The sequence below is a fragment of the Dipodomys ordii genome, unplaced genomic scaffold (assembly GCF_000151885.1).
Source record: "Dipodomys ordii isolate 6190 unplaced genomic scaffold, Dord_2.0 Scaffold8, whole genome shotgun sequence".
Taxonomy (NCBI): domain Eukaryota; kingdom Metazoa; phylum Chordata; class Mammalia; order Rodentia; family Heteromyidae; genus Dipodomys; species Dipodomys ordii.
Window position 1 is genome coordinate 22,676,508 of NW_012267224.1, and position 144,179 is coordinate 22,820,686.

At 34.1% G+C, this 144,179-nt stretch overlaps 1 protein-coding gene across 1 annotated transcript; it reads right to left on the bottom strand.

Moving 5' to 3' along the window:
- Positions 1-30,764: 30,764 nt before the first annotated feature.
- On the bottom strand, positions 30,765-93,485 carry Gabrg1 (gamma-aminobutyric acid (GABA) A receptor, gamma 1). Its single transcript, XM_013008977.1, has 9 exons — positions 93,380-93,485; positions 71,005-71,153; positions 63,868-63,935; positions 50,895-51,115; positions 48,212-48,294; positions 46,284-46,421; positions 46,023-46,175; positions 39,064-39,275; positions 30,765-31,038 (listed from the first exon to the last, which is right to left on the bottom strand). Exons 1-9 carry the CDS (start codon positions 93,481-93,483, stop codon positions 30,769-30,771), a joined length of 1,398 nt encoding a protein of 465 aa, XP_012864431.1. The 5' UTR covers positions 93,484-93,485; the 3' UTR covers positions 30,765-30,768.
- Between the last annotated feature and the right edge of the window lie 50,694 nt (positions 93,486-144,179).

Genomic DNA, 144,179 nt, shown 5'->3' on the forward strand with positions numbered 1-144,179 from the left:
AGCAGGTACATTGTGTGGTGAGTCTGCTGAGAAAGAATACCATGTGCACAAGTTGTAAAAAGCATTTTTCTTTTTTACTAACAAATAAGTGGAAAAGGACAGAAGTCGTCTGGGATTCATAGTTTCATTGTAAGCCAGTGATCTTAGACTCAGAAAAGCTGCTCAAATGGCTGGAATCTCATCCCTGTGTGTCTCTCTTTCTGGGCACACTGAAAATAGCTCACCCTGGTTTTATTCCCCTAGGCAATTTAAATTGTGGTTATACTGTATAGACAGACATTATGTTTCTGAGTCAGGCAATAACAGCACCCAGGCTGTTATTCTTGAGAACTTTAAGTGGAAAACAATGAGAAAATTGGATAAAATAAAGACTGGGAGACCTTTGCTCTATTAAGTGCACAGACTGTGCTACATATGATCATTAATATATATTAAGATGCCATTTATGTGTAATGGAAGATATTGAACAGGGCTGTTTATTAAAATATAATAACACTAAGGATTACATTATGGATAAAAAATGGAGGCGAATGCTTGCAGCTTTCCTGAGCTTTCCTTGAAGTTGGCAATCAACAACTGACTTGGACTGTGGAAACTCTTATCAGGTGTGGGCTGACATTTCAGTAGAAGATATTCTGACATCTCCTGGGGCAAACATTAACACTGTTCAAAACATAATGACCATCACCTCAGCCTACAGAAAGATGTAAAGGAAATGACAAATAAGATTTCCCGGTAGTTTGTTTAGTGCTGCCTGCCCTCTGATTTGAAACCAGGGTCAACATTTGCGTAACTTTAATGGATTTTGTTTCTGTTTCATTTTTAATTGGTGAGCTCTAAATAATAGCTTTCATAATGACATCAGCTTGAGACCTTTGTCTGGTATATCAAACTTAGGCTTTGCAGCTTATTTTTATGTATTTGCTGGTTTACTTATTGTGCTATTTTAAATTAGTCTGCCACTATGTTATCTAAATGTGCTATCAAAAGTTTACATATTATTTTTAGGCAATTCATGGATAATCAGAAACTATGAAATAATATTTAAGAATAATGACATTTCAAAAATACATAGTTGATATATTTATATTCTCTTGACTATAAAAGTCAAATTCAATTTCAACAAGTCAATAACTTATTTCATATTATTGAAGGCAAATTGGTATATCAAATTGTAATAGAGAGGAAATTTAGAAGAAACTGTGTGTATCCTCAGTATTGCATGGCAGATATTTGAATTCCTATCCATTGTGGCTGGTATCTTGGATAAATAGGAACAGATAAGAGATGGAATGTAAATAATTTTTTTCTTGATAATATAACATAAAACAATCTAAATTTATGGGACTACCATTTTTATTTTTTACTTGTTAATTTTGTTGTTAAGATGTTGCACAGAGGGGTGACAGTTACATGAGTGAGGCAATGAGTACATTACTTGTCGATCGTTGTTACCCCTTCCCTTCCTTGTTGTTGTCCCACTATCCCTTCCCTCTCCACCTCCCACACTCCTACCCCACATCTTCTCCCTAACCGCCTGAAGTTGTAAAGTTCGTTTCCAATATATTGTCCTCTGGGTATCTTTGTTGCAATGGGTCATCCTGTGTCCTGTTTCAGAGTTTTGTTTCCCTTCCCCTCCCCAGATTAGCCCCCAGATTATATGTATATAAAAGATTCAGGATATCAAAATCGAGTACAGTGACAACAGGGGATATGCCATAGGGGAAAGAACATATAAAGGAAACAACAACAAAAAATAAAAATCCATGGTTCATTTAAAACAAAAACAGTAAAGACAGACCCCTTGTGTTCATATTGTGGGGTTCATTTCACTTAGCATCATCTTATATGGTCATTTGGATATAGCTTTTGAGCTTTTCAGCTCATCTGGTAAGATTATCCTGTATGTATACTAATTATTGCAAATAAGGGAAAACATGGGACCTAAATTTCTTTGGGATTGGGTAACTTCACTTAGCATGATTTTTTCCAAGTCTTTCCATTTCCTAACAAATGGGACTACCATTTTAAAAATACTTTATGATAACTTTGGGAATGATTCCATGTAATCACATTTTATATTTAAATGTTAAGAGACAGTATGATATACTGCAAAAGAAAATAGGATTGGACACCAGATAGGGTAGGGGTAGGGTAGTGGCACTGTTAATTATTCAGTGTCCCATGCGTTGATATGGGAAGGATAATGACAGGACACAGTTGGAGATGTAATTGTGAGAATTACATATATGAGTAGCAATAAAGTTCTTGGAAGAATAATATGCAAGAAGCACTAATAAAACTATAAACCCAAAAGTAACTATAAAGAATAAAGTAGAATAAATGTTTCTAATAAATATAATCTTATTTAGTTATATTAATTTTCATAAATCTAATAGAAATACTGAGACCAGTGAAGAAAATACATGAATAGTTAAATTCAAGAAGGAGTAAATGCATTGTTTATGGAGAAATAATAAGTATATTTTCTTGGTATAAAAAGAAATGTATGCTAAGCAAAACAAAAGCAAGATTTTATTTTGAAGCTCCTAGTTTTTCATAGGAAAATAGAAGAACAAACTATGTAGGAATTTTCAACTCAAGTGGTATTTTATTCTTTGATCTAAAAATATAATTTTATAATTTTGTTTTTAGACTAAAATAAAAAAAGATACATAGGATAATCTGTAATATTGAGATTTTAGAATCCATAAAATTTCAGATGTTAGCTGTGTGATGGTAGCTCATACATAACATCCTAGCGACTCAGGAAACTGAGACTTGCCAGACCTGACAGGAATGTCCATTAACCACCAAAAACCTCCAAGTAGAACTGTGGCTCAAGTGATAGAGTATTAGCCTTAAGCAGAAAAGCTCAGTCCCTGAGTTCAAGCTGCAGAACAGGTATAAAAAAGGAAGAAATAAACATTCAAATGTAACTGCCACGTATATTAGTTTAATTTCAATTGTAAAAATGAATTTTATGGAGGCTGGGAAGGTGGCTCAGTGGTAGAGCGCTTGACTTGCATACATGAGGCCCTGGGTTCGATTCCTCAGCATCACATAAGCAAAAAGAAAAAAGCTGGAAGTGGCACTGTGGCTCAAGTGGTAGAGCGCTAGCCTTGAGCTGAAGAGCTGAGGGATAGCGCCCAGGCCCAGAGTTCAGGCCCCACGACTGGACCCAAAAAAAAATGAATTTTATGAAATACAATGTCTATGCTCACATAGACTTGTTAATTTTAAAAGAATACAGTAAAAGTCTGGCATATGATGATAGTAATCTAATATGAGTGAAAAACATAAAAGTCTGAGAAAAATCCACCAAAATTTAAAGATTTTTGCAGATGAAGAAATAAAAATATTTTGATATTTATACATTAATGATATAAAAAGAAAAATACTCTAGAGAAAATAAAATAGCCCATAATATTTTGAGAAGCATCTGAAATAAAGTCAATTTAATGCTTTAGGGAAAAATCATTTTTACTCTCAATATTTTTCTATCAGTACACCATTGTTTTAAAATGTTTCTATTTGAGCCGGGCACCGGTGGCTCATGCTTGTAATCTTAGCCACTCAGGAGCCTGAGATCTGAGGATCACAGTTCAAAGCCAGCCCGGATAAGACACTCCATGAGACTCTTATCTCCAATAAACCACTCAGGAAAAAAAAGCACAAAAAAATGGAAATCGTGCTGTGGCTCAAGTGGTTGAGTGCTCTCCTTGAGCTGAAGAGCTGAGGGACAGCACCCAGGCCCAGAATTCAAGCCCCACAACTGACCCCCCCAAAAAAGGTTTCTATTTGTTTTCTTAATAATTACTACAGCTCCCATGGATTTTTATTTGAATAAATTCAAGTTTTCAATTTTAAGTTTTACTTATTGATCAGGACCAGGCCATTGAGCCTCACAGTGATAACTTCCTTCAAATAACTCTGCTTATAAATATATATATATATATTATATATATAAATTTATATGTATATGGTAGCATTCTCCTTTGTTAAGGAACTGAAGGAATGCATTATGGGTAAAACCATCTCCGTTATTTTATTTATCCCATAAAATTTGACTGAAAGTTCAATTTGCAGTAGATTACAAGACAAATACATTAAAAGGCAGATGCCACAGCATGCTATGCGTAGACATGTTTGGAAGTGCTCCCAAAGCCTCCTGTGTGAAATGGCAGGTCCCAAGCTGATGGTTCTATCAGATGGTGGTAAAAACCTTAGGAGGTGGCCATGGTTGAAGGCTGTTAAGGTCACAGAGGTGTGCCCTTAAAGAGTACATTAGTACACAGTGCTTCTCCCAACAGCAATGAGATGGACAACTTTGCTCACTGCACTCTCCCACCAAGATGCGCTGCCTGGCCACAGGCAGAGGCAGCCAGCTAAGCACTGAAATCTCTGGGATGGTGAACCAAAGCAAGCTTTTCTTGCTTTGAGTCTCCTACTGTAAGACAAACAAAGATCTATGAAGTTTAAAATAATCACGGGATAGATACACAAACACATATGTAGATAATGTCATCAAGAAAATGTGTGTCAAAACCATGTAGGAAATGTCATAGAGGTAGGTGTGTGCCAGGTGAAATTACAGTACAGTGCAAGTACTGGAAACTACCTAGGGAATCAAGGAAGACTTTATGGGGGTGGTAATGAATAACTGGCATTTAAGAGCAGGTACAGGAAGCAGGTTAGAAGGAACATGGCACCTTGAGGACCAGTAGATACTCCCACAAACTACCCCATAAACAGCACAGAGTGCTGAATAGGCTGTCTGGGTGAATGAAACAAGATTCCAGTATGTGCAATAGGGGAAAGAGCATTAAACTGAAAAGAGGAAAATCACTTTCTTGTTTTGGTTATTTCATAAGTACTTATCTCTTTTTGTACTGGACATTATATCATTTGCAGAGTTTGCAGCCTCAATTTAAATGATACAATATACAATTATAAATGCTAAGTCGCTTTAGAGGATGGAAATTCAGGGAATTAGAACATTCTATAAGAGGTATAAGTGAAATTTTAATTCAGTCCTGTAGGATGTAGGAGATATATTTAAGTGGAAATTTGTAAAGTCTAGAGGCATGCAAGAACATGGAGAGGTCCATGTAGCTAGAAGATAGAACTGTAGGAGATGGAAGAAAAATTCAGGCTGGCTAGTCACAAATCAGTATTTTGCATTGGAAGTGAAGCTGCTTTTAAGACCTAAGGAACCACATAAATATTTTGTAGCATTTTTGAGAGAATACTTGTTGCTAGGCAGATTAAATTGAAGGAGGCAAATCCAAAGGCAATAATACTGATTTGGTAGGTAAAGTAGTAGGGAAGAAAGAGAGATCAATGGAAGTTTCAACTAGCCCAGGTCAGTTAGAGTGAAGTCAATTTCACTTAACCTTTCTGAGCCTCCTTTGGTCTCCAAGCAAATAAAGGTGTTGACTAGATGAACTCAGCTACCTATTTAATAAAAAAAGAAAAAAAAATCGACTCCAGAGAGCTTAGCTGATCTACTACAAAAGAGCATTCTGTCCTTACTATGGGAATTCAGAGTAATGCATTACGAATTTGAGTTAACACATAGCAATGAGAGACCAGGCTGTGTGGATTTGAAAGAGAAAGATAAAAAGGAACAGCAAGAGAAAGACGGGCAAGCTAATAAACTGAAATGTCTGCGGGGAACTGCTTCACACAGGCTCATTTGCCATGATTCCTAGGGGAAAGGAACAAGCTAAACTCATGTGATGTTTTCTTCAGAAAGCTTCAAACTACATGAAAATTCCTCCTACGTTTATGCACAAATTCTGTACCAAAGGGATCTTGCATATGTGTGTGAAATGTTCCTTCTTGGCCTACGACCATTTTATTAAAGGAAAAGAGACAGACTTGTTACAAGTTACTTTCTTCAAGGTCACAGTTGTGGCACTTTTGCTCTCGGGGCCCAGTTTAACAAGGGGTGAAGATGTGTTTGGTTCTCCTGTGTTACATAGAAAATCATTTCTATGAGTTTAATTGTGTAATGCAGCAGTGAGCATGGCCATGGGCAATAATTATGCTATACATACTAACTTCAGTTTCCCACCTCTTCAAATAATTCTTTTTGTTTGGTTGGTTGTTTTTGTTTTTGAGACAGGGTCTCAGTATCTGGCCAAGCCTGGCCTGGGAATTTGCTGTCGTTTTGACCAAGCCTCTCTATTGTTGAGATTATTTCAACCACTGCTTATTCACTCAAACCTAAAGCTTATTTTTCAGCACTGAGATAAATGTACAATGAATGCGGCCATCGACATATAGCAAGGTTTGTCACAGTATAATTCCAAGTACGTTGAAAGCATTGCTGTTGCATAAAGAAAAATGATTCAAAACCATCTTCCAGATTGGCTTTAAAATGGGTGACTTTATATAAATGATTATTAAGTCAGTGAGTAGGACTGCCTAACATAACACATATAAGACCATATTCTATGAACAATCTATGTTCCATTTATTTAGCTTGGCACTGGGAAGAACGTGCCTTCATAAAAGCAGTCTAGAAATTCATTTCTCAGAATGCATTCTGTGTAATACCAATTTGATTGGATTTTCCCTTTGCAAAAGGAAAAGAGAAAGATTTTGAGATCAAATAATTTAGGGAATCTAGTTCAACAAGCTCTTTTATTGCTAAACATTTTCATAGCTTTAAGAGGATACTGTGCATGGAATATATTTGAAATGAGGAGAATTCAGCCTTTTCAAATGTTAATAACTTCCATTTTTTCAATAGCAGAGTATCTTATGGAAATAGTGTTGTGTTAGAAACATTTAGGACAATCTCATTCATGTCAATAGAAATGGGAACAAAAACAATAAAACTATATTAGAACATAAAACAGGCATGAATTCAAAGGTTAGAATCCTTTATGGAACAAAGGAAATAAATTTAGAGTTCTTAGTCAAAAGTAGCTGAATTAAAAAGATAATATTATCATTGCACACAGATACATGTAGTGCCATTTCAGTGCTCAAAGATTTGTAATTTTCCTTTTTTGTGTTTAGTTATATCTTCTCCCATTATGAAGAAAACCACTGAGACACAATAATATCACAATATTTATCCATCAAGCCATCAAGCCTAAAATACATACTGATAACACTAAGCATAATTCCTACTTCTATACCCTAAAGATATAAAACTAAATATTCCAATCAAATGAACAAAACTCAAAATTGTATCATGATTTTTTAAACTGTTCCCCACTAAAAACAAGAGCAAAAAGAAGGTGACATCATCCAAAAATGGTAATCTTTTTGTATGACATCTTAAAAATAATAAAATTAATTAGATATATGATATATGTTAAATATATGATATTAGATATATAATATATTATATATGTATGAAACATATAATGAACATGAACATATATGAACAAACCGTATCAATAGTATGCACTCACTCAAAAATAAGAAGTCATATCTAAATTTCAAAAGTAATAAACTGATTTGGCACGTTCCCCACTGAGCTACCTCAAGAAATGCAATCTTCCAAATAAATAATAAAACCTCGGACCTATAACAGATATGAAGAATTCATGGGTCACATATTGTGACAGTGTAATTATATTGGGACATTGAACACCAACCTCATTTGGGCAAATACAATTCTGCATTTTTTGTATTTTAGGATTTTTTCTGGATGAGATAAGCATTTATGTCTGTAGACTAAGTAAAAGAGGCTGTACTTTTTAAAGTAATTGGGCCTTATACAATCAATTGAAGATTTGAATAGATGAAAATGCTGGGTCCTTCCAAAATAGGAGGTAACCCTTCTCCTACTCCTTCCTATAATATTTTCACGGTATCTGGCCTTACATTGGGATCTTGATCCATTTAGAATTCATGCTTGTTCAGGGTGATATATGCATAGGAGTAGCTGACAAAGGCTCAATAGCTAGGTGCATGTGATCCTGTAAAATAATATTTTATGAAATCAACTCTAAGAAAAAGAAACAGGTGATTTTTTTAGTTGCCATTGTTTTTTGCTTTCTATTCCTTTTGTCTTGTTAGTTTGCATTTGGGAGGGTGAGGAGGGGCACAGAATATGTGGAGCAAAGGGTGAACAAATTCAACCGTGGCACTTACTAGATACTATGTGGAAATTGAACTGTACAGCTTGTGGGTGAGAACAAGAGGGAAAAACTGGAAGAGAGGGAGGGAAGGGGAGACATGGTTCAAAAAGAATTTTACTCACAGCCTGACTTGTGTAAACCCCTTTGTATATCAACTCTAAAACAGCAATACATTTTTTAAAGATAAAAGGAAAACAGCAACCAAACAGACCTCTTGTTTCCTTTTCTTGGAGTTAATTTCATAAAATATTATTTGATTTTGCTTTATTCTATAGGCTTTAATTCTGGTCATTGTTTCTTTTGCTGTTCAAAAGCTTTTAAAATTAGTACATTCATCTGTTAATTCTTAATCCTATTCATGAAGTGTTTCTCCTATATTTTCCTCTAGTAGTTTCAAAGAACCACAGAAAAAAGTCTTTTCAAATTACTATTTGTAATACCAATTGTTAAGGAGTTTGCTTTTTGCCCAGTATAGTTTTAGCACTATTGTCAAGAATCAGATGACAGTACTTGATCAGGTTTATTTCTGAATATCTGTTTAGTGCCAGCACTATGCTATTTTTGTTACTATGGATCTGTGTTATGGATCTGAGACCAGGTACTGGTACACTGCCAGCATTTTTCTCTTTACTTTTCACTATGAAAGTCAATGTGGATTCCAGTATGGATTTCTAAGTAAAATCTTTAAAAAAATACAGCTACCATACTATTCAGGGACATAGCACAATATATCAAATTCAGCTTAGTATGAAAACACCTGTATGCCCATGTTTATAGATGTACTATTCATATTAGCAAATTACTCAATTGGTCTAGATACCCGTCAATGAATGGTTACAGGAAAGGTAATATGTATGCCCCAGAGAGTTCCACTCAACCATTAAAAAGAATAAAATTATAAGCTGGACACAGTGGGTCAACCCTGCAATAGTAGCTTCTTGGGATGGAGATATCAGAGAATCACAGTTTGAAATTAACACAGGCAACATTTCATAAGCCTCCCTCACAATCAATGGCTGGGGCACAGTCATCTCCCCTACAGAAGAAGCACAATGGCTGGACACAGTATCGGACTCCTGCAGTCCTAGTCACATGGGGAAGGATGAGTAGGAGGATCTCAAACCAGATGAGTCTGGCTGTAAAAGGAGATCTTGAAAATAACCAATGCCAAAGAGCTGGAGTTCAAGATACAGAGTACCTTTCTAGCATGCATGTGAACCTGAGTTTGATTCTACTACCATGTCCCAGGCAACTCCCCAAATTATGTTGTTTACCAAAGAATGGATACAACTGGATTTTTAATAGAATAGTCCAGCCCCACATGGACAAGTACACATTTTTCTTTCATTTGTGGAAGTCAGAAAGATAAAAAAGTAATTCAGTGTTAGCAGAAAGGAGACTACATGAGAAGCAGAAAGGAAAGAGAGAAGTGGAAGAAGATAAAAAAAATAGTTGAGGAGCAATTATGATCCAAGTATATTATAGATAGGGATATGAACCACTTCCTATGTCTCTATGTACAGTTTGTGTATACCAACAGAAAATCATGTAAACGCTTCTGCTCTTTATTTATTTAAGTTATGCATATTGAATTCCAGTAAGCAGTATCTGATTCTTTTGCTTTGCTTTCTTTCTTAAAACTATTGACACTGTCTCACTTGACTCACTTCTCTGGTCAGCATTTTCCTGGTTAATTAGAGATGAGGTCCTACAACTACCCCATTCCAAGGAACAAGGATTATAGGTATGAGCCACTGGTGGTTGGCTTGTTCCTTATGATTTAAAAATTAGTTCAAATGCCGGGCACTGGTGGCTCACACCTGTAATCCTAGGTACTCAGGAGGCTGAGATCTGAGGATGGCGGTTCAAAGCCAGCCCGGGCAGGAGAGACCGTGAGACTCCTATCTCCAATAAACCACCAGAAAACCGGAAGTGGCGCTGTAGCTCAAGTGGTAGAGCGCTCGCCTTGAGCTGAAGAGCTGAGGGACAGCGCCCAGGCCCAGAGTTCAAGCCCCACGACCGACAAAAAAAATAAAATAAAAATAAATAAAATAAATAAAAAATAAAAATTAGTTCAAATATGGGTAAGTTTATATTCTCAAAGTTATAAGGTATCCATTTTACAAAACACACATAAATTAAAGAAAAGCATGCCAGTTAGCTTAGAAGACAAATCAGTCTTGTTCTAAAAAATGGCCCGAAAGCAATTTTTGCAAGGGGGAAATGTAAGTGACATTATCAAATGTCACTTATACAGAATTAGAAAATGCTTTCAGAATTGCTGAGAAAATAGTCATTTAAAGGCAAATAGCTTCTATAAAATCATAAATATGGAGATTTTTAAAACAACAAATGCCACACAGCTGGGTGCTGGTGGCTCATGCCTATAATCCTAGCTACTCAGGAGACTGAGATCTGAAGATCATGGTTTTAAAACCAGCCCTGGCAGGAAAGTTGTTGAAACTCTTATTTTCAATAAACCACCAGAAAACCCAAAGTGGTGCTGTGGCTCAAGTGGTAGAGCTCTTGCCTTGAGCTGAGGAGCTGAAGGAGAGCAATCAAGCTCATGACCACCACCACCACCAACAACAACAACAAAAGTAATGCCATGTAAGGATATTCTATTAATTAAATCATAATTATGATTAGATTATGTAAGTCAAGTCCTAAAATGTGCAAATCAAGGAAGTTTCCTTAGTTTATCTTTTTATGTAAAGTGGCTACCACATTTTCTTTACATATAAGTGGTTGACTGGTGAATGACTACTGATACTTGAGTATTTGTTTCTCTTGAACAAATTTTTCACATCATATCTTTGAACTAATACCCCCTATATTAACATTCTAAGAGATTCAGGAAAAGCTTCACCTTCAGAGATCTGAAGAAAGTGGACGGGTAACAAGTTTGACAAGAAATGTACTTATTGCCTTCCTTATATAACTATAACTCCTCTGTACATCACTTTGATGATAACGAAATAAGAAAGTGAAGAGACAAGCCATAAAGAGAGCATACGTTCTATACTAGTATAGTAAGAATAAGAGTTCTAATAGGAAGACTAGATCTGAAAGGGAGTAAGAAGTCAGTTCATGTAACTTTACAGGTCATTTTTAAAGTTATAGATCTTTTCCTGAACAGACAGGAAGCCATTAAAATGTTCTCACAGAAGTCTGGACTTACCTGATTCAAGTACATTTCCAAAAATTAAAAAAAATCTCCCTGTACTTTAGAAGAGAATAGAAGAAAATTAAATGTTCAGCTAAAGCAAGATACTATGAAAATTTTATGGTTTGACTATCAAACATCTCCCACAGGCTTATATACTGACATGAAGGAGCTATCTGAAGGATGTCTGGAAACTTTAGGTGGTAAAGTCTAACTGGAAGAAACAGGTCACTGTGGGCCCCCATGGAGCTATGTCTTTCAGTGTAGTCTCTCCCCAAACACTCGCTGGCCACAAGATGGCCAGATGACAGAAGAGACTGGCACAAAATCCTGACATCATGATATACTGCCTCACTCCAGTCCCAGCAACAGAAAAGTGACCCTGGACTGAAATGAGATAAATTTTTCTTCTCCTTAATCCATTCATGTACGGTATTTTGTCTTAGCGAATGGATATAAGGTGCTTTCTAATGTTGGGAGGGGTTGACATGTGCTAATAAGTAGATAAAATCCAGATAAATTTTTAGATAGAGGCAGCAGGAATTTTTCATCCGAGATGCATTCAAAAACAACTTCAAGTTGTTTCACCCAATTATCTTGAAGAGGAAGCTGTTGTTTCGAAGATTAAGGCGGAGAAGACCAAAGGAGGAATACACTTGAGAAGAGAAAAATCAAGTTCAGTAAAGGTTTATAATTCTCTTTGAATTGGGCAAAGATGCTGAGTGGCAGCTGGATGTGGAGTTTAGGCAAGAGATATACATCTTTAGCATTTAGCGTTCTGTAGATGACATGACCTAGATAGGGAATAGATTAGTAGAGAAAAAAAAATCTGAGAACCAATAACAAAAACAAATTCTTATTCCCCAAAAAGATAAGTTTTAGTTTTCTTCACTAAATCTATCAAGCCCTATACATGAATGAAAGCAATATAAAGGAATAGTTGACTGAATTTATTATGACTTGAGATCATCTTATTTTATTTTTCAAAAGAAATATAACTTCACAGAAAGTAACATGTATTAAGGAGTCTAAATCTTGGTAAAAGCTATGGATGATTTTTCTTTTTAGGCTCACTCTTATGAAGATCAAATGAGATCTGGTTCCCTAAAGAATCTTCTAAGCAGTAAAACACATTAAATGATAAGGGATATTGTTTTTCAGGTAACTGCATTCTCCTTAGCAGAAGAAAGGCTCCCTGGAAACCTGCCATCATTATGAAGAGTTGTACGAATGCTCCACAGAGCCCTTCCACAGACAAGACATCTCTGTTCCTTAGTCTGAAGCATGGCAAAGAAATTAGGGAAAGGCTACTGTTGTCAATTATGGTAAAGCTGTCTTCATCTAAAACTATGCCATCCGACTAGACTATTTCAAATTTTAATTTCAGAAATATGCAGGATAGATGTGATAATAGTAGTTCGTAGTTTCCTTCCATATTTTGAGGTTTCTAGAGCTGTCTGCCACCATTAGTATAGAGACAGTTCAGCATTTGCTTGTTGGCTACTGTGTTTACATGAGTTCCTGAGTAGTGACAATGAACATAACTTCTGAATTGCAGTTATGCTCAGAATTTGTTAGCATTGTATAGACTGAGCTACCTAACTGGTACAATGTTTATGCCCAACAGACAATAGAGTGTCAGAAAAGGTTTGTTACCTGTGTGTGTTGTATGTAGCTTTTATGTAACAGATGTTTGCATCAACTGTTGCTACTCATAATTCTATAGATGATAGGTTACTTTGCTGATTCTTATGAATTCTGTAGATGAGGTCATATTCAGAGAGAATGCCTGATAAGGAGAAAGACATTGCTTAGAAAAGCCTAGGGTAAACTGACAAGCTAGGATTAGAGGAAGGCTAAAAAGATATAAAGTTAAAGAAATTTAAGTAGCTGCTAAAAGAAACTAATGACGATGAGCTAGATTCAAATTCATTAGTTTGTGTATTGTTGAAAACTACCTAGTTTCAGAAACTCTTCTGTGCAAAATAACAACTATCTTTTTTTTTTTTTTTTTGGTCCGGTCATGGGGCCTGAACTCTGGGCCTGAGCACTGTCCCTCAGCTCTTTAGCTCAAGGCTAGCACTCTACCACTTGAGCCACAGCACCACTTCCGGCTTTTTTCTTTTTGCTTATGTGGTACTGAGGAATCGAATCCAGGGCCTCAGGCTTGCAAGGCAAGCGCTCTACCACTGAGCCACCTTCCCAGCCCCAATAATAACTATCTTATATATGATGTCTGCTCTTCAGTTAACTGAGTTTGTAGACAAGATTCAGAAATGACACAATGCATGTGGAAATTCTAAATAAATTCTAATATAGTATCTTTGAATGGTATACACAATCATCTAAATATAAAAGAACCATTTATTTTTAATAAAAGAATATATAATACCACATGAAAACAAGAATATTGGGAATAAGTAACTAGAAGGAAAAGATAAAGATAACATTAATTAAATGTTTACTTTGAAAACAGTAAGGGTCCTTAGCCCCTGAAATGACTATTATTTGCTAGTCTTTTGGCTGAAAAATGGATATTTTTACAAGAAAATGTATAGCAGCACAGTTGTTGCAAGACATCAAAAATTATAGGAGAGTTCTCCTCAATGTGTTAAAATCTATTTTTATTCAGTTTTACCTATTTTTTTAAAAAAGCATAAAGTGTTTCATTGCAGTATTTTCCTACCTGCCTATAATGTACTCTGATCAAATTCAAATTTCTATTGGTGCTGGGTGCTGGTGGCTCATGCCTGTAATTCTAGCTACTCAAGAAGCTAAGATTTGAAGATTGTGGTTCAAAGCCAGCCAGGCAGCAAAGTCCATGTGAGACTCTTATCTCCAATTAACCATCAGAAAATCAGAAGTGGTGCTGTGGCTCAAGTGATAGAGGACTAGTCTTAAACTGAAGAGCTCAGGGACAGCGCCCAGGCTTAGAGTTCAAGCCCCATGACTGACCAAAAACCAAAAAACAAAAATGAAAACAATTCTATTGGGGTTTCTTTTTCCCTAATTGTATAGAAATTTACTGCATATTATCATTCTACATTTATTCAAGTTAATAAGGTCCTTTGACTTCTCCATTTTTTTATACAATTTGGTTTACAAGGTATAGTATAGATTACAAGTATGAGGAATTTTGGTTAGCTAGTATGCATGTGACTATGACCATTTGAGAATCAAGTCCACAGCATGTAGTTTCCCCAGGAACCGGTTCAGTTTTCCTAACAGTCAAGGTAATGTGATAGTCATGTTCTCACCATAAGAAAAAAAGACGGCAGACTCAGGTTCCCTCACAAAAAAAAAAAAAACTAAATGGATGTGTACCTGTGTTTGGAAGTCGTTATGTAAAAATCAATGAAAGCAAAAGACTAAGCTGAAGGAAGTGTGTGTATCTAGGTAGATCTAATTGTTATGTAGAGATACTTTTAATAGCAGATGATTTTGGTTCCTTAGTGTTCCTTTTGAAAAAGGATTAGCTATTCTTCTGTCATATTTCTCCTGTTTTTCCTTTCATATTTTATGCATCTCATGCATAAAAAGCTCCTGCTGATGCTTTCATTCTAACAGGTTTATTCTTGCATGTAGATTATTCTTTCACTGTGCATTTATTAAGCCCTATTGCATGTGAAAACATTTCTAAGTGCTGAGGATAAAACCAGCAAGTGATATGGTCTGTATTCTCCTGGTTATCATACTTTAACAAGTAACTCAAAAATAATGTGTTATCAAAATTTAAGATTTGTGCTACAAGTGTAATAGGTAAAAGATTAAGCTTTAAGGAACAGGTTAGTGAAGATTTTAACCCTAACTACTGCCTCTAGGCTGAGGACACTTTTTGCAAAAGTAGGCCTGGTCTCAAAAGAAAAAAGAGTGATGCAAATGTCCTTACCATGATCAATCTTTGGCTGAGAACAATAGGACACCTCACTGCTATTTCCAAATTTTTCTAGAGACTCCTTGTAGAACCAGAATCTTCCTACCCAATTATTTTTTCCATTTTTTCACAGATTTTAGATATTATTGATAATTAGTGGTGCTTCAGCATCTCTTTTGTGGTTCTTTTCACCTTTCTCTGATGTTATAATCAAATCTCATATATGCATATATAATTTATATGACATCTATTAATATAAATACTATATGATATAATATACATGAAGGAATTCCTTTGGAAGATTAGTCAAGGTCACAATAAAATAATGGATAAAATATTCCTATAGTTTGAAAAACATAAGTCTATCTGGTTGCTTTTAATAGCACCAACTATGTTGCATTTGCAATTTTCTTCATCTTAATTTTGAAAGAGAAGTTTTATACCACTGAGCACCAGGAGAGGTGCTAGAACTCAATACCTCACAAACTGGCTTCGGCCACATACATTCAATTCAGGCATTTTATTGATTAACTGGAGATAAAAATCTCATGGATTTTCTATTCATGTTGACTTTGAACATCAACCTTTAGTCTCATCTCAGCCTCCTAGTAGCTAGGATTATTGGAATGAGAGACTGAAGCCTGGTTGGAGAGGTGTGTTTCATGTTACTTTATTTCTTGGTGAATAGTGGTCTTTTGGGCTCTCTCTGAACTTTTCCCTTGGTTTTTATGAAAATCGTGGATGTAATACTTGTTAAATTAATACTATTAGTGGAAATATGATTAGTCTTAGCAGTAACAGTTTCACAAGGCACACATAATAGGAAAAGAAATTAAATTGTATGCACTTGGAAAAATCTCCTTAAATTTACCAACACTTCTTTATTTGGGAGGATGGGATAGGAAAGTTTCAGGGGGGAAAGTTTTGAAAGTAAAAAGAACTGAGTTGCAAGTTTGGGTGTTATTGTTGTTTTTTTTCTTTGTTTATTGTGGCATATGACTAGTACAAGTCATTGTCAAAGAAACCATCTTTAGAGTGTAATCAATTTGAATAGAAATGGAAACAATTAAAACAACAGTGAGATTTTTCAAGTACTTTATGATAACAAAAGATGTTGTTTTTTGCAGTTTATTAGAGAATTAGGAGTTGGTTAAATGCACTGATTATTTTCATGACTTTTTAAAGCATTATTTCATTAACATAGTTGTTATTATCAATCCTGAAGGCAATTTAGTTTCAATTTGTTCCTTTGGCAATGTTTTAAAATGCAGGGTTTAATGCCTGTAGTATTTCAGTAATATAAGGATAAAATCTTGTTCTTAAGCTATACCACTTAGAAAAGTCATCCATTATATTTGTTACAATTTCACATGTAGAGTTATATATTGAATATTTCTGTACATAATTGCTAGTTTTTTGTTTTTTTTCTTCAGAATTATCCATATTCCCTTAATAATCCTAATATCAAATCACAGAAGAAGTAAGCATACACAAATTTGCACAGAAGACAGAAGGGAGAGTGAGAAGAAGAAAGAGATGAGGCACAGGGCAAGGAACCTGGATATAGTTTTTTTTTTAACCAAGTTAATGCAAGCTCACATTTGCCAACACCACCACCTGAAAAGATATCTCTAGTGTCAAAATGTTTAGTAGAAAATTTCAGGATAGCAACTTCACAGTAGGGGGTCTAGACTAAACAATAGTACTTATTGCCACTGGTCTGTATACATTGTAAAAAGCTGTACTGAAAATCTGTTGCCACCTAGGATCGTGTATGTTATGACTGTCAACTTGCAATTTTTTATAAATTATAAAAATAATAATTAAATTAAATAAATAATTAAATTCTTTAGGCATGTTCTTTTACTACTAATTTGAGATGTCCTCAACCCTGGTAAAAACTTCCTTAAAGAAATTAATTTTAGTTAAATTAATTAAGTAAATAAATTAATTTTAATGGATTGTCTTCTAATATTCCTTTGAAAGATTAAGGATTTATTTATACAGGAGCACATTTATTATGGTAATATTTTGTTGATTCCCTAGTCTAACTATAGTATCTTAAATGTTAAATTTTCAGTCATATAAATTGTTTATGAAATAGTACCTCTGAGGCAATGAAATTTACCATCATGAGAAAAAAAATCTCAGCGGTTACAGCTTTATTAATCTGTGAGGGCATTTCTGATTAAAAAATCATTGGATTTTATTTCAGAATATCAGAGTAATATATAGCTCACAATACTCTTAGTCAATCTGAAGGCATATTTGCTAGACTTATTTAGGAATATATTCCTTAGGCGGAATATATAGGGAATATATTCTTTATGCATATTAATGCAACAGGACTATTTATTTCCATTGTTTTCATATTTTAAAAGAAATTGATAGATTAATTTTAGTACTTCGACAGGTTCATTTCTATTCTGCTTATTGAAATGTTGAAATCATTCTCTATTAAGTTTCTCTCCCTCAGTGCCTTTGTCACGTGATTGGCATTGCTGGCCTCACTGTCCTGGCTAATGCTGTTAGGTAACCCTTTTCTGCTCTGCATTCCCTTGTTCCTGGTATTGAGAAGCTGAAAAAGTTTTCTTAGATATCTCAATGTTGTCTCTTCTGTACAACTCCAACTGTGTTTTATGGGTTTTTTATTTACTTTTCATTATTTTTCATAGTTTTCCTATTTGAACATTTATTTGCCTCCCTGTCAATAGGTAGAGATGAAAACTTTCAAGTATTTCCTACCTTTTTACATCACTCACCTAACCCTTCAGTTTTGACGCTAGAGGTATGGAAGCTTTTCTCCATATACCAACATTCCCCAGTCACCACTTTAATTCTATTATGAGTTGAATAAAATGTTTCAGGTATTTGACAGAGCTTAATTGTTCTTTATTTCCCTTCTGTTGGGTCTTGCCCGTCTTTGGAAGGACAGGTCCTAGGAGGGGTAAGTGCAGCCCGTTCCCCAGCCTCCCTTGCCCAGGAGACAATCAGACACAGCAGGGAGTCAAGTCAAGCAGGAACTCGTTTATTCACAGGGAGCATCCCCTTTTTAAAGCAGAAGACTGTGTGGGAGGAGAGGAAATGGAACCAGCCAATCACTGAAAGGCCACACCTTATCATGCACCTAAACTTCCATGAGTTGTTTACACACTGAACCTAAACAAAAGCAGCTCTGCCCACTCAACTTCCTCTCAGGGCCATCTTTGCTATCTGTGTTCCTCACAGATTTCCCCATACTCTTCACTTTAATTCTACTGCATATTATCTCCCTGGAGACAGCATCCTACTTTACAGATTAGGAACTTCAGTTACAGAAGATTTTCTCCCACTCCAATTCATCCACCAGTTGAAAGCAGTAAGTTCTCATCTTCACTTATTTATATATGTATAGATGTAACTGGATATATATATATACATATATACATATATATAAGTATTATTTATATATTTGTTTTTTTCTGGGAGCATTTTGCTCACATTTGGAATAGTTGATTTAAGGTAGCAACTAGGACCTAATAGATAGACTATCTACATATTACCTCTACATATGGTCAATTTGCATGGAATATTTTTATCTTTTTCCCACTATGGTGGCTAGGTTACAGGAACAAGTAGAACAAAAAAAACAAGGCAAAAGTTGTTTTACTTTTTATAATCTAACTTTGAAATGCTCAGAACACTATATCCATCAGTGTCATGATTCTCTCCAAATTTTGAAGCAACCTGCTAATAGGAGACAGTCACATTGTAAGAACATTTATTGGTAAATACTATTGCAGTCATTTCTAGAAATCAAAATCTACAATGTCTATAGATAGAGTTAATGCATCTTTTAAATACATTTTTGGCTTCACCTCTCTGAAAGTAATTAATAATTTATCATACATGCTTTTTAAATTTTTATCTTGATAGTATAAGAAATTCAGGTCATGCTTGAAAATTTGCCATTTAAAAACCATTAGGAATCATACATATTCCAGAAGAGCAGAAAAAAGCAGTTTAGCTTCTTATTAGCTTTTTCAATGATAAAACACAAGAGGAATCAGCTTTGCCCTATAAAGTGAGTACAGATCAATAAATTAATCAATGAATCAGGGACTGAACATATGGCAAACAATCTACTTTCCCTAAGATATTTTAAGCCTAATCAAAGTAGTCCACTTTTTTTCAATGCTGTAGTGAATTTTTTCACAGATGTGATTTTTCATCACACACTCTGTGTTTTACAGGCATTCTGGAATGCCTGCTTTTCTAATAATTCAGTGCTTCACTGAGAGTATATTAGAATTGTGGAAGTACACACCTGTAATCCCAATGATTTTGGAAGGTGATAAAGAGGAATGGCAAGTTTTAGCCAAGCTGCTCAATGGAGTGAGATTCTATTCCAAACATGAAATCTTTTAAGAAATGTTGTGGATAGAATTTAGCAGTCTGGAGGTTTTATACAACCACCATTAAAAAAATGTGTTTGAAATAGCTCTGGAGAGACTGAGGAAATATCCAGTATGGTTGGCTCTTCTTGATCAGGTAATTTTTGTTAAATTTTAAGAGAAAAATGAAATATTGACATGTGATTTGATGCCAATTCAGGCATGTGTCATATCCTGTTCACAGCAGAGAAGGCTCACAAAATCACTTGGTTCATAACAAGACAGACATTGATACCTTTTAAAATTCTTCTGATCAATTTCCTGTGACCTTTGTCTCTATAGATAATCTTATATGGTTCCCAAAGGATGTTGTAAACATCCAAGTGGCCCTTGGAAGGAGAAAGGTTCTCTACCCCTAAAATGTTCTTTTATAATGTTTATTATGAAAATTCCAAGTTAACTGTGATGATTAATCATCATTGACTATAAGTAGCCACTGTGTTAAATGCTTTCTTCCAATGCTTCCTTCAATCTTGCACTATAAAGGAAAGGATTAGTTTTCAATGCAAAGGATAAAAAATTCTGGATTCAGCAGTCTGAGACTTATATGGCAATTCACCAGTGGTAAAAGCAATCCACATTCAGTTCATCTCATCCACTTCTGTACCTCCAGAATTTGTGTCTAAATTCCAGGAAGGAAGTAAAGAAATATCAAAAGCTGACATTTTAGAAGAATGATCTCTGCATCAGCTTAGTACAATCCATATAAAAAGACCTTAATTTAAGGACCACATGGACAGCTAAGGGCTAGTAGGTCATGACTACAATTCTGGGTATTTGGGAGGCTAAAGTTCTAAAGATCTCAGGTGAAAACTATCTTATGCTCCGAAAAATTGACAAAGTAGTCACTTTCTTACATGTTGTGATAATGAGAACTAGGTCACTTAGTAATTTGCCATTAAATGACAATGAAGTTAATATTTTTGTTTTGTTTCTATAATAGAGAAAAGCTCAGTGACTATAAATGTCCTTGTTAGCATTTTGTCTGCAAGAGTCTTTGACACATCTATTTCTTTCAGTCCAGATCAGTGTGGGATAGAGGATTAAGGATATATCCTCATTCAGTGTGGCCAGTATTTAAGTAATGGTATTAAGTGGTAATCAGAATGCGAAGTCAGAGCCATCTTTTGAAGTATTGCACAATGCTTCTTCCACTGTTGTCCTGGATCAAAAAGTAAATACTTCAAGGAATTTCCATAAACCTTTCACCTGACATGATCATTAAGAAAAAGTAATTAAAAATTTTGGAGTATTTGCAAGATGATAGTCAGAACACTGTACTTTTAATTTTTTTTAATTTTAAATTTTATTGCAAATGTGATGCACAGAGGGATTACAGTTACATGAGTCAGGCAATACATTTCCTTTTGAACATTGTCACACCTTCCCTCATTCTCTTCCAGGTTTTCCCCTCCTGACTTCCCTCCCCGCAAAGTTGGTTTTATTATTATTATTATTAATTTTTATTGTGAAAATACCATACAGAGGGGTTACAATTACATGAGCAAGAAAATGAGTACATTTCTTATCAAGCATTGTTGCCTCCTCCTTTGTTTCCCCTTCCCATCCCTGCTCTCCCATCCCCCCACCAAAGTTGTAAAGTTCCTTTTTGGACATAGCATCTTGTACATTTCATTGTTGCAACAGGTCCACCTGTATCCCTATTTCAACAATTTGCTTTTTCCCTTCCCCTCCCAAAATTATACCAACATCAAATACAGTGAAAACAGGGGTTATACCATGGGGGAGGGACATACAAAACAACAAAGAAATCATCTTATAAATATGTTAGAAACAATAGCAAGAAAGAAAAACCATTTGAGTCCTTATCTTGGACTTCACTTCACCTAACATCAATTTATCTAACCTTTTCTGCATGTACTAGTTATTGCAAATAAAGGAAACCATGGGACCTATGTTTCTTTGGGCCTGGCTTATACTTTTTAAATTGTATTTTATTATAAAGATGTACAGAGGGGTTGCAGTTACATGAGTAAGGCCATGAGTAACATTGTCCATCTTTGTCACCCCTTCCCTTGCTGTTGTTCCACTATCCCTTCCCTTCCCCACCTCCCAAACTCCTTTCCCCCCACCCCGAAGTTGTTCTTTGAAGTACAGGCCAACCTTGCCAGCCATGAATTTTATCCCTAAAACTCAATTCAAAGTTTAGAGTTTAGAATGCAAATGATTCTGCTAGTTCTTTTTATTCTGGTCCTGGGAATTGAACTCAGGGCCTGAGTGCAGTCCCTGAGGGTTTTTTTTTTCTTCTCAAAGCTAGTATTGGCTAGTGCTCTACCACTTGAGCTACTGCTCCACTTCTGGATATTTTGGGTGATTAACTGGAAATAAGAGTATCCAGACTTTCCTGCTGTGGTTGGCTTTGAACTACAACCCTCACTCAGAGCTTACCCTCCTAAGTTGCTAGGACTACAGTCATAAGCCTCCAGTACCTGGCATTTCTTCTAATTCTTTCTCAAGGATCAATATGAGACCATAAAGAACACTGGCTTTGATCAGTTTTGATCTCCAATTATGTTATCAAACATCGCTCAGAATATTTTCATTTGCCCTTCCAACTGTCTTCCCTCTTCTGATGTCTTTATCACAGAAAATTTACACGTATGAAGCAGGCAAATGGTATTCTGACCTTCTGGCCCATGGCTCAGTTATGACAAAGTTCATCTGTGTCTAAAGGAGGAAGGAAAATGATCTTCTTGGGGTTTTCACTTCACAGACTTCTTCAAGCAGGGTGACCACATGTGGATATTTCTTGTCAAACAGTCCTTTAGCTGACAGCTGTTGATTTACAACTTCCTACAACCTCCTCCCTCCCTTCAGCTGGTGTCAGGATTTTAAAAAGCTCTTGGGAGAGTTTCTAGCTCTTTCATATACTTTTTAAAGTGTATAGTTGTTATATCAAAAGCATTTGAGGTGAGAAAAACTTTCTAATGTTCCCCATCTCTTTTTAGAGACAAAGTTGGGGAGAGGGGAAAGACAGTATGTGGCAATAAGGGTTGAATTCTTTTACAGTGTCTTCAACTGAGGGTTTATTTTATTAAACACAGAATTTATAAGCAAAGGCTTGAGCCTGATGAATAAAATATTGTACAGATAACCAAGCTCTGATTGCTTACTGTTAGTGACATCTATTGTGTTGTCTTCACTAATGATGACAGGAATATAAAATGTCAATATATCTAAACAATATGCTAATCTTATTTATTAACCTTAATGCAAATAATAGTGTAAGTTGTGTAAGTTGGAAAACTTACACATTATTTATTATGATAGCAATTTCTTCTAAAGACAAAGCAGAACAAATACTTGAAACTTTAGAACAGTGAATGAAAGAAGTTAAAAGAATTAAATGTCCAAATTGTAAGATTTTAGTACTAACTTGAATTAATATGCAGATATGTGATTTATGGTTCATGCAATGTACATCATAACTGAACTCATCCATACTATAATATTAGTTTAAGCAAACTCTCCTACTTTAATCAGTGAGATTTTAAAGCAACTATTCTTGGTGATTCTTTGGAATGTAAATTTTAATAATTGAAATGCATACACTGAAACGCAGAGGAAAAGCCCATGAGTAATGAGCAAGGTGAATTAAATATTTATTCCAATGAAATTATTCACAGAGGCTGCTTGGTTTTTAATGCTGGGCAAAGTGTTGTCAAATACTGGATTCTTATTGACATAAACAAATTTAATGAAGGAACACGTTTTACTAACTCCAGAAGGAAAATCACTAAAATTACTTTAGGATTTACATTTATCACTTATCCTTTACTTGAAGAATCTTGTGTCAACTTTAGTGGTAAAGAATCTTGAGTCAGTCTATGGAGCAGATGACATTTTGATGAAGCATGAGTTTTTATTAATGAAACAGATCTATAAATCTTTTCTAATAGATTTTTTAAAAGAGGACATAGCTTTGATTAATGTGTCCTTGGAAGAAGAGTTTGAAGTCCAGCATAAAACAACTAATTGCATTACTTCACATGAAACTCTCTTTAGCCTGTGTCTTGTCTTCCAAAGATAAAATTCTTTTCAAGTAAGAAAACATATTTTTTAATGAAGAAGTTTCAAATTGGCATACTGAAGTTATTTCTAAAACAAGCATTGGTAAATTCATATGTAAATTATCAGAGGGTCAAGACTTTGGCTTTATCCATTGGATTTTGTTATACCTGCTTAACTCTGCCATAGTTGCATAAGAGCAGCCATAGATAATATATAAATCAATAAGGTGTAATAACTACTGTGACCAGGTTTACCAACTCTTCTTCTAAAAAGTTAACATTATGCGTTCCATTGACTTTCTTTTAAAAGTACTGTTATTTGAAATCAGAGTCTCTAGGCAGGCACTCTACTTCTTGAGATGCATTCCAGGCCCTAAAGTTAATGTTTAAAAGTACTTTAAAGCATTTTAACTGAAGTAAAATTAATTTTGAAATCAAAGATAACAAAGAGGATAACAATGACAATGTTTTTCGCTATTACTGCTTATGCTATTACTAATATGGTATGGCATTTGGTGCTTCAAACAGAATGAAGTGGTTGGTAATTCAGGTCCCTATTGAGCTTTTATGAAATAAACATATTCGGGTGAAATAGAAGACATCACATTGTCATCAGAGTAGCTCAGAATAAGTGAAAGATAAAAGGTCGACTACACAGCTAGAGGTACCCCCAGATCAATTCTAGCTTATTAGTTTATAAATTGGGAGAATTAAGCTACAAGACTGAACATCCATTTTTCTAACTCTTAAGTAAATCTCTTCACTCAAAGACTATATTATTAACATTTAATTCCTCTCAGGTTCCCAGATATGCTACAGACAATAAATTGTTCCCTGCTTGCCTCAGCTTGTCATAGAAAGATTATATCTGGTATGTGGGACCACAAAGAAGAACCAGCAACCTATTTTTCTTTAATGCTGTACTTCAGTGATGTGAGTGGGAGAATTTCATCTTTTCTGATCATGCTTCAGTCACTCTTTCCTCACTGACATAACACTTTCTCATAGAGCTTGAGGTATTTCAAATGTTTGGGAATGATAGTTTTAACTGAGATGTGTCACACTCCTTAATTTACCTAAGAAAGACTGACACCATAAATTGCTAGCAAAATCTAGAGATTGATGGCCTGAGCAGCAAAATTCACACATAAACAGCAATTATCCTTACCTGCTCTATTATTTTTTAAATTCATGTTCAAACTCAAGTTGAAACACATAGTTCCTTTCTAAGTGGTAACATGTGAAATAATATTGATCAGAAATTAATGCTAAAGTCATAATCCCATACTCTAGAGCAATAAAGGAAAACTGCATGAAACCTCTCATAAAAGAACACATTTTAAGAGAATGTAACATATAACTTTATTTATTCATGGCTACTGGGTTTTGTTTGTACTTAGATTCATGAACTTATAGAATACTTAAAAGAAAAACCAGAAAACCTTTGCCACACACTTACAAATGTTCATCAAATAGTGAGGCAGAAGCAGAGCAAACAACACTCCAATCACGTCATAAAACTGTATTACACACAGTGACTATGTACACTGAATGGATGCGAAAAAATGTTATTAAAGCAATTTATGACACCAAAACATTCTCCCTTAGATACAACCAGGCTTAAAGTCTGTTTATTATCCCTTTCTGCATAACTATATAGCAGTTACCACATCGTTATTGTTCACAGACTGAAATGGTCAAAGGCTATTCAATTATCCAAGAACAATAAAAATACACTTAATAATCGAGACATATTTTAGAAATTGAAGACCAGGAATCAGCTTCCTAGACTTCTCTAATTTCACCCTTTGCTAAGCTGAACTCTATTCCTATTTCCAAATTGTGTGTGTGTGTGTGTGTGTGTGTGTGTGTGTGTTGAATAAGAAGAGGAAGAAAAAGGTTTTTGAAAAGAAAATCCTTTAAATGAGCAAAATATTTTATGAAAATAATAAATCTCGTAATAGTAGTAATAATCTTATAAGACCATCTATGATTTATATTCTCTCAAAGCTAGCACTCTACCATTTGAGTGACAACTACACTTTTGGCTTTTTCTGAGTACTTGATTAGTGATAAAAATCTCACAGACTTTCCTGCCTGGGCTGGCTTTGAACCATGAGCCTCAGATCTCAGTGTCGTGAGTAGCCAGGATTAGAGGTGTGAACGATCAAGGCCCAGTGAGACTACTTGTGATTTACATTTACTTTTCTCTTGATTCCATAATATAGGTGAAATACAGATCACACAAAAACGCGTTTGATTGAAATAAAGGAACAAATAATATTTTAGTAAATTCAGAATTTTCCTTGTGGTATTTTAAGTGTCTATTCAAACAAAACAAATGTTATTAAAAATTCCTACTTATTGAAAATTATGGACGATCCTTATGCTACCTGAACGCACCAGGATTGGAAATCACAACTTACACCCATTACTTTTTCTACTTAGGATAGTTATAGTCCCTCTCCATTGAAAACTGATATCATCCGGGTACTGACATTCCTCCCCTTTTACTTCCTTTCCTGTAGCAGCTGCCTGCCTTTTCTTGTTTTGAGCAGCATATAACAATATGTGACTTCTGCAAGTTTAATAATTTGCAGTCTGTTCACTCGATTAGTTTATAGTATCATCTAGAATTTTCTATTATTGACTCTGAAGCATAGGGTTAGGACTAATTTTCCAGCCTCACGTTTGTTTCTATATGAATCTTCACCTCCAATTAAAGTGTCCAGGCTCAGTTTACTCAAATTATTTTCAGAACTGGAAATTATGATACCACTTTTCCTCTCTTACTGCCATTTTTACTACTGCAGCCCCCATTTCTAAGTTTATATCCTGCGAGAGACCTTCCTGGACATCTCAAATTTTGAATGTTGTATAAATAATTCTGTTTCTGAATTGCTGTTCCCTTGAAAGTTAATGCTTATCATCTCCGTTGTATATAGAACATTATTTTAAGCATTGGAATTAGTACTTGAATATTTAAATTTGGCTAGCTCAACTTCCAAAAAGAAACCCAAAATGGAAGAATGGATCTTTCCTCTACTAGAGCAATCTGGTCACTAGTGTTTCAAACCATCATCTGGGTGTCATTGAGACTTCATAGTCATTTCTGTAAGCTCATAATGGCCTGCCAAGGACTCCCAAGTGTGATAAACAAAGGATAACAACCAGAGATATAATATTGGATATTGTGTCTTTCATATGGTGTGACATTAAGGAGCTGTATAAACTTGATGTCAAGAGGAACAGCTTTGCCAGAAATTATTTTCAACTTTTTCCTACCTTCAGAATTTGTAGTGGGACCAATTCTAAATCATTAAGTGATGTTTGGGCCATTTTTACACCAATGATTAGACCAGAGGAATGTGTGTGAGTGTGGTTTTGTGCTATTGTAAATTTTGTGAAAGTACTGTCATGGGAATTTGTTAATTGTATATGCATATTTACTTATTTGTTATGCATTTATTCTATTGCTGGTTGTTGGTTTAAGTGTAACTTAAATTAAATTATGCAAGACTCATTTACTATATAATCAAAATATATACTACATGTAAACACAGTATACTGCTTTGATCTGAAAGACAATTTCACACGATTGTGGCCCTGTTGAAGTTAAAACTAATAGCTGTTCTTTTGATATAGGAGTCTAACCCTCAATTTTGTTCTTGTTCTTTTAGGAAAACCATAGTCTATTTTATTATTGTGTAGAGATAATCAGAATATGGGAACATACTAAAAAGCAAAACCCTGATGACCGGTTCTAAATTAACCATTTTGATTATATTTTAGCCTGCACTTGATCACTTTTAAAATTTCTTAATGAAACTCTCCTTCATTAAAAAATATATTCAAGGGGCTGGGAAGGTGGCTCAGTGGTAGAGCATGCATGAGGCCCTGGGTTCGATTCCTCAGCACCACATAAGCAAAAAGAAAAAAAGCCAGAAGTGGCGCTGTGGCTCAAGTGGTAAAGTGCTAGCCTTGAGCTGAAAAGTTGAGGGACAGTGCCCAGGCCCAGAGTTCAGGCCCCACGACCGGATCCCCCCGCCCGCCAAAAAATATATATATATTCAATTAATTCTCTAATTTTCCACTTATATTAAAATTTCATACTTAGATTTGTAAGGGAATGAATGTGAGGGAATGAAATTCTGGGATAAATACATATTGCCATATCATTGTATCTAAATTAATAAAAACATTTCACCTTCTAAAATCTTTTAGAGTCTGGTCTTACATTTAGAATACTGATACATGAGTGAATGCCTTTTTCAAATTATCTGAAATCTTTTTTGATTCACTAATTCTTCTCACACTTTACATGTGTCTATGTCAGTGTTACTTCTTTTTTTTTTTTTTTTTTGCATCCAGGGAATGAAAGTCTCAGTGAATACAGTTAATTAAAGTATTACACACTGCCTGGTGTCAGTGACTTTTGCCTGAAATCTTAGATACTTAGGAGGCTGAGATCTGAGAGTTGTGGTTTGAAGCCAGCCCAGGTAGGAAAGTTTGTGAGACTCTTATCTCCAATTAACCACCAAAGAGCTTTAAGTGGAGCTGTGGCTTAAGTGATAGAGCACTAGCCTTGAGCTCAGGGATAGTGTTTAGGCTCTGAGTTCAAGCCCCAGGACTAACACCCACATATACATATGACACCAAATATTAATAATAATAATTCACAAAATGAAAAATATGTTGCCAAAATATTAAAAATGATATTTGAAATAAGAAAGAAACAAAAAGTAGACTGCATTCTTTTGGAAAATAAGTTCTATTTGGGATCTTGCAAAAAATTTTAAGGTATCTATAACTTTCCATTCTTGGTTTTAGAAGTGAGATTTAGACACCTCTCTGATTTGTATGTTTAAGTGAAGCTCCTCATAATACCACTACTTTTGAAACAAAATGCTTATTTGTGATAGCAAAGAATGTATATAGTGAATGTCTTTACATTTTATCAACTTTATTTTCACTTGTAAATATTGTTAACACTTAAAGATGAGTTCATAAAACAGCAATGAACAAATCATGGCTATTTATATCACGCATTTTTAATTACTTTAAAATGCAGTCATGCACTGTTACAATAGAAAGGGCCCCAAATCACAACTGACCCAGGATAATGAGCAAGCTATAGCTTTAACATGAAAAGTGGGCCAGAAGACAATTTAGGGAAATATGTATTTCTTCATGAATACTTCATGTTTCACTTATTCCTAAATGAATGTTCACTTGAATAACACCCATCAATATTCAATGTTGGAAACATGAATATATGAATATCCTGTAATGAATATATACATAGCCAAAATTTAATTTGGCTCTTTGTTATAAAAAACACAAACAAAACAACAACAGGAAAAATTACTGTTAGAATTAGACCAGTACCATTAGACTAGTACTATTCCCTATACACACAGAAAAACATTCTTTGTGGATAGTTGTCATTGCCATTCAAATCCTGCTTGAATTTTTCAGAGTTTTATAAATGAGGTAAACTAAATTTTTTCAAAGAGCTCAGAATGAAATATATGTATATTGAGACGATCGTATCAAAAAATAAGAATAACCATGCTAGAGTCTCACCCAGCTCAGTATGAAAGGGAGCTACCATGTATGTCTTTTTGTGAAAGAGTCTTCACAATGACAATGGTGTCAAATTCACATAAGAGAGCTTCCCTTTAAACCTTAATACCAGTGTTAACCATAAAATCCTTTACTGGAATAATCATTTCTGGCACTGAAATAATTAAGAAATTATCAAGCCAATCTTGATTTCTCACAAAGTTTTGTGATAGCAAGGAATTCTAGATTTCTTGCAAAGAATTAGTATGTCAAACCACTTACAGGTTTGTAATTATTGAAGCCTCCGTTTAACTCTACACAGCCATAGAGATATTTTGGCAACTGTGTGCCTAGTAAGATTGTCTAGACTTTCCAGTCCTGTGGAAATTTAAAGAGCTTCCACATTGTGATCAGTAAAAAATGTCTTGAAGTGTTCTCATTTTCTACAAAAGAGAGCAAAATAACAATTTATAATGTATATTTATAATTTACAAGATCTTAAATGGTTGATAATTTGTTTTTAAGATCTTATATTTAATATGACTTGCAATTTATCTTGTCAGGTGATCCTTTAACCACACAGTTAACACAAGCACCTTTCCCTGGTGGTTTTTGTTAACATATGCAATTGTAACTCCCCAAGAACCAATGATAATCTCCCTTCATTTAATTTTAGTGTTGGCATATTTTGACATTTTCATGACCAATTATATACTATGAGGCAGAAAATAAAATAGTTAAATGAAACATTATTTTTACTTTGTATTTTGATAAAATAACAAATGGTTGCCATTGACAATTGCAGGTCCTCAAACTAATTGTAGCTAGAGTGCCATTTCATATTCCACCACAATAGATTGGATTAAAAGATAAAACATGGCCATTTCATAAAGTATATGTCATTGCCAACTAGTTGGACTTAATGATTTCACATTGTATTAATAAGTCATTATATCATTTTACCCTGTTACTTTGTACAACAATGTATGTTGTAATAGTCTCTTCACAATAAAAATTAAATTTAAAAAGAATTGAAATATAAAGTAGTTTCTTCTTGTGAGTAACATAAACATCTTGGAAATTGATCCAAGAAAATCATGGCTTTTTGCTTTTAACAAGATGCATCCCAAACAGAGACCAAAACAAAACAAAATAACAAAAAAAGAGCAAAGAAAAGTCAAATGACCCACCTTTTCCAGGTCAAAAGTAATTACATAAATATTAGGCATTAGTTACTCATTATAAACAATGTTATCTATATCTAAGTAAAATGCATATTGAGATTATTTTATCGTTAGAACAGAGAATTTATTAAATCCCAAATATTAATATTATGCAATTAAAATAAAACTAAAGTAAAAATATAGAATAATATTTTCATAAATTGAATTTGACAATAGTCAATCTCATGACAGCTTAAATTAATCTGAAAGCTACTATTTATCTGTGAAAGTCTTAAAATAGCAATAGCAATTTTAAATTTTATCCTGTGGATTGTTTACATTTTAAATGTAAAATTCATGTGACCAAAGTACAATTAATGTTATTGGATTCAATAAAATTTCTTATGATTTTTTTTGCCTATCAGAGGAATTTATAAGTAAAGATAGCCAACCCAGTAAACCAGATTAAATAGGGCAAAAGCTGTTGGGAAAAATATTCGTGAATAGGAGTCAATTTTGGCAATGCGAATGTGAATCCTTCCTTCCCTCCAAGATCCTGTTTTGCAGTCTTCAAAGCAGCAGAAGAAGCTGGCACAATCCTTGCCCTCCAGACATTGGTACCCATAATCATCTTCCCCTTGAGGCAGAGAAATGCTGTTCATTGGAATCAGAGTGGATCCAGCATGGAGACCAGGGGATACCTGAGACAATAACAAAAACAACTTGAGCAATCTAAGGAAAGAACCGTTTCACCCCTTTGAGGCAAACTCTAGGAAACCAAGGTGCAGTGAAAATAAACTTGAGTTCCAAATACCAAGCAGTCTCAATTAATGTTGATTTAGTTGAAGACTAGAACTTGTTTTGTAACAGCTCTCCTTACCTTGCAAGATTTAGTAGAAAATAAATAGCCCTGAAAATAGATCATATTTTATACCTTTAGAAACTGGTCCATCATCACCAATTTTTGTACTTTGCTAAGCTGCTGGAATACTATTGAACCAAGCCTCAAGCTCACTTTTCCACTAGGAAGCTCCAGGATAGCTTAAGATGTCCATCAACAATTCTGGGATGGCAGGCATGTGCAACTCTGCACACTTTTTTTGTTGTTGGTGGTGGTCATGGAGCTTGAATTCTGGGCTTGGGCGCTGTCCTTCAGCTCTTCAGCTCAAGGCTAGTGCTCTACTGCTTGAGCAACAGCGCCACTTCCGGTTTTCTGGTGGTTTATTGGAGATATCTCATGGACTTTCCTGCCTGGGCTGGCTTTGAACCATTATCCTCAGATCTCAGCTTCCTGACTAGCTAGGATTACATGCATGAGCCATCCATGCCAAGCATGACAGATCTTTTGAAGAGGACATTTCAAAAATACTAGACTCCTAAATGTTAGGAAAGAATTAAGTGAAAACATGGGACAAATTGACCCATGGCTTTCCCATAACTTTATCATTTAATATTTAAATAGCATACTTTGATATGACAATGCAAGTGAAAAAAATCCAAATTTGTTATCTAATAATTTGAATTTTAGTTGCCAGAGATACATTTTGTATGTCACTCACTCTGTGCTGCCTTTACTAGCAATGTGGTATGTTTATCAGAAGGTGTCAGTGCTGCATGGGAGAGGAGAGTAATGGTATTAGAATGCCCACAAGTGGAGAAACCCTGCTAGTAGAAAAGTAAAATAATGATCTACTTTCTGGGGAACAAATTCTATTTCTATCACAGTGCCTCCTTCACAGATTTTTAATGACTTTCCATCTACCTATCTACCACTCCTCAATCCAAATTCATAAAACGAAAATCCTACATTTGAATAAATGAGGAATGTGAACCAAAATATACTGTACCTGAAAAATAGCTAAAGACTTGATCATATCAATAAAATAAAATACAGTTGAGGCCCAGACATGGAAACAATAATGATACACTTCATTGAATATGCTATTCTTTATTACTTCAAAAACTCATTAAAAATACAGCTAAACATTTTTAAAACTTGATCCCAACCTTCCCATTAATGATGTATATATCCAGTTAGTATTATATACCATATTACTTGCATATTAATAATCGAAATATATAGAGTATATTTTAAACATCAATGCATATGAATATCAATTATTGTTAAGCATTGACAATGAAATATAAATTATACATTTATAGGTAATATTTATATAACTTATTTATACTATGTGCTGATGACAGTAGAGACACTGGTAAAGTAAGTAGAAAATATTAGGCTCTTTAATATTCTGAAATAATGATTACTATTACTAATTTCCCATTAAAAACATTAACATGTGAATGCCAACCTAACAACTGGTTTTCTTCACCATTTGTACAACACCTTTTAAAAATATCAGCTCCAGTGTTCAAAATGTATAAAATCTAGACAGGTACTGGTAGCTTATAGCTGTAATCAAAACTACGAAGGCAGCTGAGACTTTCAGATGACTGTTCAAAACCAGCACCCATAGAAAAGTCTAGGAGGCTTAGCTCTAATTAACCACCAAAAAGCTGGAATTGGAGTGATGGATCAAGTGTTATAATGACACCCTTGAGCAAAGTAGCTAAGAGAAAGCATGCTAAGTTCAAGTCCTAGTAACTGCATAAAAAATTGCCAAAATCTATATTAGTATTAAAAAAAAAAACAAAAACAAGGCAGATCTTAGTATTGAGGAGCTTATCTATTTGGTGTTAGAATTTGTGCTGTTTCTCAATATCAAAGAGAATATGGAAACAGACGGGTAGATAAAGCATATATATGAAAAACTGGTGAAAACACAATCCTCACAGGAAAACAAAAAACAGAAAAGGTTAGACGGTTATGAGCTCTGAAAGATAGCTATTGGGCAGAGAATTTTCTTCTCCACGTGTTCATTTTTATTCTAATTATTTGAATACGTAATAGTGTTGCTTGAAATTTAATTCATTTTAATAAAAGTTATTCCACGATTAATCTGTTTTCATTTATCTGTGGTAACAAGTAGAAAGAGAAAGATGAAAGAATGACATTAAGAAGTCAAAATAGAGCAGGGAAGCTTTGGGTGGTACCCAGACGCCTGCAGAGGGGCATTTTAGGACCATTGTTACACTGGCATTAAGTGTTTATTCTGTCACTTCAAAGCAGCCCACCACTTGCTGACATTTTGCAATTACTTAAGGAGCTGCTGCTTTCTCCTCTTCACCCCCCCCTTCCTCTTTCTCCTCCTCTTTCTCCTTCTCCTCTTTCTATTCCTCTTTCTCTTTTGGATTATTTTACATTTTACAACTGTCATATAATGTCTCCTAGTATCTTTGCCAAAAAATACACTTAAGGTAAAAATAATAGAATATATGAAATTATGCTGTTTTGTTATGTTAATACCTTATCTGAAATATAGATTATGTTGCTTCACATAGATGTGTACTTAATGGAAAGTACATCATTTTGCAGGGAAGATACTGAGGTGGGCATGGCACAGAAGACATCTTCACCTAGCATTGTCACCCAAATACCTAGCTTATGGCTGTCAATGGCATGCTATTACTTGCAAAATTTCAGTAGTCCATCTTTATCTCTCTTTTTGCCATTCAAGTATATTTGCCATAGTACTTCAAATTATCTTTCCAGCACATAGATGCAATTATGTCATTATGTGTGGCAAAGGTGATAGGACAAAATTAGAAGTCATAACATAGTGCCTATTTTCTGAGCCACCATAGCTTAATAGAACTTTCTCCTGACATAGATGTCTTATAGTTGCATTCCAATATGGAAGGCAATTACAAAAGGTGACTATTGAAGACTTGAAATCTTACTTAATGCTATCAAGGTACTGACTTTTAAATTCTATTTTTTAATAAATATATTTTTATTGTAAAAGATACTGTACAGTGAGGTTACAGTTACATAAGTAAGGTAATGAGTACATTTCCTATCAAGCATTTTTATCCTCTCCTTTGTTTTTCCCCTACCATCCCTTCCCTCTCACTTCCCCAACTCCTTCCTTTCCTGCCCCCAAAGTTGTAAAGTTAATATTCAACATGTCTTGTACATCTCATTGTTACAATGGGTCAACCTGTATCCTTGTTTCAGCATTTTGTTATTTCCCTTCCCCTTAACCTGTATTCATTTTCACCAACCTAGCCTTATGTAACTACTGGATACTGTACTGAATATTATAACCTGAAACATATACTAGTATCCACTTTAAACTCACATCTAAGTCTCAACTCAGATCGCTGGCTGCTTCTGCCTTGAATAGTCTTCCTATTGGTTCTAAACACTGGAACTTATTTTTCAAAGAACTTCAACTATGTTATATTGTCTCTGAATATTTCTCTGCCAAACTACCTTTGGGAGGATTAATTATATGCTTTATAAATGAATTTACACTTGAATTGAAAGGAAATGTTCCCATTCTTCTGTCACCCATATTTATTCAGATCTCCTTTCAACATTGTGTGTAGGAATGGTCCCAGGCATATTTCAGGGTGTCTCAAACCTGCCATGGTCTCAAGCCATAAGCCAACCTTTGTGGTATCTTCTCTCCATTTCAACAAGATGTGTGGCAACAACAAACATATTTTATGTTCTCTTAAACCAGATAATTTATCTTTTTATTTTTAAAATATTGCAATTCTCAAAATATATGGGAAATCATCCATTGAATTGTTCTCTCCATGGTCTCTTTCAGTAACTTTAGGTCCTTACATTGGGCAATTATATTGACCTTTTTAATCTCATTTATACATTTCCAATCTACCTTTTCACCACTAGACTTAAAGATCTATGAATACAGAGAATACATGCTCTATTTGTTTCCAAATTGCCTTGTCAATAATAAATTCTAATCAGTTTTAATTTAATTTAATCAAATTAAGAGCTTAAGAATAGGGAAGTTCTATTTTGAGATGAGCCTATCATGCTCCTGTTCAATCTATTATGTGATTTTCTGAGACTTCTACAGGTCTGTAGGCTGAATATTCAAGTATTTCTGTGAAGCTCTCATAGTTGGTAACCTCTACTTACTACTATTATATGTCTGTAGCCTTTACTTCTTCCACAAAAGATCTTGATTTTATACTGTGGCATAGTTGATGCAATTAACCTTATTTTTTAGATCTTCTTAAAGGACATAATCACAGAGATATATCTAAATCAATTTGTAATATGTAGTAAGGAATCTAACACATATTGAATGAAAACATGGAGCAAGTCAAATGTTATTGACACAATAAAGTATAAAGAAATGTCAAGAAAAGGAGAAGAGCTAGCCACTGGGAGTTCATGCACATAATCCTAACTACTCAACAAGCTAAGATTGAGAAAACATGGTTTGAATCTAGCCCAGACAGAAAAGTTCCGGAGACTCTAGGTCCAAAATGACTAGCAAGAAGCTAGGCTAGAGGCCTGGCTTAAATGGAGAGAAGAGCAGTCATGAGCAAGCAAGTAGAATGAGCTCAAGTTCCTGAATTTAAGCCCTACTATTGCCAAAAAGAAAGGGGGGGGGGAGGGAAAGAAGGGAGGAAGGAGAAATGGAGGAAAATTTTTAAGATGATTTTCTTAATGAGTTTATTCAATATAAAAATATCTATTGTGTTCAAATATCGACCAAATATAAAGAAAACAAACCAGGATATGTTTTTGAATCCTAAGCAAATGAAAAGATGATAAAAGGAGATTTTAGTTTTGTTTAATGATGCTTTCAGTGACTTTTCCAGACAAAGTCATTGGTCATAGCCTGAAATAACTGAGACTAAAAATATGAGGAAGTTATGTATTTTAAATTGTTTAGAATGTTGAGCCTCTCATTAAGATTGAGGAGATTAATGAGAAAAAGAAAGAGATAGAGGAAAGGAGGGGAATAAACCAGAGAGGTATGGACAAGATGTCACAGAATCTGAGTGTGGATTGCACATGATTTTCTTGGATGATGAGAAGAAATAGAGGAATGCCACAAAGTCTTCAATGGGAGATGTTAAGTAACAATAAACAGAGCTAGCTGTACTTTGTAACAACGTGCTCTAATTTATCATACTAGCAAGACCATATGTCTGGACTGAGATCCAGATTGGAAGTCAAATTTGGTAACTGATCCAAGTATTTCAAAATGTCATTACTTGAACTCATAAAGCACATGGTTGAACCAAAGGAGAGTCAAATATGATATTTTGATATTATTAAAATGCTTTAGATGCTCATATAGTCAGTTACATTGATTGAACTTTTGCGACTTGCCATTTAGTACTTCATAGTGATTATTTAATTATTATTTCATGCTTTTCTTTTCCTTAGTATTTTGTGTCCTGAGTTTGATGCTATACTTTTGAGGAACAGCCTACTGGGGATGGAACTGACAGCCTCATATCTGTTAGGCAAGCACTATACCACTTGAGCCAAAACCTAGTCCTTTTGCTTTTAGTTTGTTTTTCTGATAGGTCTTATACGTTGACCAAGCCCAGCCTTGTACCCAAGTCTTCCTGCCTTTACTTCACGTAGCAGGATTGTAGCTAGGCACCACCATTCTATGGTTACTTTTGAGATAGGGTTGTTTTGATTGCCTCAAAGCAAAATCCTACTCTTTCTGTCGTTCAAGGAGCCTTAATGTTTAAATGTTAACATTAAGTCTAAAGTATAGTATTTATTTAAAACGTATCCTAAAATAATACCTAGTTTAAAGAAGTCCTTTTGTGATTGTGTGCTTTTCTGAACATTTCCTTTCCCAGAATTTTTTCTCCTGAGTAAGTGTGTCATCCAGGACTGTGGTTAAAATGGCCAGATCTGAAGTCAAACTGAACGGCTGTTACCTCACAGTGCCCTTAGGAAACCAATAGCACCTATTTTTAACAGAAGTGGGATTAAATTAGAAAAATCCATGGGAGAATACACATTGTCTGACTTGAATGTTATTTTTATTCTAAACTTTATTCTAAACTTTCAATTAATTTTGTTAAAAGCTAATTAATTGTTATTTTTATTCTAAACTTTCTTTTAGTGTATGTTTTTTGTAGATACTGTACAGAGGGTTTACAGTTACATGAGTAAAGTAATGAGTACATTTCCTATCGAGCAGTTACCTCCTCTTTTGTTTTGCCTCTACCATCCTTTCCCTCCTCCTCACCTCCCCAACTCTTCCCTCCTCCCCAAGTTGTAAAATTTATTTTCAACATACTGTCTTGTACATCTCAATGTTACAATGGCTCAACCTGTATCCTTATTTCAATTAACCCCCTTAAAAGAGCAAATAATTGGAGGCAGTAAGTAAAGAACTGTAAATGAAAATAGGAATTGGAAAATCTAAATATGATCCATAGCTTTTATTATAGACAATTAGTATTAAAATATTTTATTTTAATCTAAATATTTAGCAATAGATAATAAACTTTGTCCATTTGTGGATCATACTATGATCCAAATATGATCTATAAAATGAACATAAAATAATGCCACATGAGTGATTCACAGGCTGTTTGTATGCTGCCATTTATCCAAATTGTACTGCCAGAAATATGTTCTGCTTTCTTGAAATATTGTTGGGAACCAATCAAAACAAAACCTGTCAAGTTTTGCTCCTTAGAATATAACATGAAGAGTAAAATATGTTTTAAAACTATCATAAAGTTTTATAAACTGATGAGAAATAGGAGGTACAGACCAAAAAAAAAAAGAAGTGTCAAACCCTAAACCTTAGTAAGTTACTAGCATGGAAACCTTGATGATTTATTGTAAGATAAGCTATATGATCTTCTTTGAAAACATTTACTGAAACTGATTATAAAGTGTCTTTATTTTAATTTTGGAGAACTACAGTACTACATCTCTGAATTGCATGAGAATTGTGAAATAAAACAGGATACAAGTCTTGTCTGGTGGTGTGGCTCAAGTTGTACAGTGTCATCTTGGTAAGTATAAGATCTTGAATCCAAACCCTAGTATCACCCAAAATGAGTAGGAACAGATAAATAGCTTGAGATCTGGCACTGAGAATGATCTATGTCTGAATCATGGATCTTCCAATTGCTAAGATGTTCTTTCACAAGTCACTGAGCTCATGCTTGTAGCATTGCTGGGAGTATAAAGGAAATTGTGCATGTTAAATGCTCAAAGGGGTGCCTGGAACACTAAAATATTATATGAGTCTATCAGGTTGCTATGATTGCTATTAGGAAAAGAAATTATGGTCATCATCCACTATTTCAGCATATTACAGTTCATAAAATTGGTTTGAATACAAAAATTTTCTTACTATATAAGTTAAAGCAGATACTAGAAGATTGGAAAAAAGGAGTAAAGATGTACAATCTCCAAAAACAAAAAAAAAAGCCTCATTACCATGATATTATGTTCCAAAGCAGGTCAATTTTAACATTACTGACTGATGCTAATCTCTAAATACAAGCCAAAATTTTCAAAAGCAAACCCTACTACAAAACTGGAAATAGGAGAGAAATGTTACATGAATGTTTTAGGTGCAGAAGCTGTACTACTTAATGGAAATTTGTTATAGTATATAAAATTCTTTGCTGCAAGGAGACCCAATAGAAGATATTGAGGTAACATAAATAAATCGAGTTCTCTCAATGGAGCAATGCTTAGTACTTTAGTTTCACCTTGATTTTACTTATCTTCTGTCATAGACCTCCAATGTCTATTTACCTAAGAAATATAACACAGATATTAAAAACAGAGTCATCAAGGAAGTTAGATTTCATGAATCAGATTTTTTTTTCCCTTAACATACCGAAGCCTTGTTTTTTAGCTTTCTGTCTCTAGTAGTTTTCCCTTTTTGGTTGCTGGTAAAATAATGCAAGGTTCCATATTCCATCAAGGCTGCAAAGACGAAAATGAAGCACACAGACACAAAGAGATCCATGGCGGTCACATAGGAAACCTTAGGTAGTGACTTTCTAGCAATCGTACTCAGGGTTGTCATGGTCAACACTGTAGTGATACCTGTGAAGAGAGGATAAAAAATATAGAAGATTGAAATTATTTTAACAGATATTTTTATTCTTCCATTCGCTTTGGCAGTAAAAATGAAATAAATGAAGAAAATAAATCCTAGAAATCCTGGAAATGATTGCCAGTGATTTACAAAGACAGTTGCTGGTGACCATACTGCTGACATTATGTTCAAAGCACTATTGCCTGTATGTGTAAATCATAATCATTTCAATTACTGTAGATTGCAAGTTTATTCCCTATACCCATCCTTCCTCCACAATAGTAACAGCTGGTCAGTAGTTGCCTGGAAGCACTTTATTTGCCACCTCTGTGCAGCAGACTCTGACCACCCAATAAGAAGAAGAGCTAGCCATGAGGATCTAAATCGGGAATTAAAGTGATGTCTAACCAGTGCCATTACACATAGGAGAAATATCCTGCTTTCTCTCCTTAGTGTTCTACAGAATACAATCACTGAAACACGAGCAACTATCTTAGACTATCTTCCCATTGCTGGAAATCTACTACACAATATAAAATTAAAAGGTGCCTGAATTCCTCTTATAGCTTTATGTCATATCTCTAGTATGTTATATCATCCACCTGCCTTTGCTTGCATGTGAGAAAAAAATGGCCTTCTAGGGAGTGATAGTGAGTTAAGGTGCTCTGACATACACATTTAAAATTAATTGGTTTTCTTATATGAAAACTTCTATCAATAGATAATATTTTTATAATATTTATATATTTTAAAAATAGTTAATATTTAGTCCGGCACTGGTGGCTCATGCCTATAATCTTAGCTACTCAGGAAGCTGAGATCTGAGGACTGCCGTTCAAAGCCAGCCGGGGCAGGAGAGTCCCTGAGACTCTTATCTCCAATAAACCACTAGAAAACCAGAAGTGGTGCTGTGGCTCAAGTGGTAGAGCACTCGCCTTGAGCTGAAGAGCCCAGGAACAGCGCCCGGGCCCAGAGTTCAAACCCCATGACAGACAAAAAATAAAATAAATATAATATTTTTAAATCCCCTAATTTAAGTAAAGAATTCAAACATAATTATCACAGAGAAACAACTAATTAGCACTGAGTAAATATTTGTATTTGTTAAGAGTTCATCATGTTTAACCAGGTATAGTGGCTCAGACCTCTAACATAGTTACATAGGAGGCAGAGATCAGGAAGATAGCAATTGTGGACATCCCTGGAAAAAAGTTGGTGAGACTACCTCAACCAATAAAAAATGTAGTCCTGGGCAGGAGGTTGGGAGGGGGGGCTGCCATTCAAACCTTACAAGATATGTAAATGGAAGGACCAAAGTCCAGCAGGCCTAGAGATAAAGCAAGACCCTATTTGCAAAATAACAAGCTTAAAAAGATCTTGGGCCTTGGCTTATGCCCTTACAAAGTGCATGCTTTGTAAGCATGAAGCCTGGAGTCATACTGAAAAATAATAACAAAAAGTCAGTGAGAAAGCAAAAGAAAAAGAGAAAGGAAAAGATAGAAGAAGTAAAAGAAATATAATAATTTTGTTTAATTGGAATACTCCAGAGCCACATCAGTCACTGTCCATCTTTGGAAACATTTGTCTCTCTTTAGCTGCTAGCCTTGTAATTCTTGTAACTATTAGTGTCAGATCATCAAAATTATAGATCCATTTCTATACCTCTTTTAATATATACCATCATAATTCTCATTTTTTATCTTAAAAAATACGGCTTGGGGGCTGGGAAGGTGGCTCAGTGGTAGTGCGCTTACCTTGCATGCATGAGGGCCTAAGTTCAATTCCTCAGTGCCACATAAGCAGAAAAAAAAAGCTGGAAGTGGTGCTGTGGCTCAAGTGGTAGAGCGCTAGCCTTGAGCTGAAGAGCTGAGGGACAGCACCCAGGCCCAGAGTTCAGGCCCATGACCGGATTCCCCCCCCCCCCAAAAAAAAACCATATGGCTCTATGAATGAAATTCATAGCACTCTCTTGGGAGCAGGGAGGAGGGAGGAATGGGGAGGTGGGGAGCGAAGGGATGGTAGGGGAAAAACAAAGGAAGGGTTAACAATGCTCAATAGGAAATGTACTCATTACCTTACTCATGTTACTGTAACCCCTCTGTACAGTATCTTTAAATAAAAAAATGTATATTAAAAAAAGCACCACATGAAATGTCAGTGTTTTTTGATCAATTTTGCAAGATCTTTGATGAAATAAAGAAATAGAAAGCTCTTAGCTTTCCATTCAGTCAGAGCCAAGGACATGTGTCCTACCACCTCTCACATGCATGTCTCTGCTTCAATGTTTCATAGGACTGAAACAAACAAATGACAAAACACAGGTATGAGGAACATGGAATAATCAAGGCAAATGTAGGTTCAGTCTGTCTCTATTATCAATTAAATTTGTGACTTGAAGGAATTTCCTCAAATCCTCTGTGTCTACAGAAGGGTTTTGCTAGGTTCCTACAATAAGTAGATCTAAAAAATGTATTTATTGTCAAAGCATAGAGACTATTGATTTTAAGATTTCATTTTTTCATTTTTATGTATTAAAAACTAAAATTTGCCCCCTAAGTTTTGCATTCACAGTGCCCCACCAATGTTTTTAATGTTTATTTATTTAATATTCTAAATGTTTATATATTTATGTTTATTTTTATTATTATTCTACAGGTGGTGTACAATGGGGTTATAGTTACACAAGTAAGATAAAGAGTACAGTTCTTTTTGAACAATATCACCTCTTCCCTTCCTCTCTCCCAGTTTTTCCCTCCTGTATTTGCACGCACGTTGTATAGTTCATTTTCAACATAATTCCTAGTGAGTATCACTGTTGCATTTGTTTGGTCTTTATCCCTCCATTTCTCTGTGCCCTTGCTTGCCCTCCCAATGACAGATAAATGAACAAAAGAGACAAAAGGAAAAGAAAACAAAAACAGCAACAAAGAAAGCTCTTGTTTCCATTTCTTAGAATTCACTTCATTAAATACGATTTTATATGATCTGAGGCACATAGATTTTGTGCCTTTGTGATTTTCTCCCAAGAATATCCTCCTTTGATCTTTCTGTGTGTGAATGCCTAGACTCCTGTATAATTTACCATGCATGTGTCAGCCCAGTTAGAATGGTCATTACCAAGGAAACTAACAATAACAAATGATAGTCTAAATGTGGCCAAAAGGATGACTGTTGTTAAGAATGTAACCTTGTTCAACCTCTCCAGAAAGCAGTATGGAGGTTTCTTAAAAGACTAAACATAGAACTTCCTTATGACTCAGCAATTCCAATCCTGAATATCCAATAGACCACAATTATGGCCACACTAAAGCTACCAGTACAACCATGTTCATTGCATCTTTGTTTACCATAGTCAGGATATGGAATCAACCAACACATATATTTATATTTTAAGTTCTTATCAAAATTTAGGTTGTTATATTTTCAAATTTCTTTCTGCTTCTCAATTGATCCGAGGGTCTTCTAAAAGATTGTTTGAAAAAAACTTAAAATTCCAATTTTGAAAGGTCACTATTATAGTTTTTTAAATATCTTTTCATTACTTTCATTTGTCAGAAAACATACTGATAAGATTTTATCCTGTTGGATTTTACTGAAATCTCAGTTAATATTTTATATGCATTTGAAAATCACTTGCATATAAAAACTTACATTAACTGAAGTAAGCCAGGCCTAAAGAAACACAGGTCCTATGGTTTCCCTTATTTGCAGTAACTAGTATGTCTAGGTACATATGATCATATAAGATGATGCTAAGTGAACTGAACCCCAAGATAGAAACTGGTTTTAGCTTTCTTGTTGTTGTTTTTAATGTATTTATAATGTACCATGTGATTTTTTTGTTTCTTTTGTATGTTCTTCCCCAAAGGTTTAACCCCTGTTTTCACTGTATTTGATTCTGGTGTCCTGCATCTTGTATATACATTTTTTCTAATTCAGGGAATGGAAAGTAATTTAAAAATGCTGAAATAAAGATACAGGTGACTCATTGTAACAAGGAGATGTACAAGACACTGTGGTGAAAATGAACTTTACAACTCCTAGGGGGGCAGGAGGACTTGGGGAGGTAGGGAGGTAAGGGATGGTAGGGGAAAAACAAAGGAGGAAGTAACAATGTTCAATAGGAAAAGTAGTCATTACCTTACTCATGTAACTGTAACCCCTCTTTACAGTAGTTTTATGATAAAAATATATATGAAAAAATCCCCATGCTATCAGTCAAGGGAAATGATGATAAACTTCAGCTTTCTTATATTTACTATTTCAGTTCAGTAATTACCATCACAGCAGCTAGCTTGAGAAGCTTTTGGTGGATTTTGTATGAGACACTTTTGAGTCTACATTAATAAGATATAATTTGCCATAGTAACATTAAAACAATTAAAAATATTGTAGTTACTTCTTCTATAGCTTCTTCTCCTTAAGATCCTCTAACAGTATCCCATCACCTGCAGAATAAAATCTAAGATCTTAAAAAGACCACAAAGACTTGCATGATCCACCCTTATATATTTCTCTTTTCCAAAACTATGAAGCCAGCTCTAGACACAGTTATCTGTTTCCTGAACATCAAACATGACATCAAAGAAACATCACACTTTAGATCTATGAGCGTCTTCCTGCCTACCTTACCCTTTTGGAAAATATCCAGGTTTGCCAGCACTTGATCAGGTAACTGTTCACCTTCCATTCCCTCAGAGAGATCTACCCAACTTCTGAGCATGCAATCACAAATATCATATCCACCCAAATTCCTTCTTTTTCTGTAGCCATATATTTTTCTTTCTTTTCATAAACTTTTTTCACTCACTGAAGGTTAAATGATTCTAAAATCTGGGTATTGTGTTTTTTCCACTAACAGGCATTACAAACACAAACATTTTACAACTTTTATCCCTGTTAACAATATAGCAACAAAATTACAGATGTTTTTACAGGAAGCATTTGATAAAAGTTTGTTTAAAATGTAAATTGAATAAATAAGCTCAGAAAACAATAATTTAATGATATATGTGGGAAATTATGCATATATTGCTATAAAAGCCTTGATTTTCTAACTCATAAGATTCACTATTTGAAGAAGTATTCCTAAACTTAGACCTGGCTAAGCTTATCTTTACAATTAAAATGTTAGTGTTGAAAAACTATGAGCTATCACAAAAGCACAATTCCACAATTGCTCCTATCTCCCTCCCTCCCTCCCTTCCTCTCTCTCTCTCTCTCTCTCTCATTATAGTGTAGCATATGACTTCATGCAAAACCAATAGTAGAAAGTGATCCATTCAAATTCTCTTTGGAAAAAAAATGTAAGAATTAAAATAAAAGACCATGTTTATATTATACCTTAAGAAGCCTACAAAGAAATGAAAATACTCACGTATTTTAAAACCTTGAACAATTTGAAACAGGTGAAACACAGGTAGTTATATCAAAGCCATGCTTGGATTCCCAGGGAAAGTGTTTCCAAGTATAAACCTAAAGGTTTCAGGTTCTATTCCTATCACTTTTATGTAATTTCCATTTAATGACATTTACTAAATGGAATTATTTACTATCTGCCACCTGGAAACCTCTAGCTAGAAAACCACTGTATCACTGAAACTAGTTGTTTCAATTTTTTCTCTGCTTTTTAAATTATAATAATCAGTCATGTGATCCATGATAACACTAATCTGGAACATCAATCAATTTATTAACCAGTGGTTACTTTCTTTTAAACAAATGTATAGTAACAGTTGGTTACTTTCTTTTAAACAAATGTATAGTAACTAACCACTTTTTAAAAACACAATTTGATTATTTCTACAAGGGAAAACAAAAATCAATTCTTCTCAAGTCTAGCTTATGCATTTACTCAGTTATTGTTCAAGAAACTCACAAATACTCAGTGCTTACACATTTTACACTTTACAGATTCCAGGAAGTTATTTTAGCTTGTCGTTCATTGGACTAGGTAACAATTCATTTGAAATACTATAAAAGGAAGAGATTTCAAGTTCAACCAACTACATAATGGGAATGAATTTCTGATTCTTTCAAATTCTGTTAAATCATTAAAGAAACATTCATGAAAAGTGATTTTACAACAATGAGCAAAATGAGATTTAAAGATCTCATATGCTTTTCATGTATAAATCTATATATATGCTTGCTTCTTCTGATATATATTATTAGGAAAAATATAATTTTTCTGATGTTTTCTGATTTTAATTTCTACATAATTTTTTTAAGGCTCAGTGTTATTATACAATCTAGGATATTTGTTACCCTCCTTTCTTAAAATGCCAAATGCTGGGATTACAGCTATGAGCCACCACCAAACCTGGCTTGCACTGAATTATTACATATTTCTTTTGTCATAGCCTTGCATTAGTTTCTAGCCAATGGTTCCATGATTGTAGTGTAGGAAAATATTTTAACATATGTATCTATGAACTTTTATTTATTTATTTACTCGGTCGTGGGGCTTGAACTCTGGGCTTAGGTGCAGTCCCTGCACTCTTTAGCTCAAAGTGAGCATTCTACTGTTTGAGCCACAGCACCACTTACAGTTTTCTAGTGTTTTTATTGGAGATGAGAGTGCCACGGACTTTCCTGCCTGGACTGGCTTTGAACCACGATCCTCAGATCTCAGCCTCTTGAGTAGCTAGGATTACAGGCATGAGCCACTGGCTCCTGGCTTGAACTTTTATTAAGTTAAAATGTTTTTCAAAGTCTATGATACAATTCATATGATACAATATTCCATATCATACCTAGTGATGTCCTTGCAGGCACAGCATCTTTATTGATCCAAAAAGACACCCAGGAAAGAACAACTGTGAGGATGCATGGAATGTAGGTCTGAATAGTAAAATATCCCATTCGTCTGCTCAGGTCAAAGAAAATTGTCATGATAATATAATCCCCTGAAAGAAAAACAATTATTAGAGCTAGAAAATATTCTAACCCATATATTTAAATTCCAGTTCCATTTAGTGCTAGGACCATTCATTGATGTGTGCTTTCTCCCTTACCAGAGATTGTGTGCGAGATTTCGGTGGAGTTCCGTAGCCCTACAAATGCAAACTGATATAACCTCCAGTATTTTGGATCAGCTACTTCTACAGATGGCTTTTTCCACTTATACTGAATTTCATTTTTAGGATATCCATCTGGAGGAATAATAAAAACATATAGTTGAGCAAGATCCTGAACAATTACCATCTCACTACTGTTGTAAGTAAAACACTAGCCTTTGGATATTCTACATTCATTTATTTTTATAAGACATTCAATATATAGAAAATATTGGCTGAAATTATAGAAATACACAGTTTAAAGAACAATCATATAACAGTTATTTCTTCTAGGCATAATAATTTTGGGGATGACTTTTGTTCATCACCCCTTGGTGCTTTGATGGGAAAAAAGTTCATCATATTTGTTCCCCCAAGACACTGACTCCACAAGAGGGGCTGTAGTAGATTCTTGCAAATATATCTGTCATGATACTAAAAATTCTTCATATTTTAGTGGACTGTAGGTAATTCCATATAAACTATCTGTTCCTAGTATGTTTATTCCATTGGTGCCAAAGATATATTCAAGAATGGATGAATTGGCAGGCCATCACAGCTCAAGCAATATCTCGTCAAGATTTAATAAAGGCACCTAGAGGAGAGTGCAATGACTTGTACATCATCACATATTTATATGTCAACTACTTCCTGAGTATTCCCATTAATCAACACCTTGTTTTGATGTGGCTGATTTATGTATTGAAGTTAGCACTTGAAAATCAATGAAGTGAGATATGAGATCATTAATATAAGACTATGTTGTGATGAGACAACATCTATTAATATAATCCAAGAAAATATTCAATCAACTTGACAAAACATAGTTTGGAATTAAGTAAGTGAAGAGGTGTGATAACACTCATGACTGGTTATATTATATTTACTGGGGCTATGTTCCAGAAGGTGAACTTTGAAGAAAATCAAATTTTGAAAGGATAGGAACAGTTGATATTTGGGGAATAGGCAATAGCATATTGGTAGTCATTTTACATTTTTCCTAAGGCTTAATTGTGATGGAGATGTATATGTGAGCATAAATACATTAGTAAATAGGACTCAAAATAAATATTGTAATAACAATATAACTACTTCTTAGAGAAAAATGGCATGTCTTTATATTCAAATAATTATTTTAATTACTTATCTGCTTTACATTATTCAACAATTAAATAAGCTCAGTTCTACTTTAGTTTTTTTAAGTCATGATAGGTCTCTTAAATATTTGCTATTCATGTACTGAACACTTAACAAAAGCTATTTTTTTTGTAGGTTGTTGGGCTTGAACAGCCTAGGTACTGTCCCTCAGCTCTTCAGATCAAAGCTAGCGCTCTGCCACTTGAGCCACAGCACCACTTCCAGTATTCTGGTGATTTATTGGAGATAAGGGTATCACAGACTTCCTGCTGCTGGCTTTGAACCGTGATCCTCAGATCTCAGCCTCCTGAGTAGCTAGGATTACAGGCACGAGCCACTGGTACCCAACACAAAAACTAATTTTGAAACATATTTTAAAGTCTCATGAAATAAAGTCAAATGTTGTCTCAAGAAAGATGAATATAATTTGAATCAAGTTTTATTCTGGACAATGTGAAAACAGTTGAATACAAGCCTATCTTTAGGGCTCTCAATTATTTAAAATAAGGAGATAACATAATCCTAAAACTAAAAGTTATGAAGATGACTTAATAAGGTATTTGCTTTCATTAGACATTTATTGCTCCTTTCTTATTTGAAAAAAGAAATATACTATTCATAATTATGCGAGAATTAAAATCCATACTTCTGAAAATTATGTTTCCCCATATTTTTACATTTTATTTTTAAAGATAAAATAGATAAAGCTAAAGTTCTACAACAATTAACAAGTATTTTTTAGTACTTACAGCTAGAAAATTCCAGTGGACAGGAGTGTTCATCCATAGGAAAATTGTGAAGTTGGAGGTAACATTCAGCATTTATTGTCAGTCTGTTTAGGTAGAAAAATAAATAATTAATAAATTTTATTCATTAAAAATCTTATTTTTATTTTATTTATTTTATTTTTTTTTACTGTTTTCTAAATTTTTTTAGGACAAATATTTTTCTTTTTTTTTCCTTTTTTTTTTTTTTGTGGTGTTTATGTGGTGCTGAAGAATCGAACCCCGGGCCTCATGCATGCAAGGCAAGCGCTCTACCACTGAGCTAACTTCCCAGCCCCTAGGACAAATATTTTTATAGCAACAAATAAATCATTTACCATAATAAAAAATCAGTCAATCAAGAAAATACAACAATCATAAATATATATGCATATAATAACAGGGCTCTGAAATTCCTGCAGTAAAATTTACACTGTTGAAAGAAACAAAATAGAGAACAGAAAAATATAAATAGCCAGGTGCTGGTGGCTCATGCCTGTAATCCAAGGTACTCTGGAGGCTGAGATTTGGGCCCGCTGGGGCAAGAAAGTCCATGAGTCTCTTACCTCCAATTAACCACCAGAAAACCAGAAGTGGCGCTATGGCTCAAGTGGTAGAGTGCTAGCCTTGAGCTGAACAGCTGATCCGGGACAGCCCTCAGGCCCACAGTTCAAGCCCCACAGCTAACAACAACAACAACAAATATAAATACAATTACCAAAATAAAAAGTAGATCCTTTGATAAGAAACAAAAGAACAGCCGTGTTAGGGCTTGAATATGAAGTACCCAAAAGGGCACTTTGTTCCCAGCTTGATTCCCAATTTAACAGTGTTCAGAAAGGGGGCTCCGGGGAGGCAGATGCATCATAAAGGCTCTGACTTCAGCAGTGGATTGATCTATCGATAGATTAATAATTTGATGGTACTCTTAGGAGGTTGTACAATTAGGTTTAGCCTAGTTGGAGGAAGTAGGGTCACTGGAAATGAGCCATAGAAAGATACATTTTGTCTACCTTGTCTTTGGACTCTCTCTCACTTGATACCTAATGAGAGGACTAGAAGGCAAAATGTCTTAAGAGGCATCAGCTAAATTGAGGTTTTACTGTTATTATAAAGGTGATGTACAGAGGGTTTACAGTTATGCCAGTGACATAAAGAGTACATTTCTTTTTGGACAATGTCACTCCTTCTCTTGTACTCTTCCAGTTTTTTATCCCTCCTGACCCAACTTAAAAGTTGTACAGTTCATTTTGATCATAGTATTTGTTTGCCTCTTCTCATTCCATATCTCTTGATTTTAAAATATGGTTTTGACCTACAATAGTAGAGTATGATGTGTTGGAATACCATGATAACTCTAACCATAATAATCAAGAAGTAGCAAGGTTTTCTGACATTATTATAAATTTTATGAATGAGTATAAATATTAGAAAATATTTATCAAAACTAGATCACCTTTGTGTATATTTCTGTATAATCTCTGCGGTTACACTTATAAATTCATATTTCATCTCCACAGACATACACATGTTCCTAGATATGGCAGATTCATGATTGGAACATGTTTAAATGTGGTGATACAGGCATGAGCATTGCTTTTCTGACTAGCTCCCCAAATTGCTCAAATAATAACACGAACTTAAAAAGTTTATGCATAGCAAATAAACTGACAGTCAAAAGAGAACTGACAGAATGGGAAAAGAAGTTTTGCTAGTGACTTATCAGATAAAAGATGAATATCTAGAATATGTAAAGATCTTGGAAAGTAAAGCACCAAAGAATAATCCAAGGAATGAACAACAAATAGATTAAACAGTTTTCAAATGAAGAACAAATGGTGCATATACATGAAGAAATGTTTACATCCTTAGCAATAAAAGAAGGTGAAAATCACAATCTCCTTTTGAGATTCCATCTCTCAAGTTAGAATGTCTATCACAAAGAGAACAGACAACAAAAAAGCTAGTGAAGACAAGGAGAAAAAAGAACTCTCCTACACTCTTCTTGGGGATATCATTTAGTGCAGCCACTATAAAAACCAAAATGAAGATTCTTTACAAAATAAAAATGATCCTGTTATAACCCTCCTGGAGATAGATCTGAAAGAGTGTAAGTCAATATATAGTCAAGATACTGGCACACCTGTGTTGGGAAGGGCACTTCAAAACCTCCAAAACATGGTATCAACCTAAGTACCCCTCAACTGTAAGTGGAGATATGTGTATGTATGTGTGTGCATGTATACAATCATACTTTATATATTCAACCGTTATATTCCTATATTCTTAAGATATATTATATTCCTATATTCTTAAGAATATTATAAAATTCTATAGCTGGATGGGTTTACAGAAAAATTTCTCAATAATTTGCTTCATAAGTTAAAAGACATTGTATTCATTCTACAACGTAGTCAGATGGAGAAGAATCAAACAATTTTTCTGCTTTGCTTCTAAATCTTTTCATAGCAATCATTTCATAATAGTAACTCTGCCCTTAAAAAGTATAGACAAACTCTTTATTATTTATTTATTTATTACTTTTTTCGCAAATAAAAAGAACTCGCTAGGTTCTGATTTTCAAGTATGGAGAAGGAAACTTAAGAGCCAATCAAGTAGGAGTGTTGAAAATAAATTACAGAGCTGGTAAATTTTAAAGCAATTTTACCTCAGTGTATAGAGAACTCGTCCATCATTCCAAATTCGCAGCAGGCGGTTCGGAGTTGTGATCCAGTGTGCATCAGATTTTCTTGAGTTTCTGAAGAATGTATCAGGAATCCAAATTTTTCCAACCATGTTACTGTTAAGCATAAGCACTTTCATGGTGCTGTTGAATTTTAAACGACTGTCAAACCAGGTTTGGGCAAAAATTATATCTATTGTGTATTCCTGAAATATATAAATGGCACATTAGTCAAGCAGCTATGTTATACTTTTTTCTCAAAAATTTGAATTTCTATATTGTAAATTTCCTACAAGCAAATGTACTCACACTCTTATTGGCAAAAAAGAAACGTCTTTATCATACCTTCTGTTTTTCCTTATTTATATGAGTCACATAAAGTGAAATCCAAGATTTCTAATAATTTCAGCTGTGCTTTCAATGTTTTATAAGATGCATAACATAGCTATTAAGGATATTATCTTATGTTAGCTATACTAATCTTGTGACATTTGTATCATCCTAACCTCACAAAAATAACAAGTATAAAATTAAAATACAAATATCTAAAAATTATCTAAAATAGTTTAAAGTGTCTTTATCCAAAATTTATTTGTATTCAGTAGTTTGAAATGTGGTTAACTCTCTGCAGTCTTATTGTGTGATGATAACATCACAAACATTATGCTTATAGTTTTGCATTTTATTGTTATCAAGTAAGTATTCCTACCATCCTGTGAAATATGTACTAGTGTAGTATGTATTTTCAGTGTCATTATTGAGTAATAGGAAGGTAAATACGAATCTTTCCCATATCTCATAGCTGATACTCCACAAAAACTACACCTGAGCCATTACCAGGCTGTGTGGCACGTTCAGCCATCCTGCCGGTAAACAATGCTGCTTTGGAGATCCAATGGCTCTTAAATGGGAGCTATGATTTAGGTGACAGTCAGCAAGTAACTATGAAGGGAGATTCTCATGATTCTGAATGAACTCTGGAAAGGAGGTTGTGAGGTATTATCCACCTTTAAATCTGACAAAACTCCCTCAATACTACAAGCAGTAAGATTTATCTTTAAAATAGTAATGGACAAGAATGGAGAACTCTGTAGGTCTACAGAAAGTAATGTATATAATGTTGGCATGAGAAGAGGAAGGAAGAATAAATTGAAAAATAGGAGTTAGATTTCAAAATGCAGTATAACTATGTAAAAGGATGGTATGACGGATCTTGCTGTTAACAATGTGTTGAGGGCAGGAAAAGAGATGGCCATAGACAGTTATTCTAACCAGAAGAGCCAATGAACTTCAGAAGCACCATAAAGAAAGACCTTGATGTAACTAAAACATTAGTAAAACAATGAATGACAATCAAGTAAAACAGGTTCTGTTGAGCATGGTGGGTGCCATCAGGGAAAAGGAGTGCTAGCAAAGAAGGTCAATATGCATGAATATAGTCCAAGTAGTTTATTGATACTTATGAAAACAAGGGAATCTGTTGAAATTGTTTTGAGAAATGAGAAGGGGATACAGGAGAGTGATGGAGGGGAGGAGGTGGATGGGGTACATTATTTGGATGTGGGGTGATATCACAATGGCATCCCCTTGTACAATTAATTTATGCTCATAAAAATGAAGTTATATACGAGTTGTTTATGACAGTAGAGACTGCCCAATTTAAATGTAGGAAAATATTTACTATATGAGCTGGAGATGTAAATAGAAGTTTGACTAACAAATGAAAAATTTAAAAAACAGTGCCAGGGGGGTTAATAAGTAAACAGACTCTGATTCAACTTATTAATAGTAGAGTTGGATCAAATTCTAGTTTGCCTACAGAATATATATATATATATATATATATATATATATATATATATATATATAATGCACTAAGTGAAATACATAGATAAATTCAGAAGGACACAATCTATTTTAAACAAGCAATGTTGCAATTTGGAAAAGCATACATATTTTAATTACTTAAAGTTCAAACAAGGGTATATAAGTTAGTGTGAAATATTTGTTTTATACTCAGATTGTACCACATATATATAGTATTATTGATAATTCGTGTGATGGCAGAACGTAAGTTTTCAATTATCTACTCAAGTAGTACCTACTGTGTATTAGTTATGGCTTTTTGCAAGAGGAGGGGAGGAAGTGAAGTCTTTGTGAACAAAACTATTATAGATGACCAACTCTTTGCATATTTGTTGCCCTGATCAAACATTTTAGAAAGGAATACAAATGCCATTTGGGTTTTTTTGATTCTTTTGCATCGTAATGTAGAATAGCACAGAATCTGTGTATTAAAAGCACTTTTGTAACCTTATAAAGCTTTTACTTCCACTGTACAACATGGTTGATGTCATTAATGTGGATATTTGGAGCTGAAACATAATGCAAAACATATTCCACAATATGTGATAAACAGATTTATGCTAGAGGTACTTAATCATCTCAATAATACTAACAGAGAGGTGCATACTATGTGCATGCTTTCAGTAGGTATGAAAGATGTGTAAGTACAATATCACTGATATCATGTCACCCCACCTTAAATCTTGTGGAAAAACTTTTGTAATCATGCTTAATCCCTATTCTGGCTTCTTCTTTATGTCAGATATCCTTATTGATTTATTCAGAATCAATGATGATTTTTCTGAATAGTTTCTTCACTTGACACAAAAGCTTAACTGTTCATAGACTAACTGTGCAACTGTGCTAAAGATAAGAAAATAGTTAATGTGGGAGGGAAGGAGGGAAGGAGGAAAATGGGGAAAGGGGTACCAAGTTAGACAAGAAATGTAATCACTACTTTACTTATGTAACTGTAAACAATCTGTACATTACCTTGAGAATAAAATTTTAAAAAAGAAAACAGTGAATGTAAATAGAGAATATTCTTACTTATTCTATGACATATCCTGGAAAGAACATTTCACCAATTTTATCTAGAAGAATCAAAATGTTATCTGTCAAAATTAATTTGTGGATGGAATCAAATAGCTGTAATTGTTGTAATTACCAGCCAGGATCATGACTTGGCAAATAACCAACATTGGTTGATAGAGTAGATCTCATGTTACCTGGAAGGTAGACAGTGCTTCAGGCTTCCTAACTGGCATATTTAAGAACTATTTGTCAAGGATTAAAATTTTATAACCATATGCAGATAATGCTGTATAGCAGCCAAGACCTTCTGTTTCTCCCAGTGCTAAAGATCAAAGACACAGCCTTCAAGGTAAGCACTTCATCACTGATCTCTAGCCCCAGCCAAGAATTTTCTTTAGAATGCCCAATTATAAATATCCTCATCACTGTCTGAAAAGTTATAGTTTGCAAGGGGTCAAAATTTCCTGAACAAAAAAATTGTGAAGAAAATGAATAGTTTTCTACACACAATTGCTCCCTTGATGTAAGATCAAAAGAAGAAAGGAGTAGAGCATGTGTCTTGATAATCCATTTTCCTCAAAGTCCTGCAGAGGCTAATTCTCTCAAGTCTTCTAAAATTGTTAATCCTTAATAAATATCTCACTGAGATAGAAAAGTTAAAGTCTGTGCCATTTTATGTGTAATCAAAGAATTCAATTTCATTTACTATTGCTATTAGTGTAATCTCCTGAAAAGGATCAAACTGTGTGCTTGTACATTGTGTGTTCGTGGTTAAAGGTTATAATCATCAGAAAAATAAGTATAATAAGTAAGAAATAGATCTCAGAATAGGTATAATATCTAGGAGGATATCATTTTGAAAGAAACAAGAGTGCAATTAACATCTGAGAGCCAATTTAATTTATCACCTTAATACAATAGCATTAATGAATAAATGCAAAAGAGCTTGCCCTCCTAATTTATAAGTTAAATCAAATTCAAGTATTAAAATGTGCATCATCATCCTTTTTCTACATTTTTAGTTTTCTTGCTAGGTTGACTATAAATAAATTTATAGTCTTTTCAAAGTCTATTTAAGAAATTAATATAGGTGCACACTTACATGAAGTTTGATCCTCATCTGGTTTAACCACTTCGAAATTAATCTTTCACCAAGCCTGTCTAATTACATTGTCAAATATAGGCCAAAAGGTTAAATAATAGAATACTAAGATAATGAAAATATGTACAAAAAAGTACAGCTAGGGTTGGGAAGGTGGCTCAGTGGTAAATCACTTGCCTTGCATGCCTGAGGCCCTGGGTTTGATTCCGCAGCACCACGTAAGCAAAAAGAAAAAAGCTGGAAGTAGCACTGTGGCTCAAGTGGTAGAGCACTAGCCTTGAGTTGAAGAGCTGAGGGATAACGCCCAGGCCCAGAGTTCAGGTCCCATGGCCGGACCCAAAAAAAAAAGAAAAAAAGAAAAAAGTACAGCTAGACCACATTATAAGGAGTAAATGTTCTTCATAGATGTCATATCTGTTTGCTAAGTTATCATCAAAATACCAGCTTCTTAAGACTATCACAATAAGGTGATAGAAAAATGGAAAATGTAAGGAACAGTGAAACAAAGGGTTTATGTCAGTGATTTCACATCATTTATCTTCCATACAAGGAAAGAGTTTCAAAAAATACTCATAAAGCCTTTAAGATCTACACACACACACACACACACACAAACTCAGTATGTGCTCTGAGATCTGCAGTGAGCATTATCTTTATAGGTTTGCAATGGCTAGTGGATTTGTACAGGCCAATAAGATCAATGGACACATGAATGGATGAAGATTTGACAAGTATATTTTAGGAAGTTGACTGTGCAATGATGTTCCAGTAGAACAGGCTGGAAGATGGAGAAACACCAGAGAGATCTTAGCGTGTGGTCCAAGGCAATATGATTACAGACATCCTTTTTCTTTCTAGAGCAAGAGAATGTTTCCCTTAAACCTTCCATTGATTAGATGAAGCTCAGCCATGCTATAAAGGAAAATTTCTTGATGGAGGAATTTCTTTATGCTGCATATGCTAATTGCATCTAAAATACTTTTCCAGGAACAAATGTATAAAGTTAAATCATATCCTAGGAAAGTAGATATATAAAAATTGGCCATCACAATGCTACAGCAGGTAGAATAGACAATCATAGATTTGGAAAGCCTTGGCAAAACCATCCAGGTATTTAATTTCTAGACAGGGGAAAAGGATGTTTTAAAAGACAAGTGTTGTCTCAAGTTTTTCTGTGTAAGTTGATATGCTTGTGTCATCTCTTACTCTACAGTACACTTTGACACTTTGATTCATATCCTGTTGGAAGAAAGTAATACACTCAATATTCACTTTCATAGTTTCTTGTCCTTTTCCATTTTTTTCTGAACTAAGTGATCTGTTCTGAAGATTTAACAGCTATTCAGACAAGTTCCAAGAAAATAATGATTGACAGTCAGAGGGCACTAACTTTGGATGTGAAATAAGTCATTCAACCCACTAAGATATAGGTATATTTGTCTTACACTTTAATCATCCTCCACCTTTGCTGAAATTTAATATTGACTGGAATGAAAGCAATTTTTGGTAAGAATAGTAATGTGTGATACACTTTAGGTATAATTTATGTGGTTTATATTTAAAACCTAGCTATCACATAAAAACATAATCAACTTAGTAAAATTAGTTTGTGACAAAAATGTCCACATGTCCATGAAATAATTTTGGATACAACTCTTTTTTTTTTTTTTTTTGGGTCCGGTCGTGGGGCCTGAACTCTGGGCCTGGGCACTGTCCCTCAGCTCTTCAGCTCAAGACCAGCACTCTACCACTTGAGCCACAGTGCTCCTTCCGGATTTTTTCTTTTTGCTTATGTGGTGCTGAGGAATCAAACCCAGGGCCTCAGGCATGCAAGGCAAGCGCTCTACCACTGAGCCACCTTTCCAGCTCCTGGATACAACTCTTAAAAACATGAAATTTCACTAAGCCTACTACTGTTACTACATGAATAGTATTCTCATGTTTTTACGTATTAAAATTAAAATCTGCATGCAGGAATCTTTCATTTAATCAAAAAAGGCTTCTTCACCTCATTCTTGTTGGTTGTCTAGAGTACATTACGTAGTTTTCAAGCTTTCTTGTGTTCTCATTATTTCTTTCACTCTCATTGAGATAAAAGGAAGAAACTCTCAAAGATTTAGGTAATACAGGAAATTCTGACCATGAACTCTTCAAATTTAACCCTCCTCAATATCAAAGAGATAATCCATATGAGGCATGAGGTTTCCAACTAGAGAAATGAAATTCATATTTTCCTAATTACAACTTTTGGTAAGTTACTTCATGGTCATATTTATTTTGTATTCTCTAGGTTCATGGCATACACTTTTGTTTTCTCTCTAGAATATTTGAGTGGGTTTGCGAATAAAGGAATAAATGAGTAGTACTTGCACAGATCATTGCTTCTTAATTATAAAGTATGTGTTAGGAAAGTCAGCATCACCATATGTCTAAACTATATTCTCTTACTAGGTTTTTCCCAATGTAAGAAATTTTCCACAGTGGAACATTAATATTCTTATGAGATCTGCTTCCTACAGAAGCCATATCATCAATAAGAAATTTTGTTTTCCACCCACATGTTCAACAGATGCAACACTAAGGTTCAGTTCTAGACAGCTAGGTTAGTCATTCTGTGTCCTCAGTGTTATTCCACTATTCATTTATAACTAAGACTTCGCAAGGAAAATGTTTGTGCACTTATGATTAAACTATATTGAAAATATATTTCTTGCCTTCCAAGCAGGTTGTCCAAACAAGACAGAACACTATTAGGATAGATACATTAAAATGGTCCATATCATGCCTGCTCCAATATTTATGTTATAACCAATTTATGGAATTTAACAATAACATCTTAAGTCTGTTTCAGGGGAGATGTTGTTGCCATTGTTGTTGTAAAGCATTTGCTTTCTGTGTTTGTCTTAGTATTATATGTTGGAATTTATTGAGTCTATCACAAAGTTGAATAGAAACCCCAATGCTCACTATTGTTTATGCATTTTTCATTATTCTATTTCCCAATTCCCATTATGTCAAAAGCCAAAATACTTAAACCACATTTTTTCTCACATTAAAAATACCCCATAATTATTAGCATCAATTAATTGTAAAGGGTATTTTCATTTTGATATGTCCAGATATTCACCCAAAGCACCTAGATCTCACCCATTGCCTGTGCCTGTGTTCTGGTCTCTTATTCCTCTTCCATCTTCCCAAACCAACCTCAACAAGCTTACTTGTTCAATTTCACATTTGTTTATAAAGCTCAAAACAAGTGTTAGATCAAAGACATTTCCAAGGTATGACCTAAAACTCTAGTGAGGCATTTAAGGCCTACTCAGTAATAGATAACAGAATAACAATCATTTTGTTATTAGTTAGTGATAAGGTTTTTTTTGGGGGGGGAGGGTCCAGTCGTGGGGCCTGAACTCTGGGCCTGAGCACTGTCCCTCAGCTCTTCAGCTCAAGTTAGTGCTCTACCACTGGAGTCACAGCGCCACTTCCGGTTTTTTTCTTTTTGCTTATGTGGCGCTGAGGAATTGGACCCAGGGCCTCACGCGTGCAAGGCAAGTGCTCTACCACTGAGCCGCCTTGCCAGCCCCTAATGATAAGGTATTTATCATGCCTTCTTGAGAAAAATCTCACAATGTAATCTCTAATTTGCCATTCTCCTGCCTTTGCCTCTTAGATGCTGGGATTACAAGTATGAATCACCATGCTTGTCTTTGAATTATCTACAAAATATTAAATAAACTTTTAGATAACCCAGTGAGACAACTGTGAAACATTGGTGACATGTGGGTTGCAGTGAGAATTTAAGTGTTCTGGCCAAGAATAGTGGTTACAGGGTATGAAGAAATCATGTCAGAGTTCTACTTTGTCACAAGTTTAACTCTGTGTTCTAGACAGGAAAATCATGGTTAGCATGCTGCTTTTGCTGTTCATAAATTTTTAAGTTAATGTAATTGAGAAACAGTGATTGTTTCCAATAAAAGGAATAGTTTTCTTCTTTGATATACGAAAACTATGCCTGAAGCTTTATCTCCATAAATTTAGTAGCAGGGACAAAAATACAGAATGGGTATGAGAAAGATGAGGGACAAAGAGATAGAGAGAAATCAAGCCCCAGGATATCAGAGCCAATTGCATGAAGTACACCGCTCTTCAAAATGAAAGAAAAATAGTGTCTTCTATGTGTAAGCTATTTTCTTTTTGTTCCTTATTTTCAAAGATCCTATATTAACAATCCCTTAATATTAGACTGTACAAGAGTAAGCAGTTGCTACAAGTAAACCCAGCTATAAATCACAGCTAAAATGTCCAATTTTTGCAGTTTGTCTTACTCATCTTGTGTGGTTAGACACCTATAATATCATCTTGAACCTCCTACACCTTTCACTGATCCTCATTTGATATAGAGAATTGCTGAAACCTCACAGTGTTTACTTGCTAATCCGAAAGTAAACTGCCAACGATGAGACAGATACTCAAGGGTACCAGAAGAATGAAGAGGTTAATGATAATGCTCTCATTCCAGTTTAATTCCTGTTAATAACATTTCCTTGCCCTCAGTGCTGATTACATATGCTTATCTATTTAGATTTAAGATTGTTTTAATCAGTACATAAACATGATTGAAAAACTTCACTGTTACTTTTTTAGTATTCTTTCTTTCATCTGTTGTTTTAACTATGACTTTCTAAGGTAAGAATTAATAAAATGATTTATGTTGACTGGTACAGGTACAGTCTGGCACAGTCATTCTTTTTTTTTTTTTTCCTAGTCCTGCGGTTTGAACTTGAGGCCTGGCTGCTGTTCATGAGCTCATTGGTGCTCAAGGCAAGCACTCTACCACTTGAGCCACATCACATCTTCCAGCTTTTTCTGAGTAGTTTATTAGAGATATGTTGCTTTGTATGTCCCTTCCTCATGGTACAACCCTTGCTTTCATTGTATTTGATGTTTGTATAATTTGGGGAGGGGAGGGGAAAAATTGTTTAAATAGGGATACAGGTGGACCAATTGCAACCATGAGATGTACAAGTCGTTATGTCAAAAAACAAACTTTACACCTTTGGTGGGGGAAGGCAGAGATGGTAAGGAGAAACAAAGGAGGAGGCTTGATAAGAAATGTACTCATTACCTTGCTCATGTAATTGTAACCCCTCTGTACGTATTTTCACAATAAAAAGAACTTAAAAAAAAAAAAGAATCTCCAAAATGTTCCTACCAGGGCTGGCTTCAAACAGCCATCCTAACACATCAGCCAGCATCTGGCTCCTTCATTTTATAACTATCAAACAGCCTATCTTTTCATAGGGACACTAAGATTAAAACAATTGTTTTAACTTTAAAATAAGAAAAGAAAAGCACATCCCATTAGGTAATATTATTTTAGGTGTAAAAGTAATCTATAGAAATCTATTTTAAGGGGGCTGGGAAGGTGGCTCAGTGGTAGAGTGCTTACCTTGCATGCCTGAGACCCTGGGTTCGATTCCACAGCATCACATAAGCAAAAAGAAAAAAGCTGGAAGTGGCGCTGTGGCTCAAGTGGTAGAGTGCTAGCCTTGAGCTGCAGAGCTGAGGGACAGCGCCCAGGCCCAGAGTTCAGGCCCCATGACCGGACCCAAAAAAAAAAAAAAAAAGAAATCTATTTTATGTAGGCAAGCTTTATAAGAATCAATTTTGGATCAACTAAAAATTTGATATCAAAGAATGATATAGTTAAATCAATATATTAGTTTTCTTCCTTCCAGTCACTTAAATTCTATGAGTAGTTAATGAGATAAAGAAAAAAAATACTACTCTTTTACTTAATTATATTCAAGATTCCTTACTTGATTACACTTACATTCAAAGCAATTTTGCTCATTTTATGAAAAGTGAATTTTAAATTCCATGCACTATGTAGCTAAACTCATCTCTATATAACATTCTTATTAATCCCTAGTATGAAAGTGTTTCTCCTTAATAAAGATTGTTAACTGTTCCATTGAGATTTTTTTTATTTAATGTATTTTAGTATCATTAGTTTCAGCAACAATTTCACTTAATTGCATTTTAAAAAACTATCACTGTCCAAGGGTACAAGTATGTAATTTGCCTGTTTGGAAAAAAAATGCAATATTTACTACCATGCATCTTTTATGGAAAAAGATTGTCATAAAAGCCTCTTGGAAGCCATTCCTGTTGACATGGTTCCCAAACACAAACACAGCTTCAACCCCTATTTTTCTTTAATTTTAGTGACTATGTTACATCATTAACAAACTCAGGAAAACTAAAAAACAAAATCCCCAAATAAAAAATGTAATTGAGGAAATGAAGACCTCCATGTATGGATCCATACTGGTTTATCTTCTTCAGGCATTGCTTACTTACAAACTGAGTACTGTAATTTTTTAAAGAAAAGAATTAACATTTAGCAATACATTAATTTCTGAAGTCTGATCAATGTTAAGAATCTAATATTATTACAGCCAGGTATTTTAAATGCTTTTTTCTTTAGAAAAATCAATAGTTTGCATAGAATTTGCTCCAGGTAGAGTTGAGATCAAAACATACTGGAACTTTCTTCCCTTGGTTTGGAGTGGCTCTGTGGTATCTTTATTTTCTCTCCTAACTTGTATTTGCATGTACTATTTCTGCTTTCAGAGACTTAGATATGTTCCTAATGTGTGACATTCATTCCTTTCCTCTTCTTCCTTCCACGTTAGGTACTTTTCTCCTATCATAGGATAGGAGAGATACGGCATAAAAATATAAGTATTTATAGACTACAGTATGATAATAAAATAGTACGCAATTTGTAGATTAGCTAAACATGATTCAAATTTCTACTTTAGATATTTTCCATTGTTCATTGGGAAACTGAAATTTTCTGGCAGTTCTTTACGAAATGTCTCTTATCTTGTTGAAATATACCCTATCTTGTTAGGCCGTAGAACAGTAGAGCTCTTTCTAACTATACTTTGGTTAAGCCTATACTCTTTATCTTGTCTTCTCTTAGGTTAAATGATTAAAATTAGTATTGTGAAATATTAAATCTGCAATTCTCACTACCAGTACCCTGAAGCCAGTGTTTGATTGTGTGACTCTCCCTGCAATACCCATAAATATCTTTAGGTCTCTGTAACAAAAAGTTTGGGTAAGAGACAACTTTCGAGGATCTCAGATGATGTTCAATTCATTACTTATTCCTGTTCTACTGAATTTCATCCTGATATAAGTGTGTCTAATTTAGTCAATTTTGTATTGAATGTCATATATATCTGCAGTTCATTATGATTTCCTCTCTCTTCATTCTCATTTTGTAAAAAAAAAAAATCTTCCATGTTCCTCTTCCATTGCTTTCATTTTTGACAGCATGCACTTTTATATATTGCTCTTTCTTCCTCCTGTGCTTATTACTTTTCATTTTTGAGCCAATATTTGTAATGAGGAAGTTTCATTGCCATGTTTCCATACAGGTACACAATGTAGCGTGAACAAATTCAGCCTTTCCTCCATATTGCTTTTCCTCCTATTTCTCCTCCTCCCTTCTTCAACTAGCATTTGGTGAGTTTCACTAGGCTGACACACACATATAAAATATATGTCATGTATGTTCATGTGTATAATGAAAATTATATATATGTGTTATCATCTTTACCACCCATTATTCCCTCCTTTTCCCCTCTCACTGATCCCTTCCTAGACAATCCCTTTTATACTATGACCCCTGGATTATACACTCACACACACATATACATATATAATAATACCGTCTGTTTTTCAGACCTAGATTCCTCATAAAATAGTCTCTGTGATGATATCATATATTTTTGAGATTTTAAGATACGTCATATACAACTTGTTCCTTTCCCTCCCTGATTTATGTGTATAATATCTACCCTGAATCGTAGCCATAGGAATTAAACAACTGTGGAATATCTTCCTGATTCCAAGCTTAACATTTAAGTTGTACATTCCTGTTTCCCCTATCCCAAATAATGGCTCGTTCATTTGCAAAATCTCTTCAACTTTATACAATGTAATCAGCCTATGAATAATCAATGTGTCACCAAGGTCTAAAATTTTCACCTAATATTTTTTTATTGTGAAAATACTGTACAGAGGGGTTACAATTACATGGGCAAGATAATGAGTACATTTCTTATCAAGCATTGTAGCCTCCTCCTTTTTTTCCCCTTCCCATCATCCCCCTGTCCCCCACCCAAGCCTCCTCCCCCCACCACCAAAGTTGTAAAGTTCGCTTTTCGATCTAACGACTTGTACATCTCATTGTCACCTAATATTTTTAAAAATATGCTACTATTACTTTAATTAGTACATTGGGTGTCTACTTTCCAGACAAATGCAACTACTTACCTAATTTTTCTAGCTATTATATATCTTCTATAATTTTTTGAGCAATGCACTAAAAATGTAAATTTATCCAGGACATTCTCTGATGAAAAACTTTGCTCATGTGTGTTATCCAGTGGAAAACAATGTATATGTTACAGAGTAACACATGAACTTCCAATTTGATTGCTTAGAAAATGATCCTAAGTAAGGCCCTTAAATATAACTTTCACCTCAGTTCATTACCTTGCCCTTTATATCTCACTGCCATTGAACTGGTGGAAATCCATCTGGTCTTTTTAGGAAGTTGAGCTCTCTAATTAGACTTGACTTTTCTTTCATCAGATCTTTTCCCATCTTGGGCCTTCTGATTTACTTTGTCCAGATGTTCTCAAGGATTCACTCTTGATGGATCAGAAGTTCATTATTTGTACCTTGCAATTGTCCTGCCAAACCTAACAATCTGAAGTAAGAAGGTGTTAGTTCTGAGATAGCCAATCATTTTAGTTCCTGTTACCAGTACCTGGCAAATAGAAATTGCATGTGTTAACCTGAATTTACTCAGAGTCCACTATTAGAAATCAGTCAGTTATTTTAATATGAAGGTATATACCAAGAAGCTGTATAGTTTTAATATTCCTTACTCACCATGTTTATGGGATCCACTGGTCCAATGCTGTTGACATAAACATCAGTTTCTATGACTGTGGGCCTCACTGCAAAATACCAACAAAAAGAACAGACAATATTATTGCAGCTGTTTATAAAATTAATTTAAGTAAATGCTAACTCCTAACCTTTCACTATCTCAACTGTAAAACAACTCATAATAAAATGCAAACGCATAGTACATATAAATAATGATGATTTAGTTTTGCCTATCAATCATATAGCTACTCATAAATTAATCATATGTTTAGCTTTTTATTTAAAAAAATCAATGGTACAACCTAAAAATAGTAAAGTGTCCAATCTTTCCACCTACAGAAAGTAATCTAATTTTAAAAATATGCTAAATAATCTATTATGAATTTGTTATAGGACTTTAGATAATAATAATAATAATAGTGATGATGAATAAGAGTATCTCATTCTACTTCATATTTATCAGCTCTAAGCTGGTAAATGTTTAACTTCTTTCTTCTTCTTGGAGAAAAAAAAATAAGCCCTGATCTGTAACTTTTTCAAATGTTCAAGCTGTAGATATTCCTGAAATGGCAGATTTAAAGACAACATGTAAACATCACAGAATATCAAAGTTTGAAAAATACATAATAAATGTGTATTGTGAACCAGCACAATCGAGTCAAAAACACTCACTAAAATTACAGTATAGTGAGCAGAATATAAAGGCACAATATTTATTATGAAAATAAAATATTTTCGTGTTTAGGCTCCTCTTGTGAGGAGCCTAATAAATATGTGTACATACCTCCTTCCTGTCTTTCTTATTATGATATTATTTAAGATCATCAAGAATTGGTTCACATCTAAGACATTACTTAATTCATGTAGAGTATATTGTATCCCTGTGGGTCTTATTTATTGCCTCTTAAGATATTATTGCTGTAAATATGCAGATATGATTTATAACTATGACATAATTAATCTGATTTATTTATCTCACCTGATTTAACTTTAAAGATTGTCACCTGCCTATGGTTTGTGGCCCCTGCCTATAATCCTAGCTATTCACAAGACTGAGACCTAGAAGACTCATCCTGGACAGAAAAGTTCAAGGTTCTCCTCCAAATCAATCAGCATAAAGCTAGGGTGGTAACTTGTGGAGTGGCAGCCAAGCAAGAAAGTTAAGCAAGTACAAGGTTTTGAGTTCAAAACCCAGTACTGGCAAAGATAAAGATAAAGGGAAAAGCATAAACTTGCCTGTGGAATTGAAGTTTCTTGCTCTTGCTGCATAGTTTCAATCCTGTTTGCTCACTTTCCCTTTTTAAACTTTCCTCTGCGTTCCCTTGATTGACTGGAGTGCAGGCCTTCATCCTCTAAGCTAGCCAGTCTACGCATCTGTGCAGCCCTATTCTCTCCAAATTCGCTTTTAAAAAAAAGGAATCTTGCAGAGATTCCAAACTATCAAATTTTGGAGCATTATCTTAGCAATATCTTAGATATCTTGTAGAACAGTGCATAGAGGAAGCTCCAAAACAATATTGAAATTTATTTGTTTGAAATAAAAAAGTGAAACATAGGAAGACATTTCTAATGAACAGAGTGGGGTTTATTTTCTTCTTTTGTTGTTGTTTTTCTCAGACAAAAAATAAATATTGTATGTTGTATTTATTTTTGTTGTTGGTGGTGGTGGTGGTCATGGGGCTTGAACTCAGGGTGTAGATGCTGTCCCTGAACTCTTTTGTTCAAAGCTAGTACTATACCACTTTGAACCACTGCTCCACTTCCTATTTTCTGGTTGTTCATTGGAGATAAGAATCTTAAAGCCTAGTTGGCTTTGAACGATGTACCTTAGATCTCAGTCTCCTCAGTAACTGACATGACAGGAGTGAACCACCAGCACCCGGCTTATATTTATTTTTTTGAGAAGAAAAAATAATCTTGTTAGACATAGTTTCAATATAGAAAAGTATAAATTTTCAGACTGATATAATAAGCAAAAGAAGCAATTCAGCCTGCTAACCTCAATTAAACATCTTAAATAAAAGTACAGCACATGATTGATAAAAGATTTTGTGATTGACATTAGGTAATTATTTCTGAGATGAGTTACTTAAATATTTGTAATTTCTGACTAAACAAAAGGCAATAATTGTATAATTAAGCTAATTACAGCTAGATTTACAGAATAATTTTTATGAATGCCAATTAACAACAAAACAATAAGCTGTTTATTTCCATTTGTAAGTATATTTATTATAAGTTACAAGCAATTAAAACTGGTATAAGCTACATCCCAATCTTAAATAATTTGATATTTTTGAGTAACATATCAATAAGTACTGAGCTCCTGATTTTATTGTGCACTGTATAGGCTTAATAGTGGAAAATACAAGATTCTTAAGAATTCTTATATTTACAGGATCTATTTGTCATTTTTAAAATGTAGCACTTTTTAGATATGATGATCTACCCTAGTCTTTGCTCTCAACATTTCTTATTTGATACAAGATGAATCTATGCATGCATGTTAGAAAAATATTGAATCTGGCATTAGTGCCTAAGCTACATGGAATAAAAATCAATAACCTTAACAGGATATAAAGACTGTTGAGCTAATCAATAATATAAAGATATGAAATTTAAGAGTTCAATATATCTCTAAACTGTGAATGTTTATTAGTTGTTTTATATAACTTTGGGCTGATATTTGATCTCATACTTTAATCTGAAGGCCCAAATGAAAAATAAAATATTTCAGATTAATGTTGATACTACAAGTGGTAACTATAGGCTTTGAATATATAATGTAAAGAAAAAAAACAAAAATCTATTTTATAACTTCTCCTTTATAATGATTCATTGTCACTTTGATTTTACTATGAATAATACTTGAAATTAAAATTATTTAAAATTAAGACTTCTTGGAAGCTAAGAAAATACTATTTCTCAGCACTATGTTTTTCTCAGACCAAATGCACAGAGAGGTAGAATTTGATAATGCTCAGAAAGGAAAACTACATTTCAGTTGAAAATCCGAAAAAAAGATAGCTAAAGAAATGGTCACTCCAAGTTCATTAAATGATGTCTTGAATGCTGGCAACAGAATATGTTTAATACATCAGCCACATGGAAATCTAAATCCTTTCTTTGCAGTTGTCTTACAGTGAATGGGAAATTCATGTCCTGCCACAACTAATTATATTTTTCACACAGAGGAAGCAGGTAGAAATGATTTGGGATTGTTTTGGTCGGCCTCTTTCTGTGATGTGAGTTTAAATACTCTGCTTTACAGACAGCACAGCACCAGAATAGAAGTAGATCAATTCCCAAAGGAGAAAACTGAGCAGGAGAAAAACACTTTGTCTCTAAACATAGAAGGAGAATTGAGTGTATAATTGATAAAATTTAAAGAAAAAATTAGAAAGAAGCCAGTTACAGGATTATCACTAATTAGTTCATTACAATTAGGAATAAGTAGGGGAAACAAATAGTAAGAAGATAAATCCAATAAGATGTAAGGGAACAAATTGTGCAAAGCCAAGACAGGCAAAGGGATTAACATTCCAATAATTGGAATCCATCAAGAAAGTCAATATACTATTCAAAAAGAAATGTACTCATTATCTGACTCATGTAAATGTAAACTCTCTGTATATCACCTTTACAATATAAATAAATAAATAAATGAAATTTTACGAAAGAAAGTCAATATGGTAGAATTCAATAAATATCCAACCCGGTAGTACAAAATAAATTCATGAGTAACTATGATAACAAATCTTCATATAGTTGACAGAAAGTTGAAATTTCATTACATAAAGAATTATCAGGTATTTGGGAAAATGTTATTCAACCTGAACAATTCTGAACCATATGCTAGCGAAATTATTCCATTGAAAAATAAAAATTTCACAATGGCCTCCAGAAATAAAAATGAGATAAATGACAAGAGCTAACAAATGTCTCAAAACTAATGCACACAGGAAATGACCAATGAAATAGACTATTAAAAGAAACACCAGTGAAATAAAGCCTGACATACAGATTTTGTTTATAACTAATCTGTGCTAATCAAAAAGAGGGATCAAAGACAAGCCTACTTTTGAACATTAAACTACTTCAAAATTTTACTGTCTTCAAATTTTCTCCTGAAATAAGAAATGACTAAAGAAACATAAACAAAATAGAATAATGGGGCCAAATATGATGTTACATGCCTTTAGTTATCACAGCTACTTGGTAGGTGGAGGCAGGAGATTATGAGAGCGAGTCAGCCTCCAAAAAGTTAGAGAAACCCTATCTCAAAATGAAACAAAAAGTTAAAGGACTTGGGATATTGCTGAAGCAGAATAGTATAAGCTTCAGGCTTTGGTTACATTTTCCAGAACTGGAAAAGAAATAGCTAACACTGAAAAATTATAATATTTGTTGATGAAGATTAAAGAATAAAATATCATGAGTAAAGTTTAAAACTAAGTGACAAATATATGTTGTGTTAGAGCATTAAATATGCAAGACAATTGGTTAATGCAATTAGAGGTCACAATTAATTGCATCTGAACTTGCTTTAAAAATTATTTGTATATGCTGTTAGAGTACATTTCGAAAAGTCAGAGAACTATTTTTTTTTTGGGGGTCAGTCATGGGGCTTGAACTCTGGGGCTGGGCACTGTCTCTCAGCTCTTCAGCTAGTGATCTACTACTTGAGCCACAGTGCCACTTCCATAAAGTCTGAATCTAATTTTTCATCTTTTCCAAATTCCTGTTCTATTGACATCAGCATTAGGTATAGTAAAGTCATTTTTTTGCCATTATTACTGGTGATGTTAACTTTATCATGTGTTCTTACATTTATTTATTTTTTTTTGTTCCCTCTAGTCTATTTTTCTTGTATGTGCCACCACAATACACCAGAAGCAAAGGTTTAATATTTTATTGAGGTGAAAACATGAGCAGTAATGCCATATAAGATCTGGCTTACCTCATAAATATTGGTTTATTTTTCCTTTTCAGGCCCTTACATGTTTGTTTTAATATATCAACTTACTGCCAACACATTTATCCTCACAGTAATAAGCTGATATTTGTATGAGGATTGTGTTAAATTTGTAAATCAACTTTATGAGAATTGACATATTCTTAACATTGACTTTTCTAATACAACAAAGGGGGTGGGTATCTTCTTCATATTTATTTGATCCTATCCCAATGCATGTAAAAGATTTATTCAGATACTTATTCTATTTCTTAAGTATAATATTTAACATTAAAATTTCATGAGGTACATACTCTTTTCTTAACTATAGTTTAGTAGATTATTGATTCATGGCTGCTCATTTTACATCTTGTTACACATTGATTTTGTTTTTTACTTTCAGTTTAAAAATTAGTTCTCTGGCTGGGTGACTCACGCCTGTAATCCTAGCTACTCAGCTGGCTGAGATCTGAGGATCGAGGTTCAAAGCCAACCCAGGCAGGAAAGGCTGTGTTCATGATTGACTTATAAGTGAAGCAACAGATTACTAGTACAAGAATAAGAAATAGAAAAAAACCCTCAGATCTGAAATATTAAAACTTTACAAAGTATAAAGCTGTTTAACACTATAAACTTGAAATTTAATGGAAAAATTATTTGCAAATTTTAAATAATCACAACAAAGAAAAGAAGAAAGTCTAAATATTTGGATATCTACTTAAAATGTTAAACTATTATCAATCTTTCCCCCTAAAGCATTAAGTCAACATATTTCCAAAAACTTCTTTAAGGATAGAAGAAGAAATATAGCATCCATCTTAGATACACATAGAGATGAACAGGGAGAGAAAACAACTCATTTGCAGGTGTTAGGGCATCTATAAACACAGGAAGTTTTTTGTTTTAACATTGAAGCAATGAGTTAAGAATTTATGTTGAACAGGATGACTCAACATCATTATCGTAATCTAGTCCCAGCCAAAAGGATATGCAATAAAAAGGTATAATTTGGGGAAAAAAGAAGTAAATATCTATTATTAGAAAATAATCAGTTCTTCTATAGTATAAAAATCCAGGGGAAACTTACAATAATGAAAATGAAAAGGTTTAATATAATACTTCTGAAAAATAAGCACATAAAAATATTTTATATTGTTTTATACTTACAGTATGTTTTATATTTTATGTTATATTATGCAACTAGAAAGTAGCTAAAAAAATTCTTATGTCAAATACTCCAAAATAGATCTAACAAGTTTTCTATAACCTCTTTATAGGATACATAATTTAAAAAATTGGGTATATAATTGGAGAAATATATAATGTTCAGAACTCTGGGATGACAATTTCCATATGTTAAAAATATGGATTATAGATTTAATTAATTTTCAATAAAATATTCATGTTGTTGTTTTATATCATGGGGGAGAATTTAAAATGTAATTATATATAAAGTTTATACATAATTATAATCCATTGAGAGTAAAAAATCTTAAATGAAATTTATTATTTCCAGTAGTTTCATCATCATAAATTATAATTCTATATTAATTAAAACAGTGTGTATTGGTACAAAACTAGAACTCCCACTAGTCTTCATATATTATCATTTTTATGAAGCACTATTCATCCTTTCAGGAAGTTTTCTTAAAACTCTAAAGCAGCAAATTTTATAATGGTAGTTTTAAAATTGATTGACGTTAAAAATGTTCACATTTACCCAATCACTTTGGATTGGGAAATTCTCAAAGACACTGATGATTCCAACTATTTAGCCACACAGTAAACATCAGATAGTCAAAAAATATGAGATAAAATATGCAAATAGTATCCATTCCAGTACTTGTGGCTCATGCGTGTATTCTTAGCTACTCAGAGATCTGAAGTTCATGATTTGGTAAAAGCTAACCTGGGTAAGAAAGAAACTTAGACTTTTATCCCGATTAGCCACTAAAAAATTGGCTCAAATGATAGAGCAGTGGTAGCTTTGAGTGGCAAAGCTCAAGAACATACCCAGGCCCTGACATTCAAGCCCCAGGACCAGCAAAGAAGAAAGAAGAAAGAAGAAAGAAGAAAGAAGAAAGAAGGGGGAGGAGGGGGAGGAGGAGAAGAGTCCCACAAGTACCATAAGTGAAGTTACTACTTATGGTCATTAAAATCTCAGAACGTTAACTGAAACATACCTCCAATGTCTGGTCGAAGTTTGTTGTCATAACCCTGCAGCAGGGAGTTGAGAATTTGGGTGATATCTCCTTCATGGATTTTTGGTGCCAAGACCCATGTTTTATTCACTGTTAAATCTTCATCATCCTCATCATCTGCCTTATCAACACTAAATAAATGCAAAACAATTGAAACACATAATAAAAATTTAATCAGACATGAATTATATATATATAGATAGATACAGATAAAATTAGTTTACAATCATTATATGTTATGAAAGAATAAATAACAGTGTAAAAAGTTACTTCCAAAGCTGGGCATCAGTGGATCCCAGCTGTAATCCTAGTTATTTAAATGGATTGAGATTTGAGGAGGACAATTTGAAGTCAGCCTGGATAGACAAATTCTCAGTATTCTTGTCTCCAACTAACCAGTAAGAAGTTCAAATTGGAGGCATGGTCCAAGCCATAGAAAGAAAAAGCTGAGTGAAAACACAAGGCCCTGAGTTCCAGTCCCAAGATCAGCACACACAAAGAAGTTTATCTGATTTTGGGAAAGGAAAGGGAATAACAAAATGGTGAGACAAAGGACAGAGGGTGAACCAGCGCAACAGCGATATTCACAAGACGCCATGTTGGAAATGAACCTTACAAATTGGCGGGGAAGGGAGTCAGGGGGGTAAGGAAAGTGGGAGAAATCAAGGGAGGGGGTAACAATGTTCGACAAGAAATGTACTCATTACTTATATAACAGTAACACCTCTGTGTATCACTCTTACAATAAAATAAAATATAATTACTTCCAGTAAGTTCAATGTCATTACCATTAATCTTACTACTTGCAAGACTGCCCTGTGCTAAGCAGCTTACTTGACCATGCTCCTCACCATGATGTACTGTACTAGCCCAAAGGCCCGAGGCCCTCCAAACATGACCTGACCAAGACAAAGCTGTGAGGCCAAATAAATCAATCTTTTCTCTTTATGAGGTATATCGTCATTCAGAAAGCTACCAACAGAAATATTCACATAGCAAAATAAAGCTAGCTTTAAGCAATTTACTTTCTTAGTTTTTGTTTTTAATTTTTTATTGTGAAAATACTGTACAGAGGGGTTACAATTACATGGGCAAGATAATGCGTACATTTCTTATCAAGCATTGTAGCCTCCTCCTTTGTTTCCCCTTCCCATCCCTTCCCAGCCTCCTCCTCCCACCTCCCCCACCCAGTTTCTATCCATAGTAATTTCATTAATCATTATTGTTAAGGAACAATGAGTTGTGCCATTTCCTTCAATGTCTCTCTCTTCCTTCCTGTAAGGGATGATTCTTCTCAAACTCACTAAATTCTAACTCCTGTGACCTGAGTTTCTCCTAGCATTTGAAAAAAAAAAAATCCTTGACTTGGGCTAATAACACATACCTCAGTTCCCTTACACCATTCTCACAGGATTCGCCTATCTATCTGACCTCAAGTAAACAGACAGCCTGAATAAAATACCAATGATACCACCCTCAAAGGAAGCCATAATTTAGCCAGGAAGAAGTGATTTGCAACTTATCCTAGCAACTCAAAGGCTGAGATTTGAGAATCATGGTTTGAAGCCAGTGTGATGAGAAAGTCTATGAAACCCTTATCGCTAATTAACTACCAAAATGAAGGAAGTAGAGCTGTGACTCAAGTGGTAGAGTGGTAGCTCTGAGGACAGAAGCTCAGGAACAGTGAATTGCCAGGCACTGAGTTCAATCAAGCCCCTCCCCAGGATTGGCACCAACATCACAACCCTAAATTTGGGTAAGTAGAATATGCTTCTCACATTTCGAGGCCAATCATTGGCCCAGGAGCACAAGTTCCTTCCATGTTTTTATTATATTCCATTACTTTGCATTGAGAGAAGTTGGTTAATTTGACCAAGGTAACAATAGAGACAATTGAAGAGCTTGGGTTCTGACATCAATACTACACAATGGAAATGTTACTACCTTTTAACTGTGAGCAAAATTATCAATGAGGATGTAGCTTTTGATTCCCTGTTTCAAAGGATGCAGTAACTACCACAAAATGTACAAAGGTCAGCTTTGATTTTTCCAGGTGTTCTATTGTAGTAAGATTTTTTTTTTGTATTTAACTTTGGGATGTATATTCTACTGAAGTAATATTATTTTCTTCAATTTTTTTCTATCATTTTTCTAAAATAAAGTAGATTGATAAATAATAGGTAGATGGATAAAATAAATAGTTGATAGACTAAGGCATTGAAAATATTGAGGAATATCCATTAGTATGCCACCTCAGAACATTTTTTTGCATCGTTAGATTTGCTGAGACTTTATCAACAAGTAAAATTTTAGATCTCAGTCCTGTTTCCTAGAATGACATCAACCAGAAATTTAAAGGCTTTTTTTGGTGGTTGGATTATTTTGTTTTGTTTTGATTTTGTTTTTTTTACTAGCTTCTTGGTAACCTGCAAACCACATGCATATTCCTTTCCCAGGTAACACAGAGCTAAAATGAAAACTAATCTCTATGATATTACAAAGCTATGTTACCTTATTTTAGGCAATAACAGAAATGAAATTTCATTACAGTTAATTTCTCTGCATCTTCCCTTTACACTCTCCCAATTACTTCCAGAATATTTGTTAATTACTTTCAATATCATATGGGTAATTTTTGGTGATTAAAAAGTACTTACAATTTTTTTAAGAACTTAGTTGTTATAATTCGTCTTTTCCAAAGAACTGAGAGGTTTTATAAATTTTACATTATTTTTGATGACTTATTTGGTAGACAGAATTGGTTTTTTTAATAGTGCTTTGTTAAAGGAAGATTGAGTTTATAAAGAATCACTAAATGTCTAACATACTACAAAAGGTGTGTGATAGGTTTCTTTCCCATACATTGTCATTAAATTCACAATCACCAAAAAGTTCCAGTAAATACTAATATTAAATAATCCAACTATGATTTAAAACAAGATTGGTCTAATTTGAAGATGTTTTCTCATTTTTTGAAGTTTCTCTGACAGTCTATCTCATCTTTTTTTAAATATATATTTTTATTGTAAAGATACTAGACAGAAGGTTACAGTTAAATGAGCAAGGTAATGAGTCCATTTCCTATGGAGTATTGTTACCCCCACCTTTGTTTTTCCCCTACTATCCCTTCCCTCCTCACCTCCCCACCTCCTCCCCAGCCACAGCCAAATTGTAATTTGTTTACAACATAGTGTCTTGTACATCTCATTGTTACAATAGGTCAACCTGTATCCTTATTTCAGCATTTTGTTATTTACTTTCCCCTCCCCAAATTAGAAAAATGTATATTGAAAAATCTAGGTGGTCAGATTTAGATTTATTTACCCCATAACAACATAATAATTATGGTATATAAATATAAATATGGTACATAAATAATTATGGTACATGTTTGGATGTTTAGTCCTTTTCATTTAGAGACTGATAAGGCAAAAAAGATATTCGCAAAGGATCATATTTTCTCTGAAGAAAAACAAATGTTCTATGTGATGTTTGAATTCATCTAGGGAAGAATTTGCACATATTAAATATGTGCTAAGTGCTGGAAATAGGAAGTAAGACATTATATTTCAAATCTAGATGATCATTTAATTTTAATAATGGAAAAAACCAATGTTGCAGAAAAACATCATGCAAAACAATGCCTAGGACAGTAGAAAAAATGGACATAATTTTAAACATTAATAGTAGGTTCATCAAATAATGACACACACTCATATAATGGAATCTGTGGTTGCATTATTAATAGTAGTAAGGAGTCTGAGAAAAGGCATTGGGGCCATAGCTCTCAGGAGTAAAATGCTGAATTATTTGCCTGGCATGTAGAGTCCCTGTGTTCTATGCCTAATACTATACACCAAGTTAATAAAAAACATGAAAGAATGTTTATACTAAATATTATATGAAAAATAGCACAAAGGTATTGGTTTCCATAGTAATCTGTATATAAGGTAGATTAAGTTTTTGGTGAGAAAACAAAATAATATGCACACTTAGTAATCAAAAATATGTGGAGGTATAGAAGCATAACTTTTATCTCTGTAGGTTTTTACTATCCTACTATTTTCCTGTATACATTTGATAAGATAAATACAAGGAAAGGAAAGATGATTTGACAGGAATGTCTACCAGAAATGAACTGTCTCTTCTTATATACAACAGATTGTTCTGCAATGAATTTCTAATCATAAAAACATAAATAATTAAATAGAACCTTTTACAGTGAGAGGCAGAACACTCGATTCTGTCAGGTAAATGATGGCAGCCTTGTCCTCAGAACATTAGTCTCCTGTCCATCTAGCTGTCAGGGCTCATGATCAGCACTAAATCTTTCCAGAGACAAGTTGTCCCTGGTCCCTTAAAACATAATCAGCCTTCCAGACTCCCACTGGACACTCACTGGACTGGTTATCATTTCCTCAGAAGGGCACTGCACTCTTGGGACGTCTGACCTAATATTCTCTTCCTTTTTAAATGGCTAGGTGGCACATATTTGGCCTACAGCTTCTCCTCCCATTTATTAATTTTAGATGCTTCTTGACAGTACCTTACATGTCTAATCTTATCTTGGCATCTACTTTATTAAAATGTCTGCTTCAACAATCTTGAATTGTAAACTATCAACTATTTACTAAGGACAGTTTGCATCCCAAGTATCATGCTTTGCTTTTTTCTTGATCTTATTAGTGTTATTTATATGAGTTATTTGGATGACCTAAGAATTATTCATTGAAAGGTGCATTGAAGACATTATTTTGTTTGTTATAACAAGAGTTTTTGAACTGAGAACTGAGAGATAATTTAGGTAAAGACAAAGCATGCCACAGCCTGCAATCTTGAAGAGATGCCATCTGTATCACTGTAGGAATACACAAATGCCTAGAGTAAGTCCCATCAGCTCATAGGACTGGTTTTCATGCATAAGGTACAGTTGAACTTTGCTGAGGTGGTCCAGGGTTTACATCTGTTGACCTGCACTAACTTTGAATAGTGCCCTCTTGCTCACAGAATGGCCCAGTTTGAATGACAAATCACAGTCATCCTGCATACACTTCACATAAAAATGAGTGAGGGTGTTCTGCTTCTGCCACTGGAGGGAGAACCTTTCATCAATCTACCAAGAAAGCAGATGTGAAACGCAAAACAGCTGTATGCGTTGACTGAGGAATCTGACTAAATCTGAAGGAATATTGGTAGAGATTTTTCATCATCATTTGAATAAAATGTTGTAATTCAAATGCAATGAACTGATAAGGCCATTTGCATACTTGTATAAGAAAAAGGAAAATTGTTGCTTCTTTCACTGTATACATGTATGGGAAGAAATAATGGGAGGTTATATACATATATATTGATTATTCTATGGTTTTGAGTTATACTTTGTTACTTTTAAAAAAAACCATGTTTTTTTTATTGTGAAAATACCGTCCAGAGGGGTTACAATTACAAGAGCAAGGTAATGAGTACAGTTTTTATCAAGCATTGTTTCCTCCTCCTTTGTTTCCCCTTCCCATCCTTGCCCTCCCATCTTCCCCCCACCCCATCCCCACCAAAGATGTACAGTTGGTTTTTCGACATAATGACTTGTACATCTCATTGTTGCAGTGGGTCTACCTGTATCCCTATTTAAATGATTTGTTTTTTCCCTTCCCCTCCACAAATTATACCAACATCAAATACAGTGAAAACAAGGGTTATACCGTGGGGGAGGGACATACAAAGCAACAAAGAAATCATGTCCCTGAGCTCTTCAGCTCAAGGCAAGCACTCTACCACTTTGAGCTATGGCGCCACTTCTGGTTTTCTGGTGATTTTTTGGAGATAAGAGTTTCATGGACTTTCCTGCCCGGGCTGGCTTTGAACTGCGATCCTCAGATCTCAGCCTCCTGACTAGCTAGGATTACAGGCGTGAGCCAGAGCCACCAGCGCCCAGCCAAAGAAATCATCTATAAACATGTTAGAAACAATTGCATGAAAGGAAAAAAATACATTTGAATACTTAACTTAGGGTTCATTTCCCTAACATCAACTTATCTGACCTTTTCTGCTTGACTCAGACATATACTAGTAATTGCAAATAAGGGAAGCCATGGGACCTATGTTTCTTTGGGCCTGGCTTACTTAATATAATTTTTTCCGAGACTTTCCATTTCCTAACAAATGGGGCAATGTCATTCTTTCTGATGGAGGCATAGAATTCCATTGTGTATATATACGACATTTTCTTGATCCATTCATCTACTGATTATGTTCATCGATATAGCCAAACAGGAATCATGATTCTTACAAAAGAACTATCAAATTCTGTTTGTTACTCTTTTTTGAGATGACTACATAGCTTTATCTTCTAGAAACAAATATTGCTAATACAAATTTAACAATATTACTCAGCCAATGTAAAACTGAGATACTGGGGACGTATACTTGATCAAGACTCTCAATTCTTTCCTTTCTCCGCTTAGAAATCAAATAAATACATCTGCTCAGAAGTCATGACTACCAGAATTGTAGGTATTTCATATCATTGAAGGCAAATAATTAACTGGGTTCTTTTACTGCTCTTCTGATTTTTATGTTAGCAAGTTCAATTAGCTGTATTATTATAGTATCACTGTTAATGTTTGTTTAATTAACTGAGCAAAGGCATAAGTACCTTGATTAGACAAAAGTATATCTGAAATTGATATTCTGCATACTTAAGTTAATGTTTCTTAACTCAATTTGTATAATTGGTATTTTTCTCCCAAGCTTCTATATGCATTGTCAGCCTTTAGCCTAAATATCTCCTAAGAATATGACATCCTTGAAATATGAATCTATAAACTTGTGTTCAATTTTCAGGCAAAAATAAGGGTATAATTTAGAAAGAAGTGATTTCACTAAAGTTTCACAGCTACTTAATGACCAAAGAGTTCCATATCATATCATGGGGAAAATGATTTGACAGATTAATTCAACTGTCTTAACGATTATACTTTTTGTATGTAGTTACTTAGAAGAATGTCTTCTTTAAAATGTGCTGAGAGGTTTGCTAGGAAGAAATTATTATCAAATATTTTAGGACCATAAAGCAATAGATTGGAATCATCAACTATTTAAACCTATCACATAGTTCAAAGAAGAAGTCTTCTACATTTTTCTCCCTTTCCAATCATAATGATTGCTATAATGATTATGGTACAGTGCTATAGTAAAATTCATAATCATTATATATATATATGCATCGATAAGTGGCATAGAATACATATAACCATTATAACCATTTTAATGTAATTAGACATACGATCATGTGATCATTGTAACAATTTAATGGATATAAAACAGTACTTAATTGTCATTTCATCAAACTCCCTTGTTTGTGAAGTAAGTTATTGACAATAATCTGTGAATAAAGTAGAAAAGCACTAAATTAATAGCACCTATCCTTATATTTTGGTTATCTGATTTTCTGTGCATTACGTGCTAATTTGTATTTCAGCATTTTAAACTAACTAATACTATTTTAGTAAACCTTTCAAATATTTTACTTAATTCGATTGTTTTTGGTAAGTTGTGGGTCTTGAACTCTGGGCCTGGGGGCCATCCCTGAGCTCTTCAAGTCAAGGCAAGCACTCTATCACTCTATCACTTCCTATTTTGGGTAATTATTATCACCTGATCATCTTCTAGATGTTGATGTAAATACGATTAAAATGTCCCCAGAGAAAAGTGTTATATAGAACACAGAACACTTGGATTCAGTGTTAATAGTAATGCTGTGTGACTTCTACGGGCCATAATTTTCTCATATATCCTTTATATTTAGGATATCTATAATTTCTTTGGTATCTAGCAAAATTTGAAAGTTATTGTATTTGTAAAAAATGGTACATTTTGAGCATGGTAAAGTGGATCAGCTAGTTTTCCTTTTCCATAAATCAACAAAAAGTAGAAAAGAAGGAGAAAATTTCTCCAGCACCACCTTTGGAAAGGAAGGAGAAGTCTGTAATCAACAATCAAAATGAATGGAAGAGTTGTACATGTCTGAAAGATGTGGAAAAATGGTTGTTTTTATGTTAAAGGCAAACTTCTGAGGCACAATCAAAAACAGATGCACTCTCAGCAGATGTGGGCCTTTTCTAAAACTGGCTTGCTAAAAGCAAAATAAAATGCAAAGAAAGTCAATTTGCTAAAGCTAAAAAAAGAACCACACAGCCATATAGACACAACTTATTATCACTGAAGTAAGATGAGGATCTTTGTACTTTGTGTAATTCTAGACTTACCTGTCTCAGCAGTATGGACTGTTTGATGGTGAGAGAGTATGCAATATATAATCATTACTCTATGCAAAACAAATGGAATTCCTTAAAATAACATTGAAGGAAATTGTCATAGTTAAAAATTTAATTTAATAAATTAAAAAATTAATTAATTCACCTGTGTTTGCTGAAGAAGCCAGAAATAATATAGTTAGATACAGATTTATCATCTATTTTCAGATATTTTTGAAAATATTTACAAGTTAATCTGCATATAATTTTAAAAATGAGAACACATCAACCCAAAAAATTCAGAGCCAAACAAGAAATTGCAAACAATTTTTCTACTTCCAGGCATCTAGTACCATGCTTTCTTGACTCAACTGGCTAGCTTTATAGACACTTTTGGTTCATATTTCTATTGAAGTCATACTTTTCTTTGTCAACAATTAGCTATCAGTCATGGTCTCTGGACAGTTCAGGAGGCTCTGAACTCATATTTCAGGCTCATTTATTTTATTTTATTTTTATTGTGAAAACACTGTACAGAGGGGTTACCAGTACATGGGCTTAATGAGTACATTTCTTATCAAGCATTGTAGCCTCCTCCTTTGTTTCTTGTAAAGTTCGTTTTCGACATAACGACTTGTACATCTCATTGTTGCAATGGGTCCACCTGTATCCCTATTTAAATGATTTGTTTTTCCCCTTCCCCTCCACAAATTATACCGACATCAAATACAGTGAAAGCAGGGGTTATACTGTGGAGGAGGGACATACAAAGCAACAAAGAAATCTTATAATTGTGTTAGAAACAATCGCATGAAAGAAAAAAAAACATTTGAATACATATCTTAGGGTTCATTTCCCTAACATCAACTTATCTGACCTTTTCTGCTTGACTCAGACATATAGTAGATACTGCAAATAAGGGAAACCATGGGACCTATGTTTCTTTGGACCTGGCTTACTTCACTTAATATAATTTTTTCCAAGTTTTTCCATTTCCTAACAAATGGGGCAATGTCATTCTTTCTGATGGAGGCATAGAATTCCATTGTGTATATATACCACATTTTCTTGATCCATTCATCTACTGAGGGGCATCTGGGTTGGTTCCATATCTTAGCTATGGTAAATAATGCTGCAATAAACTTAGTGTGCTGGTAGCTTTAGTGATCATTTGTTTGTGATCATTTGGGTAAATGCCCAAAAGTGGGATTGCTGGGTCATAGGGGAGTTCTATGTGGAGTCTTTTGAGGAAACTCCATACTGCTTTCAAAACTGGTTGAACATGTTTACACTCCCACCAACAATGCAGTAAGGTTCCCTTCTGTCCACATCCCCTCCAGCATCTGTTGTTGTTAGAGTTCTTGATTATAGCCATTCTAACTGGGGTGAGGTGGTATCTCAATGTTGTTTTGATTTGAATTTCTTTTATGGCTAGGGGGGTTGAGCATTTCTTCATATGTCTATTGGCCATCCTTCTTTCCTCTTCATAGAAGTTTCTCTTTAAGTCTTTAGCCCACTTATTTATTGGGCAGTTGTTTCTTTGAAGGTTTTTTGTTGGGGGATTTAATTTTTTGAGTTCCAGGTATATTTTAGATATGAGACCCTTATCCTTTATATGGCTAGTGAAGATCTTCTCCCAATCATGGGCTTTCTATTGATCTTGCTAGCTATGTCCTTTGCCATGCAGAAGCTCTGCAATTTCATGCAATCACATTTATCCAACCTTTCTTTGATCTGTTGTGTTTCTGGGTCTCTATGAAGAAAATTTCAGCCTGTGTTCAGGCTCATTTAGAATATGACAGATGTTGAAATCCAAGATGACCCAGTTCCCTTCAATGATGATACTGGGGAATTTAAATGTTTTTAAGAAATGTAGAGACTGTTAGTTTTGGGGAGAACCATGCAGATTTTGCTCAAGGAGAAAAATACAGGGATTTCTTTATAAAGATTTCAGAAGAGCTCTGGTCCAAAGTCCCATGATGCTTGGTTTTTCCAAGCCTTTATTGGATCCCAGATGATAATTATTCATCATTTTTATATGCTTTGTTTGTTTAGTAAGTGGTTTTGTTAACTAGGATGAAAAGAAATTTATACTATAAAAATCCTTGAGAGACAGTGTTAATGGAAAGAAGATAGTTGCTTTTTTCATTTTAAATTGGTAGAATAATAAGAGAGAAGCAGAAAACTTTCCTCATCATTAAATGTCTGAGCCTCACATCTGCTAATGCCATTAGGTACCTAATGACAAAGCTTATGTTATATGGGCAAGGTTCCACAGCAGTGCAAAATTACCTATTTAGCAACAAATATTTTAAATGAGTATTTTTTATTCACAGAAAATATAGTCTAGTAAGAATATGGGTACTAACACCAATTTCTGTCAAAGGTCCAAAGTTCATAACAGACACACACACACACAAAAGTGGGTTTTATCACAACTAAATTAAACTCCAGTTGGCCAATATTTTTATTGCATATAAATTAACTTCTTATACATACTAGGGGGTTTCACCATGACATTTTCATACATGCAAGTAATCTTCTTTAATCATATTCCCTACCCACTTTAGACTCAGTAAGTATTTGAGATATAAATACCTTTCGTTTTTCCTAATACCCCCTTTCCTTGAGTTTAGAATTTTTTAAGAAATATTCTTATGTGTGAAATGAAATAATTAGGCATAGTGAGAAAAACTAACTTTCAAGGTATGTCATTAAGCTAAATGTAAAAACAATTATGAGAAAAATGATTCATACTTTCAGTTCCAAGGGGAACCAAATTGTTATTTTATTCCATTGCTTTTGTTATTCATTTTATTTTTATATAATATTTTATTATGTCAGTTCATGCATGTGTTTAAGACAGAGCAAAGCAGTCACATTTCAAAGCAAATGAGTTATCTAACTCAAAGCTGTTAGTCTTTCTGCAGGTTTTCATATTTTATATTGTGTGTATTGTGTATTGACATACTATATATTGTTATTTTCAATGTGTGCTCACGATTGTGTATTGATCCTCTGTGCTCTTCATATGGTTTTCTTTTCACTGTTCATTAATAACCTCCCATGTAGGTTAACTCTTCACAGTTGCTCTTACTATCTTTTCTTGGTTCCATTTTCCACCCCTCTCTAGTTGTATATGTTCTGCCTCTGATACAAAGTTGTACAGTTTGGAATAAACACTTCAAATCTCAACAATCCAGTACTATTTTTAACTATATATTTTATTTCCTCTGTTAATTTGAATTACAAAAATTTTATATTTTGAAAGCTTTATAATTTGACATTTAAAATACTGTATTATTATGATCAAATATATACTAAAGTGGGATATCATCAGAATCCACTCTAGAGGTTGGAAAATATAATTCAAATTTAAAAGATCAAATCCAGGGGCTGGGAAGGTGGCTCAGTGGTAGAGCGCTTGCTTTGCATGCACGAGGCCTTGGGTTCAGTTCCTCAGCACCACATAAGCAGAAAAAGCCAAACGTGGTGCTGTGGCTCAAGTGGTAGAGCACTAGCCTTGAGCTGAAGAGCTGAGGGACAGGCCCAGGCCAGAGTACAGGCCCCATGACCAACCAAAAAAAAAGAAAGATTAAATCCATCCTGATTTCCAATAATGGTAAATTATCTAGGTATATATAAATGAAAAATATCAATGATGGAACAAAATATTCTAAAAAATAATAGATATAAAAACTATAGATTTCCCAAACATTCTGAGCTGTCAGGGAGGATTTAACTAACAACCAGAAGAAATATTAGCAAACCTTTATTAATCAATTTGAAGTTAATGTTCTATGGAAGATAAAGATGTATAAAATGAATACATTACTCAGAAATATGCAAATGTATATTTTATATGAATTTATTGAGTTTGGGATGCTCAATTTGGTCCCACTTTTCCCAAGTGAATTAAGCTCAGGATGCTAAAATTATAAGTTCTAAACTTATTAAGTATAGGTGCTTTTCTTACCTAAGTTTTTATTTTAGGAAAGATAGAATGCATTCAATCAAGAGTTAAGCCAATGTTTTTAAATTTCACCTCCTTAAATGTATTAGAATTTTGGCAAGAATTCAGTTAATTATGTCACTAAATCTCCCTGAGAAGAGAGGTGGTGTGCTTAGACTATAGAACTGGAAATCAACTTTTTCTTATTCATATTTGCTACATGTGTTGCAGACATGCAGCTATCAAATAAAAACATAAGGTGAATGTCTGACCTTAAGCATCATAAAATGTGTTATAAATGCAAGAAGTCCACTCCTTTATAAAGTTAAAATATAAAGTTTATGCTAGGGTAATGAATAAATGGTCTTCATTTTCATCATTACACATGTGGGTGGGCATTTGTCTGTTTTATTTCTGAGGCAAACCAAGTGTCTAGCGAAATGGCACAATGGGAGCTTTTGATTATTAAGTGTTCAATAAATGTAGAAATAAGTAGTTGTATCCTGAGGTAAATAATTAATAATTATGACTTTTTTAGTGAAGATAAAAGCATTTCTGAGCAGTTTCACTTACTTGCCCCAAATCTTCCAGCAAGTAATACAGCTAAAATTCATTAAAAAGGCCCAAGAGTATTGACAGAGTTTCTTCTGAGTCTCTGAACTTTCAGGCTTGCATCTTCTAGTTTCATGTCAAACAGCAACCATAGAGATGTTTTAAATATACAGGTCATATCAGGCATCTGCAATGATCTAACCTTGGATTCCAATTGAATATTTTCCTATTTCATTTACAACAAGAAATTCCTTCCAGGGTTTCTATCTCAAAATGCTCTCTCTTCAAACTTTCATCTAGCCTGTCTAATGTTTCTTGTGTTCCTAGTATTTCTTCAGGTATTACTTAATCACTGAACACATCTGATAACCCTATTACTTATTGTCTAGTCCCAAATGCCAGATCTTGCTCAGTCAGCCATCTTATATATATATATATATATATGTATATATATATATATATATATCAATACACTATATAAGCAATATATATACGGTATATATATATATTGTATATATACCATATATATTGTATATATATATATACAATATATATATTGTATATATAGTATATATATAATATATATATTGTATAATATATTGTATATATTGTATATATATTGTATGTATATTAAATATTATGTATATATACATTATATATACACAATATATATAATATATATTGTATAATATATATTATATTGTATAACAAATACCAGATCTTGCTCAGTCAGCCATTATATATACGGGCTGTATATGTATATACATATCTCATATACATACAATATTCTCATATATATTGCATATAAATAAACTTTTAATCAGGAAATAAGACTAAGTATAATATGTAAGTGTGCCACACTGTGTGTTTTTAATCTGTCTTCTGCTTAATTTTACCATAATACTGACCATATTACATAGCAATTTACTTAATTACTTATGACTCTAAAATTAACAAATCTAAGTGTATAAGGTATTCAATATGGTACTATTGGAAAAAGCCCAATATCTTGGTAGATTCCTAATTTAAACACATAGGTTGGGAATATAGATCAATTGGTAAAATAGTTGCCAAGCAAAGCACAACACCAAGGATTCAATCTCCTGGCTTTCAAAGAAAAAAGTACTGAATAAGTGAATGAATGGAAAGGAGATTTCAGGCAAAACTGCAGTAAACTTGAAATTCCCAAATCAAGAAACTATTTTAATTATTTCTCATAAAATTGATTTTAAATGGAGAAACTTTCTGATACTAGTTCTAATCTGCAACAAGAAAAATAGATGAAAAAATATGATTCCTCTCACCATTGCAACACAAATTAAGACTAAGACTCAATGTGTAGGAAAAGTAACATTGAAGAAAACTAAAAATTAATTGCTTAATGTAAAGACAAAAAATGAAGGAAAAGTAAAAATTCTACCTCCAAAATAATTTTACTCTATCACATTTGAAATTTGTTTATGAATTTAATACTGTTTTATTTAAAATCCCTTTTATGTAATGTGTTAAAATCATGCTAGTTAAACCATCAAAAGCCAAAATTCTAAAATATTACAGAAAAACATTTTGAAAGAAATTTGTCTACACAAATAAAAAGAAAACAAAATTGCTGCAATCAAATCCTTATTGTAGTGAAACACAAAGAAATTAGCAGGAACAAAATTAAGCATACAAAATTAGACTATGTGTATATAAAAATGTGATGTATGATGAGAAGAATTGGTTGACTTAGAAATGAAAGGATGAAATATCAGTAAAGATATAAGTTATTAGAAATCAAAATTCAATCTCTAACTTAAACAGCAAATTATAGACATAATAAAGTATAAAACATCAAAGAAGATAGTGAAAAAATGTTGGCCACTAGAACAGGAGACGGCCAAATGTGAAACCAGAAAAAATGACAAAAATTAAAAATTAGCAAGAATTTATGGGTATATAGCTCATTTTACAAAGCAGGGATATTTAATTGAGAGATAATTACCACAAATCTGGTGTACAAATATTTAAAGGGAAGGAAAAATACTAGTAAGTATATAAAAGTAGGCAAACATTTACTGGTGACATGGAAGAGATCTATTAGGCCTATTAGTAGTAAAAATATGAACATGTGACATTTTTATATTCATTCGTAGAATGTGGAATTTGCTTTATTAGTATTGCCAAGGCAATACCAATAAATATCTGAAGAAAAAGTCAAGTACATTATTTTTATATGACAAGTACCAAAATAGTGTTCACACCAGGTGTTGGTGGTTCATGCTTATAATTCTAGCTACTCAGGAGCCCAAGATCTGAGGATGGCAGGCAGGAAATTCCGTGAGACTCACATTTCCATTTAACCATCAAAAAGCCAGAAGTGGATCTATGGCTCAAGTGGTAGAATACTAGCTTTAAGCATAAAAGCCCAGAGACTTTAATGCAAGCCCCATGAATGACAGACACACAAAACATAGTTCACAAAAATAAAAAGAGAAAGAAATAGAAATACTCAATTACTGAGTAACAACAACTCTTCTAGAATATAGAATATATACTACGTAATTATTAAAAAGTAAATAGAATGATATCAATGTTCTCAGCATATTATTTCATTGATGTTTTCAAAAAGGACTTTGATCAATCTCTAAACCTATCAGAGCACAAATTTATCCATTTTGATTATGTAAAAGAGAATAAAATTCTATTCACAAATGAGGTACACTGTGATTTCAGAGTAGATTTTCAAAAATTAAAGATACAATAAATTATATTTAGGAAAAAAGTAAAAATAATCTTTTTTAAAAATTCTTAATGCCTTTGTTTATAGATTTGCAAGTTTTTTGAGTTTATTTATTGATCCTTAATGCAACAATCATTGCTATTAATAAAATAATATACTTTGCCCATCTTTGGATTTGGTTTTTATTTTGCAGACAGATCAACTCTGTTCATTAAAACTGAGTTTAGAGCCTCACACCTGTAATCCTAGCTACTTAGGAGGCTGAGATCTGAGAGTCATTTTTCAAAGCCATCCTAAGCAGGAAAGTCAGTGAGACTCATCTCCAATAAACCACCAGAAAGCTAGAAATGGCGCTGTGGCTCAAGTAGTAGAGTGCTAGCCTTGAGCTGAAGAGCTGAGGGACAGTACTCAGGCCTAGAGTTCAAGCCCCATGACCAACAAAAAACAAAACAAACATACATACAAATAAATAAATAAATAAAAAACAACTGAGTTTAGTAATCTTGGTAATATAGATACTAGTCTTCAGAACTTTGGCATAATCCCAAAGATTGTAAATACTCTCTTGGAATTACTTCAATGTGAATTTTTTAGAAGAATGGGAAAGTATAATTTTTCATATAACATATTTTAAAGTGACCACTGGGTAGAGAATGTATTAAAATGAATACCAAATTCTCCATATCAACTTATATCCATAGAGACTGACAGGACATAAATTAGATTTAGATATGATACAACATTTCATGACATTCACATTTTCTAAATTTTTGCTGCTTTTACACATCAGATAAATGCTTCAAAGCTGCTAAAATTTGTGCAAACTGATGGCATCATAATGAGTCTTATTAAATTATAAAACACCCTAAAAATCCTTAGGAATGAAAGAAATGGGATATAATACTTCTGAATACAGATATAAGTACTATATTCTTGGCCTGGGATCTTAAAAGACTGAAGTATTTTCATGATATTAACATAAGATGCTTTTAGATAAGTTGTTTCAAAAAAGAAGAAAATATGAGAATGAGTACAACAGAAACAACCAACCATAATCTTTTCCCCCAATCTATGCAAGTTATGACACTTGGAAATCTTTCACAAATGATTTTTACTAAGAAAATCTCATAAATAAAATAAGTACTCACATGCCACCTGCACAAGATAGCAGATTAGCTTATAGAATAAAGCCATTAGAATAAAGCTCAATCATGCCAGTTATAGCTTATGGTGTTCTAGTTAATGTGGCTACCTTGAGAAGAAAGTATTCCTGACTCAAGTCATAACATAGTCACAGAGCATTGCAGAAAATGGTTCTGTTAAGGATAGGCATCTAGAATGACTGTGAGGTAAATGTATCCATATATTTAAATTGATCACACATTGTGCAGCTTTAAGTTATATGGACTTAGAAATCCTACCAAAAATTAACTTGATAGCTAAACTTGATGGCTACTAGTCTAAAAGATATGTGGAGAACCAAATAACACACTGGTCATCCACAATGAAAATACTAAAATTAAATCCAATATATTTTATATATAATTCTGATCTACGAATGGTAGCAACAGGTTGGAGACCCAGATCTATGTGAAATTTACTTTCACATCTCCATTGCTCAGTACAATCTATCTGAATTTGTCCTTTACTTTGTTTAAAAATAAGAAGAAACATTACAATCTCAGCAAACATTTTTCCCCTGGGAGAAAAGGATGCCTAGAGTTCAGAATTTTACTATCAAACTCAATTATGTACTCTATATACTCTTTACAAGGCTGTTGTTATTCTAATGTCACACTAGGTGAGCAAAATAAAGAAAAATTTAAAAGATCTTCCATATCTCAAAGACCATTGCTCTCTCCACAATGTTTCCGTCTATCACATTGACCCAAACTTTTCCCAGAACTCTAATGATAGAAAGAAGTCCTTAGCATTTCCTCTGCACATCAATACAAGAATCCCAGATAAGACCTTGTGGGCACTGAATAGAGCTGATGAGTAATAAATGTTTGCTGTTTTAATAGCTAAAGCCATTTCCTGAAATATGGGACTTCAGTTAGCCATACAATTTTAGTATTGAGTTAGATACTGCAAAATATGGGAGAAAAAGTCTGAAATCTTATTACCCTCATATTAAATACAAGAATATGCTAATAAGCAGCAGCATCAGAGGGCTTAATGAAATACATTCACTATCTTATTTTATTGAAAATAAATTGGGATTGATATAATTTTCACTATTTGGATACAATTTGTTTGGTATATCTACAAATAAACAATTTTTACTATGGTATTACATAGTCTTCTTAAAAATAAAGTACCCATTCCATTTTCAAGAAAATGTATCTACCACAAATACTCTTGCTTTTAATTCTTTTTGTAACTTCCTTTCTCTTTTAGTCTATTTCCCCCAACTCTCCTCTCCTTTTACTTTCCTTCCTATTTTCTCCCTCCCTGTATCCTTTCTCTCTTGTATTTTGAATTTTATTTATTTTTATTGGAAAGGTGATATACTGAGGGGCTGCAGTTGCATAGATCAGCTAAGGAGTCATTGCTTTTTTAAAAGTGTCACACCTCTTCCCTTGTTTTCTCCCAGTTTTTCCCTTCCCTGCCCCTCCCCACCTTTCCTCCACCACAAGTTGTATAGTTCATTTTCAACATAGTGTCATAGTGAGTATCACTGCTGAATTTGTTCACCCTTTGTACCACCACTTCTGTGGGTCACCTTTCTCTTCCCCAAACAGATAAACTTGCATACAAGACAAAAAGTCCAGAAAACCAAAACAGCCACAAAAGGGTACAAATAAAACAAAACAAAAACACAAAAACTAAAATGAAAAACCTCTCATTTCCATTTCTTGGAGATCATTTTGATAACATAGTTTTTTTATGATCGTATACATAGCTATTGAGACTTGGTGATCTTCTCCTTCTCTCTTATCTCCTACATCCCCAATTATATTGGTTACTTTTACTTATAGTCTATTTTAATTTGAATGATATGGCACTCAGGAACACAAGCTCAGGGCAAAGGAATTTGAGTCTTGAAATCAATATTCACCAACAAGATGACAGTAAATTACCAGAATTCTGTGCCCCAGTTTGTCTATATGTAAAATGAAACAAATTGTAATATTTAGCTTTGCTCTCCTTAGATGGTTGACTGGCCTGGCAATGAATAACCTTCAAGGTTAAACATTTATCACCAGAATTTAAGCTACCTTTTCCCACATAAACATCTAGTATTGCTGATGGCAAATATCATGGCTCTCTTATGCTCTTTCTTGCTTACAAATTGTCCAATCAGCATTCTCTGTGCTCAAAAAATTAGCACCCTCTGTTTATTGTTGACATCCTAAGGTATATTTATTTATTTTGACCAGAAGAAGGTTATTTATGATACTATAAATGTAGATCTTAGCAAGCAGATAAGTTCATATAGATAGTAATCATTTTTGCTGTACTTAAACCTAGCATATCACATTGTATTTAGCACTCAGGCATTAAAAGAATTTCTGCTGAATAAATAAATAGTCTTCCAAATTCAAAAGATATTCAACAATCTACACTGATGTAGGTCTTTAGTGGACTTAAAATCGTTTAAGTATAATGTTATCATTGTTCTGTCCCAGAGGTCTGTTATCATGTCATTTCAGGATAAAATATTAAGCATTAGGTTCTTTGCACAAATTTTCTTTCTTGGTCTTGAAACCGTCTAGAAATATGGATGACAAGTAAGGGCTTGTGCCTCAAAGACTGGTCTGAAATCACTCTAGAAGGAAATGTTAGAACTGAATCTAGCACTTATATTGATGGGGAAGTCCAGGGTTCTCACTTGATACCTGCCTACACGTGCATTCTTTTTCTGTAGCCTACATCTTCTCCCAGGGCCTGTCTTTCTCCTTGACCCATGACAGACATCTCTCATATGTGATCATCATCCTCTCAGGATCTCAACTGCCATTTTTCAGTTTCCTCTTCTCCCTTCCTTCCTTCATTCCTTCCTTTGGGCTTCTGCCTCATTCTTCCATTCCTGAATAATTTCTATCATATTTATGTAACCAAAAAGTATTACATTCATCTATTTAATGGTTGAATGACATGTGAAACATTTTCTTTTATTGCTCTGACAAATGAGTGTTTCATAGTATAGAATGGAATAAAATTGAAGAAGAATTTTGCTTGTTTGGATCATCTAGATGAGAATTCATCGGTTAGACATATCATCTTCAAATTCAATTTAGGTTTCCATCCTTTGAATGTGTAATTATCATAGAATTATTTTGTTCTCCCATTCACATGTTTATGAACAGTATTTGATTAGAAAGCAGAGTTAAAAAAATCTATACATATAAGGGAAAAATCATTCATTGATTACCATATTCACAAACCATATTACTGAAACTTGAAGTTAATATATTTTGAAAGTAAATATATTTGAATTTTTTACTTGGCAAACTGCATTTTAGAATTTTTGATTCATGAATTTTTAAATAAAGCATTTTTCAGCATTCTTAAAATGCATCTTCTTAGTCAAATCTTAATTAAAGTTACTATTTGGGAGAGATAAATGACAAATCCTTTTGAAAAATCAGATTACAGCCAGATTGTTGTGAACATTTAAAAAAGTCAAATCAAGCTGAAGAAATGTAAAAGAACTTGTCAAGATGCCATAGTGTCTCTTGACACAGAATCCATGACTAGAGCTTTTAGTGACAACAGAAGATTTGGTTTCAAAGTTGAGCAATATAAAAATCAATACAGTGTCTCCTCTTTATCCTCTTGATAGAAACTAATGAGGAAGCAAGCTTTGCTTCTGTTTAGATATTAGGTTCCAGTTTAGGAAGTCTCTAAATACATGACTTTGGAGATTTATTTTAGAAACCAGAAAGTGTACATATTGACATCAATTATATCCAACTAAACACAAATGAATAAGTTCAGCACGTTTAACTACTTTAAAAACTGAAGACATAAGCTCTCATAACTGAAGACTTAAAGAGCTAATTATAACTTTCACATACAGTTTTATTTTCTAACATGCATTTCTTCATTGACTAGAGTAATATAGGTTGTCCATACTATGATGATGAAATATTTTCCATATTAACTGTATAACCAATTCAGTGTTAACTGTATAATGTGTTTACCACATATACATATGGTAAAAACAGAGTAAGGAATTCACATTTAGGCTTTCTGTCTTTGAAGCTACTAAGAAAAACCAATAAAGCAATCATTGAGTCATTTTATTTTTCAGTTGGAATCATATCCTGGCTTATTGAATGTGAAAAATTGAAGGAAGTACAATGTATTACTTTCCTTCATTTCTTAGATAAAACAAATGTGGCCCATGAGGTTGAGTCATTGACATGAGTTCAGACTGCTGAACTTTGGCCCTGCCAAATAAGCCACACACAGAGTTCATTAACTCTGAAGAGTGTGATGACAATTCTGGAGCCAGTTACAGATATAATAAGTATCAAAAGAAAACATTTTTACTTAAAATACAGCATCTCATTCTTTAGGCCATATGCACTTTACTAAGCAATTGTACTATTTGAAAGAGATCATTGTGCTTGTAAAACTATACAGGTTGTTACTCCAGAGAAACCTCTGCTTTTACATCATAATACAATGAAGGTCAGTGTTCTACTTGTCTTCTTTACAATTTTATAATATACTCAAAGAGATTTTACACTATGATGAAACATGTAGAAGGCATAATTCACTGGTAGTGTGTGCTCATGCAGAACATTTAAGAACCTAAGGAAAAGGATAAATAAAGCACAACTAAACCCACAAAGCTAGTATTACTTGGCCTTTAAGACAATCTCTATCTTCTGAGAGAAAAATAACAGTCCTACTAGCTATACACAACAACAAGCCATTCACTCTAGCTACACACTGAAATGATCATAATAATTTATTTTGAGCAATGACATACATGTAATTACAAAGCCATGTTTCCATCATTGTTGTATTTGCATCCTGGAATTCCAAACAAGACTATATTCTAAAATAATGTGATTTAAACCATAGTAATTTAAAACAACTTCCATGATAGTGTGTCCCAGGTTTTTATAGTACTTATGTTTTCACAAGATCCAGGTGTGGCGCTGAGCATTTCCTTTCCCTATCAGAAAGACTTCAAAGTTTCATTGAAACAGCCCTGTCTTGTTCCTGTTAGACTACAGGTTTGTGATTGGTGATCTCTCTCCCCTATCCTCTCTCTTTCTCTCTCTCTTACACACACATACACACAGTTAATTACTTGTAGACAGCGAATTAAAATAATTAAAGCAAAGCGGATTCCAGTAGAATGAAGCATTTTTATAGTAAACACTGTTATGATACATTTTCACCTTTGGTGGGCATGTTAGCTAAATTTAACATCATATTTATAAAATGTTGGTTTATACCAGAAAGTTGCCATTCCTCCATAAGACTGTGAAATATTGGTAGACAGGAAAAAAATAAATACATTATGTAGGGGAAAAAGGTGCTGAAATAACTTTTGTCTTTAACGTGCACAATCACCCAGAAAGTTCATCAATGGCATTCATTCCCTCATTTTAGTCAGTCATTTCTGCTCCATTTCAATCCTCCCGGTAACTGAACCCATTATTAGTTTATACTACTTACAGTCAAAAACAAGGGAACTAACGTTAATGCTTCAGAAATAGGCTCATGTCATACTAGCTGAGAGTAAGGTTTAGTCAGAGAATTAAATAAAGACAAATATGACCCAGGACCCTCCGGAAGGGCAAATGACTTAACTTTTGAATGCTTTTTAAAAGAACGGAAATAAGTAAGAAGAGGCAAATACCCCCAACTCTGAAATAAAATAAATAGTTGTAAATTCTTAAATCCACTCACCAGTTTCCCAAATGCAGGGTCAGTAATAAGAACATCAACCTCAGCCCTCTACTTTGACTCCACAGAAGAAAAGGGGAAAAGAGAAAGGCTTTCCAAGAACCCATCAGGATCGGGTTTTGTTTTGTTTTTTGTTTTGTTTTGTTTTCTTTTTGGTTTTTGTTTTTCTCTTTTCTGTTGGTGCTGCTCTGTCTCAGTTTCCCGGGCAGGAGTTTCCCTCACACCTCACGGCAGCAGAGTGAGTAAGAGAAGGGGAGACAGAGGAAGGGAAATACACCTCCCAGCCAGGTAGGATGCAACTCCCAGCAGAACTGAGCAGGAGCACCAATCAGACCGGGCGGATGCTGGCATAAATTATTTCATAAAGAGTTGGGCCAATCAGTGCGCCACGGAGGCGGGGCTTCCCCTACTAGAAACCGAGCCCAGTAGGGAAAAGGGCTTCGAGTTTTGGGGGGTTATTTTTTTTCTTTTTCTTTTTCTCCTAACAGAAAAATAAACCTCTTTTCCCTCCCAGACACGGAGAAACGTGTGAGTGGGTTTGACAGCCTCGCGCTGCGGGGAAGAGCCTGCCTGTCTCTCTCTTCGCCCGTGCCTTTCCCTCCCGTACTTTGGGGGGCGGGGGGACCCTGGCCTCTTGGCTCTCAGACTAGGATTCGGAACTCTCTTCCAGGAGAGACCGCCAGGAAGCCGGCAGTACCTAATTAGTTGCCTCAGGATCGTGACGATTCTGTTAATTTGGGTTAATTACTGTTCGCTAATGTTGAAGGTGGGGGTGTGTCTCGTTTAATCTCTGCAAATCCAATACCTGACACAGGCCCCGCACCTACAAACGCAGAGTTGTTGAATACACGATGATTGAATGAACGAATGAATGAACAGGGTTAGTAAGCCTGTTTCCTTCACCCCTTACCCATCATGAGCCCTTTCTAGGGAGATGATTTCCCGCATCAGACTCCAAAAGAGAACCTTAGATGAAGAATGACAGGCAAGAACGATCTCATTTTACAAACAGAAAAACAACTATCCGCTTGCCAAACAAAATAAAATAAAATAAAGAAATACAATTATATATATATATAGATAGATAGATAGATATAGATAGATAGATATATATGTATGTATGTATATTAGAAAAAAGTCTTCTTCACCTCGGGCACTGCAGACACATTACAGGGATGAACCTCATTCTCCTCTCCCTCCCCAGTTGTCTTTGCTTCTCCCAGCTTTTGGTACCTAACTTCAGAGGCTCCGCTTTGAGTTCACAGCAGAGCCAGGGGGTTACCATGGTAACCAGAAAGCCTCTGGCAGCTGGAACCACTGTACTGTCATGGTGGTGGAGAAACAGGCTCTGTGTGCCCAACCATCTTCTGCCTTTACGCCTGGCTAAATCCTTGCTTCCCACGGACGTTGCCTGAGGTTGGGGTCTTTGGCTGCACCATTAATCACTCTGCTACCACCTGGCATTGGTGGATTCGGGCTGAGCTGAAATTTACCCTCTAGTTACTGGAGAATATTTATCCCTCCGCAAACAGTTCAAGCCAAGGAAAGTCTCAATGTTTGTGCATGGCGGTAAGAAACTGTTGCTGCACTCGCTGCCCGTGGAAATCACTTAAAAGAATTGAATGGGGATAACAGAACTGCGATTTTCCTGCCCAGAATAACACACAAGTATTGAGTGCTGAGCTTTTTCTCACTTCTCCTTTATTCTCCACATCCTTTTAGTATCTTCTGAAAAAAAAATATGTACTGACCCTTCTTATTTCTCTTCTCTCATTCTACATAATTAGCATTTTATTTCTTCCATATTGCATGCTAATTAAAGTAGCCCTTTTCAAATAATTTATGCATCAATAAAGGTTCATCATATCCGATGTGGACTTGAGCAAATATAGGGAACAGGTGATGTCATTGTAAATCTGGGCTGTTGGTTTTATTCCGTTCTTTCTCTTTTTTTCTTCCTTCTTTCTTTCCTTCCTTCCTTCCTTTCTTTTTTTTACTTTTAATTAAGAATATGCTTTGGATAGTTATTTAACTGTTTAATTGGACACACAGTAATTCACTGATCTGATTAGCCAGTGAAGGAAAAATTAAATCACCAGTAAGTGTGTTATGCATAACAAATACTTATCTAGTTACCCCTGGCATTTTGCTGAGATTAAGGGAAGTTTTTGCACACATTAAAAGAGATATGACACTATCTAATGTTGCACACCAGTCACGGATCATCCTCCCTCCCCCCATGATTCACTCCTAACAAGCTTTTACTCTCACTCTTCTCCTAGGTAACTGGAAGGTGCCGAGAGCGATGCAAAGCAATGAATGGAGAGGAAGGTGAAGGACATGGCCTTGGGAAGTAGCAAGGTGGCTGCTTGTTCTCACAAAACATAAAGAACTAGAACAAAAACTAGATACTTTCTACATTTTCAAAATTCTATGTTTTTTTCATTTTCCAATTTTTATACTGAAATATTTTCTTTTTATCCTTTTCTTTCAGGTACTTTTATACTTAATTTTATTTCCCTGTACAAAGGAGCTTTGTTCCCTCTGGAACTTGAAAATAGGGGAATGACAGTTTTGTATATTTGCCATGTTTAGATTCTGACTGCCTCTCCTTTTAGATTGAATAAACCAGCTGACAGGGAGAGGGAGTTGAATAGGGAACTAATATGTTATAGCTTTTGAATAAAGTAAATTAAGATCCATGGACCTCATTCAACAAACCATACAGTGTCACAGGGGCATACTTGCAGAGACCCAGATCAGTTGTCTTCATAGATTCTAGATTAAGAAGACCAGAAAATGCTATTGGTAAGCAACTGCAATCTAACTTTGATTGTGGTTTTCAACTGGGGACAATTTCCCAGTTCACTTTGTAAATGTCTTGAGATAGTTCTCTTCATCACAAGATGGAGAGTAGGGTGACTAAATTATACCTAGTGGAGAGAGTCTATCGTTGTTATATGAGCTAGTGGGTGCTGGCATTTCTTCCTACAACAAAGAATTTCAGAGCTTCAATGATCAATAGTCCAAAACCCAAAAGGCCTGTGTTATGAGTGAAGTGAATAAGCAAGCAGATTCCATCTCAGGTGATTATTTTCTAATAACATAATTACAATCACCCTTCCTGTCTACCTTCTTTGGACTGGCTGGACCAACGTAATTATCCCCTAGTCTTATATCTAATTGCAAAGACTACTAATTCATAGTGCACAAATTTTATTTTTCCCCAAATTTGGCTTAAGAATAACCTTAGAATTAAATAGTAGGATATTTATTAAAAATATAAACTCGTGAGCTTCACCATTAACCTACTGGATTAGAATATTTATGAAAGCTTCTGGGGATTTTCATGAGATATTTTCACATTAACCCAATGACCTGACCAAGGTCAACACAATGACCTGACATGGTCACCCATTCATGTATGCCTAGCCCTAGAAAGCAGAGTTTCATCGTGATTCATTCACGGTCAATTCACCCAAAAATATTAAGAAACTGCTGTCCAGCATTGTGTCTAGTATTGGGAATACAATAGAAATGCAATAAATAAGACTTACTGCTGCTTTGTGGCTGTATTTTTCATCTGTACACAAAGAAAGAATTCTAGTTAGCTTGTAGAATTTTTATCAAAGGTTAACTCTATTAATACATGAGGAGAATCACTTGAAAAACTACTTGGATAACAAATTGCTCCCAAAATATTCGTTTTTATTGCTATCCTAATGGGGGTACCTTCAAATCTAAGTAATTTACTGCAGGCCCTAGAACAACACAGAACAATTCCAGAATATACTGTATAAAAAGGCAGAGAAAATGAGGGAGAACATTGATGTTCTCAGAAGACCCAAAAGGTAGTCCTGATACCTAAGTTCTCTGGGAAAATGGGACATTTTTATTCATGTCCTATCTCTCCTAATGTACTTTATTTTTGACCTCCTGGATCCTAAGCTAGTCACTATGGATAACACTCTTCTCTGTCAAATCATATGCTAGTCATTAACCTATGAGACTCTTCATTTTTCATCATCATCTGATTAATCCCTTCTCACCATTTTTGATTAAGTTAGTGATATTTTTTCTCTAAGTAGGATTTATCGATCCCTGCTTACTAGTTTTGTTCTTGATAACAATTATTTTCTATTTCTTCAACTTATATTCACTAACAAAGATATCTGGTCTAGATTTTGCCACCCTCACACTAATGCTGCCTTTGTGTTGGCTCAGAAGTTTCCTATGCTCATCTTGTATAATCTCACCTGCTCATTTATTCCTTCTTTTCAAAAACACAATTCTAAATGGTCTAATATTTTTTCCTATGTGACATTAGCTAAATATTTTAAGGTTCTTTACATTCTTACTCTATCTTCCTAACCTAAACACGTTGAAGTTTTCATGTATGTATCGACACAACTTATTTTCTTTTTATATCACACTGGTACCTTTGGCAACCTCTATCCACATATGTTTTTAATGTAGAAGTTTAAGAAAAGTGTCTCAAATCATATTGGAAAGCAAGGAATGTCTACTGACAAATATTACTGAATTTTACCCACCAGATACTCAAACCAAAGGCCTCACAAAATTTCCCTTGACAGATACATCCTCTAAGCTAGTATGAAGTTCTTTTTATAACCCCAAATCTTATCTTCAGATTCTCTGGTAAAAATAGACTAAACAAACCCTAAGCAATATGGTAGGCCATCAAACCCAAGATCCTTTTGTTACTATAGAAAGATAGAAAGTTTCCATCATTTTCACTGTCTTACTTAGTTTCAGTGAAAATTAAATTAATTTATATGAAATACATTTCATAGTGTACAACACACACAATGTGTTCCATTAATTTTAACAAACATTACCATTGTAATGACCATCAACCAACTTCTTTATAACTCAACTGCCAGTTAACTTCAGTGTCCACCATCTCTTGCTAGCTTTCCATTTCCAGTTTTGCTGCCTATCTCTTATTTATTCATCCATGAATAATAGACTTTTACAGAATAGACTTTTACAAATGGAAATCCGAAAATCTGTTCTACTTAAACTACTTAATCAGTTAATATATTTAGGAGAGAACATCTTATTATCCTAGTCTTTATAACCTTCTTGCTTTAGTCACTGCCTCCTGCCGGGGGTCCCCCCCCTCCTCTCTCTCTTTCTCTCTCTCTGTCTCTCTCCAGCTTCATCTTTATAGCTTTCTCCATCCACTGTGCTAGGCAAAAATGCTTTCCTTCAGCTTCTGCCTTGTCGAGCCTCACCTGGACCTGGAGACTTTGCAGATAATTTCTCTATACTCAGATCACTTCACCTTACCTTTAGCTGGTTTCTGGTATTTCAGATTCAGCTTAACTGCCATATCCTTGAAGAAAACCTTGTTTCTAGATCTAAATTACCTCTCCAATTATAACATCTAATAGCACTCAGCTTATTTCCTTCCTGACACTTGGGTCTATTTTATAATTTATTGATTTAATTAATTCAAGAAATAATCACAGAGCACCTGGGTTTAAGCACCCTTCTATATCCTAAAGACACCAACATAAACAAAACAGACACTCCACTGCATGCCATTGAACATTTTAAGAAGTGAATTATTTTTCCTTTTAAGAGTATTGTTATAATTATTAGTTTAATTTCTGTTTCTTTTCTGGACTGTTCATCTTTAATAGCAAGATAGTATTTTCTTTTTTCTTTTATTTTTCATGCTACAAGTGACATCTGGAAGATTGATGATTATAATAATTAGTTGGATAAATAAATAAAAGAATTAATGAGCTGCAACATCTCCACATTGTTCTCTATATAGAGCTTTACACATAATATTGCACGTTGAAAACTTACATTTCTTCTTCATTAAAGAGAAAATAAGATAGAACCTTTAGGGTTGATGCAATATTATAAAAAGTATAAATAAATCATACAATTACATTGTACATGGAAAAAAAGTAAAAGAATGTAGCATAAATTAAAACCCTACCTACAGTAATTACTCTTGTGATCTTTGATAAATCACATCTCCCTCTACCTCAAATTTATCAATTTCAAAATGAAGATAATTTTTCTTATAAAATTAGATTAATGCAAAAATCAAACAAGATATCTTCAGCATAACGTTGTAAACCCTTATCTGATGTAGAAAGTTTTGTTTGATATTGTCATTGCTGCTGGTGGCCAACACAAACTGACAGTATTTGAAAAAGGCATAAAGCAGGCATCAGTGGCTCATGCCTCTAATCTTAGCTATTGGGGAGGCTGAGGTCTGAGGATCACAGTTCAAAGCCAGCCCAGGCAGGAAAGTCAGTGAGACCCTTATCTCCAAGAAACCACCAGAAAACAAGAAGTGGCACTGTGGCTCAAGTGGTAGAGCGCTAGCCTTGAGCTGAAGAGCTTAAGGACGGAGTTCAGGCCCAGAGTTAAAGCCCCACGACCACCAAAAATAAAGAAAGAAAGAAAAAAAGAAAGAAAGAAAAAAAGGAAAAAGAAAGAAAAAGGCATAAAGAAACCTCAGCTGTCAAAAACTAATGGCTATATAGTACTCGTAGTTTGCTAACTATTGGCTTTCTTTTTTTATTTTTTATTGTGAAAATACTGTACAGAGGGGTTACAATTACATGGACAAGGTAATGAGTAGATTTCTAATCAAACATTGTTTCCCCTTACTATTGGCTTTCTTAATTAGTTTAGAAAGCTTTGTACATTGAAATCATTCCATGACCCATCAGGCAGTTACTAAGATTAGTTCTTTATATTCCAAGTGAGAAATCTGGAGAGCAGAGATTTAGTGACTTTCTCAGTTCACTCAGTAAAAGTGACCCATTGAGATCTGAACCTTGAAAGTCGGATTTCAGAGCCCACATTTTCAACAGCTATATGTTGGTGTCCTTTGCTGATGAATCATGATATTTACTTTAAAGTAGATTGTTCATCTTTCTACCAAGACCACATTTTCCCCTGCAGGTCAACAAACACCATTATTTCAGTGGCTACATACTAGGGCATCATTGTCATGAAAATCTATCATATTTCACTTTAAAAAGGGCCATATCATAAAAATGTCAAAAGTGGGAAAGAATTTTTAAAGAATATCTCTTTACCAGCCATGTGTCAAAGGTATATAGTCCTGTGTACGATATGAAACACTTACAGGAAAGAAGTTCAGCATTTGAAGATTTATTGTAACCTGACATTTAATGAAAACCCTCAAGGTTTTGATGGAGCTTTATTATATCAATTACTCACTCACCTCACATATAGCCTCATATATTTTATTTTTAAAATGGCTTGCTAGCAGAACTGCACTGAAATAGTAGCCCCTGGGGCATCTTTGAATGTGTCCTATCCAGTACTTCACTCCCTACTCATCCAGTTTATAGCCTGTAATGTTTCTACTTGCGTGGCTTTCACTAGCAGCTGAAGAATAATATAATTTCTAATGGTCATTAACATTGAGAGAGAAGGAGGGAACTCCTTCTTCTTGCGTATTTTTCCATCCCTTGTCTCTCAGTGACCAAGTAAACAGGGCTACTACATGTAAATACTCAGATACTCAGATAACATTTATTGTTAAAGAAGGTTCCTCTTTGCCCCTGGAGGATTCATGAATACCAAACAAGTTGGAAGCCTTTAGTGGTGGAAGCCCATGTGAGAATGGATTCCAGTTTGTATGATCAGTATTGGATCAACCAAGTTGTTGGAAATGGGTGTAAGAAAAGATTCTGGATTTAATATATGACATTACTTTTCCCTTGCCATGACAAAATAAATGAAGTAAACAACCTAAAGAATAAAATAATTGTTTTAGCCCAGGGCTTCAAAGAAGTCAGTCCATAGTCCTAGGCTTCTTGGATTGTGAGCTGATGATGAGAACATTATGGTGGCAGAGGCATTTGGATGGGAAGAGGCTGTGTATCGCATGACCTGCAGCAAGCAGAGTCCCACAGGAAATAGAGGCAAGGTATAGTAGTTAAAGTTACACCTCCGGTACTTCAGCTAGCACCAAGTTGGTAATCCAAGCATTCAACGTTTTGAAACATTGTGGAGGGTTTCCTAACAGATATTTTATATCAGGGAGGCAATAGTATATCTGGAGTTTTATACTTGATTGAATTATTATTCTCTGGTAGTATGTAGTAATGAAATTGTAGTGTCACTGGAAGAAAAGTACTTATGCAAAGTTTTAGGAACAATTATTATTACATGTTATAGAAGATTGGTTCTTAGATTATCTGTTAATCAGCTTCTAGTCCACATCCTTGAATTTGTCCAAACATACTTGTTTAGCCTGACACATTTGTAAAAGAAGCTCTAGCTGTCTGACAGCTCTATGGCTGCTAGCACCTGTATTGTTGCTGTCCAATTAATTCTGAAATTTGAAGTGAACACAATGTACTCAGTGGGCTTGGTGAGATTCAAGAATGGCAAGGTGCAAGTGGTAGTATATATATAAATATCTACTGGCAAAAGCCAGTAGATTCCCACAGAGTAATCATCCTACTTTGTCCTGAACAGATCCTTTGTGTGACTATTTTAGGCTTAAGTCTCCCAATGCTTTGTATGTTGAAGTATTAATTCAAGATCATATAATGCTTGTAGTTGGGGAGTCTGGAAATAATTAAAACATGAATGTAAAGTCCTTATTCATAGATTCTGTGTTCTAATAAGGCTAAACATGAGAATAATTTCTCTTGGACAAATGAGGTTACAATGCCTTCACCATACATAAATTTGATAGCCTTGTGATTTTGGATTGTCCAGAAACTAAGAAATAAATCTTGTTTAAATTATCCATCTATCTTCTTTGTGATAGCATCTAAGACTAAGACAATGTGTTGATTGATCTTTTGTCCTTAGAACTGAAATTAACTATCAGTTCATAAAGTTTTACTGAAGTATACAGGAAGACAAACACCAAGTCTGGTCAAGATGTAATCTGAATTACCATAACATAGTCTAGACCATTTAACCAATTTCCAATCTTGATACAATTTCTAGATAGAAAATATCCTAATGAAGAAGAGGTTAGATTTACTTGAGGAAGAATTTGACTTCATAATAAGAAACGTATTGAACATTTCCTAGTCTTTCCAGTCCAAGAAATCCTACTTCTGTTTAATTATCTGGAGGACTGAAAAGGATAGTAATCAGACTCTTAGAGACCTTGAAGTCCATGTCTGTCAGGAATTCCTAGGAGAAAAGGCAAGTGAACACCATAGGAAAGTTTGGCTAATAGCAGTAAGGAAAAGGCAATACCACATGCTTACTCCTCACGAACATGGAAGTTGGAGAGAGTGGTACTTTTATTACTTATACAATTAGTTTATGTCTGGCCAGGTAAGACCAATGGCTATAATACAATGATAGTGGATTATCAAAAATGCAATTAAAAATAATCCCAATCATATCTTCTTCTAATTTTCTGAAGTTAATTAACAGTCAACTGACACCTAGCCTATAGTATAACAAGTTTACTTTCAGCTCATAGAATACTACCACTTTGAAAAAGCATCAACTTAAACCAATTAGAAACCAATAGGATAGTAAAAAGTATGATATTTTATTTTTTAAGTTATTTGACTTGTCAAGATTATAGATTCTAAGATAGATAGATTATAGATAGATAATCAATTCACATAAAATATTTGCTTTTAATTTTATCTTTCTCAAGTTCTGTTGCACTGTATACATATGTGTGTGTGTGTGTGTGTGTGTGTGTGTGTGTGTGTGTGTGTGTGGCTTATTTATGAAAAAGATGTTATTAGAAAAAAATGGAATGATCCTCCTGGCTGGGAGTCTCTTTTGACCTTATGCTCTGAATACTTTAAAATTGTGGGTGTCCTGGAATGACTGAAATATTTTTGTAAGTTATCTATTCATGTCTATCTTCCTGCTATTTCCACACATTGATAAAAATTTAATCATGAAAGCATAATCAACAATTGAGAATTGTGAACAGATTTGGCTCACGGGATGAGATGCATAAAAGTCAGTGAGAAGGTAACATTAAAAATGGAAATGATTTGAGGATCAGTTATAAGTTTAATCTTTCAATGCTATGACACACTTCAATGTTGACCCAAACCATACTTGGAAGGTAATCATAGAAACATGCTATCTCTCCTGGATTAAAAAATATATTTCTTGGATTCTTAAAGCAGTGGTTAAAAAATGATAATAATGGATAATTACTCTCTAAGAATTATATAACATATAATTCTCTCCTAGCAAAAATAAGATATATAAGTCTCACAGTTTTAAATTTAAATATATTTTTATACTAGGAGTATGTAAGCATTTTATTTTTAAGATTTTTATCTATGTATCATTCATTTACTAAATATTTGTGTTTGTGTGTATATATATATATACATATATATGTATACATATATATGTATATATATACATATATATGTATGTATATACATATGATGTATATATACATATATATGTATATATACATGTGTATATATGTATATATACACATGTATATATACATATGATGTTCTCTCAAACATTAAGAACTCCTAAGTTTTCATATAGTCAGGGAATTGCATGTTTTCTGATCTTTATGCTATAACAATTCAAGCATAATTTTAATGTTAAATCTCAGTGTAATTGCCACAAATGTAGATATCCTTAAAATAAAGGAAATACCATATGTTCTGTGCTAGTGGCTCAATCCTATAATCCTAACTACTTAAAAGACTAAGATACAGAGATATAGTTTGATTCCAGACTGAACACAAAGTTCTGCGCAATCAATCTCAAAATAGCCAAGATAAAATTCAAGTCAGATGCATGGTTCTAATGGTGGAGCAACAGCTAAGTAACCATAGGTTATTGAGTTCAACTCCAGAATTGACAAAAATAAGAGGAATTCAGTGTGTTCAAAAAATTCAAGTGATTTTTAATTTATAAATTGAATTACTTTAAATGTGTTTTTTCCATAATACAATTCAAAATAGAATTTGTTACTTTACAATTTTCTCCAACTGCTCTGTAGCTCATTTGACTTGACTATTAGAAATTTGTCATGTCGAAAATGAACTTTACAACTTTGGTTGGGGGGGGAGAATTGGGTGGGGGAGCAGGGGGAGGCTGGGAAGGGATGTGAAAGGTAAACAAAGGAGGAGGCTGCAATGCTTGATAAGAAATGTACTCATCATCTTGCCCATGTAATTGTAATCCCTCTGTACAGTATGTTCACAATAAAAAAAATTTAAAAAAAAAGAAAAAAAATTTGTTGTTGTTGTTTAAATAAGTCCTATGGCTTGAACTCTGGGCCTGAACATTGTCCCTGAGCTCTTTTTTAAGGCTAGTGCTCTACCACTTCAGCCACATTGCCACTTCCAGCTTTCTCTGTGACTGATTGGAGATGAACCTCACGGCCATTCCTGCTCAGATTATCCTCAGATCTCAGCTTCCTGAGTAGCTAGGAATACAGGCATGAACCACTGGTGCCTGGCTTAGAGATGTTCTTAAGATCCACATTTGTTAAATAAGTTTGATAGCTTTAGTCTATGTATATTCAAAATTGGTAAATCAACTAAATAAAATTAGACACTGAATTGATTGTCAATGTGAGAAAAAGAAATCTTGGTGCTGTGTTCTGTGTGTGTGTGTGTGTGTGTGTGTGTGTGTGTGTGTATGTGAGAGAGAGAGATAGAGAGAGAAAGATCCTCAGAGGTAAGCCTCCTCCTCACTAGCTAGGATTACAGGCATAGTGCTGTGTCTAGCAAGAAATCTTACTTTTATATGAAAAGTGAGAATCAAATTTTGAAAAATATTTATACTAAAACATAACAGGGATGATTTCATTTCAGTGTTTCAAATAATTTTACAAATTATTTCTCAGATTTATCCTGTTAGTCATCCAAAATTCCATAGGTTTTGGCCAGTGTATCCTGTTGTGTAACCACTGTCATGAACAAATTTTATCTTGCTCCTTTTTATTCAGGCCATCCTCACAGCCTTTAACATGCTCATCTGTTTTCTAACATATATTTTGGCTTTTTCCAGATTGTAGGATGAAGTATGTAGGCTTATATGTCTGTAACTTTATTTAGCATAGTAAATTTGATACTGTGATGATTAAGTATTAAGAGCAACACCTTCTTTGTTGCTAAGCAATATTTCATCATATTACTGTCTGAATATTTATTTAAAATTGATACCTTTTATTTCTGGTTTGTGCCTCAAATATTTGTTTACATATAAACACATTGTATGTTTACTGATATATCATTGATAAACATATTAATTGCTTACCTTGGATAGGTGCCTGAAAGACCAATTTCTGGAATATACATATAGTATATACACAGATAGTTCTTTTTTTGGGGGGGGTGTCCGGTCGTGGGGCCTGAACTCTGGGCCTGGGCGCTGTCCCTCAGCTCTTCAGCTCAAGGCTAATGCTCTACCACTTGAGCCACAGCACCACTTCTGGCTTTTTTCCTTTTGCTTATGTGGTGCTGTGGAATTCTACCCAGGGCCTCTGGCATGCAAGGAAAGCGCTCTACCACTGAGCCACCTTCCCAGCCCCACACAGATAGTTCTTATATATTACATATGAACTATTCACTTTCAAGAGTGCCTTGCCATTTTCTATTCCTGGCAGGAATGTATGCGTTTCTCTGTACCCTCTTAACACTTGGCATAGTCCTTTTAAAGCTTCACTTATGTGTTTACAAAGAAATTTCATGTCGATTTTTATTTTGATTTCCTTGATAAATAATGCTGTGGGACTTCCTGGATGTTCTTAATTCCCATCCATATGTCTCTTTTAGTAAGAAACTTCTCAGCATTTTTTTGTCTTAACAGAGTGCTTACTACTATTACTGACTTATGAGCGGTTTTTTACATACAATGGATATAATTATTTAAATAGACATCAAATTTATGTCTGTATCTCAGTATTTTATTGTTTTTCACTGTGTCTTTTGAAGATCAAAAGACTTTTTCTGCATTCAATACTTGTTTTTCTCTTGAAGTTTGTACTTTCTGTGTATGGTTTCATGGGGAAGAGTTTCTCTTATCCAAACCCAACCTCAGACTGAGATTCACCTTGTGTCACTGGATGTCAAAGTAGGCCTTTTTCTGAGTTCATTCTCTTTCTCCTCTTGGATGCCACATTTTCTCTTCTATCTTTCATTAGTCTTGGATGAATACTTTCTGTCTATCTTGCAATTCTACCTGGTGTTCGTAGAATTTTAGACCCAAGGTTTTCCAAATTCTTCTCCAGAAGGTGGACCATTCACCTTCTACTTTTTCCCCAGAAGCAGTGCAGTAGAACTCTCTCTATATTCAGGGTATTTGTTGCCTCTCTCTTTTTTTAATAGAGACAAGAATATAGGGAAGTAGGCAGGACTTTTATATCACCACTATCTTTCCATCCCACATGTCATATACACCTGCACCACAAAATGCAGCTCTGCAGTTTGGGTCCCTGCCAATAAGCTGTTCCAGTGAGAACAAAGGTGAGACCCTATTAGAAGAGATTTCTAGTGTGGTAACTCCTATTATGTCCAGGGGTGCTAGCAATTCCAAATAGATACACTAATCTTCAGATAGCCTTTAATGTTTTTTCTACAAATGTTAATTTACTTTTTTCTAATCCAGTGGAATAACCATATTATGCTATGTAGTTATAAAAATGAAACAATGATTGTATCTCCTTTGAAAATAAAGTTACTTAAATGCCTTCTAACCTTAACTCTCTGATGGGAGCAAGGTAGGCAATGGTTTTGTATATTACTCCTCCTTTTCTAGTTTCATCCTCTATGTTTAGAAAAAAAAAAACAAGAATCTGTAGGTGAAGATCTTAGAAGAAAAACAATCACGTGATTGTAGACAGAATAAAGGTCTTTTTACTGAACTCGAATAATCTATATTTGGACAATTTTAATTCTCAATGTCCTACTCTAAGAGAAATATTCACAAGTAAATATCAACGACTACACGAGAGCTAAGAGATTAGATTTAAATGAGCAATTAAAGTTGCACAGGTGACATAAGAAATCAAGTTAAGTGGGAAAATGTGGTATTTCCTTTTTAAAAATTTAATTTATTGTCAAGGTGATATACAGAGGGGTTCCAGTTACGTAGTAAGGTAGTGAGTACATTTCTTGTTGAGCATTGTTAGACCCTTCCTCGTTTTTCTCCCATTTTCCCTCCCATCCAAAAGTCCTGCCCCCCCCAATTGTAAAGTTCATTTCCAGCACATTGTCTTGAGTATCACTGTTGCATTGGGTCACTCTTGGCCCTTTGTCTTCTCTAATTTAGATAAACATATACACAAGATACAAGGTACCAAAATCAAATAAAAGGGATAAACAAAGGGGGGGGAAAGAAAGAAGAAAGAAATAACTTCAACCAATACATTAAAAACACCACCAACAAAGACAATACTCTTGTTTCCATATCTTGGAGTTCATTTTGCTTAGCATCCTGTTATATAGTCGTATGTGCATAGCTACTGAGTTATGGTGAGCTTCTCCTAGGACTATCCTAGACATATACTAATTATTATGAATAAGAAAAAACATTGATTCTATGCTGTTTAGGGTCTGGCTTATTTCACCTACTATGATTTTTTTCCAAGTCTTTCCATTTCTTTACGAATGGGGCAATGTCATTCTTTCTGGTGGAAGCACAGAATTCCGTTGTGTATATATACCACAGAAAATGTGATGTTTCTGACAAGCTTCCTGTGGAGAGAAAAACTTTGGGACTGGTAAAAATGACAATTTTTTTGTTCTCTTTTAGGAAAAAATGTAATGAGAAATGTTCTTGGAGATAGGTTTTGGATATTGTTCCTGGGCTTTTTTTAAGGTGGGTATGTTTAAACAAATTATTGAACCTCAGAATTCATTCCATATAATTGTAAAATAGATAAAAACTGATTGCAAGTATTGGTTGATATGCTTTTTTTATTTCAATTTAAAATGTGCTTTGAAGTTGGGCAGTGGTGCCTCATGCCTGTAATCCTAGCTACACCAAAGGCTGAAAGGAAGTGAAAGACCTGTACAATGAAACTATAGTGGAAGAACAACAAGGGAAAGGGTAACAATGCTTGACAAGAGCAGTATTTATTGCCTTACTCATGTAACTGTAATCCCCCTGCACAGCATCTTTACAATAAAATAAAATTAAAAAAATAAAAAAACCTATCAAACCTTAAATGAAGAAATAGAGAGACAAACAGAGAGAAAGAGAGAGAGGATGACAGAGAGAAAGAGAGAGAAAGAGGGAGAGAGAGAAAAAGAGAGAGGGGAGGGCACACAAGTGGTTCATGCCGGTAATCCTAGCTATTCAGGAGGCTGAGATCTATGGATTGTGGTTCAAAGCCAGCCTGGGCAGGAAAGTTCATGAAACTCATATCTTCAATAAACAACTCAAGTGGTGCTGTTGTTGAAGTAGTAGAACACTAGCCTTGAGCACAGTGAGGCTCAGGGACAGAGCCCAGGCCCTGAGTTCAAACTCCAGGACTTCCAAAAAAAAAGTAATTTGAAAAAATATATTAAAAACAGAAATGTTTCTCATATTAATATAATCAAAATATACTGTATTTATGCATTAAAGCACCATGATGAAATCTACTGATTCTGTACTAGAGTCTGATGATATCAATATTCTAAAAATATTGATATATGCAAAATGAATACCAAAATTGAGACTATTAGTAGATAAAACTAGTAATAGCTGTCATAAACATTTTATTTTTAATAAGATCTATGGATACTTTATACATAGATATGTAGATGTAATCACAGAAGAAATGTTCTAACTTAATATTATTTTAATATTATTGTTTCTTTTCTAGAGGGAGTAATGAAGATTCAGAGAAGTTGAATAACTTGTCTAGAATTACACAGCACCAAAGAGTAAAGCTGATATTTCAATCTAATACTTTCCTAACTTTAACACCCGACTGTTTTCCATTCTACTTCAAAAGATTTAAGTAACTGCTTAAAGCTAAGAGAACATTTACTTCCTTTAAGTAACATGATGATAGTAAAACATCAAAGGGAAAGTGCAAATTGGATATAAATGGTAAAAAAAAAAAAGCACTAATACCCTTAATCATAGAGGGAACTTGGGACTTGAATATTTAACTAAAAATACTTTTTGTCTCTAAATTTAGGAATATGCTCACCAACGTTTTCCTTTGTTCTTTCCAATTCATTTACTAGATTAATGAGTTCATCTACAAGACTTTATATTACACATTAAATTCAGGGTATAAGAATTTAGTAATGAAGAAGTCAGCTCAAGTATCCTTATTATAACTTCTCATCAAAGATATCATAGGTTTATTTTATTTTCAAAGACAAGATTAAATGATCATGTTATAGAGATGATAATAATTTATCAGGCATAGAAGTACAAGCAGTAAAGATGATTACAGAAAAATATTATAAAGAAAAAATCAATCATACAAGCAAATATTAAACTATGGTCTCAGAAACCTTAAATCATTCTCTGGTTATAAAATGAATGTGTGGTCATAAGAAATGTTCAACATCTCTGGCCATAAAAGAAATGCAAATCAAAACAATATTGAAATTCCACCTCACCACAGTTAGAATGCCATTATCAAGAAATCTAATAATAACTGATGCTGATGGGGATGTGGCCAAAAGGGAAAACTACTACACTGTTAGTGGAAAAATAGATGTGTTCAACCACTTTGGAAAGCAGTATGGAGGTTCCTCAAAAGACTAAACATAGAGTTCCTCCATGACCCAGCAATCCCACTGCTGGGTCAAATGACCATAAATAAGGACATACTAAAGCTACCAACACAACCATGTTAATTGTAGCATTATTTACCATAGCTAAGATATAGAACCAAGCCAATATGCCCCTCAATACATGAATGGATCAAGAAAATGTGGTATATATACACATTGGAATTCTATGCATCCATCTCTCAGAAAAAATGACATCACCCCATTCTCAGGAAATGGAAAGACTAGGGAAAAAAAAATCATATTGGTGAAGTAAGCCAGACCCAAAGAAACATAGATTCCATGTTTTCTCTCATTTGTAATAAGTAGTATGTCTCAGATAATCCTAGGAGAGGCTCAACCATAGCTCAATAGCTATGTACATATGAGCACATAAGATGATGCTAAACAAAATGAACTCCAAGATATAGAAACAAGAGGGGTTTCTTTGTTATTGCTGTTTTTAATGTACTGTGTGAAGTTATTTCTATTTTCTTTCTGTTTTTTTTCTCTTTTTTTTGCCTTATCTCCTGTTTTCACTTTTTTATTTTGTTACCCTGTGTCTTGTGCATACATTTATCAGAATTGGGAAGGGAAAGGGAGCAACAAAATTGTGAGATAAAGGATAAAAGACTAACCAATGCAACAGCAATACTCACCAGACAATATATTGAACTTTGCAACTGCGGTGGGGGTAGGGGTTAGAGAAGGGAAATTGCAAGAAAGATGAGGGATGGAACAACAATGACAAAAATTGTACTCGTTACCTTACATGTAACTATAACCCCTCTGTACATCATCTTGACTATAAAATTAAATTTAAAAAATGAATGCGTAGTAATAGTTCAGACATATTTAAAGCTTGGATTAAAAAGCAAGAATGAAAAGCCAAGAAGAGTTGTCATGTTTGTGAGATTTCCCGGTAAGACATAGCTCCCAGTGAATTCTACTGTAAATTCTGACCATTTAACTTTACAGTGAGCTTCCTCTAGTGCAGAGTCGATGTAATCATGCAAGCAGTGCATAATTAAATCATCAGGTTCTGAACTGAAGTTGATGATGAATCATGGGAATATTTGCATAAGTTGTGGTTTCACTTTAATTTAAGCTGAAATCTTGTAGCCAAAGGGACTTGAATTGCAACTCATCCCTAAGAACCTGGCTGAACTTGATACCTCTTGGTATATATCAATCTAATGGAGATTCCAGAGCCATGATTACTCAGATTGGAGATAGAGATAAATTATTTGAGTAAAAATAATAAGAAAATATACTTAAATAAGTCTTGAAATAAAACATACACATATCCAGAACTAACTAGAAAATATAGAAAATAGCAGGATGTAGTTCATCTGTGGGGAAAAGTACCAGCTGGACCAAAGATTCCTTTTCACTCAAAGTTTACATATTATTTCTTGTTACTTAATGATGGGCAAGGAGAAATTAATTTTTTTAAAGTCACAATCCTGCAGGATTGATTATATATAAGAATTCTTTATTAATTTCCATAGTGTTCATAAATGAATATAGATTTAGTTGTGTTAATAAGTCCTTTTGTTCAACTACAAAAACTTCTCAGTCTACATATAAATGAAAATATTTTGACTCTTTTGCATAGGACTGGAGCTAGAAACAACATTATCATATATAGAGTGAACAAAACTAGAAAAAAAGGCTTTTGCTGAAACAATTCTGTCTTCAAAAGCCTTAGTCCTATTTTACATATGCAAAAAAAACACAGTAGCATTTCCTTCTGCCTTCTGAAAAGTTGTATTTACTGCCAGGATCCTAAGTACACTAAGAATTTGGAGGGAAGAATTGTGCATTATTCATCTTCAAGTCTCTACTGTTTAGACCTGCATAGAATTCAGCAGCAGCCCAATATATTTGTTGAAATCAATTGAATAAATGGTATATGAATAAATAGAAACATAAAGAAAAGAAATGTGGCTACATCATGTATCATTTCTGAAGAATTCTTTTTTCAAGGGATGTTTTCGGATTTGAACTGCCTCATTGGAGAATGTAGCCTTTGAATTACACCACACATTTTTACATGTTTGCTTATTAAATAAGTACTTATATTTTTTCTTACAGTTTTTGTACAGTATCTTCCTAAACATCAACCATGTTACCAACACTATTTTATTTTAATATATTTTATCACAATAAAATGTTCAGTGACTGTAGGATATATGGAGACCTTTCACACGAATATATTGTTTGTTTCTCTGAAAAACAAAGGACAGTGTTATGGTTACACACAGGGAACAATGTTTGCTGTCATCTCCTAGGTAGATTAGGGTGAGATTTGGTCCTTGACGGGAAAACTGATTAGGGTGATATGAAGGACTATGTAGAGTTGAACAAATAATGCTGAGGATGTGTCACCTTATTTATCGTTATCTATATATAGTTATCCAAATGAGTTTTAATTAAACATATTAATTTTAATTAAACATATTAGTTTATGATTACAATGTCACCCCTGTACTGTCCTATACCATCTGCCTCATCCCCACCCATACTTCAAGTTGCATGGTTCTATTTTTACATATGTACATGGAGTATTATTATTTGTTTTTGCCACCTTTCCTTTCTCTCTTCATCTGCTCCTCCTACCCTTGATCACCCTCTTTAGCACATGTTCTGTTGGAGAAAAAAATGGAAAAAAATAAGCAGAGAGAGCACAAGAGCTGTTATAGAACTGAACTGCCATCTTCTTTTCAATGAGGCAAATTCTCTCTGAGGCCTCTTTTTTCACTAGACTATTTGGATTACAAAGACTTGAGCAAATGCTAACAAAGTTTCTACAGCTTGTCACATCCCTAAGATGTTACTTTCCCTTCGAGCACCTGGGAACACTCAAAGCTGCCAAAACTATCATTTATTCCAAACACCACTCCAGGAAAGAGCCTCAGTCTCCAAGTCTCAGTGGAAGGGTCCCTTTCTAACCTCTATAGTTTCCCAGTGGCAGATATGGCTGTACCAGTGCATTGCATTTGCACTGATGAATCCTTTGTGATGTTTCATGTTTCACTGTAAGGTCCTGCTTTATTACTTGAGAGCCTGCTTTGTTTACTTTTGACAGATGAGGTGAGGCACTGGCAAACACTGGACTTCCAGATATAAAGAAGGATGAGGAGCTGAATCTATTCACTTTACAGCTATGACAGAAAATGAAAGACCATGTCTCCAAAAGTGCTGAAGAATTTTCTCTTGTGTTTAGCTGATATCATTTTGGTTTACCATGGTGAAAATATATGAGGCAGAGAAAAGGAAAAGATATATATGAGAATGGTAATCCATCCTCATTAATTTCAAGTGTTTCATTCATCTGATAGTCTTCATTTACTAAGAAAATTTTCTTCTTTCCATTGGCCTCCTATATTGGCATCTCACTGTACATCTAGCCATTCATAATTCGATATTTTTCTACAAGCAGATTTGTCTAAAACCATATGAAAGCATTATCTTCCTCCATCATTTTAATTAGCCAAATACTGACAGAAGTTTGGCTTGTAAGTTGTTATGTTTTCTGGCATCTTATGATATTTTTCCTCCCAGTTTTATTGATATTATTCCTATGTCTAGGCACAGGCATATCCGTGTTTAGTTTTAACATTGAAGGTCCACTTGTTGTCTAACAAATGGAAATCTTTCACCTCTTTATCTCTACTGCTTGCTTTGACATGAGCACACCTTTTTTTTTTTTTTTTTTCATGGGGCTTGAACTCTGGGCTTGGGCACTGTCCCTCAGCTCTTCAGCTCAAGGCGAGTGCTCTACCGCTTGAGCCACAGCACCTCTTCCGGTTTTCTAGTGGTTAATTGGAGATAAGAGTCTCACAGACTTGTTTACCTGGGCTGACTTTGAACTGTGATCCTCAGCTCTCAGCCTCCTGAATCGTTAGAATTACAGATGTGAGCCACTGGTGCCTGGCATAAGCACACATTTTTCCACTTTTTTAAGCCCTATTTTTTTTCTTCTGAAAGATATTTTGATGAATTATCTTCTTCCATTTTGAAATAATATTATCACACTGAAATGGAAGTCACCTTGTTGAGCTGATGATTCATAAGTGTCAAAATCTGATAGCTAGGCCTTGGAGAAGAGAAAGCAATTCTTTTATTTACTGCTTTTCTTCAAAGTGGGACTTGAAGGCTACTAGACAACTCTGCACTTTTGGAAGATAAAACTTTGTGTCTTTAAAACTTTCCACACTTGTATTCAATAATTTCAATTAAGAGTAAAGCTCATATAAATTATTGGTAATTTTCAATGTTTTTAAATCAATATAAACATAATACAGTGATTATTAGAATCAAATTTTAAGTACTCATTAACTGCTAGTAGTATTTTGAGAGGATACAAAATGTATTTAACTTCACACTTTAGCTAAAGAATAATATGTGGTCATAATACAAAGAAATTTCTAATATTATTCAATGAAAAATAGGTGCCAAATGCAATATAAGAGACAAAAATTATTGAGGGAATCAGTAGTTTAATATGGAACTTAACCTGCATATTCAAAGAAAATGCTTGCTGTGAGTCAAGTCTGTAACTGCTTTTGTGAAAAAAGATTTTGATTTTGTGTTGCTTATTCATTATTAATTGCACATATTTATGGGATACTGTATGATATGTTGCTATGTATATAGTATGTAGTGAACAAATCGTTGTAGCTTGTTTTATTAATTTCCTAATATATAGTTCATGCTTAAGCCATTCAGATAATAGTTTCATATATAAATTCAAAATCTACTGGTCAAATCAGGGTCATGTTTCTATCTCATTATTATTTTGTATTTGGAAATTTTGAGAAACTATGTAACAGGCACTTGTGAACTACATTCTTCCTAAGTAGATTAATAGGAATGACTACTCTTCTACCATTTAATTGAATTACATTTTCTATTGAACCATGTTTTGGAAGATGATCCAAACTTCCTCTATCCTCCTGATCTTCCCTTGGTCTGTTATAGTCACTATTAAGCATTCATGTCAGTACTTTGTACATCTACCAATGAGACAGAACACATGGTACCTCTCTGTTGAGGTCTAACTTGTGCAATGTCTGTCCTCTACTTCCATCCACTTAGTGGCAAATAATAAGCTATCATACATTTTATGTCTGAATAATTCTTCATAGTGTCTAAAGGCCACATTTTCAGTATGCAGTCATTCTTTATGGGCATGTAGGCTGCTTATCTTTCATGAGCATTTGGATTCAGAAATGTGAAGAGATTTGAAGCTAGTCATATAGTTAATTCTAGAATGGGTGTGCTTTACTCTGTCTTATCTGTAGAGAGAGCAAACAGCAGGCTCACTCCAGTGATTCAATACAGAATAAATCCAAGGCAGGGAAAGGTCTGCAATGAGCCTAACTAGATACAAGATATTGTGTTTATCTCTATGTGGTAAAGCCCAATGTTAAAATGGTGGCCAGAGGAAATATGGTATTTTTCAGAACTTGGATATTTCCTGAATAAAAATGTCATCTTTCATCCTGAACATATTGATTATAACATCTTAATAGAACTATTGAAAGCCAATTTATCTTGGCATTTCTTTTTCCTTTTAGTTGATGGGCCACAAACTATTTAGACAATTGAAAAATAAAACTCAAAGAGGAATCTCTTTTATAAGCCCAGAAAATAATAATATAGTAGAGAAGATATTTATTTCTGGAAGAGAAACAAATATTTTTGATCATAATGCCTGGCACCTAATATGTAGAAAGTAAGTTCACATTTAAAAGCCCATAAATAAGCATGCTGGTATAAGAAAATACAACAAATGTTCACTCTGAGTTAGTAGTTAATTTATGAACTTACACAGATAGGTTTTACAGATGATGTTGAATCCTGAATGTAATGAACTCACAAATATCAATGCCCATTTAGCACGATTAATTTATGGCTAAAATAGATTGCAGATAATTTGGTGGTGTATACTTTTTCCAAAGTATCACCTATTGAGAAAAGGCTAATTTTTCTTAACATAATACTCAAGATATCAATTATTCAAGTTTTACTTCATTAATACTTATATACCTGAAGTCCCAAACTCCTGCTTAAAAATAACTGTGTCACTCACAGGTAAAAGTTAAAGAAGAAAGTGTCATTTCTTTATTGTACTAAATGGTTAACATTTATTATCAGGTTGAATTTTCTCAACAACCCTGAGAACTAAATGTAAAACAGCATGGTTGTAATTCACAAGCTTTAATTGCTTATTTTTATTGCCATACACAAAGAAATAGACACGACCTGCTTTTAAAGATATAACTAATAATAATCATTACAACATGAGATTTACTGTAAACTTTTAAGTACTTTTGAAAATCATTTATATACACAATCTAATTTCCAAATAGTGGTGTATCAACAATAGAACACTATTTTGTTCTAGAGAGACAAACAGTGTGAGGATTGGATAGCCAGGATATTTCTTATCTATACTCCATGCAGAATAAATATGAGCAGAAGCCATTCAATGCAGTCACTTAGAGAACTGGGCAGGCAAACATGTCATCCAAACTTGTTCCTAAGGTTATTGTAACAAGAGAAATAAAAAACAATTAACCATGCACTAAATTTAAAATTTCTTATCTAGAAAAGAAAAAGGAAACAGATAGTTCATTAGCCAAAGTAAGCCTCACAAACAAGTCAAAATTAGGGAGAAAAGCTAAATCTATGTGAATAGCTTTCATGAACTCAGCAGTAGGTTGTGTGGAAAATACGTATGAGGGTGGCTAAAATTCTTTTGCTATGCTTTCTGAGGATTTTATTTTACTTAAAAACATCAATTGATTATTTGTTTGTAGCTGTACAAACAATTTTTAATTAGTCTGAATAATATCATATAAACTGAATAGACACTAGTGGCTCAAGCCTGTAATCCTAGTTACTCAGGAGGCTAAGATCTGAGGATGGTGGTTCAAAGCCAGTGCAGGCAGGGAAGTCTATGAGATTTTTATCTCCAACAAACTGCCAAAAAAGCCGGAAGTGGATCCATGGCTGAAATGGTAGCCTTTAGAAAAAGAAGCACAGCATCTAGGTCCTGAGTTCAAGAGCCAGCACCAGAACACACACATGCATGAACGTGCACACACATGCGTGTGTGTGCGCACACACACACACAGATTCACTTGGACATGCCTCTCTTTTTAAAACTATATTTTGCCTGTTTGAAAAATCAGGTGAATTAAATTCCAGCTATAAACCCAGAATTCAGCAAAAATTTTAAAAAGGACCCGAGCTATCTTCAAAATGAGCACAACTCACAGTGAATTATTTGAATTATTTATTAAAAATAAGTTCTGGCTGTTTCAATATGCATCTCAAATAAATAATCCCATCCTCAAATGGACAGTATTAAGATGGCTAAATTTTACAAGAAAGCTTCTGTATGCCTTGATAAATGCATTTTCCAAATATACCTGATTTTTAAGTCATAATTTTATGGATGCATTTAACCATGGTTTATGTACTGACCTCATTTTCTCAACAACCTAAAGCCTCTGAACACCCATTCCTTTCCAGAAGTAATTTTATTCCAACACTGCAGGGAAGGCTTAGCACAATCAAAATGAATACATTACTTTAAATTTTATACCTCTTTAGCTCTCTGATTCACTGTGTAATATCCTAAAATCTCATGGATTTTCAACATCCCTAGACACAATTCTAATGATGTAAAAATATATTATATTGTAATTTGTGAGAAATATAGAGAATACTAGACTTTTTTGGTAGAAATGCATAAAAGTTCCCAGCACTTGAAGTGGCAATAGTTTTTTTGTAGTACAAAAGATCTTATTCTAAGTCATCAGGAGAACCCACTAAATTAACTATCATTACCTGAGAGAGAAAGGTTTGCTGCTTAAATCATTTTAGGATTTTAAATCATCCTAAAAGATGTTTATTCATTCCCAAACCTGAATAGTAAGGATAGGACAAGAAAGAGAAGACTTACATCTACTCAGCAATTTTGTCTTTTAGACAATGTTGATAGCCAGAGAGAGGGGGGGGGATAGATAATGATTGATAGATATAGATGATTGATAGACTTCAGTGAATGTACATTCAAATAAATAAAACCATATAACATATTTGGGTAATGTATTTTGCTAGTTAGCACATTGATTCTCTAACAAATATCTGACCTAATCTACTCATAAAAATAAATTTTAGTGAACTCATAGTTTCAGAGGGTTCAATTTTTTGACCCTGGTGCTTTGTAGAGGCCCACATTGTGGAAGAGCAAATCAGTTCCTTACAAAACCCAAAAGTGAACAAAACAGAAATAGGAAGATTTTTGGGATCCACTATCTCCTACAAGGGCAAAGACTCAGTAACAAGAAGACTTCCCACTAACCCTACTTCTTAAAGTTTTTTGGACATTTGGGTGATTTTCCAAGGCCTAATTATACAGCAGGTGTAGTCTAGGTTTTCTTAATATTTTCATATATTAAATAACAATAATACCCACTTCACTGGCTTAAAGTATGAAATCAACTACTCAAACATACTATCTAAATTCTCTGTTTCTTCTTCTTTATTAAAATCTTGATGTTCTTGATATTCCATTATTCCATCATCCTTTCATTCAGCGTCTGTTTCTAGCTCAAACCAGGCTAACACAGGCTCTGACAATGCTTGCTCTGTAAAACACAGACATTACTCAGGAAACAGGTAGTTTTACATTCTGATGATTCAGTAATACTAAATATGAGAACATTGTGAACCACACTTTGTAATTTTTACCCTATGCTTTCAAAAATAATCCTTTGAAGGCAATGTAAAAAAAAAGATCTTTGTCTGCTCTTTCAATGAAATAAGAACCCTATTTACCTTGGTCTTTTCAGAACTTTATAGCTACAACCTCACTGTGATATTGAAAAATATTTAAGCATCCAATTGAGTCATTGTCAAACTTTCAAAAGAAACATTCTCTATTTGTCCATGATGTTTTATCCTTTAATAATTTAATATAACTAGTTTTCAGTTGGCTATTAGCGGTATCATGTAGACACAACCTTTGGCTGCATTAGCTCTTTTTAAATCATAAAATTCAACATTATGCCTGAGTATCCAAAAGCAAAACTCAATTCATTATTGTCTTTACAAAATTAACTTTTCCAAACAATTCAGGGGGAAAAATCCATATTTTTATTGTAAGTTATTTAGGTAATAAACCAAAATAATAAGGCTATAATTTCAGAATAAATCTGAGGATATAAAAGGCACTAATGCTAGGGCTGTATTTGTTATTCCTTTCTTCTCTTTTAATTCAAGAGCCTGATGGTATTGTGAAAAAAAATGCTGTTCTTAATAAGAAAATGTTGAATCTAAAGTGAAGAACTAGAAAAGAACCAGCGTAGAACTTTTCCTTAGCAATCCAGATCTGAACCTACTTTTCTTCTTCTCCTCCTTCCTCTTTTTCTCCCTTTCCTTTAAAAATAAACAAAATGGTCCTGTGGCTTGAACTCAGAGCCTGGGCACAATACCTAAGCCTCTATCTCTGGATTCACAGTCCCACTTCCAGCTTTGTCTGTGTAGTGCCTTGGAGATAAGATTCTCATGGACTTTCCTACCTGGACTGGCTTTGAGCCTTGAAGCTCAGAGCTCAGCCTCCTGAGTAGTTAGGATGACAGGCATAAGCCGCTGGCACTTGGCCTCTTTCTTTTTTTCTTTCTTCCTCCTTCTGTTCTTTTTCCTCTTCTCCCTCCCTTCCTTCCTTTTCTCTGCTTTGTCCTTTGTCTTGTCTCTCTTTGTCTTGTCCTTTATATTTTGTTTGGAAACAAAGCCTTCCTAGGTAGTCCAGGATGCCTTCAAACTGAAGACACTGCTGCCTAGCCTCCCTAATACTAGAGTTACAGCTGTACAACACCACATCTACTCATACTTCTTAATTGAAATAAAGGCTATTAGACTGGTTGTTTTCCTTACCTAGAAAATCCTAATCTTAGCCGCTCTTTATTTATTTTTTATTTTAAACTACATTTGTAATCTTGTTATCCAAATCACTGCAATGCCTAATGTTCAAATTGTCAGTTTTAGATATTTCTTATATATTTAGATATTTCTTATATATTGCATATTATGAAGCCATTCATTTAGATAAAGCAAAAACATTTTGTATTATATTTTTCGTTTAGACATTTGAATCATTGAGAGAAAAGGATATCAAGCAGTGTATTTTTCAGCTAAAAAAATTCAAAGTTCATGTAACCTAATCATCAAAGAAATATAGCTAGACTTTAAATTTAAAATAAACTCCAGGTACAGAGTTCTTTGTGGGAAAGCAACTTGAACAGACTATTTTTCATTTTGGATGTATCATTTACAAATTAAAGGTTTAATTGTTATTAATTACTATCCAGGAGATGCAGTACATCAATTGCTCTGATTTGTATTAATCTCTTTCATCTTATGATTCCTCAGCTTAGAAGATGTTGTATTCTCTAACTTTAATTGTTATATCTGTTTAGAATACACTTTCTTGGCATACTCTGCAATCTACAACTATAGTAACTTTCTGGTTTCCTTCCTTCCCTTCCTTTCTTTTCTTTCTTTGTTTTTCATTATTTTAAATAGTTGTATAGAGGTGTTTTAATTTAGCATGTGCATTTGTGTGTCCAATACATCTTAATCAATGCCACCCCTCTGTCATTCTGTCTCCCCATCTATCATAACCCTACCCATTTACTAATTTAATAATTCCACTTTCACATACGATTTTTGAGTATTATGACTGTTTACCCAACATTCTTCTTTCCATCCCTCTGCTCTCTTACACTTAACTCCAGTGCCTCAGATAAGACTATTTCATTTCCTGTCATATATTTTGTTAAACATTTAGCTGTTCGAAGTAGTAAAGCCATGGAAATCTACGCCTGAGTCTGTCATCCTTTACTCAAGTTGATTGTGTATGTAGACATACAACCTTGCATATATTTTCATATGTGTTTTAATTTTAGTTATAACTTCCACAAATGAGAGGAAAAATGCACCTATTGTGCCTCTTCTAGCAAAGTTTCTTCTAACACCTATGGGACACTTTAGCAAATTTCTCCATCAGAGTCTACAAGGATAAATGGCTATGTTACTGTTAAAGCTCAACTTGAGTATCACTTCCTATTCAAGTCATCTCTAGATCTGCAATTCAGTGAATGAGAAGCATTTCTTTAAATCAAATCACATGGCAGTTCTTTTGTCTCAAATATTGTTACAACTGATTCAAGGATAGATTAGTTTCTCCATCATTGTGCAGCTCTGGCATCAAATTTAAGCTTGTGGAAATGACTATTTCAGTATAGAGAATTTCCTAATATATTAATGTAGGTAGCCTACAATAAGCTATTGCTGAATTTCTACCAGGTATTATGTTGGATACCAGGGTCTATCATTCACAGGCAAACATATTTCAAAAGTACAAGGACAGGAAAAACTTGGGGCATAACCACAATGCTTAAAAATGATAATTCAGAGACATCTGCAACAAGAAACTGATGCCCAATCCAAGCTAATGATCTTACTTTCTGAAACCATGGAGCCAGATTTATTTCTTTCAAACTTTAGAATTTCTTCCATTTTAGAAAAAGGTTAATATGGTACATCTAGGGTGTATTTTGTGGCAAACCTAATGGGATTTAGGGCAATATTCCAGTATTTTAAATATTTCTATTTCAGCAGAGAAATATAAATATCCATTCTAAGTGGTAAATAATAGAATCATTGCACTTTCATTTAGGCCAGATCTGGCCTCAAATGAGAGAACCTGGTTTTCTGCCACACTGATTCCAAGAAGCTTTTTGTCACTAGAGCATTTTTAGATTTTCTAATAGGAGATAGATTATGTTGGTCATAGAATAATAAAAAAATATTTACTGGACTCTTCCATTTGGCATATGACAGTAGTCAACAAACAAATTAATGTGAAAGTAAAGTTCAAAAAATCAGCTCAATTAAATATATAAAGAATTCTAAGTAAAAAAAATCTAAGGACAATGAAAGAAAAGCTAATAATATCTTTATTCTTTGATACACTAAATTAATATATAACTTTGTGATTCTCTTAAAATTATCAGTAACATTCCTATTTAAAGAACTAGTATTTTCAGTCATTTACATTTCTGATTAAATATGGAAAGTAAACAATTGAAAGTGTACGAGAAAGATTTGAATAAAATTCAAAAGATAACCAGTTTGTACTTATCCTTTAAGAGACAAGATGCATATATACTACAGAATGAATAACTTTTTTGATACAGAAAATAGTGGACATACTCCTGAAATAGAGGTGAAATTTTATCAAGAAAATGAACTGCTCACTGAATTTATTGCATCTTGAAAGTGGTACTTTGAACTAAATAGTGGGAAAAATTATTCAAATTTAGGCCCGGGAATGAACGACTTTGAAGTAATGCCATTTAACAATAACAAAACACATCTAGATGTATCAAAGAGTTATGTGAAAATACAAAAATGAATAAAACACCAAAAGGTAAGTAGACTATTTAGCTTTCAGACTCATGCGAAAACACTATCCTTAATTTTGTTCCAATGTTAGAATGAGAAACGCTTTACTAAACAAGTCACATACCTGAAAGATGAAAATAAAATGATTGATTAAATTTCATTTACCGAAAAATTCAAATACTTGGAAAGTCTCATCATTATCAGATTTCAATGCAAACATTGCACTGAGAAATCTGTGGTGGGTAGAAATATAAGAAAGCCATCAAGAAGACTCTGCCTAATAACCATAGGTTCCTACATTCTTATTATTTTACATGTGGGTAGAATTTTCAACTTTCTTCTAACCAACATCATATGAAACAGGTGAGTAGATTTTGTAGATGTAATAAGATCCCTGGTGGGTTGATTTTGAGTTCATCAGAAGAGGGATGTTGCTCTACCTACTAAAGAGAGCATTTCTTTCTTTATTTTTAAGTCCACATTCCTCCATGAAAGGAGAAAAAGCAACAAATTCTTCAGCTGTCCTGGAAAGATCACCCTCAGGTTTAGGGATGACCTATGAGAGTCCATTTGGCCAGGAACTCTTAGTAGCCTCGAGAACTTGAGATTGACTATGAATTTAACTTCGGAATGTGAGACTTACATTCATTGCAGGTTCTGACTACAGATTCTTTTTACTAATTTAATTTTTATTGTAATGTTTTTGTACAGAGGGGTTGTAGTTACATAAATCAAGTATAGGGTATATTTCTTTTTGAACATTGTCACTCCCTCCCTTATTTTCTCCCAGTATTTTCTCTGCCAACCCCCTCCCCAAGTTGTACAGCTGATTTCTAACATAGTGTCTAGTGAGTACCATTGCTAAATTAATTCACCCTTGTTCCATCATTTCTGTGCCTCCCCTTCCCCTCACCAGATCAGATGAACTTACATATTTGACGAAGGTATAGAAATCACAAAAAGCAACAAAAAGTAAAAAAACAGGTGGAATAAAGAACCACAAAAAGTTGTTTCCACTTCTTGGAGTTTGTTTTGATAAGCATCATTTTATATGATCATATGTACATAGTTATTGAGCCCTTGTGATCCTCTCCTAAGAATATCCTCCTTTTGTTTCACTATTGAATGTTTAGAGTCCTGTTTAATTTATTATGTCCAAGTGTAATTCTTTGTCTTTTACTGTCCATTAGGTTTACATGCAGATTTATAGGCACATTTTAATTATTACAAATGAGGGAAAGCATGCAACCTATGTTTCTTTGGACTTGGTTTACTTCACTTAAAATAATTTTTCCAAGTCTTTCAATTTCAATTACAAATGGGCAATATCTTTCTCTTTCCTTCCTTCCTTCTTTAATTTTCCTTCCTTCCTTCCTTCCTTCCTTTTCTTTCCTTCTTTCTTTTTGTCTGGCTGTCTGTCATGGGGTTTGAACTCTGGCCTAGGCACTGTCCCTCAGCTCTTCAGCTCAAGGCTATGACCACTTCTGGTTTTCTGATGGTTTATTGGAGATAAGAGTCTCATGGACTTTCCTGTCTGGGCTTGCTTTGAATTGTGACCCTCAGATTTGAGTGTCCTGAGTAGCTAGGATTACAGGCCTGAGCCATGGGCTCAGCAATATCTACCTGGTGCCAGCAATATCATTCTTTTTGGTAGAAGCATAGAATTCCATTGTGAAGTTAAACATTTTCTGGATCCATTTTCCACTGAAGCATCTGGGTTGATTTCATATCTTGACAATGAAAAACAATGCTGCCATGAACATGGTCTGACTACAGATTCTTCTAAGCTATGATCATAAGGTTTACCATATATCATTCTCAGAGTGGATTTGTACAATTTGGGAGAGAGACACTGCATATAGATAGTAGAGTGAATAGACCACTGAAAGATGTAGTCAATGAGCTACTAAATATTCAGAAATGAGATGGTGAAAGATTTTCTTGATGATTGTTGAGATTGTTATTTTTTTAAGTTCAATGTGTTTGAAAACAAAAAGAAAGTAGAGAAAGGGAAAATTAGAGCACCAATAATGAAGAAACAGTGAGTATAAAAAAATGATTCACAGCTAAGAATGTTGCTTACTTGTCAAGTTCTTGGCTAGCATGCATGAAACCCTCGGTTTGACTCCTCAGTATCCATAAACATAAAGAAAAATAGCTGGAAGTGGCTCTTTGACTCAAATGCTAGAGTGCAGAGAGAGGTGCTCAGGGACAGAGCCCAGGTCCTGTGTTCAAACCTCAGGACTGGCAAATAAATGAATAAACAAACAAACAAATAAAATCAAAATAATCTAATGCTCCAGCAAACAGCAGAGTTCTAATCAAGAGCATTCACTGATTTAATCTATCATACATTGATTCAACATATTCTTATCATTTCTCCACATTTTTCTGAGTGTGTTTTCCCCTAGCATATTTGTCATTTGTTTCTTGCTAAAAATATCACAGAATCAGAAAGAAACCTACAGTATGTACAGTCCAGTGATTTTTTATATGCTATATTGAAAGAGGCAAAGAAAAGCCAACACAGACCAGGTGATTTTCAAGTGAGAAGGAAGATCTGAGAGCAGAGGATAGAATATAGCTACATGGAATTACCCAGCAAGAGAAAAGATATTTCAAAAAGCTATCACATCTGTAATCTGATTTTATACCTAAACATCCCTGGAGGCACGTAAGCTAGGGCTTATTATTCTTAGCTATCAAAGGATACAGATGTACACAAGGTTAAGTAACATGGCTGTCTTAAAGTTCTGTGCACATTTTGGTGATTGCTATCTGCAACACTGTGAAAACTAAGGACCTTCAATGGTTTTCTGATGATAAAACGCCTCTTGATTGTTTTCTGAATGCTTTCAAGTGTTTTGTCCTCTAAGCTTTCATTTCTCTTGTCATCAGGTACAATTTTGTTTTCTTGACCATAGTTATCTCTGGAAGGAAAGGTGACTTTTATTTTTTCCCTTGTTCTCTGTCTTTTAAATGTTTTTTATTATCTTTCAGTATTTGTACAAAGGTGTTGCCATTCATCAAAGCAGTTTATGAAGACAATCACTGCCACCCCTTTCAACTTCTCATCCATGCCTCCTAATCTATACTTTCCCTTCCTTTAGGTTATGATGATCTATAATTGTTATGAATGTTCAAATTGTTAAATACACCATTAACTATAACTCCTTTTTAGAACACCAGGGTTCATGGTTTAGCTAACCTTAAAGTATGTAATGAAATCAGAATAACTGTTTTAAAGAAAAATATGTTTATGTTGAAGACCAAATGAACATTCGAAATGAGATAGAGAGCTCAAAGTATTGAATATAAATGCAAACTCTGAAATTAGACTTGTGGGTTTATAATTTCATGTCATTAATATATAATAATAACAGTAAACATTTGTCTGGAACATTGATAATATTTCAGCATTGGGGTGATAAAATACACAAACCTTAGCATAGGAAAAAACTCTTAGAAAACTGGCCTAATGCTATTGGTTATATGGCTTTCTTTTTTTTTTCAAATTTGACTGTATCATTTTTCATTCTCATTGTTGTTTAACAAAAGTTGCTCCAAAGCACTTGATTTTTTATTTTTTTTATTGTGAAAATACCGTACAGAGGAGTTACAATTACATGGGCAAAGTAATGAGTACATTTCTTATCAAGCATTGTTGCCTCCTCCTTTGTTTCTCCTTCCCATCCCTTCTCATCTTCCCTCCCTTCTCCCCCACCCCCACCCCTGGCCAAAGTTGCAAAATTTGTTTTTCAACATAATGTCTTGTACATCTCATTGTTGCAATGGGTCCACCTGTATCCCTATTTAACAATTTTTTTCCCTCCCCTCCACAAATTATACCAACATCAAATACAGTGAAAACAGGGGTTATACCATAGTGGAGGGACATACAAAGCAACAAAGACATAGTCTTATAAAAATGTTAGAAACTATGTTTATTGCAGTATTATTTACCATAGCTAAGATATGGAACCAACCCAGATGCCCCTCAGTAGGTGAATGGATCAAGAAAATGTGGTATATATACACAATGGAATTCTATGCCTTCATCAGAAAGAATGACATTGCCCCATTTGTTAGGAAATGGAAAGACTGGGAAAAAAATTATATTAAGTGAAGTAAGCCCATACCAACGAAACATAGGTCCCATGGTTTCCCTTATTTGCAATTACTAGTATATGTCTGAGACAAGCAGAAATGATCAGATAAGTTGATGTTAGGCGAAATGAACCCCAGGATAAGGACTCAAATGCTTTTTCTTTCTTGCGATGGTTTAAAATTTTTACCCATTGTGTCGGGTGCTGGTACCTCACACCTGTAATCTTCGTGTCTCAAGAGGCTGAGATCTGAGGATTATGGTTTGAAGCCAGCCCAGGCAGGAAAGTCACTGGACTCTTTCATATAATTATTTTTGTAAAGATACTGTACAGATGCAGTTACATGAGCAAGGTAATGAGTCCATTTCCTATCACATATTGTTACCCCTGACTTTATTTTTCCCCTTCTATCCCTTTCCTCCTCACCTCCCCAATTCCTCCCTCCCATCCCCAAAGTTGTAAAGTTGGTTTTTAACATAGTGTCTTGCATATCTTGCTGTTACAATGGGTCATCCTGTATCCTTATTTTAGCATATTGTTATTTCTCTTCTCCTCTCCAAATTAGAAAAAATGTAGATACAAGATGCAGGGCACCAGAATCAAATACAGTGAAAACAGGGGTTATGGTTATATGACTTTCTAACTCCAAGCTTCAGTATTTTATGGTGTAAAAGTGGAATGCAAACTTTTGTTTACAAAATTCATTGAAAAACAATGTTTTGTTTACTTTGTTAATTGTTAATATCCTAAAATACTAATTGTCATTGTTATTCTTCAAAATTACAAAGTCTAAATATTCCAGTATACTGTCATTCTGGAAAAATTAGTTGTTTTGTGTATTTCCCTGATTAGAGATTTTTCTGAATCACCATTAAGAACTCAATTCAAAGGTGTCTGAGATACATAAATGATCTTACCTGGGGAAAAGTCAATTTCTCTGGTAAGCCACCACAAAGCAATCATAAGGAGTCATATTTTCGATAAGCTTCAATGAAGATATCCCCAGTACTTTTAACTAAAGGACATTTCATGCGAATTATTCAATTTAACAATTTCAGAACTACCCTACATGAAAAGAAAAATGTTAGCTTCTCTAGCCCACTTATGATTATCCCTGTCTCCAATATTAAACATAGAATTCTTGGTTACTGTCAAATATCAAGCATTACTCTTGGCTCTAAAAGAATGAACACATGCATCGACAATGAGAAAAATTAAGACGTTAATTTTCCTTGTCAAGTGTAGGCCCTGAAGAAGAAAATAAGAAATAAATATCAAATGCCATAAGTTCAGGTAATTGAAGAATCATGAAGAAAGCAAAATAGAATGATTGACAGAATGATTAAGAGATGATAGGGATAAAAGCAAAATGATCAAGAAAATCGTATTCTTAAACTGCTGTAATCAGAAGGTGAACAGGGGGCTGTGTTCACCTGATCAGCACATGGACAGGGCTTTTGATCATGTGATCAGGGTGTTTGGATCACATGATCAGCACATGGATAGGGCGTTTTGATCACGAGATCAGCACGTGGCCAGGGAATTTTACTGATGTGATCAGCACGTGGACAGGGAGTTTTGATCACATCGACCTCTACACACACACACACACACACACACAGCATTGTATGAATTTGTACTATAATGGTAAACATGACCAGATCCTATGTAGGATTGTAGAATCATCTAAGCCTCAAAAAATTCACCTTTGTGCCAGAAATCTGAGAACAATTTTGACTTAAATTAAGGTGCCTCATATTTGTGGAACTTGATGTTGTCTGTAACCTGGCAATTTTGCTATGGACATGGGACATGGGGCATTCTTACAAGAAGCAAGATCACATGTACTGTCACATACACGCTAATTCATTCCATTTTTAAAAAAATATATAATTTTATTGTTATTATTAAAGTGTTATACAGAGGTACAGAAGGGTTATTGTTTCATAAGTCAGGCAATGTGTACCTTCCTTCCTTCTTTTCTTTCTTTCTTCCTTTCACTCTCTTTCTTTCTTGTCAACTGTGGGGCTGGAATCAGGCCCTGGGCACTGTCCCTGAACTCTTTCATTCAAAGCTAGTGCTCTAAAAGTTTGATCCATAGTTCTATTTTTGGTTTTCTGGTGCTTAATTGTAGATAAGAGTTTCACAGAATCCCTTTCCTGGGCTGTCTTTGAACTGTGATCTTAAGATACCAGCCTCCTAAATAGCTAGGATTACAGATTTCCTTTTCTGTTGTTTAACATTTTAATTCTACTGCTGCTATCACTAAAGATGTCAGATAATTCATTTTGCTCACATTTTGCTGTAAACTAAATTCATTAGCTAAATACGTGTGGTATGATGTAATCATCCTGTTTAAAAGTAGCTTTATTTGTACTATGGATAAATATTTCAAGAGATTTAAGTGGAAACATTTTATTCAGTGTGCTTTTCCCCCTAAAAATAGAGCATTTAAAATAATGTACTCACTTGTGTGATAGACATTAAAAATATTCACTTAAAAAACAAAAATGTTAAATTCAAGCATAGAGAGAATTGATTTCATTAGAAATGCCTCTCAGAGAAACCATCTAGAGTAATAAGAATATAAGGTTTCATATTCTCTCCTTTCTGACTGGCTCATATGTGGCACCAGAAATGAGCACTATGTACATCAACATTAGAACAAAAAGACATGCATTTGAATTAAAAGGTAGTAGTACAGGGTTTTTTTCTCCACTTCCCATAATCCAAGACCATGCACCATAATTAAACAGGAATTGATGGGTTAAATCCTTATGTGCGTGTGTCAGAAAATAGAACAATTCCTGAATTCTGTTCTCACTCTTCATTGGCTGACTGCCAAAGATGGTTGGGTCAGGTGAAGACTTCTGACAAGACATGTTGCTTCTGCATTTGGAGTTCCAATTTATAGTTCCTGACACAAACACAAACATCAGTTGAGACGGTCCACATCTTCCAGTATGCTGAGATTACTTTTCTTTGTAATTCAGATAAAAGCATATCTCTCCATCCACCTCTTATCTTCAGAAATGTGGCTGACTGGTGCAGACTGAGTGGAGATGCTGTTTTCATTATTCACCTCTGGTCTGATTTGTTTCTTTTAGGCAAATGACATCTATCAAAATATTTTGCTTAAACAAAAGTCCATTCACTTGGAACTGCACCTTTAGTACAGCAAACTATCTGTATTGGACCTGATTTTAAGTAGTAATATTTCTTACTCCTTCTTTTTGACATATATTGTTTATATTCTAGTACCTTGGAAAACTAATCATACAAACCATAGTCTGCCATGATATATTGGTCACATTATTTAAAGTTATTTTAAAGTCTGTCATTCAATCCCAGATTGACAGATTACTGTGGGAATATTGTTTTGGGTAAACTTCAGAGGTTTTAAGAACTACTGATGTTGTTCTCAAAATGTTTTGATTGGATATATTCATAAAAGGGCCGATGAGACTGAAATAATTCACTGGACTAAATGTCAGTTCTGACGTTTATCAACTAGGTGATCTTGGGAAATTGTTTAAACTCCCTTTCTTACGTAAGCAAACTACATAATAATTGTGTTGTGGGTCATTTATACAAAGTACCTAAGCAATGTCTGGTACATATGTAGCACTGTGTGGGTAGTGGTTACCTACTGATGCCAAATACTTCTGGAATAGCATACATGAAACATTATCTGTGAAATAAAATAAAAGATAATCAGAACAGTGTAGAATGGATAGATTTTGCTTTTTACCTTTAGCCCTCAAAGGCTATGGAACTATAGAAGAGGCTGTTGCTGTTCCTGTTTTTCAGTGCCAGATATAGTCTGGCAAATTTGTATAAACCTTTCGTAAATAAAAGTTTTCTTCAAGAAAAAAAAGTTTTCTTTTTTTAAAAATTTCTCCCGAAAACTGAGCAGATAGCCAGAAATCATGTGTCCGTAGATATACTGACAAAATAAACCACCATACCTAAAATACACCACAACTTACTCTGCACTTGTACTCAGCAAACAGCAAACTAGCTATGGGACCTACAAAGAATAAAATCCAATTCATAAGTACAACATGATACTTTTCCTTTTTGACAAAACTTTCCACCATTGTAAGAATTATTTTTATGTCTAGCTGAACAGATTAGATGTGCCTTAGGCTGCCAAGATTTGTAAACATGACTCCAAGTTAAAATAAAATTCAGGCAATGATTAAAATATTGTTTGTTTTAGAAAAATACAGTTGAAAATGCCTTATGATCTTCCAATTATTTTCTTGGCTAATATATACAATTGTAAAATGGATAGAGACAGCCAAAAATTACTGCAATCCTGAGAAACATGGACTGCTAGGTATTTCATACATAAATTCATTTACTCACTACTTGAACTAATGGAGAAGTCAGGGCAACGATGTTACTAAAAAATATTGTCTAAAATAATTAGCTAAAAGTTTATTGTTATGCAAGAGAAGGGAGAGGTTGACTATACTCATTTATATGTACATAGTTATGTATATCAACAAATACAACAAAACACTTCAAATATAAAATAATAGAGGAACACATAAATAAAGCTAAGTGCAAAGCAGACACAATATTTTCATTTGTTACAATCATTTCTGAATAGAGCAAACTACAGAAGAAATAGTTTTCAGGATTACATATTTTCCAATTTTTTTTTTTGGTCAGTCATGGGCTTGAACTCTGGGCCTAGGCGCTGTCCCTCAGCTCTTCAGCGCAAGGCTAGCGCACTACCACATGAACCACAGAGCCACTTCTGGCTTTTTTCTGCTTATGTGGTGCTGAGGAATCGAACCCAGTGCCTCATGCATGCAAGGCAAGAACTCTACCACTGAGCCAACTTCCCAGCCCATTTTCCAAACTTTTGTATAATCAAAAGTCTCTTTGCAGTACTGGGGCTTGACCAAAGGGCTTTGCAATTGCTGAACAAGTACTCTAACATTTGACACATTCACAGAGCTTTTGCTCTTTAGTTTGCCTTTCTGATAGGTTCACATGCTTTTGTTTCTTCATAGAGTCTTTCTGGATCAGAATCATTCATAATCTGCAACACATACATATTCTACAATATGTATGGCATTAGCCTCGAAAGATGCTTACTGTCATCATTATTCTAATAGAAATAACTGGGAAACTACCTTCCAATGACTAGTTGTAAAATCCAAAGACCATTTTTATATAACATAAAAATGATTTCCAACATCCCAGCCAAGCTTCATATAATCAAATTTCATTGTGTGATATGAATCTATTCCATCATCCATTCTCAATGTTCAATTCATTAGTAGAATATCTATTATGAATTGTAATCATATGTAGGATGAATTCCTAGAACTATAACTTCATATCTTGCCATTTCAGCCTCTTCTAGTCTTTGCGGTTTGTTCCTTTTGAAAGTAACATTATTCTTTTCTTCCTTTTGAATGTTTTTTTATTCAGGACAGTATTGTTCCTGGTTAAATTATATAAGAAAAGCTGAAAAATACCAATAGTCATGTTTCACAATTAATTATAGGTTGGGCAATTATAATTTTATAATTACAAATCTTGAATATAGTAATCCACCTTGTTGAAAAAGAATATGTTGATCTCTTCAAGCAATTGTCAAAGAATAAAACGTGTTATTATTTTAATTTACTAACATCTTAAATATTCTTTTTGTAATTGTGTATTAAAGCATTATATGCGTGGTGCAAGGAGAGCATTAGAGGTGTGATATGATTGGAATATATCATTAACATATGTGAAGATGTAACAATTAAATCCATTGATTATTGATATAAATCAATTAAAAATAAAGTATTAGTGGTGATTTGAAGTTATAATTGAATAAACAACACAAAACATCTAAGATTCAATGTTGTAAATATTTTGAAGGAAAAATATAGCTATCATTATTTACATTAGAAGAGTAGATATCTTGATAATTAAAGATTTTATCTTTAGCATATAGTTTAAAATAGGATTAAAATTAGAATGAAGGGAATAATAGTGAAGATAAAACTGTGTGCATGTGTACCTTTTCTTGGATAATATTGGTAAAATTGGTGAGCTTCTCATTAGATTTCTTTAATGACAACATCTTTGCTTATTGATTTATTTGAGGTACTAGATGAGCTAGTTACTGGCATTGTTTCAATTTTCAGCATTTCTGCCCACTAGTGTTACATATGTGATTAACTTCTTGGCAATAAAAGGAGCATCTTCCTTCCATGTCCCATTTTATTCATCCCTTATGTCTTCTTTTTGGTTTTAAATAAGCCTGATATCCTTGAATGAAAGAGAGACAAGTACTCTGGAAGTTAAAGCTAAGGGAAAAAAATGTGATAGGCTAAGTGAGATTAATCCTTGTGGACTTGTGGAACCAGCTTCTCTTTTTAATCCCAATACTGGCTGTCTTCAGATCTGAAGATAAACAAATTAAAGTATCTCAATCATACTTGATTCATTATTATTTTATTCATTGTCCATTTGTTTTGAACCTTACCTCTTTTTAAGGGAAGGAAAGAATCTCACATTTTTTATTAAATATAAGTCGAATCATCAATTAAAAATCAACTGGAGAACAAATTGAAATTGGAGAAATTTTATCTCCAATATAGTCAACAAAAGTCAAGGTTTAAGGTGTGGCTCAAGTGATAGAAGCACCAGTTGAGCAATTAAACCAATTGAGGGCAAGACCCTAAGTTCTAAGTCCAGTATCAACAGTAACTAATTAACTAACTAACTTCCTAGCTAGGTAGCAAGCTAAATAAGTAAATAAATAAAATAGAAGGTAGACAGGCATAAATAAAATTTAAAACTTCAAAAACTGAACTTGCTAATACAAAGTATTTACAAAAAATTGTGAGGTAACATGGTAGTGAAGCCACTGATTGAAAAACCATTTCTGAGGTGCTGTGACTTTTCTCCAGGCTGGCATAGATGTTTGAAGTAGACAAGTCCCATGGGAGAAGCATATGCACATAGGATAACAGGCCATTATTAACGAGAAAAAAATAGAAAAAAAATTTGCAGATGTTTGTCAGAAATGTATTGTTAAATGGAGCATAAGAGCCAGATTGGTCCCAGGGAAAACATATTTATATAAAGTCAGAGAACAACATGATAAATAACCAGTAGCAATTCCTCAGGTTCAAGAATTTTGTGGAAATAGGTCTTGAGGAGAGATACAGAGAATTTGCAGCCTTGTCTGGAGATCGTAAAAAGGTTGAATTTCACATTTTCTATGTTCTAGTGATTCATGTTCACCACAAGGCATATGTTCTCTCTTCTCTTTAGTAAAAGCATGATGGCAAAATTTGGAACAAACATTTGCATATTTCAACAAATATCACTCAACTAAACTTTAAACATTTCAAAAAAAGAAATGAAATGACTTAAAAGAGACTTGCTCCCAATGATAACAGACAAGGATTTCCTGAGATTTACAACAGTACCGGAACAAATAATTATCCTAAAAATTAGTATAAATATCCACAAAAAATTTCAAGCATCTATCACTATCCAAATAGGTGAATCGATTATTTTAGTAGAAGTTTTATCTTTTTTTTAAAAACCTAAATTCTAAAAAAAATAAAAAATAAAAAAAAATAAAAACCTAAATTCTTGCTACCTGGTCTTCATATCAGAAACAGAGTATAAATATATTTGTTTCTGAAGGAAATCTGCTTATATATGTATGTCATATATTTCTTTCAATTTCAGTTTTTTTTTACTCTGAACATTTTGTATGGTATTTTGATATTTTAGTATTTTAATATGTTTAATTTTAATATCTGTTAAATATTTTAATATATTTAGTATTTTAGTGAAGTATCTTAACATTTCTATCCACATTCCTAGTTAGTGGGCTTGATATTTTCAGTGACATGGTGTTAAAAGTGTTCTGCTTCTTCAAACAATTTTAAGCCATTGTACTTGATTCTTCATTTAGAAATTTAGTTTAAAATGCAGTATTATACAAAACTCAATTACACATTGAAAAAACCTACATTTCTGAAGTTTCTCATGTAAAACATCTAGTAAGACTTCACCACTGAATATGTCAGAAGTGGTTTTTAAATATTGGGGTTTAATGTGAAGAAGTGGTCAGGCTTGGCTGAGATTGTTACTGTTAAGGGTATCTACGTTTCATCTGTACTTCCCTTTGGGGTTCATATAAATTAGTTAGGTTCTGAATGTAATTTCACAAGCTCAATGTCCTTAGACAGAGAAAGTGTGATTAAGATGCTTGAAACAGACACAACTTTTAACCTCATTATTTTCATTAAAGATAGAAGTAGAATAACTCAACAGCAAAATGTATAAGTCACAAGGAACTATGGCTTGGAGAATTTATTAAGATACAAATTTAAATGATCTATAGAAAGCATAGCTCAGATAGCTACTAGCCTTAGAAACAGTGCTCAGAGACAAAACATACACTAACAGGACAAGAAATGAATATGCTTCTCTTCTTTTTTAAATATAAATTTTATTGTAAGGATACTGTACAGAGGTGTTACAGTTACATGAGCAAGGTAATGAGTCCATTTCCTATCAAGCATGGTTACGTTCTCCTTTGTTTTTCCCCTACCATCCCTTTCCTCCCCATCTCCCCAACTCCCACCCTGCCCCCCGCAAAGTTGTAAAGTTTGTTTTCAACATAGGGTCTTGCACAACTCATTGTTACAATGGGTCATCCTGTATCCTTATTTGAGCATTTTGTTATTTCCCTTCCCATCCCGGAAATAGAAAAATGTATATACAAGATGCAGAAACTGGACTCAAACACAGTGACAACAGAGGTTGTACCATAGGGAAGGACATACATAAGCATTATTCCTACAATTTTTTTTAAAGTACTGGGGTTTGATCTCAGGGCCTTGGACTTGATAGGCATGTACTCTTCCACTTGAACCATGTACCCAGTCCTCTTTTACATATAGTTATTTTCATGTAAGATCAAAGTTTTAATTTTTATACTGAGGCCAGCATTATCCTATAATCCTCCTGCCTATCCTTCCCCCACACATGGGATTACAAATATTCTCCTTCATGTGCTTCTTTTTCTTTGAGATGAGATTCTTCCTAACTTCTGTCCTGCACTAGCTTGAAACTGCAATCTTCCTATCTCTTCATTTCAGGTAACTGCGATTGCAGATGTGCCAAGAAGCATTCTATGCACTTTAAACACAAAAGCTAATTTTTAATTTAAAATATAAAAGGAATTCACAGCTGAGGCTACATACAGGTAAAAATGTATCTTAAAATCTGGAAAGATCTATGGCCATAGAGATGGAAGATAAAGTATGTACCAAACTACTGAGAAGCTCATGTGAATTTACAAAGAATGTGAACATATACAACCCATCTTGGGGTCAGTACAGTCAATGGATAGAGGGTAATGTGCCCATGACAATAAAATCATATTTGAGGATATGTTTATATTATGAATAAAATATGCTCACATTGAATCTAGTTCTTGTAGTAGTATTAGCAATTAAGATTATGAGTGTCACAGGCAGGTTTGAATTCTTAAAAATTCTGAGAGAGAATGTAAGGTCAAAGCAATGCAGAGAAAAGAGCTAGATCTGTTGAAAAGACAAAGTAAAGGAGACAGTGACCTAATTGTGAAATCAGAGCTATCATGGAGTTTAAAAAAAAAGAAAATAAAAGTTTTAAAGAACACTTCAGAAAAGAAAGCTCCATTGATTGCCTTGAACTAGACACAGAACACTTCTGCTTGACAAGAACCGATGAGAAATTGAGTAGAACCATCAGTGAGTAAAAGCATGCTTAGACTAGCAGCGTAGGTGTGGGCTTTCAGAAAATCTGTACCTAACATACTTTTCTGAGTAGGTGGCTGTGCTGCTAGTGTATTTTTATGAAACAGAGTATAACATTTTTCATGCATATCAAGGTGTTAATACATATGTCTCTGCAAACACTTTCAGATGCTACTTACTTTGAAATGGCTTTGTAACGTTCACCAGAATGAAACAAAACAAAGCTATAAAATGAATATGGTAGATTAAAGAAAAGGAAAAAGAAAAAAAAAAGAAGTCGAGTGACCCTGGCATTCAATTGAATGTTGCTCAGGCAAATCTAGTTTGTTAAACTGAGGCATTAATTTAAATACATAATTCTCTGAAATAGGTATTTTGTCAAAAGTTCACCACTCTGAGTTATTAACAGAATATGGTGCTGAGGAATAGAATCCAGGGCCTCATGCATGCAAGCAAGCACTCTACCACTGAGCCACCTTTCCTTCCCTTTAACAGAATATTTTTTAAGCATTAACCTAAATGGATACAAAAGATTGAAGAACAATCATACAATTTATACAGATTAAAGGCTAAAAAAATAAATAAAATCTTGTGGTGGGGAAAAATCCCCAGCAATTTTATGTTCTTAGTGAGTCCTGCTTTGCTAACTGGAACTATCATCTGCCTTGAAGTTGGCTACATGGAGATTAAAGGAGTCTCACATGATCCATAACAACGCTGACTCAGAAAAGAAGATGACAGGGAAATTATTTCCACTGTCTTCAAAAAACAATATATGATTTTTGTCCACACAAACTGGAAATGATGGGAAATAAGATTGCTACAGTTATGCAAATACCCTATGAGAAAATATTTTGTGGGTGAATCATACACCTCATGAGAACCACAGATGCTTTCATCTCAGTCATTTCAAAATGATTTCTAGTAAGCATCATAAGGAAGCATTGTATCTATCATTATAAAATGATATTAATGGTTACAAAGCATAACATCAGATCATTGCCTTTGTATTCCTTGACCTCCTTAAATGAGGAGGGTCCAGTAAAAAGCTACTTCTGTGAAACATTTTGGTGTTGTTACATTTTAAACAGCTTCCAAGAATTCAGCTAAAGTAGTTGTCTTACTGAAGATGAGCAATTTGTCAAAGTTTGTTTTGAAGAAGAGCTAGAGATGGTTATACCTTACTCAAATCAGGAATCATATGGTTATTTTGAATATGAAAGCTGTTTTTAAAGACTCTAGTACAAGTCATGAGAATTATAATAAGCAATGGGTGAGTTTTATCTCACTGTCTTCCCTGAGAAGTAGTCATGTTTAGCTTTTTCTTTTTTCCCTAATGCTAGGAATCAAATTTAGGGCTCAAATAGAGTGAAAGTAAGGATTATACCATGGGGGAGGAACATGCAAAGCAACAAAAAATCACGTGGTACCTTATAAATACGTTAAAAACAATAGCAAGAAAGAAAAAAACCACTTGAGATGTACAAGACACTGTGTTGAAACAGAAACTTTACAATTTAGGGGGGGATGGTAGAGGGAAAACAAAGGAGGAGGCAACAATGTTTGATAAGAAATGTACTCTGGAAGTGGCTCTGTAGCTCAAGTGGTAGAGCACTAGTCTTGATCTGAAGAGCTGAGGGACAGCACCCAGGCCCAGAGTTCAGGCCCCACGACAGACAAAAAAAAAAAAAAAAAAAGAAATGTACTCATTACCTTGCTCATGTAACTGTAAACCCTCTGTACAGTATTTTCACAATAAAAAACTTATTAAAAAGAAAAAAAATTAGGGCTCAATGCCTGTGCTACATCATTCATTTAAATACTTACTAGTTGGCCACTTACATGTCTTCTTTGGAGAAATGCCTGAGAGGAGTTTTAATTCATTATACTAACAATGAGTTAATATACTAACAATGAATTAGCATAAAATGAAATTTTTAAAAATACACAACTAAGTAGGAGAAAAATAGTTTTAAACCTTGGAAAAGGTGCAAAATGCTCACCAATACTCTCACCAGTAACCCTAGCAACTCAGGAGTCTCACACCTGGAGATTCAAAACCAGAAGACTAGTCTGAAAGACTTTATCTCCAATTACCAAGAAAAATGTCATACTGAAAGTATGGATCAAGTGGTAGAGCACCAACTATGATCAAGCAGCCAAGAAAGAGTGTGGATCCCAGAATTCAAGCTCAGATACTGGCATTAAAAAAAAAAAAATGATGGGAAGAGTTAAAGTAAGTAGCAACAAATGAAAAGGTATTCTATGTTCATGGATTATAGAACTCAATAATACATACTATTAATTGTTCACACTACCTGAAATAATCCACAGATGCAGTGTAGTCCCTGGTAACAAAAACAGCGATACCTTAATAGGAAAAGGAAAACAATCCTAGAATTCACAGGGATCAATTTTAAATAGCAGTCAAAACTGAACTGAGGGTACACAGAAAGCTTAAGGTTACACTTCCTAGTTTCAAAATGTGTTACATAGCTACAGGAACCAAAATATACTAACATACAAACAGATATGTAATCCACTGAAATACAGTAATTATCTCAGAAATAAATGTATTGGAACAACTTACTTTACTATTTAGATACTAAAGCAGTAAACTGGTGTTTGAATAACAGCAACAAAAATGTAAAGTTGTGAACTTGTACCTTAAGAAATTTAGTTTACTCCAGGACAAAAATCGAATATATATATATATATATATATATGAAATTCATAGAATATTTGATATAAACTGCCTTAAAGTTACTTAGGCAATAAAGGCTAGAGATGACTGTATAGTTAATCAGAACAATAAACATGACCAAAGAGGACAGAATATGACTTCTTTCTTTCTAAAATAGTGGGAGAAAGTTTTGGCAAATTTCATGCAAAAGGACTCTCAAGACTTTTGTAAGGCAGTTTGGTGAATTCATTCATATGTAATATTTTAATTCAAAATGAATGTATTGTTTGCAGACCAGTAGCAATCTTCTATTGGTGGTAGACTCATAATAATCTGAATATGAAATTGGTCTAAATTTATAATAAACAGGAAGACAATCTACATACAAAAAGAGCTATTTTAGAAACAAAACATGCACAGTTCTTATTTCCGGCACAGTATTTCATGGTAGGCAAACCTAAGGAAGAAATCAGTTTTCTCACAAGAAGTCAGTCAATGTTGAAATAATCTAAACCAAAAAGATAGTAAATTGAACATAAAATTGCACTCATTTTATCAATACAACCATCTAACAATAGCGTGAGCTCACCAATATTTAGGAAGCAGGACATTGTGATGTGTTTGTTGAGTCTTCTGAAGATAAAGAGGGAAAATGCTCTGTTTTGCTTCCATGGCTAAGAATTCTTTTTGTATTGTTTTATTTTTAAGTGTCAAAATTTGTAGTCAGTCATGTTACATTCTAGTGAATCAGGCCTGAGAGATATTTTGTCTCTTATATATGATCTCACAACTTAATTTTTCTTCTTAAGGTTTAACTCTCATTGTGAGTTATTTCTTTGATATTCATTATTTTGGAAGGTTTACATACATCTTTTCTTGAGATTCCTAACTTTTTGAGATGATGGAATGAATTCCTTGGACATCAAATTAAAAAATGAATCCAATCACATGATGATTGAAATTAATATCTTTTAACTGAGTTCAATGTTCATATGAGAATTATCTGGGAAATTCTCACTACAGCCCAAGATAATCTGATAATTTGAATCAAATTTGATCATTTGAATCAAGTAGGAAGTGGGCATGCTAGCAAAGCCTAGAAAGAAAAATCCTACTTGCATTGGGCAACTGTTAGATTAGACCATAAATAACTTCTCCTTTGTGAGTTAGCTTTAAATATGCAAATCCACTCATCCCATTATTCTTGACCTGCATGAACAGCTGGATTCCTTACAAAAGCAGAACTTAATGTTTTCTACAGAGAGTAAGATGAGAGAACAATTTAAAACATTTACAATATTGAGTGAAATACAAACAGTCAATATGTGGGTGCCTTTCTGGGTTTTCTGTTCCAAGATCTGCTTGTTCCAAAGTCTCTATAGAGTGCTCTGTTCTTCTCACTGAAGCTCAAAGTGTTCTCTGTTGTTGCCCTTCAATTCTCTGGACAGAATAAACAGTGCCCCTGCCAAGAGATAACTACACACACCACTGTTTTTTCAATAGGCCTGAAAATCAGTTGTTTAAAAATCTTTTCACCTTGGGACTTTAAGAAGTATTTGAAAATGTGGTTCTTAGGGACTTTTGCCTTTAATTAGAATTTCAGGGTTATCTCAACTTCATTCTGTCTTAGATTTCAGTGAAGAAATGGCACTTGACGTTTGAAAGCCACCTGTTTCTCAAGAATCATCTCTACTGTATTCATCAATGTTTGTGTTCACAAATGTTCTCTCCTTGTACATCCAATTATTCATTTGCCATTCTCATGAGAGTTCTTCACAGTGAATGTTCTGAGGGACAGATTGTACCATGCCCTTCATTTCTCTCATCACTACCCAGAAAATCACCACATGACACTCTCAGAAATTTATCCACTACAGAATTTCATTTCTGGTTCTATTTTAGCTTAAGAAGCTGTAATTTGGGGCCGTTTTATTTCCACAAGTTCTCAGAGTACATTTATATAAACATTTTATCATTCAATTCAGTAAACATTTCTATAACTTCAAGTGTCTTTCAGAGATTCAGTTACCGTCAGTATGTAGATAATTTACATTTTTAAACTATGGGCATAAATTTTCTGCTCTTTATTCTAGATCTATGTAATAGTTAATGGACAAAGACAATTTGAAATAAGTATTAACTTTTGACAGCTATAGTTTGGATGTGGCATGTCCCCCGCAGTCCACATATATTGTCAGCCTGTATGAGAGAGGACATCAGGGAAAGCCTATGGGTCGTTGAAGTATGTCTCCGCTGGGATCTGGGGACCCCAAAATGGTTCTTTCTCTGCTTCTTGGTTCATAATGTAAGCAGTTGCTCTGGTTCATTTCAGCCATCATGATTTTTCCTCATCAGAAGTTCCCCAAAAATTACAAATCTTGGATGAAAAACTTCAAATTATGCCTGAAACATGTTTTCTGTTTATAAGTTAATTGCTTCTGGTACTTTGTTGTAATAGCACAAAACTAATATCCTGATATCATAAATTATATTTGATCACTGAGTAGATTCTTCTTTCCACAATCTTCTTTCCTTTAGTAGTTCCTCCACAATGTGGCAGACAAAAGTTATTGTCCCTAAGTTAAAGAAATGACTTAAAAATGATCCCAACAAAATGCTGAAATAAGGATACAGGTTGGCCCATTGTTACAATGAGTTGTACAAGACACTATGTTGAAAAAGAACTTTACAACTTCGGGAGGTGGGGAATGGAGGAGTTGGGGAGTTGGGGAGGGAAGGGATAGTAGGGGAAAAGCAAAGGAGGAGGTAACAATGCCCATTAGCTTACTCATGTAACTGTAAACCCTGTAAACTGTGCAGTACTTTTACAATAAAAACATATATATTTTAAAAAATGATCCCAAACTACTCTCTCATGTTTGACAATTTATATTCATGGAGGAAAAAGCTCAAAATTTGTCTACCTGCATGAAGAGGAGCAGAATGGTATAAAATGAACACAGATTTAAGTGAAATACTTTTGCTTGCTGCCTCCTCAGTATTTAATAACCAGACTTCTTGCATGTAGTTGTTCTTTTTGTGGTTTTGTGGTTCATTCAGATAACATTTTATATTTGCATTATAAAAAATATGTAAAATGCTTCTCAGGGTCAGTCACACTATATTTTCAGTATGTTTTTCAATTCTTTGGAAATTAGAACACTAAGGCTTTAATTTTCAAACCCCTAAATCCACATCTAAAGTTGTGGAATTGATTTCACTTAGCCAGAGTTACCCAAGACTTGAAAGGAGGAAACCAAGGGAAGGAAGGCCATCTCCTGCTTCTGTTGTTTACGATGGGAGAATTTACTATGGTTTGTTTCTATATTTTTGTTTTCAGCAATACTCTCAAGTCCTACTCCTTCGGTTCCATATATTTGAAAGACAGGGTTAAAGCATACATTTTTATCATTTTATTTATGGCCTACACATACCTGTATGCATATATATGCATATCTACACACACACACACAGAGAGAGAGAGAGAGAGAGAGAGAGAGAGAGAATGAGGTAGACAGAGAGAGAATAAATTTTGTTGTTGTCATTTGTGAGAGCACTGTCCCTGAACCTCTTTGTGTTCAAGACTAGAACTTGAGTCACAGCACCACTTCCGATGGTATATTGGATATAAGAGTCTCACGGGAACTTTCCTGCCTTGGTTGGAATCAAATGGCTATTCTCAGATCTCAGCCTCCTGAGTAGCTGGGATTACAGGCGTGAGCCACCATGGCCTGGAAGAATCTAATTGTGATGGTTTACTGTGGCATTGGTATTAGTCTGTTCTCCCAATTAAAGAAGATGTTCCATCACTGGTGACAGTCATTTGTAAAAGCTATTTTCTGACCTAGACCCTCTTTCTGTAGATATTCAATGAATATGTAGCTTATAACCCCTGTGGTCACTGTATTTGATTCCAGTGCCCTGCATCTTTTATATATGTATTTCTAATTTGGGGAGAAGAAGGGAAATAACAAAATGCTGAAATAAGGATACAGGATGACCCATTGTAATAATGATATGTACAAGACATGTTGAAAATGAACTTTACAACTTTGCAGGGGAGGGGAGGGAGGAGTTGGGAGGTGGGGAAGAGAGGGATGGTAGGGGAAAATTAAAGAAGGGGGTAACAATACACCATAGGAAATGGACTCATTACCTTCCTCATGTAACTATAACCTCTCTGTACAGTATCCTTACAATAAAATATATATATTAAGAACAAAATAACACCTTAGTTGCTTAAAAATCAATAACTGTTTGTTTATAAACACTGATTAAAAATAATAAATAGTTTAATCTCTATATTGACATAAATTTATCTAAATTTTACATCCCATTATTTTTTTTGACACCGTACAGGTACAAAAAAGTGTAATTTTATAATCCAAAAAACTGATAATTCATTTATAAAAGTGTGTTCGTTTTCTGGAAAACAATGAAGGTTGAAGAATTCCACCTTTTTTTTTTTTTTTTTGTTCCGGTTGTGGGGCCTGAATTCTGGGCCTGAGCACTGTCCCTCAGCTCTTCAGCTCAAGGCTAGCGCTCTACCACTTGAGCCATAGCACCATCTCCGGCTTTTTTTTTCTTTTTGCTTATGTGGTGCTGGGGAATCGAACCCAGGGCCTCAGGCATGCAAGGCAAGCGCTTTACCACTGAGCCATCTTCCCAGCCCTCCACCATTTTTTTTGATAGCAAATCAGATTTTATTACCTTGCTTCCTAATGAGCCTATGGAAGCTCAGGGCTCCACCGCTGAAGCTGTGCTCTTTGACCCTCTCCTGCTTTCTTCCTTACCCGCTTCATTAATCACCCTTTGTTCACATCTATTCTGCTGAATATAATTTGTTGAATGTTTAAAAATAAAAACATTTTTACTTCATGTTTCCCACTGGCATATGGAAGTGTAAATAATTATAAAAAGTATGAGCCTTTAAGTTAGAATATTTTACCATGGAACCACTTTCTCTCTATCAAGCATCAAAGCTTCTTTTGATTTATCTAATCCTCCAAACAATAAATG

Excerpts from the sequence above, each read along its gene's own strand:
- Gabrg1 (XM_013008977.1), bottom strand. The coding sequence starts at position 93,483 with ATGGGTTCTTGGAAAGCCTTTCTCTTTTCCCCTTTTCTTCTGTGGAGT. Across the intron at positions 71,154-93,379 it reads ACCCTGCATTTGGGAAACTG|TGTTGATAAGGCAGATGATG; the intron begins GTGAGTGGATTT and ends GCATTTATTTAG. Across the intron at positions 48,295-50,894 it reads CGAGTTCTCTATACACTGAG|ACTGACAATAAATGCTGAAT; the intron begins GTAAAATTGCTT and ends CTACCTAAACAG.